Genomic DNA, 121,896 nt, shown 5'->3' on the forward strand with positions numbered 1-121,896 from the left:
TTGGTTCTATTTTATGGTCATTACAAATAACATTGGTATAAGCAATGACAAAGGTAACTCTTGGTGAGAATATGTTTTTTTTTAAAAAAATTTATTTTTGATGATGTTTACATAGTTGATTAGGGTGGAAAAGATTAGGGGAAAGTTGGTAAGACCATTGTTTCTAAATTTCCTTTTTCTTCTTCCTGTATCTGAAGGAAGGGGATATAAGGGGAAAAGCTGCACCCAGCCTCCAAACCACCTCAGTATGCAGGGATGGGGAATGGCCACCCGATGTCACCCCAGGGTCCCTGATGAGAGCATGCTCTGAGAGTTCTGCTCAAGTGGTTTTGATAGTTCTGAAATGCTGTTGATTTCACCGATCCAAGGATGAGGAATTCTTTCCAAGGTCCATTGGTTGACATAGTCCACCTTAGAGTCTCCATTTGCCCAGATGTTTGCTGTCAATACTTGCTGGGGTAGTTGAGCAATTTGTTCTGCTGTCCTTTCTCTGCTATGATACCAGATGTCTTCTGCAGGACCCAATGGGCTGCCATGTCCTCCATGTGCATACCGTTCCATCTGAGCCACTGAGGAGCGCCAGTTCTGACACATGCACTCCATGATCAGACCACAGTTCCTACGACTCTCCCATGGTTGGAGTTCTGAGTCCAGCCATTCAGTTGGAAGGATTTCCAAAGAAACCTTGTTTGAGGTGGTCCCAGATATGACTCTAGTGTTTGATTTGCCAGCATGGTGTCTGATTCAGTCCGTCACCCATGTCAGCCTACACACACGCTGGGAGTTGTAATTGCTGGGTTAGATATAGCTCCAACCCTGTCTCTGCATAAACCAATAGATGCTGCAGTACAGTCCAACCCTACCTACCACACTCAGCCCTCACATTCACCAGTGGGAACTGCAGCCTAGTTGGGGTGACCCCCAATAACCTCCACTAGGCCCAGTCCTAGCCCAGGTTCCTATGCTTGCCAGTATATGCAGCAGACTGGCTGGGTCTGTCCCACATCCCATTTAGCTCTCATGTACATTAATTAGCATTGAAATAGCTCAATCCAAATTACTCCACCATTGTTTCCAAATTTCTCAACTATCCAGCCTACACTCATGACAGTAGGTACCATGGCTTGTCCCCAGCCTGCCCTCAGCTCTGATTCCCATGCTCACCAGTGGGAGTTGCAGCCCATCAGAGAGGTGCCCACCGTTTCCCTAATAGGCCCATTCCCAGCCCCACATCTTGCACTCTCCAGGTGCTTCTGCAGTCTAGCTTGACCTTGACCGGATTTACCCCCAGTCCCAACACTTGCCAGCTGATGTTGTGGCAAAGCCCAACCAGCCTTCCCTTACTCTGGCTCATGCATGCACTGGTGGATATAGTCAGTTAGCCCAGCCTGGCTCTCCTCCCTAACCTTGTTCACATGTGAGCCAAAGGGTGTTGTAGTGTTGCTCAATCTGGTCTGTCTCCTGGGTTCCAGTTTTCACACTGCTGTGGCCCAGCAGGGGAGCTCCCATGTAGTCATGTCCAGTTCAGATCGCCACCCCCATTCTGGCTCTTGCACTTACCAGTAGGAACCACAACCCAGCTGGGGCATCCTCTTAGCTCCCCAACCAGGCCTGTTCTCAACCATAGATTTTGCATGTGTCAGTGGTTGCTCTGACCCGGCTTGGCATAACCTATTACCCATCTTGACCTTTGCCATTAGATGCTGCAATCTGATCTGTCTTAGCCTGCCCCCAGTCTCAACTCTTATTGGCAGGTGTTGCAGCCTAGCCCTGCCCATTCTGCTCCCATCCCTGACTCATGCAACTGGTAGATATGATAGCCTTGCCTGGCATGACCCGCACTCCAGCCTGGCTCCTGCATATGCCAGAGAGCTAAGGTTGGTCTGTCCGTGTCCAGTCTGCCCTCCTCCAGAACCAACTCACATACTTGCAGACGTGTGGAGCTACCTTGTCTGGCCTGACCAACACTCAGGCCTGAGTCAGATGTTCAGCAGCAGGAATTATGGCCCACCAGAGGAGTTTCCCAGTTTTTCTCACCAAGGCTACTCCCAGACCCAGATCTCACATATGGCAGTGGGTTTTAGGCCCTTGTCCAGCGTAGTCTGCCCTCTCTGTCCTGGCTTTTGTTTGAGCTGGTGAATGTTGTGGCCTGGCTCGCCTCAGACTCTATTCTTGGGTGTGCCTGTGGGTGCTACAGTCTGGACCTGTCCAGCTTGTACCCCAGCACCTTTGAGTGTCGCATGGTTCCATAGTCATGCCTAGCTCAGTCTGTCACCACCCTTAGCTCTTTTTTTTTTTTTTTAAGATATTCAGTGATGCTGTTACTATTTTTTAAAGCTTTATTTATTTTTATTGGAAAGTCAGATACAGAGAGGAGGAGAGACAGAGAGAAAGATTTTCCGTCCGATGGTTCACTCCCCAAGTGGCCACAACAGCCAGAAACTGAGCCAATCTGAAGGTAGTAGCTTGGAACTTCTTCTGGGTCTCCCACATGGGTACAGGATCCCAAGGCTTTGGGACGTCCTCGACTGCTTTCTCAGGCCACAAGCAAGGAGTGGGAGTGGGAAGCAGAGCTGCCAGGACATGAATTGGCACCCATATGGTATCCTAGTGCATGCAAGGTGAGGACTTTAGCTACTAGGCTGCTACGCCAGGCCCCTACCCCCAGCTTTGAAGGAAGTCATCAGAAATTGCTGTTCCACAGGGATGGGCCCACACATCCTCCACAGAATCTGCCCCCGAACCTGGTTCTCTTGCGTGCTGATTAGTGTCTTGCCCCAGCCTAGAATTACTCATCCCCTGTTCTGACACTCACTGGTGGGTACTGTGATCTAACCCTGCCAGCAGGTATTCCTGGAACTCTGAAATCTCCTAGGAAACACCTACATCCTGTCATGGGAAAAACTTTGCTTTCTGAAACACCAGAAAGCAAACAGGATATAGGAATGATCTTGGAGTTTTTAGAATTCCCAGGAAGGACAGTTACCTTCGAGGCATGCTGTTTACTGTCCACATTGAGGTGATAGGATTGGAATCCTGAGTTTTGCTTTGTAAATCTTCACCGAAGTAACTGGATCAGAATCATAAACATTGTATATGTTTTATCTGCTCTATGTCCCAAAATAACCCCTCATTAGGTGTTTACCCACTATCATGTAGCTATTGATTTCCTCATAGATAATTGCTGTAAAAACTCCCATTTACTTTGTTCCAGGCACTTCTTGTTCATGGCAAGAGGTTGCCCCTGGACTGGAGATTAGAATCATTTCACTCTCTTTGGAATCTCACTTGATTTCTTTGAACCTCAACATTGTGCCCATAGGGAGATCCCCAGGCTTGCTCTCCCACATGGTGGCTGCCCACTGCAGAGCATGGACTCTGGGGACTGTTGAAATCTTTTAAAAAGATTTATCTATTTTTATTTGAAAGGCAGATTTTTACAGAAAGAGAAGGAGAGTCAGAGAGAGGTCTTCCATGCACTGATTCATTCCCCAAATGGCCGCAATGGTTGGAGCTCAGCTGATCCAAAGCCAAGAGTTTGGAGACTTCTTTGGGTCTCCCATGTGGGTGCAGGGGCCCAAGGCCTTGGACCATCTTCTGCTGCTTTCCTAGGCCACAGACAAGGAACTGGTTTGGAATTGAAGCAGTGGGGACACAAATTAGTGCCTATATAGGGTAGCAGCGCCACAGATGTAAGTTTAATCCATTATGCTATAACACTGGCCCAATAAATCTCTTTATATAGTTGTTATCAATAATTGTGAGGATGCTTTGAAGTCTCATGGAAAATGGAATTAAAATGTAGGCTTTTCTTGGTATGAAAAATTGAAATGCATTTATATGAGATTCTTTAAAAAGTTTGTGGAAAATTTAAATTATGGATTTCAGAAACTGCACTAAAATAAGCTTCCCTTTTAATTCTATTTCCCCCAAGTTTTTTTTGTAACACCCTTGTATCTGTATCTGTGCATGTATGTCTTCATATCTTTGTGTATCTGTGCCAAGGGGTCCTGCTTAAGGAGACTGTGAATCTGCGTCCTGCCTTTGCAATCTTCCTATTGAATGGAACAAAGTCTGTGTTAGTTAGCAGACTTGAGCTGAGCGCCTAGGGCATGTGGAGTACTTCTCTAGTACCAGTCATATCTAAGAACACAATGCCAGTTTCCCCAGGGTTAGAATATTGTTAAAATCCAAATGTTCAGAGAACGAGTCATGCTGATTCTGCAGCATTCCTGACTCCCCAAATGAGGACAGTTATAAATGGCTAAGCCAGCCAAGGCCACAGTCTGTTGATATGTTGAACACGTGCAGGGCAGCCACTGGAAGCCAAGCCTCCAGGCCGAAGAAGGCTCACTGAGTGGGTGATGACCCTCATCTTGGAGTGAGCTGAGAACCAAACCCAACTCATGGTAGTAACAACACTTCGGAAGTGGCTTCTGGGACTTCCTGTCAGCCTGTGGAGCCCCACTTCATCATGGATGGTGCTGAGGTGGAGGACATAGAGGAAAATACAGTTAGGGCCAGTGCCATCACAAGCTGGGGTGTGAGAACTCTTCACTGTCTAAAGGCCCAATCCTTTTTGGGGGATATCATCCAAATTCTTGCCAAGCGTGTGCCTGCTGATCTCATCCTTGTCTCAAGGCCTCAGGTTGTCCTTGATGCAGTATCTTGACCCCTTCCCTGATTTCCACCAGAATTCCATGCATAACAATTATGTTATGAGTTTTGATGGAAGTTTAAGGAAGGCTTGGGGGGAAGTATGGCTCATTGTAACACAATCTAGAGTCATCCTGTCTCGTTCCAAGTTTCCTTACTGCTTTCTTTTTGGAGTCAAATGTTCCAAAAACTATCCTCCTGATCTTGTAGAAAGGAATTTACCAAATACCATTGTTTGCTTGACTTTGCCCAAGGAGGCCTCACTTTGATTCCTCACTAAGTTCATCAAAGTGTTTCTTTCAGAGACATGAAAGGGCTCTCCAAAAGAGATCTAATGAGATTACAAGTCCTCATTTCTTGGAACTTGGCTGAAGGCATGATTTCTGCATGCCCATAATCAGCATAGGCCTTGGGAGGAATCCCTGGGTCTGTAGGACATGAGTCCTATCTCTGAGTTCCTTAAGGATTAGCCTTCACAGTTGATATTCATGGCATGGTTGGGAAATGTACCAGGACAAAAATAGGCTGTGCAGATGCCTGTGCGATGGGGTATGGGTTAGCAGCTGGGCTCAGTTGGGGCATAAGTTCTGCCTGGTGTGTCTTGCAGGATGGGCAGGAGTTGGTGTGGCTGAGTGAGTGGGAGGAGAGAAATGCAGAAGAAGTTTGGAGCAGCACCGCAGGAGCTAGTGTGGCTGGGGTGTGCCTGTGTGTTTGTATCTACTGGGTAAAGATGTTGTACTTGCTGAGATGATGGGGTGAAATTGTGGAGATTCCCCAGAGTCAGCCAGAGACACAAACCTTGAGTGGCCAGTGGGAGTGGGGTGTGTAGGAAGCTGCACCCGCATGTGTGTGTGTGTGCAGGGTGGAGGGTAGGGCGCAGGGAGACTGTGTGTTACAGTCACCCAGGCTGAGATGCTGAGTGTTTGCAGTGGAAAGGGCAGGTCTAAGAGAGAGAAACCTTAGAGTGATGTGGTCACCGGGTTGCGGAACAGATGTACTCTGGTCTAGAGGTTTCCCTCTGTAGCCCTCTCTTCCGCCTTGCACAGTAATCCCCTCATCCGCATTAACACGCCCATGACACCACCGTGCCACCTCCAGGGTGGCCTTACGAGGCTCAGCTTAGACAAGGACTGAAGGGCACGGGCAACACAGTGAATGACCAGGGAGTGGACGGATCCTGGGGCACGCTGGGAGGGTACTCCCTGCTATGTTACTGAGAGCCTTGAGTTTGCTTGTGGGAGGGAATTCCCAAATGAAAGTCTATAGATAAATCTCAGGAGGCTCAGGGATTTGGGAAACGTACGGACCTCTAACTGACATGGAACATTTCCTTCCATTAGAACTGCAGGCAGCAAACCACGAGCAGTGTTCTCAGTCCCTATGACTTTGCCACTAATAGACACCCCAGTACGGCTGGCTGTTTATGGTGTCCTGTGCCATACCTTTTTTTTTTTTAAGATTTATTTATTTATTTTTGTTGAAAAGGCAGATTTATGAGAGAAGGAGAGACAGAGAGGAAGATCTTCCGTCTGATGGTTCACTCCTCAAGTGACTGCAATGGCCAGAGCTGAGCTGATCTGAAGCCAGGAGCCAGGAGCTTCTATTGGGTCTCTCATGTGGTGCAGGGTCCCAAGGCTTTGGGCCATCCTCGACTGCTTCCCCAGGCCACAAGCAGGGAGCTGGATGGGAAGTGGGACAGCTGGGACATGGGATCCTGGCACATGCAAGGTGAAGGTTTAATCACTAGACCATTGTGCCAGGCCCCATGTGTCATCTTTTGCACACTTTTTCATTTCACTTGTTCAGTTTTGCTATGAATGTGTTAACTAACATGAAATAGTATTGACTCACAAGAATGAAAAATATTTGGTATAACATGTTTCCTTGACACTTGCCTATATTTTACTCTCAACAGAAGAGTTCTGAGAAGAGGCCCACGGACTTCCCCTGCAGGCCAGAGGATCTGTGGCACAGAAGGGTTAAGAAGCTCGCTAGGGGCTCAGCCCTTTAGAGTTGGGTTGTGCACATTCACAGGGAGCTGCTTCAGCTCGGGCCTGACTCATGCGTCACAGACCTGCGAAAACACGGACTCCGTGGAACACAGTTGCCTGGAAACTAAAGCTTTGGGAAATCTCTGCTGCTATTTTTTTTTTTTTTTTTTTTTTTAGGAAAGAAAGCACCCAGGGCCTCCGGAAGGCTGAAACGTGGTCTCCTAGCTCCCACGTTCCTCAGGAACCCACCCTGAGACGACCTCCAGCCCCCACAGACCAGAGAAAACTTTCCCCTGCTCACACATCATGGTCGAGGGAAGAAGTAGTTATCACAGCCCTACACACAGGGAATTTCCTGCACAAAGGGCTGTGTTCTGGGTGTGCCCAAGCTTATTCCTGAGGTCATGCTGCTCACTGCACTTAACAAGGAACCTTGGACACTTCCCACAGTAGTCCCACAACTTTGATACTTATGTGATAAAAAAAAAATCTTGATTTTACAGATGAAGAAACTGAGGATATCCAGTGGCAAGTGGCAGATCCCAGGCCTGAGAGCAAGTCCCAGGCTGCTGCTTCTGCAGGTTTCTCCGGCCAAGGCTTATATATTTTTATTTGACCCAGAGAAGGAGAGACAGAGAGAGATCTTCTATCCACTGGTTCACTTCCCAAATCTCCGCAACACCTAGAGCTGAGCCTACCTGAAGCCAGGAGCTTCACTGGGTCTCCCATGCGGATGCAGGAGCCCAAGGACTTGGGCTGTCCGCTATTGCTTTCCCTGGTCATAAGCAGGAAGCTGGACCTAAAGTGCAGCAGCCAGGATGTGAACCTGCACCCAGGTGGCAGGATTAGCCTGTATGCCCTGCGCCAGCCCCCCAGGTTGTGTCTGGAAGCAGTTTCTCTGTGAGTAGCAGTTGGGGAAGTTGGTGTGGGTGGGTGTGGCTTGTGGTCTCCACCAGACCCTAGTTTTCCTAATCTGCCCCATGACTGTGACCGGGATCAGGGTCTGAGGGCAGGCGCGACAGCAGCCATCACCTTCTGCCCACTGGGAGGAACCTGTGTTCCTGGGTGTGGCCATCTTCATAACATCCTCAATACGTAGAGCTGCAATCCTAGGCCAGCAGCTGCTGGTTCCTTCGGGTCTGGGCAAATGGCTTTGGCCTCTAGGGAGGGGCACCATGGGGGAAGACATGTTTCTCAGGCCCTCCCGCTGTCTGGGGCAAATGGCCCTTGTGGCAATCACCCGCCCAGTTCCTTTCTCTTTTTAGAGAACCATTGATGAAAATTTTCACGGACTCCTCAACAGTTAACTTCATTTTTTTGGAGAAAAAAAATATTTTTTAAAAAAAACAGAGTTGCAAAGAGAGGGGGAGAGGGAGATAGAGACAGAGACAGACAGAGAGAGAATCTTTCATCTGTTGGTTTATTTCTCAGATGGCTTCAGTGACCATGGCTAGGCCAGGCTGAAGCCCGTAGCCTGGAACTGCCTGTAGGTCTACTCTGGTCACCTTCTGTTTTAGCAGGGATTAGAAATGGAGCATCCAGGACTTGAACTGGTGCCCATATGGGACGCAGGTGCCAATTCCTCAAATGCTCCCAATGGTCAGGGCTGATCCAGAATGGATCTAGAAGCTGGAATTCCATCTGGAGCTCCTGCCTGGGTAGCAGGCTTCAAGCACTTGGGCCATTGTTATTGCTTTCCCTGGCACTTTAGCTGGGAGCTGCATTGAAAGCAGAGTAGCTTGGTCTTGAATTGGCACTGCAGAGTGGGATGCCTGCATTGCAGGTGGCTGCTGCAGCACATCCATCCCTAGCAGTGGCTTCAATATTTGGGTAGCAAGAAAGAACAAATCTAGTTTTCCAGGACATTTCAGAAAGGTAAAAGGAAGGGGCTGACACAATAGCTCAACTGGCTAATCTACCTGCAAACACCAGTATCCCATATGGGTACTGGTTCATGTCTCAGCTGTTCCACTTCCCTCCAAGCTCCCTGCTTGTGGCCCGGGATAGCAGTCGAGGATGGCCCAAAGCCTTGGGCACCTATGCCTGCATGGGAGACCCAGAAGAAGCTGCTGCTTATAATGTTGGCAACCCATACTGGACCACAGAGTGTCCTGCTCCTCTTCCAGATCCAGCTCTCTACTAACGCACCTGAGAGGCAGCAGAGGATTGTTCAGGTATTGGAGTTCCTGCCTCTGGGTCAGCTTGATCCAGTTCCAACTGTTCTGACCATGGGAAGAAAAAACCCATCCCCTTTTTCTGCCTTTCAAACAAAGAAGTCTTTTTTTTTTTTTTTTTTAAGAAAAGGCTAAGCGTTAGTGATTTCACATGCAGACCTTGAGGAATGTTCCAGTTACCAAGAGTGCGAAGTGTTTTCTACTACAAAGAAGAGAAATCTGAAAAGTGATTTGCATTGCTTTCCAGAATCTGGAAGCGCTGCCTGAGACATGGTGCTATTTCTGCCTCTGAGGTAGCAGAGCAGCTTGCCCTTGCTAGATTCCGTGACACAGATGTTCTCTGTTCTTGCTGATGCTTTTATAGGATTGGAAAGCTAAAAATAGGCCAGAAGATCACATTCATCACCTGAAGTACACGTAATTCAGAAGATTTGCTGGGTACCATGATATCCAGGGCTGGCGACTTCCTGCCAAATGCTAGCTGTTTTGATCATCTTCTGGCTCTCTCAGGTCATGGGAAGTGCTGCCTGGCACATGGCATTGTCAGAGGTTTTCGTTCACATTACCTGGATGACTGAAATTAGGTATCGACATCCCTTGAAATCAGTAGGTGAGTGGACCTTGGATTGCCTGCTTGTGCCAAAACCCATAGATGCTCCAGGCCCTTACCTAGAATGGCATAGTATTTGCATATGACCTTGTATATCTTCTTTAAGTGCCTTCCAATCTCGAATACAATGTAAACGCTAAGTCAGCAGTGGTCCTACAATGTTGTTTAGGGGAAAACCAATAAGGACAAGAAATTTGCACCTTTCAGTACAGATAATTTCCCCTTCTCCCCCAAACACTTCTAGTCTGTGCTAGTCTGTGCTAGACTGAATCCACACACGTGGGACCTGTCAACGCAGTGGGACAATGGCACATGCAGTGTTCTCAGGAAACCGACTCATTTGTGGGGCACACAGGCTCATGCAGGACTGAAGAAAGCCAAATTCCAGCTGGACTGGATGGCCTGATGAGAGTTTGGCTCTGTTCTATCCAGCCGCATGAATAATTTTTGTTGAAAAAGGTTTAAGTACATTAAAGGGATAGCTACCTCTGTGATTTATATGTGCGTGTACCTTTATTCTATTTAATTCCTGTTTTTAACTTGTTTGCTGTTACTTCTATTTTTTTATGATTTATTTGTTTAAAAGGCAGAGCATCAGAGCCAGGAACTCTATGTGGGTCCTCCTCCTGGGTGGTGGGGGCTCAAGGACCTGGCCCATACTCAGCTGCTCTCTCAGATGTGTTAGCAGGGACCTGGAGATGCAGCAGCCAGGACCTGAACTGGCACTGTGATCTAAGATGTTGGCATTCCAGGTGGTAACTTAACCTGCTGTGCTACAATGCTGAATGCACTATTATTATATTCAATTTTTCTCTCTTGCCTTTTGTTTAAAAAAAAAATAAAAGACACATGCCAACTCCTGGGATTGCACCTGGGTCTCCAACATGCATGGCATGGGCTTGAGCACTTGGTCCACTATCTACTGTTTTTCCAGGAGCATTAGCAGGCAGCTGGATGGGAAGTGGAACAGCTGTTGTGATATGGGATGAGCCTCACCCAGCAGGAACAGCCACCTGCACCTGTCAGACTTATTGTATCTCTCTATACCCCTCTTCCTTTTGTCCTGGATAGTAGTGGTCTTTAAAAGTTTATGTCAGAAATTAGTATTTTGAAAAAATTCTTTGTTTTCAATTTTTTTGCACCAACATAACCTTTTAAGTAAAATTTTCACGAACTTTTTGATGAGACACTATGACGTTTCAACTTTAAGTTCTTCAATGTACCAGTCAAAAAAATTTTTTATTGGAAAATGATAGCACTTTTATCACAAATTAACAATTACTTAGCACCATCTAATGTGGAGTCTGTCTTCAGAGTGGCCCTTTACAGCTGATTGATTTAGATGGTGACATTACAAATTGCATTGATTGTGGTGACCTCAGAGTATTGAATGCACAGAGGAGTGTGGTAACATCTGTGTCCCAGTCTCGACCTTTCTGGATGTCACCTGTTCTTTAGAATTTTCTCGTCAGCATCTCTGGATGCAAGTTGTACACAGTTATCATTTGAGACGTTGTCCCAGGGACTGGCATTGTGTTGCAGCAGGTCGAGTTTGTGATGCTGGCATCCCAAATTGAAGCACCTGTTTGAATCTCCCCTGTTCTGCTTGACTCAGCTCCTGCTAACAGCACCAAGAAAAGCAGAAGAAGGCTGAAGTGTTTGGGCCCTGTAACCCAGGCAGGAGACCCAAACAGAGTTCCAGATTCTTGGCTATGACCTGGACCAGCCCTGACTCATGTGGTCATTGGAGGGGTGAGGCAGTTAATGGAAGATCTTTCCCTCTCTGACTCTCTTTCTTTATCATTTGGCCTTTCAAATCAATCAATCAATCTTAAAAAAAAAGAAGATATAGTCTCAAACACTCAAATATTCCTTCTTTCCATTTGATCATGCCAAAGTAACTGGCATTGGGGGCTGGCCTTGTGACATGGTGAATAAAGTTGCCATATCCCCTATGGGTGCTGGTTTATGTCCTGAGTGGTCTACTTCCAAGCCAGTTCCCTGCTGGGAAAAAACAGTGGAACATGGCCCAAATATTTGGGCCCTGTAACCCCCATGTAGAACCTAGATACTATGCTGATCCGAAGCCAGGAGCCTCTTCTGGGTCTCCCACACGGGTGCAGGGTCCCAAAGCTTTGGGCCGTCCTCGACTGCTTTCCCAGGCCACAGGCAGGGAGCTGGAAGGGAAGCGGGGCTGCCCATATGGGATTAGAACCGGCGCCCATATGGGATCCCGGGCGTGCAAGGCGAGGACCTTTAACCACTTGCGCCACCGCGCCGGGCCCAGACAGGTCGTGGATTTAAAAGGCTTTGCAGAGAGGCCCCTGCGGCTGACAAGGTCAACTCCACATCCCGCCCTGCCCCTACTTCCAGGGCCCTGACAGGCTGATGGAAAGATCCGCTCACACACAACGGAGCGGGAACTGCTTCCCCTATATCACTGTGAAAGCACCAAAATGTTTGAGGGTGTACTAGCCAGCGTGCTTGGATATAGGACCTGAAGATGGGAACCAACCACATCTCAAAATATCTGGAGAAAACATTCAGTTCTCACCATAAAATAACTTTAAAACATTCTTCTTGCAAAGTCTGTTTATTGGAAGGAAGGCACTCTTCAAAGGAAGTAGTCAAAATCGGTTCTGTTTTGTTCCAGTTACATACCTGGCTTCTGGCCCAGCTACCTGGGTGACGGCAGGTGTGGCTGTGGGTGGTGTCATTCCCTCACTTCATGTCTCTCCTGACAAATGTCTCCTTGCTCACATCGAGTGATGATGTCACTGACACCACCTTGCTGGCACCGAGTGCTGGCTCCATCATCTAATGCTACAACCTGGCTGGTGCCGCGCCACCTGCACCTGTCTGTGTGGTCAGCAGGTATCTGTGATGGGGCAGAGCGAGGCCAAGGAGTTCTGAGCAGGCCCGGCTGTCTTCCCAGCCAGGTCCTGCTGGCACAGGGCTCCCTCTCTTACAGAGCACGCTGACCTCTCACTGTCCAGACCACAGAAACCCCGGAAGCCATCTGTTTCCTTCCGTCCCACCTCACCGCAGCCCTGGGCTGTCTGGGAGGGCTTCCAGGAATGTGAGCTCATAGAACCTGTCACCTGCTCCTGGCCTTCAGAATTGAAGGCACTGCTGGGACTCGTATAGGCCAAGCTGTCTGTGTCAGCCTCTGCTTGGTCCTTGTGTGCCCCGTGTCACATGCTCCTCACTATGTAAAAGAGGCAGGAATAATAAGCTCAGGATCTGATGCCATCAACTGGCAGCTCAAGAGGGCCTGTCACCTGCTCAAGGCTGGACTGTGAACTTGGAATCAGGTCTGGATGATTATGCTCCTGATTACACTATTCTATCTCTTTTTCTGGATTTAGGGGTGGGCTGTTTACAGTGAGTCCACGTCTGCAGCTGCTTCCTTACAACTCTGGGGAGGAGCCTGGGTTTCCAATATCCTGTTACTTCATAATGTGAGCTCCTCTGTGCTTTGGAGACTCCTAGTCTCATGCTGTCTGGGTACCTGGGTTAGGACAAGGCAGGTTTGGGCAGCCTGCTGCTGCTCTCATGGCTGGGAGTGGAGAGGGGGGGCGGATAATGTGACTCAACCTCCTGTCTGATCACCCTGCCCCCAGCTTCTGGACAGCTCTTGTTCCAGGATATCTTTGGAGGGATCTGGAGGAAAACTCCCCCAAAGTGCCTTGACCTGGAGGGCACTAGAGTCTCCCTGTCCCACTGGGAGAGTAACATGGAAACACAGGCTGCCCTGTTAAATTTGAACTTCAAACTAATGTATATATTATCATTGTGGGGCTAAGCACTCTTCAGGACATATTTACACTTAAACATTATTTCTTTACCTGACATTCAAATTCAACTGGGCATCCTGAATTGGTTTTGGCAGCTGCAGACATCGGGTCCCCTAGGATTAACTAGGCAACTGAGGATATTAACAGCGTGCGAGAACTCAAACCCAAGGCCAGAATTGGGACTCTTCCTGGCACTGCCCAGTCCAGCACCGGGTGGCCCGAGGGCAGCCACAGGTGCACAGGCCTGGCAGAACTGCAAGGGCAGCACCCGAAGTTGTAAGCTGAGCACATGGGAGCCTGAACATAAGGGCCAAGCCTTAAGACTGGTGCTGCATGAGCAACCTGGAAATGACAAGGGATTGAGGCAAATGAAAGGAGGGCAATGCCACTTGCCCAGTGTGGCTAGCTCAGAATGGGGGTCCTACAACTGGTGTCTTCCCACAATGGTGGTGGCTGGAAGTCAAGGCCAAGATGTCCGCAGGGTGCGCTCCTCTCTTTGGCTGCTAGAGAGCTGCCCTCTGCACATGTCCTCGCATGACTGTCCTTCTGTGTTGGGGATTAACAGATGAAGGACATGAGGTCGTGCAGAACTGAATTTTTAATTATGGCAGCAGGGTAGCATCTTGCAGGATGATGCACTGGATAAAGAAAGTGAGGGTTTTTATACTTTTACAAAAGCATAGTGCAAGTGGTGAGAAAGCAGGTATGCAGGGTACAGATTAGCTAAAATTCCAGAAGATCAGAATAGCTCACAACAGTTCCAGGCACAGGGTAGATAAAGTAGCTCTACTGTGGAAAGAAAAGGATCAGGCAGTGTTCCAAGGGACAAGAAAATATCAAACGCCCGGGTCAGGCCTTCCACGACTCCAGGCCTGTGCATGGCTCTTACACATACCCAGGAGGTCCTCTGCTTTATGTTTCTCTTGGAATGTCTGCCAAGCACCTGCATCACTCTGTGTGTGTGTCCCCTACTTCCTTCTTCTTTAAAGGGTAGCAGTCAGTTTGGATGAGGATCATGTTCAAGGTCTCATCTTACTTGGTTATCTTCCTAAAGATCCTGCCTCTGACACAGCCCCATTCTGAGATTCTGAGGGCTGCTGTGTCAACACATAGATGTGAAGAGGGTGCAGCAGGGGACAAGGTTTAGTCCAGAACAGCCAGACAAAGAGGAAACAATGGAAGTGCTTCGAGCATGGGGAGGCACTCCGGGGATCTTGTGCATGTCCACACAGCACAGGCTTGAGCAGAATCCAAGGCTTGGCGGGCAGCCCGAGAGCTCCTGGGAGGCCGTGAGGCATGGCAAGGCTGCTTCCCATCCTGTCTCGGGTTCTGGCAAGTGAACCTTTCTCCCCATACTTGGGGCATAGCTGCTGGCCATAAACATGTTGCAATGTGACATTTGCTCCCTGGTAGCTGGTTGTGCCATTATTTCTGTTGCAATCATGTGGTCTCTCTTGTGTCAGAGATGCCCCAAGCAAGTGCAGTGGGGAAGCTGGCACCTTTGGCAAGGTTTCCTTTCGCTGTCACGTATGTCACCAGTTGACTCAGATTGGATGTTGTCTTACCAGTCAGGTCTGGCCTTGTGCCCTATGCTGCAGGAGACTGCTAGTGTAGACATTGGGAATACAAGGAGGAAGCTCCCAGCCAAGAACTGAGATGAAATGAATGGCACATAAAGCAGTTCTTTAAGCAGAAGGCCTCAGGGGCATCAGCTCCCGTACGGGCGTGCCAAGCTGAGGGGACAGGCTGTGGACAGGGTGAGGAACCCTGAAAATGCTCCTGCCCAGGGGACTGTGCAGCTCAGAACCCACCACCCCAACATATGCTTCTCCTGCCCAAGCAGGAAGCTGAGAAACCTCAGACACCAGAGAAGCCCTGAAAACACTTAGAAGTTACCACTTGGTAGGAAAATCTCCACTTCTGTTCATAAGGCTGTCTCCCTCTGTGGACCAGGAAGGGGACAGCCCAAATCACCAGCGAGAGGACGCAGGCACGATACATCTTCCTGGCTGCGCTCTTCCTGTCACCTCCTTGGTCCTGGGCTCTCCCACGTGCATCTCTCAGTTCTGGTTGCACATGGCTTTTCAACACGAGCTCTCAGCCACCTCTTGGAGATTTCATCACTGTGTCGCTAGTCTCCCACGTCTGGGTTCACACGCTAATGTACAATCCCTATTTTTTCCTTGATAATCCAGCTTTTGCCTAAAGGCATCCAGCCCAATGAAGAACCACTAAGAGGGGAGGGAAGATGATTTTCCCTCCTCTCTAGCAGGCTCAGAAGTTGTGGGAATAAGGAATACACAATACTTCTTACCGCCTTTGGCCGCCTGACCCTGCTGGCCGTGGCTGTCATCTTGGATGGATGCACTAGAGGGAGGGAGCCTCGGCCTGTAGGGTCACCCGCTAGAGGCTCAGTGTAGCAGTCTGATAGTCTGTGGTTCAAATCATAGCTCCTTAATGTGAAGGAAGAGACTCTTCCTCTTTTTGCCTTTCCAGGTGCTCTGGACACTTATGAGGTTAAGACACAGTCATTGGGGATAAACAGCTTGAATGACATGGCTGCATAGAAGCCCCACTAAAATATGAGAATTCAGGGAAGGGCCAGATGGCTGAGGGGCATAAATCACCCTGAGTCCCAGAGAGGAACAGGAGTTGGGGGGGGGGTGGTCCTGGGGTGGTTGGTACTAGAGACAAATTTTGGGGAAGTGAGAGGGGACATTTATAAACAAAGGCATAGATAGATGTCTCAGGCGATTGACTCTGCTACAGAACCTTATTATAAACATTTAAATGTAAGTTTGTAAAAGAGGGAAATCATAGTTTATTTGTGGCAGTGGAAGGCAGGTAGAAAGCTCTTGCTGCCTTGGTCGCACTTCAGTTTCATTTAGACAGATGTCATCCAGCAAGGAGGCCTGTTTGGGGACGACAGGTTCTGAACTGCTTCAGCAGCTTTCCCAACTGCGTTGTTGCAGGGAGTGGATTTCACCTCTCTCTGCTTCAGAGCATTCCGTCAGCAAAACGGGACCAGCTCTTGCAATACTCCCTACTCGCTGTCCACTCCTCTGTGCCAACTACATGCTAAATGTGTCCCTCTATTCTCCTCTGACTCTCACAAACACCCTCCTAGGTGGGTGCCTTGTTACCATGTCAGTTTCACAGATCAAAAAAAGCAGGTTCTGAAAACTCAGTTACTCACCCCAAGTTATAGCTGGCAGAGGAGCCAGAGTTAAAAACCAAGGGCTCGGGCTGGGCACGGTGGCCTATCAGCTAAACTCCTCGCCTTAAATGCGCTGGTGTCACGCCACCTCCAGTGGAACCTGTGTGAGAAATCACCGGGCCGAGGCAGAAGCTTCAAGGAAGGATGCCTCCTGGATTCGGCTGCATCTCTAGTGGTCTTGGCGTTCCTAGCTGTACTCTCTTTGCTCTTATCTTTACAACTGGAATAATACTATTTATGTGCGGCAAAGGCTCAATGTTCCTTTATAGTTCTATGAAGCCTTCTGACAGGAGACTGGACAAGGATAGCAAGCAGTCTGAGATAAAAACTATCAAGTTACTAGCTTTAATGAACCTACTTAGGACTATTTTTGAGAATTCCTAAAAAGAAGATTATAGTAGAAATCTATAGCTTAAAAAGCTATACAGGAAGAAAAACTAGAAATATAGGCAAGTTAATATTAAAACCAGTGTAAGGCACAAAACACAATGACAGCTAACTACTTAATGATTAAAATTGCAACTGGTGCCAAACTGTGTCCACAAGAAATAGCAACTGCGGGCTGTCACCAGGCTATTAGAGAACAATCTTTGCTCAACACACCTGCTTACCTCCCTGGAATAATCGCTTGTAGAAATGTAACCACATGTATAAACAAAGAAAATGTCCCTTTGCAATAATCTATTGTATATAAGCTGATGCCTTGCTTTTGCAAAATGCACTCAAATACAACTTCCTTGAGTTGTCATGTCTGTTTGTCATTCGCCGAATCCTTACCCACCCGTTCCCGGGGTTCTGTTCCCGTCGGACTGATTGCTCCCGGCCGAGCTGGTCCGTCGCACGCCGGGATCCCATATGGGCACCGGTTCTAATCCCGGCAACCCTGCTTCCCATCCAGCTCCCTGCTTGTGGCCTGGGAAAGCAGTCGAGAGAACGGCCCAAAGCTTTGGGACCCTGTACCCATGTGGGAGACCTGGAGGAGGTTCCTGGCTCCTGGCTTTGGATCAGCACAGTACCGGCTGTTGCTGTCACTTGGGGAGTCAATCATCAGACAGAAGATCTTTCTCTCTGTCTCTCATCCTCTCTGTATATTTGACTTTGCAATAAAAATAAATCAATCTTAAAAAAAAAAACACAAGGACTCATGGGAAACGTTAAGGCAAATGGTAGGTAGAGTGTTGTACCACTGGCCTGCTCCACAGCAGATACTATTTTTAACTTTCCTTACTTGAATGTGAGAATATTGTCAAGTGCAAAGTAGATAGAAGCGGAAAGGAAGCTGTTTTCTTTCATCTTTGCATTGACATTTTCCAAACCTGAAAATTGGCGATCAGGAAAAAAAGATGATTATAAAGAAAAATGCACTTCACCCAAGAGTGAGGCCAGACGAAGATGACCGAAGGTGAGATCTTTCCTGGATGTTTAGTTCCTGGTTGGCAGAAAACACAAGGGAAACCGAGTCCACAAAACATCTCAAGGCTGAGGGTGGGTCCGTGGCCTGGAGCTGGAGGATGGGCTCTGCCGGACATTGTGGGGTCAGCATGTGTCCGGTTTGGTTGCCTTGGTAACCTACATCCGTGGGGCAGGTCGTGGGCACAGCCACCTCTCAGGGGAGGCCGCCAGGGGAACGCAAGGAGCACTTCTAGGCTCCTGAGGTCGTCACAGGGGTGTTCAGCCCGTCAGTTCCCGAGATTTGGACCCTGGCTCCACACCTGAGGCGCTTTAGGAGGCCCGGGCACGCCATGGTGGACGCGCAGCTCGGCGGCCTTCGGCGCGGTGGCGTCCAGCACGAGCTGCTGCAGAAGATGGTGCGCTTCCAGCGGACTGGCCCCGAGCATACCGAGCCCGAGGTGACCGTGCACCGGGTGGCTGGAGGCGATGGCGGCTCCTGCTCCGGCTGTTGGTGCTGGCGAGGGCTCTTCCGGCCAGGGGCGGCCTGCGGCCCGCACAGAAAGAAGGCCAACTACGCGCGGCCCAGCAAGGCGGCCCAGGACTGTGGCCTGTGGGGACCTCCGAGCTTGCAGAGACTGTTCCAGAAGCTGGCGACATGGAGGAGGCGCTACCTGCGGGGCCGGGAACGACCCGAGAGGCTGGAGGAGATCCCGCTGCTGGTGCTGGACTGCGTGCAGGGCGGCGACTAGGCTGTGGTGGGCCCCACTGGCCATCGCCTGCTGCCCAAGCACCTCTGAAGGACTAGGTCCTCGTTCGGTCCTGTCCAATAATTCTGAGCATTGGTTTTATTTTGTAAACAAAAGCAAGAAATGAAAATAAACCCAACATCATATAAACGAAACAGCGTGTGTTTTGGGTGCAGTGTGCCTCGGGAACCAGTTGAGGTCTCAGCTTAGTCCTTTACACCGCCCTTTCAGCCTCCGGTGCAGCCAGGGAGGTTGTGGGGGTCGAGTTATCTGTTTCTGGACACCGCAGGAAGAGGATGGGAGTGGACGGCGCTTTTCTCCTTGTAATGCCCTTGGGGACTTTTTTTTTTTAATGAGAAGTGCAGTGCCTCTCCTGGGAGCTACTCCTTTGGTTTATACCCGGTTTATGAATCCATGTGAACCTAGGTTTAGGGTTGGGAGAGGGCTGTTGGAAATCTAGGGCTTCAGATAAAAGAGCAAAGCAAGGGAGAGAACTCAGGCTTCTCCAATAAAGTGTGTTAATAACATTTGGGCTTTTCAGAGAACACAGGACCAAAGTAAAATATTAGAAATGAAAGATGAACACACACCTTAGTGGCATTTTTAGAAACGCTGCTTTTTCTGCAGATCATCCCCAGGACGCCATCCACACCCAACTACTGCCCTCACTGCCCTGCCTGCCCAGCCCTGGCCTGGAACCAGCAAGCTTAAAACCATCACCACCACCTGGGGTCTCTGAAGTCTCCAGGTCCTGCTGCTGCTGCTAAAAGGCCTTCTGGTGTCTTCCAGGACCCTGATTTAGAGTCCTCGGGAGAGGATGGAGGCATTAGGGGTTGCTGCAGTGACCAGCCAGTGACAACTGGTCCCTGGTAGAAAACTGAATAAAACCAGAAAAAAAAAAAAAAGGCTTAGAGCATAAAGGCAGAGCCAGAACTTGCTACAATGCAGTTTGGGGTTGGTTAGGTCTATTTTGCGTTTTGGTAGCTTCGTTTTTCCTGTCATCGTGTAGATAGCATCTATTACCCTTTAGATCCGGAGTAGGGGAAGGCCTTTCCAGCAGAGAAGCCATTAAACCTCACAGCCAGTTCCTGTCTTACAAGAAAACCAATCCAGGTGCCTTGCCTACAGCTGATTGGGCCAGGGCTTCCCATGATGCTTCAATTAAAAGCTGATTCTGGGAGCCAGGAGAAAACCTCCCTGCTTCAGGAGAGGGAGGCTAAGGGGCCCACGAAGAGGAGCGCCCGCGAGCAGACCGCCGAAGCGCCGACTTCTGAACACCAGAGCAAAGGTACTGTGGAATCTACCAAATTCCAATTTGGCATTTTTGGGGGGATTACTTGCTTTGGGAAGGCAAAGGATAGCACAGCTAAGTTTCTGAAGGTGGATTTGCATGTGACTGCATTGTTTTGTTCTGAGGTTTCATGTCCTCTTCCTGCTCGCTGCAGAGGGAAACTGGGCCCGTCTTGGACCCGTCTCCTGTAACGAGCGACCAAGACCAAGGCGTGTCAGCTCTGAGTACGGTCTAAGCACCTAGATACTGAAGGTGCTTAGAGAACTGATTGTGGCCCTTTAACGTCTCCTCCGCCTTCCTTGTTGCATTTCTAAATCTCTATTTGAGGCTTTTACATTTTTGCTACCGGCTCGGCGTTTTCATAGGCCCTTCCATAGCTTTTGCTGGATTTGCTTGGTGGATCTATGAACAGGTGTGTCCACTGAAGCTCTGTGTAGATACTGCCTGCCCAGAGTGGAGTTCAACAGCTGCTGGGGGTTCCATTCACGTTGCTCCAGCTACCCAAGACCCTAGGGTTTTTTAGGCTCAAGGATGCCAAGCTTTTCCTCTGTTCCTCCCAGGGCTAGAGAAGTGCCAATGTGTAGTTTGTTTTTCCTATATCTGTCCTCTTGCAGAAAAAACTGCCAACAACAACAAAACAAACCAACAAAAAAACCACCCACGTAAAAAACACTTTTGCAGTGCTTCATTCCTGAGTTATTTTCAGCTGAACCCTGCCTCTTGGCCCGAGGGGCTAAGGAGGTTGCCATAGAGAAGTTCTTCCAAGATCCTTCAGTAGGCTTTTCCAAGTCACCTTAGAGTCCCTTCAAGAACCGCTTCAGGGCACTTCTAGGACAGTGTTTGTAGAGAGAAAAACCGGGACTAAAAACCTCCTTGGATGACCTGGGGCCCTGAGGCCGTTCTGGGCCAGCCTCCTCCATCAGCCTTCTCCATCAGCCCTCTCCATCAGCCCCCCCTGAGCTCCCTGTTCTACCTCCCATCTAGAGGTCTGCCCACTTTCTGGCTCGCTGTGGCCAGCTCATCATGTTGTAGTCTGCCACAGCCTGATCAGCTGTGCTGAGCAGCATGCCGGTTGTGGAAGCTGGGCTGCTTCACGGGTGAGCGGCCAGCCTGGAGCCTAGCCGCCTTTGGCCCAGGGAATAGATGAAGCTCCTGGTTCAAGTAAGTTGCTACCCTGACAAGCGCAGAAGGGCTGGGGTGGGGGGTTCTCTGGGGGCTGCAGAGTTTTCATGAGAATTACTGTTGGGCCAGGCAGGCACCGGGATTGGCATGCTCATTCTGACTCGGTGCAAGTCGTGGCTTGCCCCTTTGTGGGCGCCCTGAGGTGGGCATGCAGCAAGGAGGCCCATGGACATGGTGCAGACATGGAAGGTGGCGTGTCCCTGAGCAGTGACTGGGCCTTTCTGCTTTGTTTTGTTTCTTACTGTTTCACAACATGTCCTAACAATTATGACACTACACTGGCCACCTGCAGTTCTCAGGTGATCTGCTTTTCTTCTTTTTTTTTTTTTTTTCTCAGATTTATTTGAAGAACAGAGTTAGAGTGAGAGATCCATGTTCTACTTGCTGTTTCACCACCCAAATGGCTGCAATGGCCAGGGCCGGGTGCTGCTTCCGTGTATCTCATGTGGGTGCAGGGACCATCTGCTGCTGGTCTCCCAGGTGTGTTGGCAAAGAGTTAGATCAGAAGTGGAGCATCTGGTACTCGAACTGGTGTCCGTATGGGATGCCGGTGCAGCAGACAGTGTTTTAACTTGCTGTTCAATGGTGGCAGCTTCTTTGTTCAGTCTTATGACTTAGGCAGGGCGGGCAGTCTCACTGCATTTTAAAGTAAGCATTCCTAAATTTGGAGAAATTGCAGGTGTTTGGATGTATGTTTGTTATTTCAAGTTCACTTCAGTTTGCACAGAAAAGAATGTGATGGCACAGGGCCTTTGCAAGTAAAAAACTATTTGCAATTGTACGGTACTGTTGCTGAGTAACACCCCAAACTGGTTGGAGGCATTGTTGGAAAATCCCCCAATCGGTCTGCTTGCCTTTTGCACAGAAAGCCGATTACTGACATCGAGTGGGGGGAGAAGTTAGGTATATACTACTCAGTGTAGAGCAAGGAGCCTGGCAGCTATTGCCTAACTGCTGGGTGCCCCGAGGAGTTAGGGGTAAAAGGTCTTACAGACCAGAGTCAGGGCTGAGGGGGCGTGGCCAGTGGAGCTCGTGGCAGTTCTGTGATTGGTCAGTGATGCCGTGCTCTTGAGGACTTGATGAGGGCCAGTTGGTTGCATGTAGTGGCAGTTACGTTCTGCCCAGTTTTGGAATGCTACTCCCCAAATCCCTCCAGGACAGCACTGGCCTTTGAGCTGCTTCCGTGTTGGAGAAGCAAGCGGCTCCATAAAGCCTGGTGATTAGAACCTTGTAGGGCCAGCTGGAGCACTCCCAAATGAGCTCCTTTTGGTAGAGGGCAGTGGGGACACCTGTGCTATAGCAGACCGGCAGCTGGAACCTACTTTTACGTGATGGGGATTCAGTGCCGGAATACAAGCAGGTGCACTTATTGAAAGGACCTCAGGGAGAATGGTAACCTGGCTCTCCTCTTTTCAGAGAAGGTCGGAGATTTGCCTCGACAGAGCTGCCATCGAAGGGAGTTTGTTTTCCAGTATGGGTTGGATGAGGGAGACACTGCAGGGGACTCCACAAATCTTGGGGCACGCTGACACCACGGGCCAAGAGAGGGAGTTCCTTGATAGATAAGACGTGAATTTTTATCCCCAACATGGTGTACACAGCTTTATTTTTAAAAAGATTTTAGTTTTATTTTTATTGGAAAGGTAGGTATTTACAGGAGCAGAGGAAATAGAAAGGTCTGTTTGCTGGTTCACTCCCCAAGTGGCCACAACGGCTGGAGCTGAGCTGATCTGAAGCCAGGAGCCAGGTGCTGCTTCTTGGTCTCTCACACGGGTGCAGGGTCCCAAGGCTTTGCGTTGTCCTCGACTGCTTTCCTGGGGCACAAGCAGGGAGCTGGATGGGAAGCGGGGCTGCCGGGACACAAACCGGCGTGTGCAAGGTGAAGATTTAACCACTAGGCTTCCACACAGGGCCTGACTATGGTCTAGATGAGAGAAAATAGGTATGGTGTGTTTCATTAAACAGATTAAGTGAGCCTGTGGGTTGGGGAGGGAACTGGAGGTGCCCTGGCTGGGAGGTATCGGCTTCTCACTGACCATGGGACCTGCACAGCCTGGCTCTTGCGGTTGATATGCTGTGTGAATGCATGTGAACTAACAGCTCTTCCAGATCCTGGCTATGGACCCTGATGGGAAGTGCTGCATTCAGCAGATGTACAATTTGCAGATGTATTTTTCCTGTTGCATTGGTCGTCTTTTCAGTCCACTGACTGTGTTTGAACTGAGCTTGGTGTGTGGATGTAGCCCAATTTCCCCATGCCACTAGCTAATCCAGTGCTGTGACGCGGGGCTCCTTGTGCTTACTTCTTTTTAAAAGATTTATTTATTTTTATTACAAAGTCAGATATACAGAGAGGAGGAGAGACAGAGAGGAAGATCTTGCGTCCAATGACTCACTCCTCAAGCAAGCGCAATGGCTGGTGCTGCACCGATCTGAAGCCAGGAACTTCTTCCGGGCCTCCCACACATGTGCAAGGTCCCGAGGCTTTGGGCCATCGTTGACTGCTCTCCCACGCCACAAGCAGGGAGCTGGATGGGAAGCGGGGGCGCCGGGATTAGAACTGGCACCCATATGGGATCCCAGCGTGTTCAAGGCGAGGACTTTGGCCACTAGGCCACGCCACCAGGCCCCCATGCTTTCTTCTAAAAGCTTTATACTTCCGGTTCTTATGTTTGGGTTTTAAATCCTCTGAGTTTGTTTTCATATATAGTGAGAATCACAAAGACGTTTGATGTGAGACTTGACCAGACTTGAACATGGCTCATAGCTGCCTCAGGCCGTACACTGCAGCAACCCCGCGCTCGCTGCGCCCACTGTGCTCCTGCTGGAAGAGGCTGCGAGAGGAGCTGACTCTGTCCTGCCCGACATCTGAAGATGGCCCTCCAGCCTCCTTTCTCAGAGCGATACTAAAACAAGCTTTTTGAATGTGAGCCCTGGTCAGCCCTCAGATACACAGCTCTGGAATGTTTCTCAAGGTCCCCAGTGCTGTTCCTTTGAAAGGCAGTCCTTGTGATGGCTGGGGCCTTGTCTCCCCGTGTCAGTGGGAGCATGGAGCCTCCACATGACTCCTTTCCAACCAACAGACACGGCTGCTCCCGCCACCTTCACACTGCCCCTCGGGGAGAAGTCCCCACATTCTCCCTCTAAAACACCTGTGTGTGAGTTAGAGCTCAGCTCTTTCTGCCAACTGTTCTGCTAGTTCCTGAATGAAGTCTCTCCTTACTGCTTTAGCTAAGGTCGTATTACCCTTGACAGAGGACCCAACTGTGTTCTTTGGCACTGTGTTCTGAGGGTGTATGGACCCAATTTTCTCTAAATCAGTTGAGGATGAAATTATTTTAAAGGTTTTCTTTTTCTTTGAAAGACGGCATTACAAAAAGGAGAGCCACAGAGAGAGGAGCACTGCTTTCACTGGTTCACTCCTCAAACAGCCACAAAGGCCAGAGCTGGGCTGGTTCAAAGGCAGGAGCCAGGAGCTTCTTCTGGGTGTCCCACATGGGTGCAGCATCCTAAAGTTTTGGGCCATCTTCTGCTGCTTTCCCAGGCCACAAACAGGGAGCTGGGTCAGCAGTGAAACAGCCAGTACATGAACTGGAGCCCAAATGGGGTGACAGGCAGAGGCTTAGCCTACTAAGAATGATGCCAGCTGAGAATGAAACTGTTTTAAAGACATAGGGAGCTTACATTCAAGGGACTCTTAGGTGAACACTTGAAAAGGGAGAAATTCTTTGGAGGTAAATCCTACCCTAATGTAAAACATGATGAATGTTTCCTTAGATTTGGGCTTTTGAAAATGTTCTGTTTGTCCTGTTTTTGTAGAGGGACAACTGGGGGTGGGTGTTGCCTTTGACAGTTGAACTCATCTCTCATGCACACGTGCTTATTGGCTGCTCGGCATTTGTTTCTCACACCATCTGCTGGAATCCCGCTACCATTTCTTTGGACTGTCTGGAGCTCCTGACCTCTTAGAAACGGAGGAGGAGGGTGTATCCAAAGTCCTTGTAGCAGGAACCCGCCTAGGTGTCGGCAGCTTTGACTTCCACGTGGAAGCACATAAGAGCAGAAAAAAAAGTGGTGGCGTTTCCATCATTGAGCTGGGTAGGACCTGGAAAAGCTCCTGTTGATGGTGTGAGCCATCTGGTCATTGTGAACCCTGCTGGCGTCAGTGTGATGTCCACTAGGAACACTGACCCAAAGGTTGGGCTACTCCTATTGCTGGCTGCTCCACTCCTGGCACCTTTAGTAACCAGATCCAGGCTGCCTGCTGGGAGCTGAGGCCCCTGGTGGTGGCTGATCATGGGCGAAGCCAGCCTGTCTCTGTTGTGGGTAACAGACTCTCTGCACCATGTGGATGTTGGTATCCTGTGCAGCAAGCAAGGAGCCTACTTAGTGGGTCTGATGTGGTGGATGCTGGCCTAGAAGGTCCTGTGCAGATGTGGCATCATCTCCCATGAATTCTCAAAGGAAGTCATGCCTGTCTATGCTTTAAAAAAAATAAAACTTTTTGTTTAAGATTTATTTGTTTGTATTAGAAAACAAATTTATGGGGAGAAGGAGAGAGAAAGATTTATGGGGAGGAGAGAGAAAGATCTTCCATCCACTGATTCATTCCCTAAGTGGCAGCAATAGCTGGAGCTGAGCCAATCCAAAGCCAGGAACCAGGAGCTTCTTCCGGGCTTTTCACATGAGTGCGGGATCCCGAGGCTTTGGACCATCCTCGACTGCTTTCCCAGGTCACAAGCAGGGAGCTGGATGGGAAGTGGAGCATCCAGGACATGAACCAGCACCTATACAGAATCCTGACACTTGCAAGGCAGAGGATTAGCTGGTTGAACCACCGTGCCTGGCCCTTGATCTCTGCTTCTACTGACATCCCTGAAGAAACTGAAAAGGAAGAGTTGGATGATAAAGGCTGTGACCAAGGAGAAAGCTGAGGGTGTATGGACTGCCCCTGAGTTCGCTGCCACTCAGCCTGAGGTCACAGGCTGGTCTGAAGGTGGGCAGCTGCTCTCTGTGCCCATCCAGCAGTTCCCCACTGAAGACTGGGCTGCAACTCCCACAGCTCAGGCCACTGAATGTGTACGAGCAATGTTTGAGTGGTCTTAAACTGATCTTCATAGTCTCTGACATGGAAATGGAGTTGATGGAAAGTAAACACCAGTTCCTATATAACAACAGTGCCCAAGCTGGCCCCCAGAGGCTCTGATTGAACCATTTCGTGTGGGGTCTGGGCACAGGGTCTGTCCATCCATCCATCCATCCTTCCTTTTTCTCTTCCTTTTTCTTTCTCTCTTGCTGCCTTTCATGTATTTGTGAAGGCAGTTTTTAGTTCTCAGCAAAACTTAGTGGAAAGCCAGCGTTTCCATGAGCCCCCGAGTTCTGCAAGCATGAATTGTTCCCTGTGGACATTACGCTTCAGCATGGGCCGGGTGTCACAGCTGATGAACCTACACTGACACATCATTAGCATCCCAAGTCCGGAGTATACGTGAGGGTTTGCTCTTGTGCCTGATGTATCCAAAATTAGAGTGTCATGCAGTAGTTTCCCTGTCCTCCCCTGAGCCCTGTGTCACCCCCGATCATTCCTCCAACAACCATTACTGTTTATATAAAGAGGACAGACTGAGTGTGTAATATACACAATGGTACATTCCATCCTCCCTCTCCTCTTTCCTTTTCTCTTTTGATTTTTGAGATTGATTTTGAGGTAACTTTCAATTTATTTCATCATCACAGGCTTAATCTTCTAGTAAATAAAGAACAAGCAGAAAGTTGCAAGACCACTGTTCTGCAGGAGTGCCGGCTGGGGCTGTAAACAATCAAACCTCTAAATGTCAATTTCATTCATATACATTATTCTTTTTTTGGTTCTTAACGTACTAGCTACTACAAACATATTGTCCTTTTGGGTCTAGCTGATTTCATTAAGCAAAATGGTTTCTAGTTGCATGCATTTTGTTGCAAAAGATAGGATTTTTTCACAGCCGAGCAGTATTCCATCATGTACATACATCAGTTTTTTTGTCCAGTCATCAGTTGGTAGACATCTGGGTTGATTCCATACTTTAGCTATTGTGAATTATGCTGCTGTAAACATGGGGGAACAGGCAACTCTTTCAAATGCTGATTTCATTCCTTTGAGTAAATTCCATGAGTTGGATGACTGGGTCACATGGTAGACCCATTTTCAGGTATCTGAGCAATCCCCATACTATTTGCTTTTTCCCCCCCAATGATTTATTTATTTTTATTGGAAAGGCAGAGAAGAGATACAGAGGAAGATCTTCCTTCCCATGATTCACTCCCCAAGTGGCTGCAGTGGCTGGAGCTGAGCTGATTTGAAGCCAGAAACCAGAAACTTCCTCTAGGTCTTCCAATTTCCAAGGCTTTGGGCCATCCTTGACTGCTTTTCCAGGCCACAAGCAGGGAGCTGGATGGGAAGCGGGGCTGCAGGGATTAGAACTGATGCCATATGGGATGCTGGTGCTTGCAAGGCAGGAACTTTAGCTGCTAGGGTACTGTGCCGGGCCCCTCCATACTATTTTCAACAAAGTTTGTATTAGTTTATATTGCCACCAAGAGTTTACTAGGGACACCTTTTTCTCTACGTCTTTACCAGCGTTTGCTACTTTCTAATTTTTGGATAACAATTGTTCTAACTGGAGTGAGGAGAACCTCAGTGTAGTTTTCAATTTGCTTTTCCCTGCTGGCTAGTAACCCTGAGCAATTTTTGATGGGTGCTTTGACTGTTTGTATTTTATCCTTTGAAAATGCCTGTCCATGTTTTTTCCCATTTCCTTTTCTCTTTTTTCTTTTTTTAAAAGATTTATTTTTATTATTATTTTTTTTATTGGAAAGGGAGATATACAGAGAGGAGAGACAGAGAGGAAGATCTTCCGTCTGATGATTCACTCCCCAAGTGAGCGCAATGGCCAATGCTATGCCGATCCGAAGCCAGGAGCCTCTTCCGGGTCTCCCACGTGGGTGCAGGGTCCCAAAGCTTTGGGCCGTCCTCGACTGCTTTCCCGGGCCACAGGCAGGGAGCTGGGTGGGAAGCGGGGCTGCCGGGATAGAACTGGCGCCCATATGGGATCCTGGGGCGTGCAAGGAAAGGACCTTAACCACTGCGCCACCGCGCCGGGCCTCTCTCTTTTTTCTTTTTAAAGAAAGATTCATTTCCTTTTATTTGAAAGGCAGAGTTACAGAGAGGAGAGAGAAACAGATCTTCCATCTGCTGACTCACTTCCCAAATTGCTGCAATGGCTGGAGCTAGGCCTGTCCAAAGCCATGCGGGTCTCCCACGTGGGTGCTTGGGCCATCTTCTGCTTTTCCAGACATATTAGCAGGGAACTGGGTTGGAAGTAGAGCAACTGTTTCTTGAAGTGGTGCTGATATGGAATACTAGCACTGTAGTCTGTGGCTTAACCTGCTATGCCACAGCATCAACTCCAATATCTGAGATTTCTAATCTGTTCCATTATGTACATGCCTATTTTTTTTGTGCCAGTGCCAGGCTGTTTTGATTATAATTTCATTGAAATATGTTTTGAAATTTGGTATTGTGATGCCTTCAGCTTTGCTTTTATTATTTAAGGTTGCTTTAGTTATGTGGCGTTTCCTGTGTTTCCATATGAATTTTGGGATGTTTTTTTTCCCTTTGAATCTGAGCCAGATATCCTTAGTAATTTGAATGTGAACAAATTGAATCTGTAAATTACTTTGGAGAGTTATGGGTATTTTGATGATATTCTTCCATAAACTTGGCAGATTGTATCATTTTTTGTGTTTTCTTTTAATGTTTTATAGTTTTCATTAGATATCTTTCATGTGATTGGTCAAATTTATCCCAAGGTATTTAAATGTTTCTGTAGCTGTTAGGAATGGGATTGTTCTTACCATTTACTTGTTACAGCTTTGTTTGTATGTGCAATGTTATTGATGTTTATGTGTTGATCTAATATCCTGCAGCTTTGCCAAACTCTTATTAATTCCAATACTTTTTAAAAAGATTTATTTATTTTTATTACAAAGATATACAGAGAGGAGGAGAGACAGAGAGGTAGATCTTCCGTCTGATGATTCACTCCCCAAGTGAGTGCAATAGCCGGTGCTGAGCAGATCCGAAGCCAGGAGCCAGGAACTTCCTCCAGGTCTCCCACACGGGTGCAGGGTCCCAGGCTTTGGTCCATCCTCGACTGCTTTCCCAGGCCACAAGCAGGGAGCTGGATGGGAAGTGGAGCTGCCAGGATTAGAACCAGCACCCATATGGGATCCCGGTGCGTTCAAGGTGAGGACTTTAGCCACTAGACCACGGCGCCGGGCCCATGTTTGATATTTTTGATGCAGGGTTCTAATTTTCATAAAATTTCCTCTTAATACCACATCTGCTGTGTGCTGGAAATTTTGGTGTGTTATCTTCATTTCCAGGAATCTTTTTTTATTTCCCTTTTGATTTATCTATGATGCACTGTTTATTCGGGAGCATCTGATTCAGTTTCTCTGTTTTTAGACTTTTTTAAGAATGTTTAAAGGGATCTGGCACAGTAGCCTAGTGGCCCTGCTTGTGGCCTGGGAAAGCAGTCAAGGACAAGTCCCAGGCCACAAGCAGGGAGCTGGATGGGAAGTAGAGCAGCCGAGACATGAACTGATGCCAATATGGGATCCTGGTGTGTGCAAGGCAAGGACTTTGGCCACTAGGCTACTGTGCCAGATCCCTTTAAACATTCTTGTATGTTCAAATATGCAGCCCTGTTGAGAGCCTATCTTATGCCATGAGTATATTGCATTTTGTAGCTATTGCGTTGAATTCAAGGTTGGACAAGTCAGGGCCACCTGCGTAGGGGCTTCCGTTTTTCTGAGCTGTGTTGTTTATGCATGCTTGTGGGCGGGTGCAGAATTTTCCTTCCTGTTAGGCCCATGCTGCTTAACTGGAGTTCTCGGGGTGAGGGCATAAGCAGGGGGAAGCAAGCTTCCTGTGTCACTGCACCCACTCTCCATCCGCCTGGTCCTTTCCTCCTGGTTCCATGCAGGCTTTCTGACTTAGCACTAAGCACTTGAGCTTTTTCTGCTGTTTTCTCAGGCACATCAGCAGCGAGCTGGATTGGAAGTGCAACAGCTAGGACCTGAGCTATTGATCACACGGGGTGCTGGCAGTGCAGAGGGCAGCTTGACCTACTGTACCACAACACTGGCCTCCAGAGTCTAAGAACCTTTTGGGGACCGAGTTTGTGGCACAGGAGGCTAAGTTACTGCCTGTGCCAGCAGCATCTCATGTGGTCACTGGTTGGAGTTCCAGCTGCTCCACTTTGAGTAGATCTCCCTACAAATGCGCCTGGGGAAAGCAGCACAGGAAGGCTCAAGTGCTTAGGTCTCTGTCAACCATGTTTGAGATCCAGATAGTTCCCAGATCGTGGCTTTGGCCTGGTTTACCCCTGGCCATTGTGGCCTTTTGAGGAATAAACCAGTGAAAGAAGATCTTCTTTTCCTTTCTCCCTCTTAAAAAAAAAGTTAGCTTCAGCTGACCGTCAGGGCACACGATGTGGAGCACACCCTGGATGGGTGGGCACTTTGACCCACTGGCTGACTCACGTCTCCCGGAAGCCCCATTTGCCAGGCTGTGCCCCTAACTTGCTTGCTGCCTCTGCACCTCTGCACTTAGCCTGCAGGGGGCAGCACTGGAACCAGCAGGGCTGGAAAGGACTCTGGGAGGTGTTCTCCAGGTTGGGTGGGGCAGACTAGGCCAACCACAATAACTGGGAAACTTTGCCATGTCCTCGCTTCTCTAGAAGCAAAGATCTCAGGGATGCTAAAGCTCTCAAACCTGTAAGACTCCAGGAACTTGTTTGCTAATTCTTCCATACAGGTTGACTCTCCCAGAATGTAAATCCCAGGTCCTTCATCCTGCCTGCCGTTGGTCCTGGGTGATTCTAAACTTAAGGCTGTTTGCTGCTGCCCAGCTGCCCTTTTGGGAAGTAGCCAGGGGGAGGGGACAGGTGACCTTGACACGGTCCTGGCATTTGGGATGCTACCCAGCAAGCCACAGGACTGAATTCCCAGACCAAATGACACATGGTGTGTGCTGTCATTTAAAAACCTGCAGCCTGAAGAAGGGAGGGTGGGGTAGGTAATACACAGAGAACAGGGCTTGGGTGGGGATGGCTGTGCATCTGCAGTGTTTGTCAAGGATGCCGCCCGGCCTCCCTTCACCACCTGACATGGCTGGTAGTGAGGAGCCTGAGGCAAAGCTTTGTTAGCTTCCTGCGGAGTCCCATTTGTTTTTCCACTTTGACTTGGCAGCTTTGTTTAAGCATTTAAGCAGGAGGATCTTCCATCTGCTGGTTTACTCTCCGAATAGCTGCAGGGATGGACCGAGCACAGCCAGGAGCCTCTTCTGGGTCTCCCACATGGAGGGCAGGGGCCCACATACTTGGGCTATCTCCCACTAAAGCTCTCAAACCTGTAAGACTCCAGGAACTTGTATTCTAATTCCTCATACAGGTGGATCTTCTTGGGTGGATCTGCAGGGAGTTGGTTTGGAAGTGAAGCAGCCAAGGCTTGAATCTGGCATTCAAAAGGGATGCTGGCATTGCAGGCAGCAGCTTAACCTGTTATACCAGAGCGCCAATCCCAGCTTTTCTCCTTTTCCACAAATCACCCGAGAGGAACACTTTTGGAGGGAAGAAGGCTCATTTCAGTTTACCTTGGAGATCTGAACTATTTTTGTTTGAGTGGCAGAAAGAGACCTGGACCATCCTAGAGAGAACCTTCCATCTTCTGGGTCAATCCCCAATGCCTGTGAGAGCCAGGCCAAAGTCAGTAGCCCAGAATTCAGTCTGAGTCTCCCACACGGAGACCACCTGCTTCCTACCGGGGTGATGATTAACAGCAAGCCAGGCTGGAGGCCAAGGAGTGGGGACTCAAACCAGGCACCTGGATGTGGGCACGGGTATCCAAAGCAACCTCCTCACCACTGCGCCAGCAGTCTAGGGCCTGCCCACCCTGGTGCCTCCCTGGACGGCCCTGCATGGCAGCTGTCCCTCCTCTCTTTAGAGCCCTGTGACTATAAAGAACTTCTTCAGAACAGCTGTTCCCACGTCTAGATGTTCTTTTGTAACTGATGAAAACAAATCCTGCCTGCATTTTGAAGCAAAGCAATTGAAACTCGTGAGGATTGCATGTCCCTGGCACATCATGCATGCTTAGTGTGTCACAGCTGGTGGTGCCCCAGGTGCCTTGGGTAGGTATTTCCTGTGTGGTGGTTTTTGGGGCTTGGGGTGAGCCATATTCAGAGGATGTTCTGTGGGCTCATGAGGAGCCCGAGTCTCCTGGGTCTTGTCCTCTGTTAGGACCCATGTGCGAGCTGGCTTTATCCATGTATGTATAGTTCATGGTTGACTAGCTTATTAACCTTGTGCTTATTTTATGAGTGTGGTCTGTTACCTTACAAATTATTAACTTTTTCACAATCTTTGTGAGACATATAAGTTATTTTTTCTCATTTGCTTCCTTTTTAAAAAACTAATATTTCTTTGAAAGGCAGGATTAGATCTTCCATTCACTGGTGCACTCCCTGGGTGCCTGTAACAGAGCTGGACCAGGCGAACGTCATGAGCCCGCAGCTCCATCTGGATCTCCCATGTGGGTGGCAGCAGCCCAGGGACTTGGGCCATCTTCTGCTTTCCCAGGCATGTTAGAAGGGGGCTGGATTGGAAGGGCAACAGCTGGAACTCCAACCAGAGTCCATATGGGATGCTGGCACTGCAGGTGGCAGCTGAGCCTTTCGCATTCTGTAGTAAAACTACGTTGTCTCAACAACAAAAAACAAACAAGAAATGAAACAGAAGGCAGAATGACAAGATGTCAGTCACATGGCAAGCTTGCTCACAGAGTAAGGTTGCTGTGGAGTGGGAGCACCCTCCCCAGCTGGTGCCAGCTGCGTCCTGGGAGAGGCCCCTGTTTCAGGGACTACATACAGCATTTAGGAGCACAGAGAGGTCCAGCTGTGGCTTCAGGGTAGCTGTACCCGGACTGTCACAGGGCAGCGGGGAGAAGCTGCAGCAGCTGCAGCGCCTGTAGAGCAGGGATACTGGGCCTTAGAGGAGAAACACAGCTGGGGTGGGGGGCATGAGCTCTAGTCACACAAGGTGGTGTCTACCCACCCAGATGGCAGGCAGAGCCAGCTCGAACACTCTGGGCTTCCAGAACGGCAGGGATTGGGGGGATGCAGTAGACCCGCAGGGGCTGCCTTACACAACAGTGTGTGAAATTCTTCCAGATTTTGCCGGAGGTCCCTTTCCATGGGCCTCAAAGGTGTTCTGTGGATGGAAGCTCAGGTCCTGGGTCAAACTGGTTGCCCCAGTTCTTCCTTTCCTTAGGGCAAAGCCTTCTTTTATTTAGCAGCGTTGGCTGATTCTTCCTGCAGACTGGCTAGAACTTGTCAGAATTCCCACTGGGTCAGGCTTGGACCCCATGACCTCCGTTTATAAGGAAGAAATTGTAAATGTAAGGATGGGAAAGTGCCATGTTGTGGCAAGGCAAGCAGCGACAGATCCACTGGAGCCCATGCGCACTGGTTGAAAAAGCCTGGGCTTCGCTGAAGTCTGTCCAGCTTGCTGAATCAAGGGCGTGTATCACAGGAACCTTTAGCAAGCCCTAGTCCTCCCACCCCCCGGGTGATCGCCAAAAACTGATCTAGACCTAAGAACAAGGTGGCGATGCAACACAGCCTCACCCAGAAAAGCGTCACCACCGCTTTGAAGCTCCCCAAGGCCCTGGTTCCTGAAGCCTGCGTCCACAGTAAACGGCACGAGCATCACAGGCTGGCACTTACCCTGTGTTTGTTAAGCGCTGGCTTGGTTGCAGCTTGTTCGCACCTTAGTTCATCGGCTGCTCACCACGGCTCTCCCAAGTGAGGGGTCGTCAGCATTGCCATGTTCCGGATGGGAAACCGGGATGTGTGGGTTCAACGTGACACCCAGCACAGAAGAGCCAGCGTCTTCTCCTCCTCTTCTCTGCGAAAGGAACTGGTTCTTCCCGAGAAGTGGTTCTTAGATTTGCTCTGAGAATGGCATCACTTCTGAGTGAGCTGTGCTTGTAGATAATTTTACACAAAAATTGTGTCACTTGCAGGTTCTCTGGTTCACTTTCTAGGCGGCCACAAGGGCCAGAGCTGCGCCAATCTGAGCCAGGAGCCAGGAGCTTCTTCTGGCTCTCCTACAGGAGTGCAGGGTCCCAAGGCTTTGGGCCATCCTCCACTCTTTCCCAGGCCACAAGCAGGGAGCTGGATGGGAAGGGAAGTAGAGCAGCCTGGATATGAACCGCACCCATATGGGATCCCAGTGGATACAAAGGGAGGATTTATCCATTAGACTATTGTGCCAGGTCCTCCCTTTTCTAATAGGGATAGAAATGTCTTTGAAGAATAGCCCTTCACTCTGCTTCCTGGGCCATTTTGTTTGGAATGCAGCAGGCAGTGTGATCTGAAAGATCAGGTGGACAGTGTCAGTAAAGGGGTCTTGAGTGGGTTGTGGCCATAGGCACCTGGCAGAGCTCCAGCAACACCCTGGGGGAACAAGACAAAGTCATCCTGGGCTTGAAGAAATCTGCATGGTTAAAGGTGAAATTTGACTTGAATGATCAGATTTGGGAAACTTGACAGAAGTGCTGCTGGGGTCACAATGAGGTAGCTTCCAGATCTGCAAGTTAGCACACTTAACAGCATCACATTGGAAGCCATTTCTTACATCCAGGTGTCAGTAACTTTTTTTGGAAAAAAAAAGACTTCACTTTAAAAAATTATACAATACAGAAAAAAGCAAGGCATTATGAACATGAGAACAGAAAAAAGAGAAGCCAACAGCTACAAGTACATAAATATTTTAGTCCTGGGAAGATAGCAAATGGAAACAGATTTGCATATATTTAAAGAAAAAAAATGAAGAGGTTGAAGTACTAGGTGGGTTTTGGGTGCAGGGAGGCAGGCTGCCAGCTGCGAGGTTGGTGTCCCGTGTTGGAGCACTGGTGGGGGGCCTGGCTGCTCTGCACTCCGCACCCCGTGCAGTCTCATGCTCATAGACTTGGGAAGACAGTAGGAGATGGTTCAGGTGCTTGGGTCCTGCCACCAGGTGGGAGCCCGGGATGGAGGTCACCTGGTGGGAGCCCGGGATGGCAGTCCAGGCTTCTAACTCCATTGGCCTGTACCAGCTGTGGTGGTTGAGACCATGTGGGGAATGAAAATAGCAGATGAAAGCTCTCTCTCTCTTTCTCACACTCTCCCCTTCAAATAAACAAAAGATATTTAAAATACAAAATAGAAGTAATCAAAAGACTGTAAAGAGTGATCGAGGAACCCCATAAAAATCCCCAAATGAAAATATAAATGAAATTAAAATCTCAACTAAAAACAGTAAACTGGAAGATAGACCCAAATAAATTAACCAAAATATAGAACAGAAAAATAGAAAGGGGAAAATATAAAATAGAAGCTACTGTGATAAAAAAAAATAAGAAAATTGTTGTATTAATTAACCTGATTTAATGCCACTCTGTGTACCTGAATCTCATAAATGTACACAATTATGATTTTTCCAAGGAGTAATAAAGTTTTAAAGAATGAAAGATGTAGAATGGCCAGCATTGTGGCACAGTGGATTAAGCTACCACTTGTGATGTTGGCGTCCTATATGGGCACCAGTTTGAGTCCCAGCTGCTCTGCTTTTGATCCAGCTCCTTGCTAATCAGCAAGCAGAAGTAGATGATCTAAGTACTTGGACCCTGCCACCATGTGGGAGACCTAGATGGAATTCCAGGCTCCTGGCTTTGGCGTGGCTCAGCCCTGGCCACTGTGCCCATTTGGGGGAGTAGAAGCAGCAGGTGGAAGATTCTCTCTTTCTCTGTTTCTATTTCTCTCCCTCCAACGTGGCCTTTCAAATAAGTCTCCAAAAAATTTTCAGAGAGCAGAAGCCCAATAAGATGGAAATTCTAGTAAGAGCTGTCAGAGATAATATAAGAAATGTTCAGAAGGATTATGACTGAGACGTTTTCAGCATGGTTGGGAGCTGTGGTTCCTCGGAAGCAGAAGGCCGGAGGACTCGGGTGTGGTGAAGTGCCTCTGCTGAGCTGGGAGAGGGCCCAGCCCAGGGGGCAGGCTCAGCAGAGGCAGGCGGCCGCCTGTTTTGGGATCCCTTGCAGCTTCAGAGGAGCACTGGGCATGTAGTATATGCTTGTCAGTAGTTGTTGGAACAAAGAGAGAGAATCAGTTACAAAGGAAAGGCAGTTACATGGATGGAGGATTTCTCATTTTTAAAGTAGAAGGCAAGAATGAGGGAAATGAAAAAAAAAAAAAAACCAGGAGACACTCAAAAAATACAAAATGAGAAGGTGGAAACACAACCAATTATGTAAGTTATCACAACAAATTCATTGAACTTTGTTAAAAGTCTTGAATAAAAATGCAACTATGTGCTGACATACTGTACAATCGAAGGTTGGTGTATCCATCCTTATACTCGCATGGTAAACAAAGATCTAGCATAAATAAAAGGGATTGAGGAAGCCATCATAGAAGTCTTCTAGTACTTGAGCAAGTAAGTGAAAAAACTCACATTAAGTTTGAACAATGTAATTAGCAAGCCTGGTGTGATCAGATGTATAGAAAAATGTCCTCAGGCCTAGTGGCTAAAGTCCTCACCTTGAATGTGCTGGGATCCCATATGGATGCCGGTTCTAATCCCAGTGGCTCCACTTCCCATTCAGCTCCCTGCTTGTGGCCTGGGAGAGCAGTAGAGGACGGCCCAAGGCCTTGGGACCCTGCACCCACGTGGGAGACTTGGAAGAGCTCCTGGCTCCTGGTTTCAGATTGATGCAGCACCAGCCATTGTAGTCACTTGGGGAGTGAATCATTGGACGGAGGATCTTTTTCTTTCTCTTCTCTCCATATATCTGACTTTGTGATAAAAATAAAATAAATCTTTAAAGAAATGTCCTCGACTATAGACACATGTGGCTCCTAGCTTTTGGCCTGGCCCAGCCCCAGCCCAAGGTGTTGTGGCCATCTGAGGAGTGAATCAGCAGATGGAAGCTCTTTCTCCATCTTTCACTCTTTCAAATAAAGTAAACCTTTAGGATTAAAAGCCAAATAAAACAGACCAGCCGAACTCTGACAGAACTGAGGTGAAAGAGAACTCAACAAGACTGCAAACAGGATCACGCCATCTGCAAGCAGCTTCCCTGACAAGCAGACACTCAACAGGGCAGTAATTGCAATGTGCAACATCCATGGAGCTCTAGGCCACTGCCTGTGCTGCCGGTGCCCCACATGGGCACTGGCTCCAGTCCTAGCTGCTCCACTGCCAATGCAGTTCCCTGCCAATGGCCTGGGAAAGCAACAAAGGATGACGTAGGTTCTTGGGTCTCTCCCGTCCATGAAGGAGAGCTGGAAGAAGCTCCTGGCTTCACCTGTGCCCATCACTGGCCAGTGGACGGAAAATCTCTGTCTTGCTCACTCTAACTCTTTCAAACAGATCAGTAAATCTTAAGATACACATAGTATCCAAGATCCAAGTATTGTTTATACCAAAACATAAGACACAAGCTGGGGGATAGGGGAAGAAAATTGGCCAACAAAGATTCAGAAATGAAAGTTAGAGGACTGGCATTGTGATGTAATGGGTAAAGCTGCCACCTGCAACACTGGCATCTTTGTGGGTGCTGGTTCATGTCCCAGCCACTCAGCTTCTTTGGTTTATTTAAAAGGTAAAATTTCATGTTTTGCATGGGACAAATTTAGAAACACAGAGGGTCTTTACTCTTCCTCCTCCTCTCTCCTCCTCCTTTTACTCCCCTCCCCCCACCCCAATTATTGCAGCAGCATATTCAATCACTTCACAATCACAACTTAACATTCTGATATACAAATATCATGACATGTCAAGTAAAGGATAAAGGGGAAGGCTGATGCTGTGCCATAGTAGGCTAAGTTTCCGTCTTTGGCAACAGCATCCCATATGGGTACTGACCCGAGCTCCAGCTGCTCTGCTCCCTATCCAGCCCTCTACTTAAGGCCTGGGAAAGCAGCCGAAGAAGGCTTAAATCTTCATGTCCCTCTATCCACATAGGAGACATGTAAGAACCTCCTGGCTTCTGATAGGCTCAGCTTTGACCATTGTGACCATTTAGGGAATGAACCAGCTGAAAGATTTCTGTCTCTCCTTCTCTTTACCTTTAAAATAAAAAGATCTTAGAAAAGATGATGGAGACACTGCCATTATTCAGGAGTATAATAGACTCAGGCTGTAAACAGCAGTTAAATCCCAGGATATTAATATTGCTTACAGAAATTATTCTCTTTTTTTGTGCTCTGTGTATTAGTTGCCAAAGTTCAGAGAGAACATACGATATTTATCTTTTTGGTACTGGCTTACTTCACTAAGCATAATGGATCCATTTACTTGCAAAAGAATATTTCACTCTTTAATGGCTGGGTAGTATTCAATTCTACCACTGAGTACCATGTTGCTGCTCCCCCACCCCCCACCCAGTCATCAGTAGATGGGTATCTGGGTTGGTGTGATAGCTTAGCTATTGTGAAGCAGCTATTGAGCGGCTCTAATATCGCTTCTCGGCCTTTTGGCTAACATCAAGTGGAGCTGCTCCAAATACAGGGTACGGATAACTCTCATGCTGGTTCGATTTCCCAGGAGTGGGATGGCTGGGTCACATGGTAGATCTGTTATCAGATATCTGAGGAATCTCCACGCTTTTTTCCATGTGGTTGCACTAATTTATATTCCCACCACCAATAGTGGATTAAGGCACCTTTTTTTTTACCCCCTCATCAGCATTTGTTGTTCCCTGATTTCTGCATGATCGCCATTCTCACTGGTGAGGTAAAACCACATTGTGGTTCATATTTGTATTTCCTTGATAGCCAGAGAACCTGAACATTTTTCATATGTTTATTAGCCATTTGAATTTTATTCTATGAAAAATACCCATTCGTGCCCTTTGCCCATTTCTTCACTAGATTGTTTTTGCTGTCGTTGGCCTTCTGGAGTTCTTTATAAATCCTGAATATTTATCTTCTATGAGTTGTATAGTTTGCAAACATTTTCTCCCAGTCTGTTGATGGCCTCTTCACTTTGTTGACCATTTCTTTTGCAGTGCAGACACTTCTTAGTTTGATGTAAGCCCTTTTGCTTATTTTTGCTTTCATTGTCTGTGCTGCTGGGGTTTTTCTGAGGTCTTTCCTAAGCCCGCGTCTCACAGAGTGTCCCTGACATTTTCCTCTAGCAATTCGATGGTATCACATCATGGATTTAGAGCTTTGATCCATTTATTTTTATATAAGGTGTAGGGTATAGGTTTTGTTTGTCCTGCGTGTGTAGATTTAATTTTTTTAGTACTGTTTTTGGAAAGACTGTCCTGTCTCCCTGGATTGATTTTGGTTTGTTTGTTAAAAATTCGTTGGCTATAGATACGCGGGCTCATTTCTGGGGCTTCTGTTCCACTGAAGCTTCATGTCCAGGGTTACCTTTATTGTCATTACATTGCCCTGTAAAACATCTTCAAGTCTGGGATTGCAATGCCTCCAATTTTGTTTTGATTTAGGATTGCTTTAGTTGTTCTGGGTTGTGTTGCATTTTCATATGAATTTTGGCATTTTTCTAGATCTGAGGAGAATATTACAGATATTTTGAATGGGATCACATTGAATTTATAAGTTGATTTTGGTAATGTGGACATTTTGATATTAATTCTACAAATCTGTGACTATACAGATTTTTTCCATGTTTTAGTGTTTGTAATTTCTTTAATGTCTTATAATTTTCACTATAGAACTCCCTTACATTCTTGGTTGAATTTATTCCAAGGCGTTTAAATGTTTCACAGCTACTGTGAATGGGGTTCAACACGCACATTTTTTCTCAACCATGGAATTGTTTGTGCATACAAAGGTCATTGATATTTGCGTGTTGATTTTATGTACTGCACCTTGCCAAAGTCTCTTATGAGATCCAACAGTCTCTTTTGATTCCCGTATATAAAGAATCATGGCATTTGCCGACAGGGTTAACTTGACTTCCTCCTTTCCTGTTCGTATCCCTGAGATTTCTTTTTGCTTGTCTGATGGCTCTGGCTAGAACTTCCAGGACTACATTGAGTGGTAGTAAGAGTGGGCATCAGTGTCTATTTTCAGATCTTAGTGAAAATGCTTTTCCTCATTTGATACAATGCTGGCCTTGGGTTTGTCATGTATTGCTTTGAGGATGAGGAATGATCCTGCTATACCCAGTTTTGTTCACGTTTTTAATCCTAAAGGGATGTATATTTTATCATGCTTTCTCTGTGTTTATTGAGATAATCTTGCAGATTTTATTTTTCAGCTTGTTAATGTGGTATATCACATTTACTGATTTACATATGTTGAACCCAAACCTGCACACTAGGGATAATCCCACCTGGTCCAGGTGAATCATGTTTCTGATATGTTGGACTCAATTAGCTAGTGTGGTGTTGAGGATTTTTGCATCTATATTCATCAGGGAGAGTGGTTTATAGTTCTTTTTCTTTGTGATTTTTTTTTTTTTTTGATCTTGGAATTAGAATGATGTTGGCTTCATAGAAGGAGTTTGGGAAGATTCCCTTTCTTTTAGTTTTGAGTCTTCTGAAGAATCTGAATTAGTTCTTGGAAGGTTTGGTAGAATCAGCAGTCAGGGGAGCTATCTGGTCCTGTATTCTTTTTGATTGGGAGACTCTTAATTACTGAGCCAGTTTGTCCAAGTTATTGATCTATTTAGATTTTCAATGTCCTCATAACTAATTTTTGGTAGATTGCATGTGCCCAGAAATACAGCTATTTCTTCAAAATGTTCCAGTTTATTGGTATATAGCGATTGGTAGTAATTCCTGGTCATTCCTGATAGTTGTTTGAATGTCTGTGGTGTCTGTTGTTACAGGTCCATTTTCAACTCTAATTTTATTGATTTGGGTTTGATTCTTTGTCTTTTTGTTTGGTTTTGAATAATTGGGATGATGGTATATTGATTTCACTAATTTTTTCAAAACACAGCTTTTCAACTCATTGAGTGTATCTTTTTTATTTCAATTTTATTTTTTTCTCTAAATTTAAACATTTTTATTTCAAAGGCAAATACAGAAGGGAAGCAGGAAAGGAGGGAGAAAAAAGATCTTCCATCTATTTCTTTCCTTATGCTAATTTTGTATTTTGTTTACTGTTTTTTTAGATGCATCAATAGATATTTTATTTGATGCCTTTCTGATGTCTTGGTATGAGCATTAATTGCTATGAACTTCCATGTTAGCATTGCTTCTGCTGTATCACATAGGTTTTGATATGTTGTGTCGTCTTTAATATGCTGTCATCTTTGTTTCCAGGAGTTTATTTTCCTCTTAATTTCTTCTATGACACACTGCTCATCCAGTAATATTTTATTCAGTCTCTATCTATGTGCATATATTCTGGGGTTTCTCGAGTTGATGGTTTCCAGCTTCACTCTGTGGCCACAGAAAAGACACATGGTATAGTTTTTTTTTTTAAAGATTTATTTTTATTATTATTGGAAAGGCGGATATACAGAAAGGAGAGACAGAGAAAAAGATCTTCCGTCCGATGATTCACTCCCCAAGTGAGCGCAACGGCCGATGCTATGCCGATCCGAAGCCAGGAGCCTCTTCCGGGTCTCCCACGCGGGTGCAGGGTCCCAAAGCTTTGGGCCATCCTCGACTGCTTTCCTGGGCCACAAGCAGGGAGCTGGATGGGAAGCGGGGCTGCCGGGATTAGAACCGGCGCCCATATGGGATCCCGGGCGTGCAAGGCGAGGACTTAACCACCGCGCCACCGCGCCGGGCCCCACATGGTATAGTTTTAATATGAGCTTGCTGAGGCTTGCATTGTGGACTGTCCTTCTAAAGAAGGCTCCGTGAACTGATGAAAAGTTAGGTATATTCTGCCTTTGTGGGATGAAATATCCTCTACATATAGCTTTTGCTAGGAAGATCAAGCTGTCCTGGTTTTCATCTCAAATTGGCTCATAATTGCAAAAAAAAAAATTATCTGGGGAGAGAAGAGAAGCTACTCCTGACTTTTGGACATTGATTACTTAGCTTGGAAAATTGGTAAAGAATTTTATTCCTTAAAGTCTTTGGTACATTTTGGAGATTTGAGATTTCACATCTTTAAGTAGACAAATGTATTCCTGGTATAAATGTTAAGTTTATCTAAGGAGATATATTTTGTTATTAATTTAAATAAATATGATTTCATAAAAATACTCTGTAGATATCAATTAGTTCCATTTGGTCCATGATTAACTCTATAGTTTCTTTGTTGAATGGTTGTCCAGTTGATCTATTCATTGAGGATAGTGGAGTAATTCCCCAGGATTACTGTATTGGAGTCTGTCTCCCTGTAGGTCCATTAGCAATTGTTTTTAATAGCTGGGTGTCCTGGCATTGGGTGTGTATATACTCTGATGGTCACTTCTTGTTGATTTCTACACTTGATCTTCGCCAAAAGGCTGAGAAGCGATTGAGTTGATTTCTTAATCATTCTGTAATGTTGTTCTTCATCTCTTTCAGTAGTTTCTGTGTTAAAGTCCGTTTGTCTGACATTAGAATGGCTATTCTGGCTGGCATGTTTTCCATCCTTTCACTTTCAGTCTATGTGCATCTTTGTTAGTGAGATGTGTTTCTTGTAGGCAACAAATAGATGGGTCTTATTTGATTTATCCAGCCAGTCTGTATCTTTTTTTTTTTAGCCTGGTCTGCTCCCAACCCATGCCAGATGTATGCTCGTGGGAACTTTCCATGGCCTGTTCTGAGCTGTCTCCTATCATGTTTCTTGTGCTTACTTGCTGGGTCTGTGTCCTGCCAGAGGAATTGCCCAGTCTCCTCCATCAGAACCTCTCCCAATGCCAGATTTTGCACATACCAGGGGGTCCATGAGCCAGCCCTACTCAGTTCACCTCCTGTCCTAACAGGAACAGTGGCCTTTCCTGACTGGGCTTCAACCCAAACTGGTCCTTGCTGTTGGATGGTTCAGCCCAGCCATGGCTCTTCCATACCTACATACGGCTCTCACATGGCTCAGTAGGGGTTCAGACCTTGCCTAGTCCATTCTACATCTACCCTGGTCCTCCAGGACACCAGACAGTGTTGGAGCCTGGCCTGGCTAGGTGCATCCAATCCTAGTCCACACTTGTGCCAAGGGAGACTACAACCGTTTCCTGATCAGAATGCAGCCCCCGTTCCAGCCCACACGCCCCTTGGTGGGAACCTCAACCCAGCTAGGGTTGTCCCCTTAGCTCCCCAACCAGGCCTGTTTCAAGCCGTATATCACACACATGCCAGTGGTTGCTCTGACAGCTTAGCTCAGTCCCTCACCTATCCCGACCTCTGCCTTAGACACTGTGGCTTAGCATTCCTGGCTCATGCAGACCAGTAGGTGCAAGAGCCTAGCTAGGCATGACCTGTGCTCCATCCTGTTCTTTAATTTCACTTGTTGGCTAAGGTTTGCTCAATCCTGCCCAGTACACCCTGTTCCATTACCAATTGACACAGTAGCCAGCCGTTGGAGCTACTATGCCCAGCTTGTCCGACCCCCAGGTCTGGACCACTTGTTTACCAGCAGGAGCTATGACTCACCAGGGGAGTTTCCCAAATTCCTCCACTTAATCCACTTCCAGACCCAATTCTTATACATGCCAATGGGTTTTGCGCCAGGTTCCGGCAAAGTCTGGCTTTCCATTTGGCCTTGTATGGGCTGGTGAATGTTGCAGCTCGGCCCACCACATATCCTACTCAGGATGCACATTCGGGTGCTGCTGCCTTGACCAGTCCAGACTGTTGTCATTTCCTTTACCTGTGATTGATGGCAGGTTCCTTGGTCACACCTAGCTTAGTCCATCACCACCCCAACTCTTGAGCTAACCAGTGGGGCTAGAATTCTACAAGGTTTGGCTCACACATTCCCCACAGAATCTACCCCCGGATATGGTTCTCGAGTGCTAGTTAATGTAATGACCCTGCCTAATGTGACCCTTCTCCTGATCCATCATCATGTCAGGTAACAGAATATGATTCTGCTGAGCCATAGCTTTTGCATGGACTGGTGTTTGGTGGTCAGCATTGTTCAGTGATTACAACTTCAAAGGAAGAGTTACTGTCATTGGGAATCTTTAGGATTGATTCACTTCCCAGAAGCACAGTGGGTTCAACCTGGAGCTACCTAAGCAGCGATTCAAAGAACCAAAACCTCAGAGGTCCTAGTCGGGTGGCCAGCAGGCGGAGTCTGGCACCAAATGGCGCACTGGCCTCCCGGGGACAGTTCACCATGTGCACATAGTGGCTGGCATCTCCAGCCAGTCTATATCTTTTAATTGGAGAGTTTAGGCATTTGCATTCAGAATTATTACTGAAAGTAACAATTTAGTTCTAAAATTTTAACATGAATATTCTCATTGTTTGCTCTAGATTTCTTTTATAGCATTACTAGAAAATTCTCTATCTTCACCTTTGGTTCTGGTAATTACCATTCTATTTCTATGTGCAGTGCATCCTTTATACTTTGTAGGCCTGGCCAGTTAGTGGCAAATTCTTTCAATTTAGATTAGTTTCGGAAGGTCTTTATTTTACCTTCATGTGTAATTGAGATTTTTGCTGAATGTAGTATCTTGGGTTGGCAGTAGGATGTTGGACTCTCTGACATTGTCCATGCCTCCATTGTTGGGAAGCACTTCAGTGATAGCACGATGGACTTAAAATTGTTCGAGAAGGACCACCAATTGTAATACTAAATGGGAAATCAATGGAGTGGGGCAGAGAGAGAACTTGGAAAGGGGGATGGAAAATCCCAGAGCCTATGGAACTGTATCATTAAACAATAATAAAAATAATTTAAAAAAAAAGATTGTCCATCTGCTGGTTCATTCACCAAATGGCAATAATAGCCAGAGCTGAGCCAATCTGATCCAAAGCCAGGAGCAAGGAGATTCTTCTGGTTCTCCCATGTGGGTGCAGGGTTCTAAGGCTTTGGGCCAACCTCAACTGCTTTTCCAGGCTGCAAGTAGGGAGCTGGATGGGAAACAGAGCAGCTGGGACATGAACTGGTGTCCATATGGGATCCTGGCATTGCAAGGTTAAGAGTTAGCCAATTGAGCCATCTCACTGGGCCCTTCTCCTTTCATGGTTACATATTTCAATAAAGACTTGTGGATTTTCTCCTCTGATAACTTTTATCTTTGTGCCTCTGTGGCTTAATGGAATAACTATACCTTTATTGGATATTCAGGGCTATGTGCTTGGAGTGGGCTATGTGCTCTGGTCAGTGTTCAAGTATGGCATGAGAGTCCAGGGTGCCAACCAGGGTTGGCATGGTTAGTCTCCTCTTTTGTCCTCACATTGGGAGGCAGGGATCACAACTGTCCGTGTCAACACAGCCTCCTTTTTCAGGGTGACTGATGCCCAAGGTTATGCCCAAGGTTATGCCGCCATGGCTGCAGCTCCCACCCATGCCATCACCAGTACCATACAAGCCATCTGTGCCATCCTCTGTGTGCCCTACAGCCTATTGTGCAGTCACAGAATTCTGACAGGTTCTGCATGCAAGACATGTGCAGTCAAAGGGTGTGGGGGCTGCCCTGGCCCTGGAGAGGCTGTTTTCTGTGCCAGCCATGCATGAGTTTTCTGCCTGGGCTGCTTCCTCTTCAGGTCTGTGGGTATACTTCTCAGTTCCCCATCAGTGCCCGGCTCTCTGCCCGGCCTTTGATCAAGACTGAGTCAGTGGGGGGAACACAGACTTATTTTGATGGGACCAGTGAGATGCATTCTCAGTACAGGGTTATGCAGACAGTTGTGGAGAGCTAGGCGCATGCTCAGATAAACCCAGGTTTGTTCTGTGACCACTGTTTCAGTGTGTCCCACGATCTTAGGTGGAGGACTTGGCTGGCTGATTTGCATCTCTGCCATGATGATGCCATTTGCTGGCTAGTCTGGGTGCTCTCTAGGGTGAATGGGGAGTGAGGTGTATATTCTACCCTGACAGTGACCCCTGGGGGCCTCACTCGTCCATCTTGGCTCCTTTCTCAGTGTGGGCTCAGTTTGGTCCCATGGGTTTCCATATCAGGCAATGTTGCCTGTTACTCAGGCAGCTCGCTTAGCTCATCTTTCTGTCAGAGAACTCCAGTTGCCCATAGCGAACTAGCCTGGTGCTGCAGAGCCCGAGTGTCCCTGCCGCTTCACTGGGTCTGCATGTCTTCTGCAGTGTCTCTACCACAGAATTCCAACTCATGCTTGGAAAAGCACCTCCACTGTCTTGCCCTGCTGAGCCTTCCCAGCCAATCTTGTCACAATTTTACCCTTTTCAGCCATCTTGGAACTCCTAACCCAACCCTGCTGCTCCACTTCAGATCCAGTTTCCTGCTAATAGCCTGAGAAATCAGTGGAAGACAACCGAAGTGCTTGGGCTCCGGCCCCTCAGGTGGGAGACCTGGAAAAAGCTCCTGGCTTTGGCCATTGCAGTCATCTGGGGGAGTGAACCAGTGAGTGGAAGAGGTTTTTTTTTTGTTTGTTTCATCACTGTAACCCAAATACACTTTAAAAGAAAGAAAGAAAGAAAAAACAATGTACCCAGAATTAGTAAATAAGGACTTGAAGCTGATAACTGTAACTGTGCTGAAAGATTTCTTTTTAAGATATCTTTAAAATTTTTTTTATTGGAAAGTCAGATTTACAGAGCAATGGAGACAAATCTTCCATCTGTTGGTTTACTCCCTGAGTGGGCAAACAGCTGGCATTAAGCTGATCCAAAGCTAGGATCTTCTGAGTTTCCCACACAGGTGCAGGATCCCAAAATTTTGTACTATCCTCCTCATCCTCCTCTTTCCCAGGCCACAAGCAGGGAGCTGGATGGGAAGGGGAGCAGAGGGGATGTGAACCAGTGCCTGTGTTGGATGTGGCATTTTCAGGCAGAGGATTAGTTAGTTGAACCATCACACTAGCCCCAGTTTGGCAATTTCTTCTACAACTACATACTCTTTTTTTTTTTTTTAAAGATTTATTTTTATTATTTTTTTTTATTGGAAAGGCGGATATACAGAGAGGAAGATCTTCCACCCGATGATTCACTCCCCAAGTGAGCGCAACGGGCCGATACTATGCCGATCCGAAGCCAGGAGCCTCTTCCGGGTCTCCCACACGGATGCAGGGTCCCAAGGCTTTGGGCCGTCCTCGACTGCTTTCCCGGGCCACAGGCAGGGAGCTGGATGGGAAGCGGGGCTGCTGGGATAGAACCGGCACCCATATGGGATGCTGGGCGTGCAAGGTGAGGACCTTTAACCACTTGCGTCACCGCGCCGGGCCCAACAACTACATACTCTTAACATTCAGGATAGCAACCTTTGGTATTTACTCAAATGAGTGAAAATTTAAGTTCCTGTGGAAACATCACTATGTATAGCAGCTGTGTTCATCATCACCCAGACTTATTTGGGAGTAACCCAGATGTCACTCAGTGCGTAAATAAACATGGGACTTTTGGAAATGGCATAGTATTCAGCAATGAGAAAGTAAATGTGTTGGAGCTTGACCTTGGTGGCTCGGGTGACAGCAGCCCTCTGCAGTGTTGGCAACCCACTTGTGGAGAGTACCCAGTCTAGGTCGGACCCAATGTCTGGGACTTGGCCCATGCACACTGTCGCCACACGGTGAGAGTCTTAGGCTTTGGGCAGCCAATGTACCTATTTGGCACCAGACTCGGCCTGCTAGCCACCTGGCGGTGAGCTCTAGGGTTTTTAGGGTGTGTAATTGTTGCCTAGAGACATCCAGGGATAATGCTAGTGTGAGTATAGGTAAGGGATGAATTCTGTGTAATCCCTAGCAAATGGGGTCATGGAATTTGCTTGCAAGCATGGGGACTGAGATCTGAGGTTTTGGAGGGGAGAGTCCGTAAGTTCTATTTGGGCCAGACTGATTCACCAGCCCACATGGGAATCCTGAGATGGGCTGTTAGCATAGAGCATCATTGACTGCCACACACAGTCCACATGAAAGCTATGGCTGGGGGCCTGACAGGGCTAGGTATTGGTACCTGACTGAGTGGTAGAACAGGGGATGGGTCTCACTTGGCAGGGTGAGGACGCTAACCAGCACTTGATAGAATCCGATCCGGGGGTAGATTCTGTGGAGGAAGTGTGAGCCGAACCCTGTGGAAATACAAGTCCCGCTGGTTAGCTTTTGAGTTGTGGTGGTGATGGGCTGAGCTAGGTGTGACCATGGAACCTGCCATAACTTATGGGTAAAGGAACTGACAACAATCTGGGCAGGTCAAGGCAGCAGCATCCGAATGTGCATCCTGAAACAGGATGTGGGGTGGGCTGAGTTGCAGCTGGAAGGGGGTGGACCAGGCAGGGCCTAGCAAACCTTAACTCACAAGGAAGAATGGAAATCAGGATGGAGCACAGATCATGCCGAGCTAGGCTCTTACATTGACTGGTCTGCATGAGCCAGGGATACTAGGACACAGCATTGAAGTCAAAGGCCAAGACGGGTGAGAGGCTATGCCAAGCTGGGTCAGAGCAGCTACTGGTAAGCATGTAATCTAGGGCTGGAAATAGACCCAATTGGAGAGCTGTGAAAGTATACCCTTGCTGGGTTGGGGTTCCCCCCTGGTGAGGGCGGGGGCTGCTTTCTGATCTGGATATGGCTGCAATCTCCCTTGGCACAAGTGTGAACTGGGGCTGAGCGCACCTAACCAGGCCAGATGCCAGCACTATCTGGTGCTCTGGAGAACCAGGGTAGATGGAGGACAGACTAGGCTGGGTCTCTGCCCCTCACAGCCATGTGTGAGCTGTGTCTGGGTATGGACGAACCTTTGCTGGGCCGAAACATCCAACAGTAAGAACTGGAATGGGTTGAAGGCCAGTCAGGAAAGGCCACTGTTTCTGCTGGGACATGAGGTAGACAAGTAGGGCTGGCTCACGGACCCACCAGTATGCGTGAGATCTGGCAATGGCAGAGGTTCTGATGGAGGAGCCTGGGCATCTCCTCTGGCAGGACACAGTCCCTGCAGGTGAGCACAAGCAGCAGGATAAGGAACAGCCGAGACCAGGCCAGGAAAAGGCATCCACTGACATAGATTTGGCATAGGTTGGAGGCAGACCAGGCTAAACCAGTTCACATCGCTCACTGGCGAATCCAAGCACCAGAACAGAGTGTGGGTTGGACCAGGTTCAGTCGTAACACATACCAGTGCACATTACAGCTGGGATTGGATGCCTGCTGGGCTAGGCTATAACCTTCTCCAGCGGCAGCTGGAATTGGGGGTGGGCTGGGCCGGGCCAGGCTGCAACACCCACTAGCAAATGCCAAGGTGAGGTGGGCTGTACCAGACTGGGCTGCAGTGCCTAACCAGCACATGTGAGAACCAGGGAGGGAGGTGGCAAAGCCAGCAGGGGAATGTGAACTCCCCTTCTGGATAGCTACTCCCACTGAAGAGCATGAGTTGGGATGGGGGCAGACCAGACTAGGCAGGGCTGCAGCACCTGTGGACCTCATGTGAGTTAGATCAGGGAAGAGCCAGGCTCGCCTGATTAATTTATTCCTGCACCAGTAGCAACAGGGTGGATAAGGGTTGTTTGGGCTTAGCCACAGCATCAGCTGGCAGAGGCTGGCACTGGGGTCTGATTCTGTCAAGTCAAGCCACAGAACCACCTGGAGGGTGCACAATCCGGGAGTGGGAGTGGCCTAGGAGGGAAATAGTGGGCACCTCCCTCTTAAGTTACCACTCCCACTGGAGAACATGAAAACCAGGACAGAAACAGGGGTGGCTAGACAGAAAGGCACCTGCCAGTATATGTGTGGGCTGGATAATAGGGCAGGTTGGGTTGGACTAGGCTTCAATGCTCATTGACATGTACAAGAGCTAAATGGGATGTGGAGCAGACTGAACAAGTTGGTACATTCTGGCAAGCATGGGAATCAGGGTAGGGGGCAGGCCTGGTGGGGATTATGGGGAGTCGCCCCAGCTAGGCTGCAGCTCCCACTGGTTTGCATGAGGACGAGTATGAAGTGGGCAGGACTGGGCAGGACTGCATCACCCATTGGTTTGTGTGGAAGACAGGGCTGGAAACAGAACTGACCTAGCAATTGCAACCACCAGCATGTGCAAAAGCTAATTGGGGTGATGGACTGTGCCAGACCCTGAACTGGCAAGCTCACAGAAGAATCAGGTCTGGGATCATCTCAGAAGACGTTTCCGTGGAGATCCCTCCAACTGAACTGCTGATCTCAGAACCCCAACATTAAGAGACTATGTCAGCCAGTGGATTCTAAAGAGATTTCATTGGGTTTGGAATGGTGAGATTGGCAGCAATTCAGAACTGTTGAACTATCAAAACCACTGGAGCAGGACCCTCAGAGCATGCTCCACATCGGGGTCCTGGGATGGTTGGGAGTCTGGGTGGGGCTTTTCCCTTTGTTTCTCCCCTGACCCTAGGTACAGGGAAAAAATGATGATATTAGTGTGGAAACGATGGTCTTACCCACTTTCCTGTAGCCCTTGACCCTTTGTGCCCCAATCAATGATAAAGATTACCAAAATAAAAGAGTTTTAAAAAAAAAGAAAGTAAATGTGTTACCAAGCCATGGAAAATTACAGAACATAAGTATTTTGATTAGCCTTTTCAGACTGACCTCTTTCTCTATAGTTCTAACAGTGGGGCAGGTTGGAAAGGGCCCTCCAACATTAGCACAAAGCCAGGTGGTTGCCAGTCCCGGCCTGGGAGCGGGAGAGGCATGAAGAGGCTGAGGGCAGAGGCCTTCCAGGCAGTAAGCTGCCCTGGGTGATGCTGCAATGGAAGATTCATCAGTTATGCAATTGGCAAAACCCAGTACCTACACAGCACAGAGTAAACTCTAAATATCACTTTTGTCAATAATGTATTAGCAGTAGTTAATACTGGCTTTTAAATTAATGAATGGGAAGAAAAGAGAAAGAGCGTGCAAGCTGCTGGTGTATAGCTCAGTTGGCTAATCCTCCTGCTGCAAGTGCTGGGATTCCATGGGAGCACTGGTTCATGTCCTGATTGCTCCACTTCCCATCAGGCTCCCTGCCTGCGGCCTGGGAAAGCAGTCAAGGATGGCCCAAGGCTTTGGGACCCTGCACCCGTGTGGGAGACCTGGAAGAGGCTCCTGGCTCCTGGCTTAGGATCAGCTTAGCTCCTGCCATTGTGGCCATTTAGGGCGTGAACCAGGGATAAGAGATCTTTCTTTCTCTGTCCACGTGTCTCTCTGTAAAACTGCCTTTCCAAGAAAAGTAAATAAATATTTAAATAAAAAAATTGTGTATGGGAGAGAGGGGGGATGTATTTATGCTTTTTTTCTGTGAGCCTAGGTCTGAAGATAGCCTTAACTAAAAAAATATACATATATTTGTTTCCGTGATGCAGTTTTGTAGGTATAGGGGTTCTGCCCTCCCTGTTTTCCCCTCACTGGTATTCCTCAAATCATCAGAGTAGTACAGTTCCTTGCAAATTATAAGATTAACTTTGTGCTGTTTAAATGTATCATGACGTGGTAGGTATAGGTAAAGGCAGAAAATCTAGCATCCTACTGAACAGGTATGTTTACATGCTTCAAAATGGAGGTCCTACCTTTATTCTGTAGTAGAGATGTGTTTTGAAATGTAACTTTAGTTTCCTGTATGCTAGCCTCCATAATACTGTTCATCTGTGAGAATATATATGTGTGTTTATATATTATGTATTTATATTTTATACATATATACACTTGATTATCTGTATCCATTTACTTTCTATCAGAGAGCATATGATATTTGTCCTTTTGGGATTGGCTTCTTTCTTTTTTTTTTTTTTTTAAGATTTATTTTATTGGGAAGTCAGATAAACAGAGGAGGAAAGACAAAGAGGAAGAGCTTCTCTCCATTGATTCACTCCGCAAGTGGCTGCGATGGCCGGAGCTGAGCCAGTTGGAAGCCAGGAGCCTGGAGCTTTTTCTGGGTCTTCCTAGGCTTTGGACCATCCTTGACTGCTTTCCCATGCCACAAGCAGGGAGTTGGATGGGGATCAGGGCTGCCGGGATATGAATCGGCACCCATATGGGATCCTGGTGTGTGGAAGGCAAGGACTTTTAGCTGCTAGGCTACTGCACCAGGCCCGGGACTGGCTTATTTCACTAACAATGGTGGTCTCTAGTTGGGACCATTTTGTTGCAGATGGTAGGGTTTCATTCTCTCTTTTTTTTTTATGGCTGATTAGTATTTCATTGAGTAGATGTATCACAATTTCTTTATCTAGTCCTCTGTTTATGAACATCTGGGCTGTTTCCATGTCTTCACTATTGTGAATTGTGCTGCTATCCTTTGGATATATTCCCAGGAATGGGATGGTTGGATCCTATGGTAGATGAGTTCTCAATTGTCTGAGCACTGTCCATACTGACTTCTGTAGTGGCTACGCTAGTCTAACACGCACACTGGCCGTGGAGTGTACCTTTTTCTCCACATCTTTGTAAGTTGGTTTCTGTATGTAGGCCATTCTCACTGGGGGCGGGTGGAACATCAGTGTGGTTTTTATTGGCACTTCCGTAATAACTAAGGAACCTGAACATTTTTTTCATATGTCTATCAGGCAACTGATTATCTTTTTTGAAAAATATCTCCTCATGACCTTTACCCTTTTCTTCACAGAAATGTTAGTTTTGCTGTTGAATTTCTGAAGCTCTTTATAAATTCTGGATATTAGTTGCCTATCTGTTTAAGTGTGCAAAGACTTGCTCCCATTCTGTTCGTTCCCTCTTCGCTTTGCTGTACGGAAGCTAAGGTTGATGCAGGCCATTTTCTTTTTTCTTTTTTTTTTTAATAAAATTTTATTTTCACATTCTTTACATAGTTAATTAGGGTAAGAAGGTTCAAGGCTACAGGAAAGTGGATAATACTAGTAACAATATGGAATACATACCTTCATGTTTAAAGGGGGGTATTAAGGGAGAAGGCCCACCCAATTTCCCACCCTCCCCAAGTCCCGGGTGTAGGGCATGCTCTGAGGTTCTTGCTCAAGTGGTTTTGATATTGCAACAGTTATGAATCGCTGTCAATCTTGCCACTCCAAGCACTATGCGGTCTTTGAAAAATCCACTGATTGACATAGTCCATCATAGCTGAGATGGTTGGTTGACCTGTTCTGTCTTCTCTCTTTTCTTCGTCAGGGTTCTGAGTCCAGCATTTAATTAGGAAGATCTCCAAAGAAACTTCTTGTATGTGCTAACAAGGACAGGGCCTGGCACCTTTAGCTACCTGTGTTTTTGGTGTGTTTTCTAAGAAGTCTTTGTGCTGGCGTCTTGTAGCGGGTTCCCTATGTTTTCCTTTAGTGCTGTATGGTGTCTAGATGCAGATGCAAGTACTTGATCCATTTAGAGCTGATTTTTGTATAAGGTAAAAGGTAGGGATCTTGTTTCTTATTTCTGCAGCCTTAATTTTTTTTTTTTAAAGCAGAAGATGTCAATTGCATTTGTACATATGAGGAGCAATTGATCAGAAAATATAGTTAAGGCATTAAAGATATTCTTTATACTAACAACACAACATATGAGACATAGGGCTAAGTCTAACAAAATATATGAATATGCCTTATAAAACCATAAAACACTATTGAAAAGAATAGCATCATTCTCTATATAGTGTCATGTATAATGATCTTAGGTGGACTCAATATTATAAAGATGTTGATTCTTTACAAGTTGACATATGTTTAATCGTGTGTGTGTATATATTTAACGTAATCCTCTGTGTGTGTGTGTGTGTGTATACACGCGCACGAGAAAGAATGAGACAGAGATTGATTATAAAACTTACATAAAAGAATAAGAGGTCAAGAATAACAAAAGCACTCCCAAAGAAGTTGGGGGAATTGTCTAACACATATTGAAACTTGGAGTCCATCAGTAAATGGAGAGTGTGTCATTAGTCTAGAGATAGCAACAGGTGCATGACCTGCTGAGTCGGACAGGTGTGGAAACCTGACTAATGCAACAGGCCGGACTGGGCACAAAGACAGAACACACCCCCATCAAGAACATGCTGACATTTTTTGGCCTCTTTAACGTGAACTAGTTTATCCAAATTACTTGCATGACAAATCTCAAACTGGGAGGAAGTTCTGTGTATCCGTAGAACTGTCAAAGAGTACTGTGCAGGATATGTGAAGAATTCCTTTAAATGAGTAAGAAAAAAATATATATAATCCAAGAGAAGAAAATGGACATCAGATGGACGTTCCCAGAGAACAACACACAGATGACCCAGGAATGTGTAAAGATTCTTGGCTTAATCAAGAACCAAGAAAATGTAAATTGAAGGCACAAATGTTTAACTGTGCCAGCCAGGTGGATGACCATGAAAAAAGGTGAAGGTCAGGATGCAGAATAGTGGGAGCTAACATCTCGACGGTATGAGATGTTACAGCCACTTTGGGGGACAATTTGGATTACCTCGCATTGATTAGGTGAAGTGTGAACTCACCGATGACTTGTTAGCTGATCTCTCCACCTGGGTGCCCAGGGCTTAGCTTTGCCATCACACACGTGGGAGGAAAGCACACAGCCCTTTGCTGATCCTCTGGAGAGCGCTCTCAAATATGAGTAACTTTGAAGAATATCAAGATGCCATTTACAACGTTATGAGCAAGGCAGTAGACGTTCCCTCTGACTTTTCACAAACACTCTCCTTTCTTCCTTTAAAGACTATGTATTTATTCAAATGCCAAGTTACGGAGAGAGGGGAAAGACGGATTTTTCATTCTGCCGGTTCATTCCTGAAATGGCTGCAAGGGCCAGGGTTGGTTAGGCTGAAGTCAGGAACTTGGAACACCATCCAAGTCTCCCATGTGAATGGGAGGCTCCCAAGCATTTGGGCCACATCCTGGTGCTTTCCCAGGTGCATTAGCAGGGAGCCGGACTGAAAGTGGAGCAGCAGACACTTGAACCAGAACCATATAGGATGGTGGCGTTGCAGGTGGAAGCTGAACTTGCTGTGCCATAACTGTGGCCCCTGCCACCCCCGCCCTGTTTATTTTCTGAAGGTGTAAGAGCCCAACAGGAATTGTGCTCAAACACAATGCGAGGAGTGCGGAGGATTCCTCCGTGTCCAGTCCACTGAAGCGCTTCAGTGACGCCGAGTGCCACCTCTCCCAGGAGCTGCATGAGTGTGGGCACAATCCTCCTCTCCTTGCCTCCTTAGACTATGGAAAATCTCTAAGGCCTGGCTCTAGAATTTCATTATATGGCATTATTAGAGAATGCCTGGCTTGTGGGACTTTGATTGACACATGGAGAGAGGGCTGAACAGGCTTTCATTTAATGAAACTGTAAGAAGGTGATTAAATTGTTTTTCCTACCAGAATAAAGTTAAACATGCCCACTTCCTGTAACTTGGCAGCTCCATTCCTTAGAGAAAGCTATTGATTTGCAGTATAGGACACACAATGCAAATTTCATAGAAGTATGATTGGGCACAGTGACAAAATTGGCAACAGCCCAAATCTGCACTAATAGCTATATAAATATGATGATGGTATATTCACACAACGGAATGCTATGTAGTAAAAAAAAAAAAACACACACACACACAATTAGGCATTAATAATAAAAATTTTTAGAAAATCACAAAATGTAATATTCTAATTACATAACAAAGTTCAAAATCAGGCAACAAGGGCCAGTGCACTGGCTCGATTGGCTAATCCTTCACCTTCAAGTACAGGCATCCCAATAGGTGTTGGTTCATGTCCTGATTGCTCCACTTCCCATCCAGCTCCCTGCTGGTGGCCTGGGAAAGCAGTGGAGGATGGCCCAACGCCTGGGACCCTGCACTCATGTGGGAGACCTGGCTTTGGGTAGGTTCAGTTCTGGCTGTTGGAGCCTCTTGGGGAGTGAACCAGTGGATGGAAGATCTTTCTCTTCTCATTTAATAAATCTGCATTTCCAATAAAAATAAATAAATCTAAACAACAACAATAAAACCAGGCAAAACAAAGGCCCAGTGCTGCTGTATAGTGAAGTAAGCTGTCACCTACATTGTTGACATCTCATATTGAGATCCCAGTTTAAGTTCCAGCTTCTCTGCTTCCAATCCATCTTCCTATAAGGGATCCTAAAGGAATTTTTAGCTCCTGGATTTGGATTGGCCCACACTCGTCTGTTGTGGCTATTTGGAAAATGGGGTGAATGGAGATTCCCTTCTCTCTCTTGCTCTGTTCTACAACTCGTATAAATAAGTATTAAAAAAAAATAGGCAAAACCAAAGGTTGGGCTGTCCAGGAAAGCATAGGTAGGTGACAGAGCCAGAGAAAAGGTGAGGAGTGATTGGCATGGATTTCAGGAGGGTCCTTACCATCCCAGCACGGGCGAGGCGGGAGCTGTGGCCACCCTGCCAGTCTTTGACATTGAGAGGTAAACACAGGGAGGGGTTCATTTATATACATTTTTGACTTATTTTTTTAAGATTTTTTTTTAATTGGAAAGGCAGATATACAGAGAATGAGAGATGGAAGATCTTCCATCTGCTGATTAACTCACCAAGTGACCACAATGGCCGGGGCTGAGCCAATCTGAAACCAGGAGCCAGAGGTGCTTCTAGATCTCCCAAGCAGGTGCAGGGTTCCAAGGTTTTGGATTGTTCTCCACTGCTTTCCCAGGCCATAATCGTGGAGCTGGAAGGAAAGTGGAGCAGCTGGAATACAAACTAGTGCCATATGGAATACTGACACATGTAAGATGAGGACTTTAGCCACTACCACTCCAGGCCCAAAAAGACTTATTTGAAAGAGGCATAGTTTACAGAGATGGGGAGAGAGATAGATGCTGGTTTGCTCCCCAAGTGGTAGCAATGGCCAAGGCTATGCCAGACAGAAGCCAGGAACTCAGATCTTCTTTCAGGTCTCCCACGTGGAGACAGAGACCCAAACACTCGGGCCATCCTTCGCTGCCTTCCCAGGCCATCAGCAGAAGGCTAGATCAGAACAGGAGCAGCCTGGATTCAAACTGGCATCTATATGGTATGCTGGCATTGCAAGCCATAACCCAGCCTGCTACACCACAATGCTGGCCCCTCTGCATTGTTATGCATGTATATTTCACAATCAAGGTGTGTTCAAGAATCATGAGTGAGATACTGAAAGTGGTAGGAGCTTGAGCTGTGCAGACGTACATTTTTTTAAACCTTTGACTTCGTCCAAGAGCACCTTGTCAACAGTTTAATCAGAATTTGCAGCAGGTCGGCCATCTCAAAGCCCACACTTACAGGTCCATAAAAAGTTAATCTTTCTTCCTGATTCCCTGGATTCTCCCCTTTTTTAGCCCTAGAAGCTCCACATAGCAGGAACTCCATATCACACAACCAATCGCATTTATTCTTCTACCACATACACTTCTAGCATGGGGCAGTGCTACGGCTTAGTGGGTAAGGCTGCCACCTGTGGTGTCAGCATCCCAAATGGGATGCAATTGTTGTACTTGATCCACCTCCTTGCTAATGTGCCTGAGAAAGCAGTGGAAGATGGCTCGGGTGCTCGGATCCGTGCCCACGTGGCAGACCTAGAAGAGATTCCTGGGTTCAGACTGTCCCATCTCTGGCTGTGGGGGCCATTTGGAGAGTGAAGCAGTGGAGGGAAAAGTGCTCTGTCTCCCTCCCTCTCTAATTCTGCCTTTCAAATAAATACATCTTTAAAAATATTTCATCACACACTAGAAAGATTCTAGGATGGGTTTTGTTTGGGTTTCTAGATGAGGAATCCCCAGACCATATTATATTTTTCTAGGGATGAGACAGGGGAGAGACTAAGTTTAAACAACAGGAAGTAATTGTAGGAGCCAGGGACAGGGGTGGCAGGATCAAGGGTGACAAGAGGGGAGCCAGGCCGCATGAGCTGCGGCCGCTGCCCCAGTCCCAGGGCCAGTGATTCGGGAACACACTCGGATAGATGGGAATACTGCAGATCATTTGCCAAAATGGTCTGTTTTCATCTTTTAAAATCATTTTCCTTCTCTTTGAGAGGGAGGGTTAGAAGGAGAGGTAGCGATTTCACTTGCTAGTTCACTTCCTAAATGTATCTGGGGCTGAGCCGGCCTGAAGACAGGAGCCAGAACCCCAACAGAGTCTCCCACGTGTCTGACTTGAATAGAGGGTGTGCGATCAGGAAGTTCCAGTTGAAATGGGGCTGAGACTTGAACCACACACTGATATGGGTTGTAGGTGTTCCAAGCAGCATCCTAACTACCAAACCAAACACCCACCCCTCTAACAAAACACTCTTTTGGGAAGGTGATGAGACAGAGAGGGAATGGGAACAGGTTTCCAACTGCTGGTTCGTTCCCCAAATGCTCACAATGACCAAGGCTGGGCTGGGGTCACGATGGGAGCCATTATTGCTGTTGTCAGAATGTGGATTGGCAGGAAGTTGGACTCAGGAGCAGAGCTGAGCACTGAACTCAGGGACATTGCCAGGGGATGTGGCCTTTCCAATCAGTGACCTAGCCATTCATTCAGTGCCTACCCCTGCGTTTTTAACTGAAGCATAGGGTGGGGTTCACTGCAAGCACGGCAGATATAATAAGTGGGAAGGCCTGAAGCGTGAAGAGCAGACTGCAAGGACACAGGCCTTGGTGTGCTGGGCAGGCAAGGGCGTTACCATCATGGCAGTCAGTCTGGTCATCTCATTGCTCCCTGATGGCTCTGGCCCAAGAGGTTTAGGGTTTGCCAGGCCACTCTGTAGAAGGGGGTGCAGTGACTGCAGCATTTAGGCTAAGGAAGCGGGGGAGGAGGAGAATGAAGCTGGAATGGGTGAAAAAGGCAGACCCGGGCGCATTGACAGGGTCACACTGGCTGCAGTGCTGGGTCCAGGGTGAGCTGGGGTCAGCGGTCTGAAATAGTTGGAAGCCCATGTTAGAATGGGACATGCAAGTTACTGGTGATACTGAGATGCAGATTTCGGGGCATGGCTGAAGCAGGCAGGGCATAGAGCTGACATTCCATGTAGATTGTCTAGTACAAGGAATTATCCCTGCCCCAGAAGGCAAGAGCCCCCAAGTTGAGAAGCACCAGGCCTAGGGCCTGAGGAGTCATCTATATGTATGTGAGCTCGCTAAAGATGACAGGGAAGGACTGGGAAGGAAGAAACGGGGGCGCGAGGGGAGCAAGCAGTAGACGGTGGCAATGCAGGGGAGGAGAGGCAAGGCTGGACAGAACTGATGCTTTGGAAGCAGCAATGGGAGGTGGAGAGACTCGGAGTCCATTTGTCCCGCACTGGGAGTTCTGGAGGTACAGTGGTGGCCAGTGGAGGTGGTCATGCACAGAGTAGCAAGGGAGGGGAGCAAGAAGCGGGTGGCCTGGGATGCCTGAACTAGATGGCTGCAGAGCGGGGCTAGCCTCGCCTTTCTTGCCTGGATGCCAGGGGAACCTAGTTTAGCACCCTGAGTGTATGGATCCGGGCCTTCTATGCAACTGCTCCCTGTAGTGACTCCGGGGGGGGGTTTCTGCCATATTTATTGGTGTGGGGTGGGTAAGGACTCTGAATAATTTCTGTGGACTGAGGCAAACCAGTAACAGTTTACAAAATCCCACCACTCTTCTGTACTTTAGAAGGGGGCCGACTTATTAGGTCCTTCAGACTGCATTCAAACAGTCCCTCATGGAATAATTCAGTGTTACCCAAATAGTAACACGTGACCTCATGATCTTACTGAAATGCTTGGCCCTGTCCGCACATCTGGAGTGGGCCAAGGATTTATCATTTTAGGAATACTCCAGGCTGGAATAGGACAGTGGAAACTTGACTGGCTGGGTCCAAAATTCAGGCTTTTCCTTTGCCACCACTTATTTAGTTTTGGATAAATTATGGCTGTTGAGAGAATAGACTGAACATTATGGATGCCAAGTGTACAGCATGGTCCCCAGAACGCAGCTGGAACCAATTTTCCTTTTCTGTCTTCAACGTGTGCAGCCTTTTAAGGTGAGGTGCAACCTTACTCTGTGCTGACTGGGTATTTGTGAGTTATTGACTGCTCGCCAGGGAGCCAATGCCAGGGCGTTTCTGCCACCACTGCCGGCTGACCCCAGGCATGAGTCACCTGTTGCTTTAGGGCCAACTCTGGCAGCCCTGCCTCGCGCAGCCCATCTAGAGGGAGGGTCCTTTGCAGAAACTGTCGTGTGTTGTCCGACATCCATCCCTCTTCCAGGGTGCTCCACTTTCCTGAGGCAGTGGCTGACTGGTGAGTCCACCTGGTCACAAGCCACAGGCCAGCCTGCCATTGTGGCCCAACCTGGGCTTTGGTGCCAGGTGAACTGGCCCAAGTACCAAACCCCACAAATCACCTTAAGTTTGGGGAGTGAGGCACACAAGCTGGCAAGCTAACTGCCTGTGAGGCCTATGAAGTGTTCGCAGCACACCCCAGAACTAGGCAACTCTCCCAGTGTCAAGACTGGTGGTGGGGGGCTCAGGAGGCCCCCCGAGGATGGCAGCTCTGCTGCAGCCCTCCACAGCAAGGGAGGGGCGTGGTCTTCCTGACCATGGCACTCCCACACTTCGGGAGGGCTCCCCCAGGCTCTGGAGAATGAACCCCTCCCCGAGCGGGTGAAGGACTTCTCTCTCCTTAGGGAAAGGGCCCAGCTGTTGTCTGGGTTTTTAATCTGGAAAGTACTAAATGCCTGTGTCATCAACATACCTTTTGGAGAACTGCACAGAGCTGTTTGAGCACAGTCCTCTACAAAGTTAGAATATGATTGTTATCCAGGTCCAAGTTTGGGGACAATGGGAAAATCATTACTCCCAGTGTACTTGGCATTCTTTCCTGTACAAAAGACCCTCGAGTGACTTTGTCAAACTTGAACTGGCAACCTCATTACAGCCTATTATTAGCATCTTGTACTACACTAGGTGGTAAGAGTTCTCTTTGGGCTCCTTAAATACATTTTTAATTTTATTTAAAGATTTATTCATTTATTGGAAAGTCAGATTTACAGAGAGGAGAGATAGAACAATCTTCCATTTGCTGGTTCACTCCCCAGGTGCCCGCAACAGCTGGGGCTGAGCCAATCTGAACTCAGGATCCAGGGGCTTCTTCCGGGTCTCCCACATGGGTGCAGGTTTCCAGGGCTTTGGGCATCCTTGACTGCTTTCCAAGGCCACAGGCAGGAAGCTGGATGGGAAGCAGGGCAGCCAGGATATGAACTGGCACTCATATGAGATCGCAGCACATGCCAGGAAAGGACTTAGGCCACTAGGCTACAGTGTCAGGCCCCAGGGCTCCTGTCTAAATTTATTTGAAAGGGGTGAGGGAGAGTCATTTCATCCAGTGGGTCACCAGATGCCTACAACAGCTGGGAGAGATCAAGAGACTGACAGTCATTCTGCTTCTCCCATGTGGGTGGCAGGGACCCAACTGGCTGGGCCAGGATGTGCATTAGCAGGAAGCTGGAACTGGAAATGCAGTCGGCACTTGAACCTGGGCATTCACAGGGCACGTGGGCCTAACACCTGTTCTTAGGCACATGCTCTTAGGCATGTGAGAACAAAATGACTTGGTACATCATTTTTGCTAGTCAGTGGGTCAGCTGTAACAAACCCTAGAGGACTGTCATTCATTTATGTAATGGCAATTCCAGAGACGAAGGCGGGGGGCGCCAAGCAGAAGTAGCACACTTCCATGCGAGAGGAGCCCACTCACCCAGGCTCCTGCTCCCTTGCTGCTTCGGGAAGGAAGAGGGAGAGGAAGTTGCTGTGTCCTTGCACAGCAGATGGGACTCTTGGATTTTAAAGATTGCACTCCCTGTCCCAGTTCCGACACATTAAGCATACAGCCATCTGAGAGTCAGACAACACCGGGCGACATTTTTTACAAAAGTACCTTTTTAATAAACTGATGTATTTCAATGTTGTAACATGATAGCCAATGCTATATCAAGGTAGCAAAAGTGAAGATTCCTGGTATTTTAATATATAAACACTATGAATGACAGTACACTTGCATTCAACTTCACAAGAAATTACCCTCTGGCCCATGAAGACTCTGACAGCTTAACACTTTTCAGACAGTGGAGATGGTATGGGCCAACCAAGCAGACGCTGAAGTCTGGAGCTGTACTCGAAAACCATACTGAAGGAGAGGGGGTGACAATGGCAGTGCGACCGCCTGCTGAACACAACTCAAGTCTTTTAAACTTAGGAGATTATAAGGAAAACATGGCAAGTTCCAAAATTACACTGCGCCCCACAGAAATGGAGTCATAAGCAAAGACACCGATCAGAGCCCTGAAGCAGGAACCATGTTTCTACCCATTTTGTGGTGGGAGAAATGTCATGGATAGAGTCCTGGAGCTGTCTGTGGCAGTCAACCTCTGCCTACACACCCCGGGGTCACCTGCTGAAAGCCAGAATCCCTGCTCTGTATGAATGCTGGTGATGGGTAACTTGCACTATTGCTTGGCTCAGAGCTCTGGCTGGCTGGAGTTCAGGCATTAAGTGGAGGCTCTGTGTCATGTACCCGCCCCCCCAGCTCCCACCTTCCGCAGTCTCAGAAGTTGCTTTCCAAGGCCGACGCTCCCTTAGGATTACAACAAACTCAAAGGTATTCAAAACCCTCTGTCACTGTCCATGCCACGAGTGTAGACTCCATCTTACACTAGTGTAGTCCTGACTGGATTTTTGAGACAATCTCTCTCTCAACTGAGATCAGGCTAAGCACTAGATTGTTCTCCTCCATGGGCAAAGGAAAGGTTGGTTAAATGGCAATTAAATCCATTCTCACTTTGAACTATGCAGAAAAGGACCTGACTCAAGCCAAGATTTTCTAAATTAAGCTATTTCTTTGTTTCTCAGACCAAGGTACAAGTAGACTGCAATTCCTGTCCAGAATTCTGTCGGCTGATCGTTAGTATGAACATTAGACGTAGCCATCACTTAACTTTACTAGGATTCTACACTATTCTTAAACTCCAGATGCTGCGGATGAGACACACCAACCAGTGGAGTTGGTGACTGTGCTGAGTTGCTGGGTTTCGATCAGCACAGATGGGATGTCCTGGCAGTTCACCATGGAATGTCTAGTGTCAGGTGCTCCCAACTACCAGGAGTGCAGGTGTAAACAGTGTCTACTTGAATGAATTAGAAAAACTGGAATCCAATATGTTCGTGGAAAAAAACCCAAGCATTGGACACTCCCTCCCAGCCTGGGTTGGCGGCAGGACTGTTTTCAGTGAATTGCTCACTGCTAGAGCCTTACCGTTTTGGTCCAAATCTCATTTGAGACCTGAACCAAGTCAACATTTCCTAAAGACCACACACTTCCTCCCTTCCTTCCATCACATCTCTCAAAACAAGTGCTCTGCCCCCAAAAGAACCAAAGGCTTTCCTCTCTGGAAACAGAACAGTCAATTAGCGTAAATAAGTGGCTTCATTTTCCTCAGGCCAATGATTCTAACCCAAGGTTTATTTTCCCTATGAACAGGGTGTGCTTATGTTGATAAAATGAGTCAAAATCAGCTTATGGAAAAGTTATAAGTGTAGTTTACTGAAAGATATGTATCTTCACATAGAGCAATAGCAAACAATCCAATCTAAAAGATTAAATAAATGTAGATAACTCTAACACTAGCCATATATTTATAAAGCTGAAGTCACTGCCTTTTTATACACTGCATCCAATATTTTACGTAGGACATTCATTCTTAAGGCAGAAAAAGTGAATTTCACATGGAATGACTTGGTTCTTACATCCGAGGGTCTAACTGGGAGTAGACTCAGGCAGACAGATTCCTTGCTAACAAGGATTTATCTGTGATGACAACTTCAAGAATCTTAGGGTATGCTGTGTAAGACGTACATTTGAGAAAACATAAAAGATGGAATTTTTAAGACAAAAGATTTTCAAACAGAAGTCAATGAGACTAGGCATTTTATTATGAGGTCAAACTACTCCCATAAAAAACTAATAACCCTTGACGGATTCTTTCTGATACGGGACATAAAAGGTATGAAATATTAAAGAATAATCTTTTTGGGATATGTTACTTTAGGTTTCAAGGTCTAGTATAAAAGGTAGCCTGTATAATTAAAAGCAGTTGAATGTCAACTCATACTGCTACTCAAAAGGCTACGCTTAAGATATTCTTCCCCGTCAACAAAACCCTGTTCAGGGAAGAAATAAGTATGAATACAAATGAAGCTCCTCCCCGCAAACATGTGCAAAAACACTTGTCAGTTACTGTACGAATCTTTAACAAAAAACAACTGAAGTATAGAATCGGAGGTATCAAAGCCAGACAGACACCAGGCTGCCCCACCCTGCCTCTGTGGACAGACACTGGAGTGAAAGCATCATGTGCTACTCTGAGGGGACAAAGTGCCAGGGGCACCGGGCTCATGCTCCCAAGCTGTGCCCCCTCACCTCTGGCTGGTACGGTTCTCGGCTTCCTGGTGCCCACAACGTTAAGAAAATAAACAGACCTAACACACTCCGTAAGCAGGGAACGGGGACTCTAACCATGTGCGTGAAGTGTGCCTATTATGTATGCCATGGCTCTGGCAACTGTCAGAAGTGTACCAAGATTACCTGCCTAATTTTTGAAGACATGAAGATTCTCTTCTTTTCACGGTGGCAGGAGTCCATGCAAGATTTGTAAACAGCGATACAAAATACTGTAAACATAACTTAACAGAGCTTGTATAAAACAGAAGAAGTAAATCCAAATTTACAAGTGGGTAAAAAAGCCAGAGGGCAGCTTCGTACAAAGTTCTCCCTCCTGCGCCAAGTGATTTTTTTTTTTGATTACAAATATAATCCTGAGCTGAAAAACTGGGATTTGGGGGAGAGCTATCTTTGCATACAAAATATCCAAAGGACGCTTACTCTGTTAACTCTTCTCTAGTGATATTCAACTGCCAGAGACAGTTCTGAGGGTGTGACTTTGGAGACAATTATAGTTTAGTGTGGCGCCCAGGCCTGGAGCCTGCTGCACCGCTTGCCACAGAAGCGGCTGCTGCAGCATCCTCTGCCTCCTCCAGTTCATCCTGCAGCTCCTGGCTGACACTGGACTGCAGGGCTGCTGGTGTGAGCCACTCCTTCGGGAGGCAACTCTGTAGAAAGGGTATGCAGGAGCTGAAGTAGGCAAGCCGATTGATCCAGCGAGGAATCTCTTTCCCACAAAGAATCTACAGAGAACAAAGAATTCTGTTAGGTGTGAGGGGTTAAGGTGGGCTGGCCCACTCTGCCCAGGAGGCGGGAGAGAGGCACAACTTGGAGGGTTGCAGCTCTGGGACCCCTGCTGTTGGCGCCTTGTCTTCCTGTCTTTTTACAATGGTAAAAGCAAGCTAATTCTGCTGGGCTGCATTCTTTCCGATCTCTGAGCTTCTTTGAGATACATGTCAAAGTACTGTGAATCTCACAGGAGGTAGCTTGTTTAACACACTTGTTACTGCAGAAGACCCAGGCAGTCACAACAGTTGGTTGTGGATGTTCTATTTGTGAATTTCCCCCGTTTTCAGATTCTTCTCCACTTCTCTCCAGTCTCCTAGCACTTCTGTCTCTGATCCACTTGTTTCAAGAAAGTACACGGTAACTGTTTTCTCAAAGGAAGACCTGGCTGTGACCCCTTGCAGTGGCAGGGCTCTGGGCTGAGCAAGCCCTAGAAGCCTGGCCAAGCTTCAGTCTGAAGACTCCAGCAGCCCTTAAATCCCTCTTGCGATGGGTCGAGCGCTTGCCCACGTCGCATCCTTAGAGTAATGCAGTTCCCATCACCTTTATTACTGGGACCTTCTTTTACAGATTTTCCATCTGCTGATTCACTCCCTAAATGACTGCAATGGGTGGGGCTATGCTAAGCTAAAGCCAGGATTCTGGAGGTTCTTTTGAATTTTTCCAGGACTTGGGCATCTCCCACTGTTTTCCCAGGTGCACAACCAGGGAGCAATTGGAAGTGGAGTAGCAGGCCTTGAACTGGTGCCTATGTGGAATGCCAGTGTTGCAGGAAAAGGCTTTTTCCCACCACACCATATCACTAGCTCCAGAATTTTGTTTTTTCCTAATAATAACTTCACTCTTTACCACCCTCTTTCCCTTCTCCTCCTGGGCTTAAACTAAGCTTGTGTGCCACTACCACTCTGGGGTTTTGCTTCCAGATGATGGATTATGAAAGGGCCATTTTAGACACTGCACATCTTGGCTAATGAACTGGAGAGATTTTATACTCAAAAATTGGCTAAAATTTAAATAAGCTGGCATTTCTGATTTCTCTAAAGGTTTAGGTCTTCAAACATGTGTGTCTTAACTGGGGAAAAAAGCCTAACAATCTTTCTATATCATTCCTATCTACTTTAAAAAATATCAGAAAATATATTTTTGTCTGAGATAAATTTAGGGGTATCTGCATATCTGGAGGTTAATCATATAAGTGCCTAGAATATGCAAGCCACTGTTAACTAAACCATAGTTATTTGCCCATTATTTTCCCCAAGTTTTAGTTTTATTCAGTAATCTACCCTCTTCCATATATCCATTTTACAGGTGGAACTAACTTCATCCCAATCCTGAGTGTACTTTGATAGCCTAGAGCAGAGTTGTACAATCTACAGCCTCCAATTTTTGTAGACAAAGTTGTACTGGAACAAGGCCATGCCCATTTGCTTTTGTGCTGCCTGAGGCTTCTGGGCTACAATAGTAGAGACAGAATCAAGGCCATGGATAGTTCACATGCTTAAAAAAATGTGCCAATCCTTAGGGCAAGTTAAAACTTTATGATTCTGAGTCAAGACCCACTGATACATCACTTGGCACTACCACCTAAATTTTAAAAACTAACTCCACTGTGAGGTAACTGTGACACCTGCTTTAGCTGTGCATGGGGTTATGTGTGTGCATAATGTGTTTCTTACTGTGACGAGTGATAAAATCATATTTGGCTGATAGAGCAAGACTGCTTATGTAGTTAAACTTCAATCTAGCAATCCCTATTCTAGGAATCTATCCCAGAGAAAAAGCGAAGATACACAGTGTTACTCATTACAGCATTTTTTTTTTTTTTTGGTTAATAGCAAAAGATTTTTAAAAACTGCCATTAAAAGGAAATTGGTTGAATAAACTATGGTATCTCCACATGAGGGCTACTGAGCTGAAAAATAAGGAATATCTTTATATTGCTACAAAACAAGCACCTGTTCATGCAGTGCAATAGCCCCATCTTATCGCCTCCTGCGACTGCAGCTATGTGAGGCCAACTGAAGTCTGAAAAATCTAAACACCTGTCTTGACTCTTGCATGACAAAAAGAGCACATAACATACTGCTGTAATCATTCTATTTTCAGTTACTAACCTTTTACTGTTGCTAATGTATAAATCAGACTTCATTACAGATGTGTATGTGTAGGAGGAAAGAGCAACCATGTAGGCATGGTTCAGGACCACCCATAGGTTTCCAGCATCCACAAAAGGAGCCCTGGAACACATCCCTTTACAGTCAGGGGGCACTACTGTACTGCTAAGTAAAAAAGTCAAATGGAGAAAGTACATACACAATATTTCTGGGCTATCATGATGGCAGAGGCACAGAAATAACTGCTGTAAGATTCCCATTTCAGGGCCCAGCACAATAGCATAGCGCTGGTTCTAATCCTGGCTGCCCTGCTTCCCATCCAGCTCCCAGCTTGTGGCCTGGGAGAGCAGTGGAGGATGACCTAAAGCCTTTGGGACCCTGCACCCATGTGGGAGACCTGGAAGTGGTTCCAGGCTCCTGGCTTTGGGCTGGCTCAGCCCCAGCCGTTGCAGCCGCTTGGGGAGTGACCTTTCTGGTCATTCTTACAGCCCTCTGTGTCCCGATTCTGGCCTTTGAAATCAGCCTCCCTTTTTCTCCCAGACCCGTACAACGTTTAGAATCCCAAGTCTCACTTCGTTTTGGCTAGGTTGGCAGCATTACTGCTGATATAATATTCAAACATTGTAGGCTCGAAATTATGAAACGAGCATTCCTCCACAGAGCTGTCCTGGGTAAGCCCTTCTCTATTTCTGATTTCTGCTCAGATACCTGAAGGGACCCATGAGTCATTTGATCTAGAGGAAGCCAGCTTCGAGTTTGAAGAGTTCACTCCCAAGGTATCACAGAGAAAGGCAATGAGTCCTAAGTCCTACTAGGCAAATTCATAACAGACTCTGCTCAAGTTATCCAGCTATCTAGTTATGTCCCCATAAGAAAAGGAGATATTTAGCATAAGCCTAATAATCTGCACAAACAGGTGCAAACAGTGAATCACTCCTGTCAGTTCCAGGAAGCATGAGAAACCTTGCAACTCTCAAATTTCTAGATGCCAACTGAGACAACCTTGAGGAAACCTTTCTACAGACAGCAGTCTCAAGCCTGCAGTGCTATCGCTCTTCTTACACAGGAATCCACTCACTGAGACCACTAAGAAAAGGGGAAGAATCGGTTATTTATTCTGTCTTTTCCATACAGTCTCTCAGGGTCATTAGTTTACTGGACTTTGTTCAGATTGATTCAAAATGACAGTTCCTGAAATCTGGACAGTGTTGAGATTATAAAGGGCTGATTCTACAAGCCCTCACCTTTGCACACCTTTTACAATCCCCACTGAAAACACGAACTTGCAGACTTCCTTCTGCTCAATGGCATTTAGTTGTGCTGTGACAGTCCTCGTGCTAGGGATCAGTTTGGAACTGGCTTTCTGAGCTGATTCTGGCTAGAAACACGGCCTGCTTTCAGAAGGGTAGGTAAAAAGGGAGGTTCTGGAAAACAGCTTCACTGTTTGAGAGAAGCACAGGGAGACAGCTTTCTTCCTTCCTCTGGAGGCTGCACTTCAAACTGCTGCAGGTGTCTGCAGTCCATAACGGCAGCTAATCTGCGGGCAGGGTCAGCATGCTAAAGATGGCAACCTGAGAGGGAGGAGGAGAGGAGCCCTGGCAGCACACACTGCCCATCCCGACAAGCAGCCTGCCTCACTTTGGATCTACTATTTCCTAGGACAATTATGTTTCTTCCTTGTTCAAGACAACTGGAATCAGGTCTAAATGGATTTAACTTAGAGGTGGGCAAACTTTTTCTGTATAAGGTCACCAAGTAAAATCTTTTTGTCTTTGTAGGCAATGGATCTTTGTCACAACTAGTCTGCTGTTGACACCTGTCATCAGTCAACTGGTTAAAAATATGGCTGCATTCCAATAACATGGATTTGAAGCTCACATAATTTATGTATGTCACCATATATTCCTCTTTTTTTTTTTAACAACCTTTTAAAAAATTTAACTATCTGGCTTGTAAGCTTGTGGGAAACCAGATGGTTGGCTAGTGTTTGCTAAGCCCTTTTATGAGGTGTCTAAACTTATAACACTGTGATGTTACATGATGAAAATAGTACGTTTTGGAGCAAGGCTGACATCAGCAACCAATTAAAATCAACTATGCTGTTTGTGTGTAATTAGATGGCACACATCTTCAAACTTTATTGGCAGAGATGTGAGAGCACAATACTATAACTATCTTAGAGGTGCCAAACTTTAAGCTGGTTGGCACTGGTTAAGTCACTTAACTTTGGGGTCAGTTATCATTAACAGTTTTAGCACCCAAGAGAGGAAAAGCATGAAAATTGTGGCCTAAGAACATGGTTTGGGGATATCCAGAATTCTTTCACATCCCAGCTGTAAAATGGTTTTTGATAGTAAATTTAATTTAGGGACATCTAAAAGAAGAAATGCTACACTGGAACGAGGTTAGAGCCACTCCTTGGTTCTCCCTAATAATGTTTGGTGCGACTTTCCCAGTTGGAACCTATTTGCCTTACATAGAATGATGGTTTACACAATGTTAGCTCTGTCAATTTTACTATTCTAGGAATCTTGGGATGAATTCCACAACAGTGTAATGTCCAGTGTCAAGAGGGCTCAGGCCTGCTTGTCTGCCTTGAAGGCTGACTAGGTGATCTCTACAGTATCAAGCTATCCGAGACTAGGGGTCCTTGACAGTCTCACGAGCATGTGAATCATTTGGAGGAGCTGGGTAAGATAAAGAGTTCATCTGTGGTGGGGCAGAGATGAGAGCATCTCAAATTCCTAGATGATGCTAGTCCACGAAGCAGACCTTGAACTGCACAGAAACAGACAATTCACAATCCTGTGTCAGTTATGTTGTAGAAGCCACAGGGAAGTGAATCAAGGCCAGGTGGGCTGGCACTATGGCACAGGTTCAGTGTCTGCCTGTGGTACCGTATCCCACATGGGTGCTAATTAGAGTCCTGGCTGCTTTACTTGCGATCCAGCTCTCTGCTAGTGACCTTGGAAAGTAGCAGGGGATGATGACTCCTGCACCCATGTGGGAGACCTGCAAGAAGCTCCAGGCTCTAGTCATTGCCATTTAGGGAGTGGAACAGAGGATGAAAGATCTTTCTCTCTTTGTAAATCTTCCTTTCAAATAAAAATAATCTTTTTAAAAAAAGGCCCAAAAGTAAAATATTTTGAACATAGAGCCAATGAAATATCAGCTCATCTTCCTCACCCCTTCTGCAGAGCCTTGATGTAAATCACTTGCCAAGAGCAGAGAGCAGGAGGCATTTCAAGTGTTATTTAAAATTCTCAAGGCTTTACAGTACGATCTTCGTGATTTCTTCTCTTCATTTTCTCCTTGTGTTCTATGTTCCACCCACTTGTTCATTCCCCAAATAGCCACAAGGGACCAGGCTGGGCCATGCTGAAGCATCTAGGTCTCCACTGTGGGCCCAGGTACTTGGGCCATCCTCTACTGCTTTCCCAGGCTATTTGCAGGGAGTTGGATTGGAAGTAGGGCAGCCTGAACTCAAACTCGCACCCACCTGGGATTCTGATGCCACAGATAGCAGCTTAATCTACTATTACCACACTGGCCCCTCTTAGTCTATTTTGATCTAGTCTTTTTCTGCTTGGAATTAAGAACTGGGAAAGCCTATGTCACAGGCTAGCAAAATAAAACTTTAAATCTGAAAAGAATTTATTCTCAAAATTCATCTTGCTAATATTTTACTTTTTATTTATTTGAAAGGCACCGACCCAGAAATCTTCCTTTTCCATCCACTGGTTCACTCCCCAGATACCCACAGCAGCGGGCACCAGGCCACAAAGAAGCCTAGAATTCAACTGAGGTCTTTCACAGGGTCAGCTGAGGCCTGCTGCATCCCAGGGTGTGTGAGCAGTCGAACTCACTCTGACAAGGAAGACAGGTGTCCCAAGTGGCACAGTAACTACCGCGCCAAAGGCTCCCCACACCCAAGGGAGATTTCAATCGCCAAGAAGCAGAAGTCTCTCAGGCACTTACTTTAATGTGAAATTTTCGGGTTGCAATAAAATAAATGAGGCAATTATCTGCACTTGCTCTCTGTTCACTACAAAGAAATGAATGGAATTACCATTTAAAAACTGGCAACACTGGTAAGTCATTTATGTAAGAAATACAAAACCATATTTTTATACAATGTAAACAATCAGGAGATAGCTATGCTATTTAGCATAAGAGCCTTGAGGACACAATTTAATTTACCTCTGATAAAGCTGAAGAGAAGTGATTGCAATTTTTATGCATCAAATGATAAGCGTTGCCTTTGTATTCTTTTCCCAGTTCTTCTACAATTTTTTCTATATCATCTTCTAGGAAGTCAGTGCTTCCTAAAACAACTGCTTCTCTTAAAGAACAAAGAAAGAAAGAATACATCTGTGTGACTTTCAGGTACTTATGTAAGTAGCATGCTTAAGCACTTGTTTATTTCTAGCCATCCGATAACATGTTTAAACAGGATAAATATAGTAAGGTAATCAAAACATATGGTTTAGTTTTTTTACTATTCTGCAATAAACTTTTTTTCCCCCTCTCTGTTTGCTTATTTATTATTATTATTATTTTTTATTACATTGCATCATGAGACACAGTTTTACAGGCACTGGGATTTCCCCTTCCCCTCCCCAAAACCCGCCCTCCCCCCCTCCGCAGGGTGAATTCTTCCATCTTGTTGCATTACCACAGATCAAATTCAGTTGAGATTTTTTTTCCTCTGCAATAAACTCTTAAATATACTACTTCTGAGCACCAAAAATACACAAGTTGGTTTTTTTTTAAAATGAGATGTTGTTACATAAAAAGCATCATATTTATTTTAAAAACTATTAGTTACATTATGAAACCCAGATCCTTGCTAAAAATATTTTTGCTTAATCAGACTAGCCATTGAAAGGTTGGCTATATTTTCACTTAGATATGTTAGGCATCCAAGAAAGCCAAAAGTACCCTGTATCAGGTGGCTTTGCCAAAAAAGAAACCACCAGAATGGAGTCATGATGACATGTGGTACACTTCTATGAGTGGCATTTACTTTTAAGTAAATATTTCAATTCAGTGATAAGAAAATCACGTATTTGGTAGTATGGAGTCTTGTGCTGAATTTCAATGTTGTAAACACCATTTCTCCATTTTTCTCTTGGCAAATTCACTATTGCTATTGGCCCAACTTTCTTAAAGCACCTTGAAAGTAAGACTGAATATTTCTTAAACATGAACATTAATTAAGGAGTGGCAACCTGTTTACTGGCTATTTAGATTGTCAGCGCTGTTGACTGTGCCTGAGGCTCACGCTCTGGAGTCATCATTACACATGATGCAGGCAGGTACCTTAACAACAGTTTCCCGGCCAACTGCCTAGCTATTTTAAATTTATGTACAGCGTCTTTCATTTGGAAAGTGGAGCAATTTTTATTACTGGTACGTAAGTCACAATAAAATTTTCCTCCTCTCCAAATAGGAGATAGAGAAGAAGGAATCATTTGATATAAAAATTTTCTGATACAGAATCTGAGTTGAACATTTTAGAAGTAGACAACATAACTTGTCTGGACACTGAATAAAGTAACAGAAGTTTATTTTGTATTTTTTTCATTCCCTAGATTTATACAGCAATGTAAATAGACTTAATTTTAATCTACAGAAAGAATTTTGTACACCCAAAAATACAACTTGGGCACCTCAGAGTGTAATATAATTAACCTTCCTACTTACTTAAATTTAAATGTTTCTCCTAGTTCAGAAGCATTTCCTGGGGAAATCTCAAATATTCCAGAAAAAGGGTAAGGATGACCACCATAAGCAAATTCTGAAACGAGAAAACTCAATTGTTATTAGTTCATAAAACTCCACCAGATGCTGGACTGGCATTAACAGACGATGCACATAACAGTTTATGAATTGATTCCCCCACATCCCGTTTACTTGTGACTAACAGCAGTTACCACAATCTGAAACTTGACCAAAGGTAACGTTGGTTGCTTTGCTTTTTACTGTCGAGAGGAGCATGCCAACACAGGCAGAGGTCAGATCAGTGCTTTGCCACTTCCTAAATTAAAGTCATCTTGTATCACACTCATTCACACTGGAGAAGTCAATACTGCGAAAAGACTCTGGGCTAATGTTACAGTAAAGGTGAAACATTACCAAACTTGAAACATTGGATCTGAATTTCAAGAGTAAGATGCCAAAATTTATATATGTGTACACTCCAGAGCAAATCTTTCAATCAGATTAGGAGGATAAACCATGCATAGCAAAGGGGAAATAAAATATAATACATATTTTCTGAAGATTTTGTATGCAAAGAGTTCAAGTTTTTTGTGTATGTGTGAAACAGAACAGGCCTTTGATTCCATTTTCCCTGATTTTTTTAAAGTAACCTGTGCAGGTGCAGCTCATCAGCTATAAACTTTCATCTGGAAAAACTGGAGAAAAAAATCGAGACCAGGAAAGAACAAGAACTTCTGGCTAAAATTCAGGTATGTCACTTACTGGCTAAGTATCAGTAAACATTTAAAATTTCTATCTTATCAGGACTTATGATAAAGCACAGGGGAGTATAAGGCAGCCAGGGAATTTATTTTCAGAACTCCTGGAAAAAACCATGATATAAGAAATAATGTCCAGCATTCAATTTTGAAATAAACATTTATGCAATTTTATTACTTCAAAATGTATAAGATCACATTGGGCACAAAAGTTGTAAATGCATTTTAAACATTTTTAGTCATAGCAAGAGCATGGCTGGACAAAACAGGGTTGTCCTAGAGACATGCTACCCTGTTCTTCCTTTTACCTTTTAAATTTAAGATTCAAGAATATGCCTGGTCCTAGTTTTCCTATGTTTACAAGGACATGTTTTAAATATTTGTAATTAGTACTAAATCATTTTATGAACAGAAGCAGCGACTATGCAGGTCAGAGCAAGGAAAACTAGCACATGTAAGACATTTGGGCTCAAATTCAAGTTATTATTGGCAATACATCTCGGCAGTTTCTTCCATTTGAGAAGTGCATGCATCTGCCTCATGGTAGTTATGTGGTTCAAAAAACATACTGCACAGATTCCAGTTAAAAAGGAATAAACATGCACACTATTTCAACAAAAGCCAAGTAACACTCAAACTTTCCACCAAAGTCCCTTACTGCATCTTGAGATTGTTTGGCAGGCGTGCCTTCAAAGTAAAATGGAGCTTTCATGGCAGATCTTTACAGCCAAGACTTTCTATGCTAACTGCACTTAAAAACAAACACTACACTGACATGCTTAAGTGAATGGGTCTTTTCCATACATTAGTTAAAGCTACTATGTATTCTTTAGGAATAAGCCTTACTAAACTGCAATAATACATTCTAAGAGATCAAAGAGATTGCCAAGGCTGATGCAAATAAAGGCATTTGGGATACAGCACAAGCTTCAAATTGATCCATCACTACAACACTGATCAAATCAACAAACATCTGTATTAAGCAGACCATTACTAGTTTCTTGCATCAAGAGTGAGTATCAGAACAAAGGGAAAAAGCTGTTGAAAACACACCACACACAGTCTTACTGGGTTAAGAGGCTGCCTGCAACATCAGCATCCTATATAGGCATTTATTTCATATATGTAAGCTCCATTTCTGACTCAGCTCCCTTCTACTGTGCCTGGGAAGGCAGCAGGATGGCTTCACCCACACAGAAGATGCAGAAGAGGCTCCTGGCTCAGCTCTGACTATTGTGGTCAGTTGGGGAGTGAACCAGCAGATAGAATCTCTGTCTCTCCCCTATCTAACTTTGCCTTTTAAATGAATAAAAAACAAGTCTTAAAAACCAAAACTAGGGCCTGGCGCGGTGGCCTAGCAGCCAAAGTCCTTGTCTTGAATGGGCTGGGATCCCATATGGGTGCCAGTTCTAATCCTAGCTGCTCCACTTCCCATCCAGCTCCCTGCCTGTGGCCTGGGAAAGCAGTCGAGAACAGCCCAAAGCCTTGGGACTCCTCACCCTCGTGGGAGACCTGGAGGAGGTTTCTGGCTCCTGGCTCCGGATTGGCGAAGCACTGGCCGTTGCAGTCACTTGGGGAGTGAATCACTGAATGTAAGATCTTCCTCTCTGTCTCTCCTCTTCTCTGTATATCTGACTTTGTAATTATTAGCAAAGCAAAACAAAACTACCTGCGCCTGGTTTGAGTGGGCCCAACCACAGTTGTCATAATCAAGGGTAATAAAAGGGTCAAGAATGAAAATGAAAGAGCTGAAGACAAAGGCTACCATTCATGAACAGAAATGGTAGGTCTACCTAGAGGCAGGGCTGGCTTAGTCCTGTTCTCAGACCTGTGGATATCTAAGTCTACAGAAACAAAATCTATAACCAAAATGCTCTCAGGAAGCTGGTTCTTCAAGTCTGACATTCTTTAGCACCAAACCTTTTCAGGTAAGAAGCTTTTAGCTCATTTTTATCAGGTTGTTTTTCAAAGTGTAAGGTTACTTAGGAACTCTAAAAGGTTCTTTTAAAAATTCTGGGAAATGAAATTAAAAGATAACCTATATTGCTGAAAATTTTTTTTTGAAACCCAGTCTTTTTATAACACACATCTGTTTTCATGAACATTCTGAATACCCTCTAGGATGCCTGGATTGCTCCAAAACAAACTTATCATCTTTCAATTCTGCTTTCTACAAACTTATTGGAGTACTCTCCTATTAGAGCAAAATACTGCAATGGCAATCTGAAAAGGAAAATATGTTTATATACATAATGTTTATAATAGAAGATATTGAATGTACACTCAAATTTTTTTAGTACATTCTTCCAATGCATTCTATCTAGGGCATTTTTCTAAAAACATGGTATAGACATATATGGGGAGATTTTTCTTCTGCTTTCTGCAATTACATATAGAAGTGCTTTTAAGTTAGTTATGATTTGCAATTCCTTTAAAGGACAAAAATCTTTAAGTATATTTAGATTGCGTGTACACATACCTCTACCATAAACTTCAATTCCTGAATGAAAAACTCCAATTCCAATAGATGAGGTGTATTCGTTCATCCAGTACTAAGGGAAAGAAAACAAAAAGACTCAGGAGATCCATTTACTTACAACTTTACATTATAGGAAGTAATGGTTTTCACAGTCCAGCTTTTCGGTATTTTCCTTCAAAACTCCACAAATCCCTCATAAAGACCCATTTGTGTTTGTTTGTGACATGAATATCTCAATTTGAGTACAAGCACATTATTTAATCCATATTTAATATATAACCAATAAGTTCTAAAGATGGTTAGGTTGGGGGAAAATGGTGGCTTTGGTAAAAATGAGAAATGCTATAGGGCCCGGCGCGGTGGCACAAGTGGTTAAGGTCCTCGCCTTGCACGCCCAGGATCCCATATGGGCGCCGGTTCTATCCCGGCAGCCCCGCTTCCCATCCAGCTCCCTGCCTGTGGCCCAGGAAAGCAGTCAAGCACAGCCCAAGGCTTTGGGACCCTGCACCCACATGAGAGACCCAGAAGAGGCTCCTGGCTTCAGACCGGCATAGCATCGGCTGTTGCGCTCACTTGGGGAGTGTATCATCAGACAGTAGATCTTCCTCTCTGTCTCTCCTCTCTGTATATCCGCCTTTCCAATAAAAAAAAATAATAAAAATACATCTTTTTTAAAAAATGAGAAATGCTATCTACTTTTCTTCTAAGTATTTACTTTAATGCCTTTTTAAAATGATTTATTTTTATTGAAAAGACAGATTTAGAGAGAGGAAGAGAGACAGAAAGATCTTCCATCTGCTGGACCATTCCCCAAATGGCTACAATGGCCAAAGCGGAGATCTGGAGCCAGGAGTCAGGAGCTTCTTCCAGGTCTCCCACATGGGCACAGGGTCCCAAGGCTTTGGGCCGTCTTAAACTGCTTTCTCAGACCACAAGCAAGGAGCTGAATGGGAACTGGAGCAGCCGGGACATGAACTGAGGCCCATACAGGATCCTAGAGTGTGCAATGCAAGGATTTAGCCACTGAGCCATCGTGGCAGGCCCTTACTTTTATACTTTAATCAACTCTAAAGGTAAGGATATTTTATCCTTAACATTTATGGCATGAGCCCTAACTTCTGACCTACTTGAGACTTTAATAATTAGCTGCTAGGCCACCACGCTGGGCCTTATTCAGTGTAAAGTCCTCGCCTTGAACGTGCCATGATCCCATATGGGTGCTGGTTCTAATCCTGGTTGCTCTACTTCCCATCTAGATCCCTGCCTGTGGCCTGGGAAGGCAGTGGAGGATGGTCCAGGGCCCTGGGACCCTGCACCCATGTGGAAGACCAGGAGCAGGTTCCTGGTTCTGGATCGGCACAGCACCGGCCATTGCAGTCACTTGGGGAGTGAATCATCAGACGGAGGATCTTCTCTCTATATCTGATTTTGCAATAAAAATAAATCTTTAAAAAATAATTATACTAAATAATACTAAGTAATACTGATGTGAGCAGGCACGGTTGCCAGTCCATGCATACACTGCAGGTCTGTGAGCATGGTGTCCTTTCACAGACCCAAGCTGCTGGGATCTCTGTCCTTGATGCCACCCACTGGCATGAGTGTGGGCTGGATGGTGGGGTTGGTCAGCCTGAGTTAGCCTGTAACAGCCAGTAATGTGTATGAGGGTTAAATGGGATGCAGGATGGGCCAGACCAGTCCGTAGCACACACTGGCATGTACAAGCAGTATTGGGGGGTGAGCCTGCTGGGGCCATTGGGGGTCACCCCAACTAGACTGCAGTTCCCACTAGTGTGTGTGGTGGGCAAGGATGAGCTGGGCCACAGCATCTACTGGTTTGCTATGAGATGGGGTTGGGGACAGAACTGACCAGGTGACTTCAACCACCAGAGTGTGTAAGTTGTTGTAAGTGATGGACTGAGCCAGACTCTGCACAGGCTGGAACACACAGGGGTCAGGTTTCTTTGGGGATATTCCAACTGGACCACCGGACTCAGAACTTCAATCACAGAAAATCAAAGGTTCTGTGATTTGACTGTGGATGGCATGTGTCTGAACTGGGTCTCCTTGGTTGTTGAAGTCTGTGCAGCAGACGGCATGTCCAGAGCACATGGAGGAGATGACAACCAGTTCATCAAGGCCTACAGAAGACATCTAGTACTATGGATGGCAGAACAAGCTGGACAGCTCTCCTAGCCTAGTTTTGACAGCAAGTATCTGAGTGAGTGGAGACTGTAAGGTGGACTACGTCTGCCAATAGGCCTTGGAAGGATTTCCTTAGTCTTGGAGCAATGAATTCAACAGTATCTCAGAACTATCAAAACCACTTAAGCAGTATCCATGGAACATGCTCCACATAGGGAACCCTGGGCATGACATTGGGTAGTCATTCCCCACCCCTGGAGACTGATGTGGTTGGACTGCTGGGAGCAGTCCTCTCTCTTTCCCTCCCCACTTTCTCTAGATACAGGAAGAAAAGGGAGATTGGAGACAGTTATCTCATCCACTTTCTCCCATTCCTCAACCTTCTGTATCCTAATTGGTGTCCACATGGCCACGTTTCCTTCTCAACTACATAAAAATAATTGGTGTCAGCTCAAAATATCCAACATGGCTGTAGGCTAGTTTTCTGCAATTACTTCTAAGTCTTTTTAACAAAGTTATCATGGCTGACACACCCACTTTCAACATGCTCCTGACACCATGATACTTTGGTAATTTCCAACAAAGGGACCCAGCTCCTCCATTCTCCTGCCTCCTGATGGCACAAAGGGACTGCCTGAAGCATTGCTTAGGACAGCACTATCTGTTGTGGTGCCTAACTCAATGGACTGTGTGCTCTCCCTCTGTAAAGTTCTTTTCTTGCTGATCTTTATCTACAACTCTTCTCCTTTCTCAACAGAGACAAAAACTTGGACTAAGTCTAGGTGTGGGTCACCCCTGCAGGTGCCTGGAGCAAAACCCGGAAACCCACTGAGAGCAGTCAGTGGGTCCTGCCTGACTTGTGTGTTGGTTTCTGACCTCCACTCTGTTATGATCCACCACAGACGACCTCCTTTTAACCCAGCCATCTCTGCACTGTTCAGTAACTGCTGAAATGGCAAGTCGAGAAGACAACATGCAGCTCAGATAGAAACCTTCACAAAGGACCCAACTCTAAGAGTAGCTAGGACTTACTTCCAATTAAGATCATAACTGGTGGGTCTTCTGTTTCGACTGCTTACCTCCTTCGATTATGCCACCTTCTTTTAAACAAAACAAAACAAAACATTTATTTTTATTTGAAGGGCAGATTAACAGAGAGAAGACAGAGAAGGAGTCTTTCATCTGCTGGTTCTCTCTCCAAATGGCCATAATGGCTGGAACTGAGCCAATCAGGAGCCAGGAGCCTCCTTTGAATCTCCCACATGGGTGTAGGGTCCCAATGCTTTGGGCCATTTTCCCAGGCCACAAGTGGGGAGCTGGATGGGAAGTGGAGCAACCAGAATTATAAGTGGTTCCCCATATGGGATGTTGGCACCTGTCTCCCTTAAAATGGGTATCACAGGCCACTATCAACTGGACTTGGGGTACTAGGCAGGCTGTTCCTCAGCTGAGGCATTAAAGCTGAGCCCTGAAATCTCTGAAGACTAATCCAGATTGCCTTTCTCCTCATGGAAAGCCCCAGGGGCCAGACTCCAGGACAAATATGGAACCGGTCTACAGAGAAGCCTGAGGATACTTGGGCATCATGGATCATATCCAAGATCTAGAACAAGACTACAGGTCTAAAGTCAGCTACTGGAGGCCTCCGGGAATGTCCAGAGTGTGGAACAACAAGTCTAAGACTGGCATGCCAGGTACAAACTGTGCTCTACAAAAGCCCTGGAGAGCTTTCCATGCCTCATCCCTAGGTTGCCTCCTTAAAAGGAAAAATAAACTTTTAGATCTGATATTTCAAACAAGAAAAGGCTTATTTTGTATTATTTCAAGGCCCTGCCCTTAGGGGAAGTTGTAGGTTTTGTTATGCTCGTATCTGCTCTAAAACTGAATCCAAGGGAACAATAAATGGTAAGTGGATGACCCATTTCTGAGTAATCCTCCATGCCCCTGACTCAAGCACCTGGATTGCTTTCCCCAGCACTTGAATCTCCCGGGTGCTCCTCACCTCCTTCAAGCCTGATTCTCTTCTACTTCCCATTGGCCCAGTCTCCACCTCCACCTTACCACCCTGCTCCCCTTAATGAGAGGGCATCATCTGGCTGAATCACTCAGTGGAGCCTTCTACTACCCAGGTAAGATAAGCAAGCTTTGCAGTCAGGGAGAGGACACTAAGGGAGTTTTCTGAGAGATGAGTGTGTTTCTTTTTCTCTGTGACTAATCTGAACTGATATAAACAAAAGCCAGGCACATTTTCAGAAGTTCCTAATTTTACTGAGTTTTAGGCCTCAGTTCTGGCTTTTGACTTGATCTGGAATGTTCTATACATTGACCTAATTGTTGTACTCAGGAGGAGAAAAAAAAATCAATTTGGGCAGAGGCTCAAGCCTACACTGACTCCACGGTGGTTCAAGAGTCACCCATATGCTGTGGGAACTACGGAAGTCCCAAATAGAATCTAACTATCAAAGAGGTCATGAGGATTCAGGTGCTGAGGACTATATGGTCACTTACCTAGTGGCTGGAAGGAAAAAAGGTCTTACAAAGCTTGTCTTATGACAAAGTCAGGTAGTTAACAACATAAATACTCAGACCTTAGAACAGGTCTTACTTGGCACCAGTTCATTAGTCAACCTCACAGATGTGGAGGAAACTTGAAAAACTGGATGTAGGGCCCGGCGCGGTGGCGCAAGTGGTTAAAGGTCCTCGCCTTGCACGCCCGGGATCCCATATGGGCGCCGGTTCTAATCCCGGCAGCCCCGCTTCCCTTCCAGCTCCCTGCCTGTGGCCTGGGAAAGCAGTCGAGGACAGCCCAAAGCTTTGGGAACCTGCACCCGCGTGGGAGACCCGGAAGAGGCTCCTGGCTTCGGATCGGCATAGTATCGGCCCGTTGCGCTCACTTGGGGAGTGAATCATCGGACGGAAGATCTTCCTCTCTGTCTCTCCTCTCTGTATATCCGCCTTTCCAATGAAAAAATAATAAAAATAAAAAAAAAAAAAAAAAAAAAAAAAACTGGATGTAGCACCCCAAACTCCCATCAACCAGAAGTAGGATATAGCAGTGCTACTGTTCACGATCATAGGTAGGTCATAGCCTGATAACCTAGTGGCTAAATCTTTGCCTAGCAACCTCTAGGATTCCAGTGTAGGTGCTGGTTCATATCCTGCTTGCTCCACTTCCCATCCAGCTTCCCTCTTTCTGGCCTGGGAAAGCAGCCAAGGACGGCCCAAAGCCTTGGGACCCGGCACCCGAGTGGGAGGCCCAGAAGAAGCTCCTGGCTTTGGATCAGCTCAGCTCCAGCCACTGCAGCCACTTGGGGTGTGAACCTTCAAATGAAAGCTTTTTCTTTCTCTCTGTAAAACTGACTTTCCAATAAAAATAAATCAAAAAAACATAAAAAGATGTCACACGTAAGAGAATCAATTTTGTAATCAATATGGGAGCCTCAGGAAGCAGCTGTTGTTCGAAGGCAGGCGGCCGGGGTGGCCTCACAGCTACCTCCTGTGGTGTTATTTGGGAGACTCTTCCTTACCCCCTAACATTCTATTTAATTTAGATATCCAAGATAAACATCAATCTAGGCTGGGTGTAGAAGGTTCTGAAGATGTGGCAACAAGGGGCAAGCTCTGCAGAGTAACAGGTTAGGTTATGATCTTGTGCTGCGGGCATCCCATAGAGGCACCTGTTGCTGGGACATGAACCAGCACTCTTATAGGAAGTTGGTGCTTGGGGGTGGAGGATTAGTCAACTGAGCCATCGTGCCAGCCCCAGATACAGTTCTTTTTTGGAGCATGTGGATTCATCCTAACTGTCCAATCTTCCTCTTCTGGGATTCAGTAGCTTTCTGTGAACATGGAGGTTATGCAGGGATTCAGCCACTACCAGCAGTTGCTGGCACATTGTGGCTCCTCTAATGGAATCTCTACATCACTTTAGATGACACCCTGACACAACAGGAACAAGTTACAGACGAGTGACTTTCCTCAACTTCCTGTCAGGATTAGAGATGAAGCTCTCTTAACGGCGGAATGGTGTGGGCAGGAAGCTAGATGGTGAAGGGGAGCTGAGGCTTCCCAGCCTGCGTGTCACAGCTGCAGAATGTACTGACCAATGCCCACCCTCTTAGTGCATGCAGACCTCAGTTGGCAGAGGTTCTGTGGCCTAAGAACCTGCCCCGCTTAAAATGTCCTTCATGGCTGCACGCTGGGTTCCCTGCGATGATCATCAGGTCAATATAATGAAATTACTGCTGACACCCACACTCTCAACATGCACTGACACAGTAACATTTTTGAAATTTTAGAAAAAGGTCCTAGAATATACAAATATCTCCAGAACAACCAAAACACAAAAACAAACAAATTATTCAAGAAATGGGCACAGGAAATGGGCAGGCGCTTCACGAAAGAACAAACCCAAATGGCAAACAAACAAATGAAAAAATGCTCAAGTTCCCTGGCAATAAGGGAAATCCAAATGAAGACATCAACGAGATACCACCTAATGCCAGCAAGGATGGCACACATACAAAAAACCACCAACAGCACTTGCTGGCAAGGATGTGGGGAAAAGGGAACCCTACTCCACTGCTGGTGGGACTGCAGGCTTGTACAGCCTCTATGGAAATCAGTATGGAGGATACTCAAACAACTGAAATCTGCATGCCATATGGCCCAGCAATAGCACTCCTAGGAATATATCCAAAACACCTGTTTCACAAGAAACCAACATGCACCCCTATGCTTACAGTAGCACAATCAATAATTGCAAAGACTTGGAAGCAACCAAAATGCCCATCAACAGAGGACTGGATAAGAAAGCTATGGTTCATCTGCTCCATGGAATACTACTCAGCTATTAAAAAAAACAAAATGCAGTTTTTTTGTGGCCAAATGGACCCAACTGGAATCCATTATGCTAAGAGAAATGAACCAATCCCAAAAGGTTAAATACCACGTTTGCCTTAATTTGAGATGAAAAGATGTCAATCTGGAAAATAGTACCTGTATATTGTAATATTATTGTAATCTCTGACAGCATGTAGCCAATGCAATAAGATAATGCGTTGTAATCTATAAAACAACTAATGTGAGTCAAACTGCTTATAATCTACATCAAAGAACTGTAAAACCTTAAACACTTTTAATACGCTATGTTAATCTGTAATGGGGAGAGAACGCAGAGAAATCTTCCATCTCCCTAAAAAGTGTGAGGAAGACGTGAAATATAGCCTATCAGGATCAAATCTGGTAACTCATAGACAACTGATTTGAATCGGCACTAGACAACAACAAAGCTACACAGGCCTAAGGGGGGAATCGGGAGTGATCCTGACAGCTTCTTAACAGGAGGTCATGCGTATGGAGCAGTGGGGAGACCCCAGAGTGGAGTGGGTGGACAGGAGGAGGCTGGTATCCCAACCCTGAAGACTCCCAGACCCTCACCAAGGACTATCAGTAAGGACACCAAGGACTACATTCCAACTGCCAAGGAGATCATGGGGAATAGGAGTGCCTTCGGAGGCCGAGAGCTCTGAGGTCACCCACCCCAATCTGGAGCTTCCACAGGGGATGGAAGAAGTCCAAACTCTGCTGTGCAGAAACCAACGTCACTGGAGTGACAACCAGGAGCCCTGAGTGGTCTGCAGAAACAGAAGAATAATAAACTTCCTTCGGGACTAGGGAGGCAAGCTTTCTCTGGTCCTCACCTAGCTCCGGCTCTGGGTCCCCACCCTCTCTTGCGATGACCACTAGGATCACTCCAGAAACCCCTCAAAACAAACAAATAAACATACAAACAAAAAACCTAGAATGGACAGACAACAACAAGGAAAGCTTAGAATCAGACAGGAAATGGTCAGCGGGAATTCACTCATACCTCACTAGTGGGACTCAAAGATTAGTTATGTCTCACTGGGGTACTGGGGATTTCTCTTCATACCCCTCCAAAAAAAAAAAAGTTCTGTACCTAAACTGATGGCACATGTCTTGCTAGAGTTATAAAAACAAACAAGTTCAGCAAACTCATGCTTCAACACTATAAACAGCTAAATACTAAAATGAAAATAGACACGAGACAGCTGAACAGTAATCTGTAGCCATTTTGAGGTGTACAGAACCCGGTTGAATATAAACCAAAATTGAAATGTCTATGAAGAAGTCACATGATGCAGTTGAGGACCTGCATTTTCTTACTAATATACTGGTTAATCAATACCATGTCAATTAATGCCATAAGGTTGTAAATGGTTGTTGATGTTATGTTGGGGCTTTTAATGGATTGGGACGATACTTTGCCGGGTTTACCTTCAGACCAGAGAAGGTTATACCAAGAAATCGTTGAACTCACTAGGACAATAAGATGCTGGACTTTATGCTTGGTAAATACTTCCAATGAAAGAACCTCACTGAATTTGAGCTATGGTAATACAACAAGGTGGAGAAATCCACCACGAGGAGAAGGTTCGGGGAGGGGTGGGGGGAATTCCAGTGCCTATAACACTGTGTCACATAATGCAATACAATTAATAAAAAAAAAAAAAAAAAAAAACAGAAAAGAAAAGAAAAGAAAAGGTCCTGGAAATGGGTGGCACTCACGCTCTGCCCCCTTCGGGTATTCAATTAATCTCTGCACTAAATAATACCCCCTATACCTCCTGACAGGATAAGAGGACAACTCCAAACTTTATTAAGGGCAGCACTCCCTCTTTGAAAAATATTTATATAATTGAAAGACAGAAAAAGAACCAGATGATTATTTTCCATTCAGAGGCTCACTCCTCAATGGCTACAATGGCTGGGACTGGTCCAGGGGAAAGCCAGGAGCCAGGAACTCCATCCTAAGCTCCTGTGTGAGTGGGTATCAGTAGGGCGGGAGGAGTATTAAGAGATTCTTTTCACTTTTAGCTCCACATATTTCACAGTTGCTTTCCTAAAATTTTAGGTTACTTCATTAGAAAAATGTCAAGATAAATTCTCTTCAATTTATGATGGAGTTGAAAATGCATTCAATGCATTTAACCTATTGAACACCACAGTTTAGCAACAGTTCATTCTAAATTAGGTAACAGCTGTTTCCTCCCTTCTATGGCACACAAAGGGCCATAGAACAAAAATGAGAATTTTTGTTGGCTGAATGAGGAAGAATGTAGAAGCAAGCCTTAGAAGCAAACCAGCACTTACAATCCCTGATCGTGCCATTGTTAGGTGGGTTCCTTACTCATGGCTGCTGCTGTCTTAGCACTGCAGGCTGTACTGTCTATCACTAATCCAGAAAAGATCAACCCTCAATGGAGCAGTGTTAATGGCAAAGCCAGTTAAATCACCACTTGTGATGCCATTATCCCATACGCATATGGGTTCAAGTCCTGGGTGCTTCACTTCCAAACATTAATGAGCCTGGGAAAGCAGTGGAGGCTGGTTCAGGTGCTGGGGCTGTTGCACCCTCGTGGAACACTGAAGAGGCCCCTGGCTTCAGGTTAGCTTACTCCTTAGTTGTAGCCATTTGGGGAATGAAGTAGCAAATGGGAAAAACTCTTCCTCCCTCTCTCTCTTTTAAATAAATTTTTTTAAAAAGAAAAACAAAACAAAAGCTTTTTAAAAAGTTAAAACTGAGGCCTGGCGTGGTAGCATAGCAGCTAAAATCCTCACCTTGAATGCGCCGGGATCCATTATGGGCGCTGGTATGTATCCTGGCTGCCCTGCTTCCCTTCCAGCTCCCCGCTTGTGGCCTGGGAAAAACAGTTGAGGATGGCCTAAAGCCTTGGGACCCCGCACCCGTGTGGGAGACCCAGAAGAGGCTCCTGGAATACCTATAACCAGCTTTATGTCCAGATGCCAAGTAGAGGGAAGTACAGAAAACAGATCTTCACTTATTAGATTATTCATTCTTTCTCTTGATGGGAGAAAATCAGTTAGCAAGGTACCCTATTACCCTATTTTTGTGACAGGGACCATAGAATAAATCTGGAACTTGTCTGTGCAGCTAAATGAGGAAAAAACAAAGGCAGACCAGCTTCTGCACATTCTAAGTCTTACCCTTGTCCAATTACCCTGCCATTTGGTGGGTCCCTGGCCTCTTCCAGCGGGCAGCAGAGGAGCATCCTCCCCAAGCTGCACTAGGAGCTGCTAGGTTTAGTAACAGTGCTGATAAAATCACGGTAGAGTTTCATGAATTCTACTCCACTTGGCAATATTCTAAGAGGGAGGAAGGAGGAGAAACAGTGGCCCCATAGACATTTCTACAGACTCTAGTCTTCAAGTGAATGCAGAATGGACTCTCAGCTCTCTCATCAGATTGCCAAACGGCCTGCCAGGGTTATTTTCAACAAATTTTGCAAGCATGCTAGTGGGATAACCATGCAAAGAAAACTATGCAGCTGGGGCCAACATTGTGGTATGGAGGGACAAAACACTGCCTACAACACCAGTTTCCCATGTGGGCATCAGTTTGTGCCCTGGCTGCTGTTTCCAATCCAGGTCCCTGCTAATGGCCTGAAAAAGCAGTGAAAGATGGCCCAAATTTCCAAACCCTGCCACGCACTGGGAGATCCAGATGAAGATCCAGGTTCTAGCCTGCCACAGTGCAGGCCATTTTCCCTACCTGGGGAGTAAGTCAGTGAATGGGAATTTCTTTCTCTGTAACTAATTTGAAAATAAACATTTTTTAAAAAGATTTACTTATTTTTATTGGAAAAGTGGGTATACAGAGAGGAGGACAGACAGAGAGGAAGATCTTCTGTCCAATGATTCACACTCCCCAAGTGACTGTAATGGCTGGAGCTGAGCCAATCCGAAGCCAGGAGCCAGGAGCTCTTCCGGGTCTCCCACATGGGAGCAGGGTCCCAAAGCTTTGGGCCATCCTCAACTGCTTTCCCAGGCCACAAACAGGGAGCTGAATGGGAAGCAGGGCAGCCAGGATTAGAACCAGCGCCCGTATGGGATCCCAGCATGCAAGGCGAGGACTTTAACCACTATGCTATGATGCTGGGCCCCAGATTTTTTTTTAGAGAGAGGGAAATCTATGCAACCATAAAAAAGGGGGTTCCCTCACCTTCTTGAGGAGCTGATGGGAAGTGATTTCCAGTATATACTTCTTTTTTTATATACATTAAATTTTTTTAATTTGTTTTTTTCAAAAATTTTTTATTAAATTTTTTTTGCTATATTTTTGGCAATCTTTACATAGTTAGTTGGGGTCCAGTATATATTTCTTAGGGGAAGAAAAGCTGCAAAATAATATAGACAAAGATTCTTTGCTTGGGCCCGGTGCTGCGGCCTAGTGGCTGAAGTCCTCACCTTGAATGCGCTGGGATCCCATATGGTGCTGGTTCTAATCCCAACAGCCCCACTTCCCATCCAGCTCCCTGCTTGTGACCTGGGAAAACAATCAAGGATGGCCCAAAGCCTTGGGACCCTGCATCCGCATGGGATACCTGGAAGAGGCTCCTGGTTCCCAGCTTCGGATCGGCGCAGCACCGGCCGTTGCGCTTGTTTGGGGAGTGAATCATTGAATGAAGACCTTCCTCTGTCTCTCCTCCTCTCTGTATATCTGACTTTGTAATAAAAATAAATAAATCTTTAAAAAAATAAAAGATTCTTTGCTTGACCACACTGCACTCAAGTCAGGCCCCTGAACCCTTTCCCTAGGCCCATCTATACTCTTCCTGAGTCAGTTCAACAAGAAGCCCGAATGCTTCCTGATTATCCTCCACATCTGACCAGTATTCTCACATTCCATCACCTCCCAAGGTAATGTCCGATTATCCTGGCCAATCATCAATACAAGCCTGGTAGGGTGACGCACTCAGATTCCCCCACAGGCCTAACTGACTTCTCACCTGCTCCTTGACTGTTGATTTCCCTTGCCCATGCCCATCCTGAATTCAGAGTTGGACCCAATCTTTCTTCCCCACTGCAGAATCTCACTGCCCTGGTCCTTACACCTACTCCAACAGTTGTGAGAAGTCTGCCTTACCCTAAGTCTTTGACAACAGTACATTATTTCTTGTGACAATATCTGTAGTACATGTTAGGGGCAACAAACTGTCTATGGGGTGAATCTGGCCTCCATCTTTGTATCTGCAAATGAAATTCAACTGGAATACAGGCATGCCCATTCATTCACAAACTGTTTGCTTTCATGCTACAATGGCAGGGTGAGTAGTGTGTCACAAATCTATAGTCCCAGCTGTTCCACTTTATTTTTAAGACCTCTGATTTACACAAATATCTATTTGCTCATTTTTGAAAAACAAACAAACAAAAAAAAAACAAAAAAAGCATGAACGTAATTACCTACAGGAAATAGGTGGAAAAACAAAACCCTCCTGAGAATCTTTTAATACTGTTTCAACACTTGAACCATGCAAATGTTTTATACACACATTTAAAATCCAGAAACAAAAGCATACTTGTTGCTAAATTCAACAAAAACAAGTGAATCTAACTGTGTATGAAGCTTATGACACATCATATAAAAAAAACAGAAAAAAATTTAAGTTTTGAATATCGTGATCTGCTGCATATAATGATACATATTCTGAAGACAAAGAAATCCTGAACATAAATGTGCTATAGTGATTTTGGTAACATTCTATATTTTTTTTCATTCTAAATGATCTTGCACTTATTCTTGGAACCAGAGTTCTCAGTGTTTGTGGAATGAGCTATCATAAGCAAAAGGTGAAAATAAAGAAAAATCCTCTCTTATTGGATTTTTTAATGGGAGGTATCTGCATGAACTTGGGATTAAACACATTTACATAATCTATACATAAAGTTTGTCCTCTGAAATACAAACGAACAAAATTTCTAGATTTTTTGTTACTGTAAAGACCCAGAACTGCTTGAAAAATAGGCTTCCAAACTGGAGCAAAAAACATTTAAGGTAAGTATTCAAAGAATAATGGAGATACGAAAACAAAACAAAACAAAACACAGGAACCAGCCTGAAAGGGCTTAGTTGAGTCAACTCTGGGAAAATTTGAACAGTGAAGAGTAATTAATGACTGTGCTCTTAGTAAACAATACCAGCATCCCACAGTATGCCTGGGTTAAATTCCTGTCCCCGTTCTTAACTCCAGTTTCCACCACTGCAGACTCTGGGAAGAAGTGATTTGACTCAAGTAACTAGGTACCTGCCACCAACACAGGTACCTGCCACCAACACAGGAAAACTTCAGCTGGATTTCTGGTTCTTGGCCTTGGTCCTTACCCAGCCTCAGGCTAATGCAGGCATCTGGGGCGGGAACTAATAGATGGGACTTGCTCTCAATGTATCTTCTTATCTCTCAAATATAATAATCATAGCTATTATTATAAGAGCTTGCTTTCTTTTTAAATTTTTTTTTTTTAATTCTTATTGGAAAGGCAAATTTATAGAGAGGAGAAACAGAAAAATCTTCCATTCACTGGTTCTCTTCCCAAATGGTCACAATGGCTGGATTGAGCTGATCTGATGCCAAGAGCCAGGAGCTTGTTTCAGGTTTCCCAAATGGGTGCAGGATCCCAAGAACTTTAGTTATCCTCCACTGCTTTCCCAGGCCATAAGCAAGGAGCTGGACACAAACTGGCATCCATATTAAATGCTGGTGCTTGCAGGTAGAGGACTAACCGATTGAGCCACCTCAATGGCCCCTCAAATACAATTTTAAAAACCAAAACAACAAAACAAAAACACACTTCTGGTTAACAGACTGGTGTTATGTACCTCTGGATATGATGATGAAACAGGATAGGCAATTATACCTAGAAAGCGAAGGGATTTAAAAGATCTTCTTGGGCCTGGTGTGATGGCTCAGTGGTTGAATCCTCACCGTGAATGTGCCAGGATTCTATATGGTACTGATCCCAGCCGCTCCACTTCCTTTCTATCTCCCTGCTTATGGCCTGGGAAATCAACAGAGGATGGTTCAAAGCCTTGGGAATCTTCACCCACATGGGAGAACCAGAAGAAGCTCCTGGCTTCTGGTCTTGGATTGGTTGGCTCAGCTTTGGCCACTGTGTTCACTTGGGAATGAACCAGGGGACAGATTTCTCTCTCTCTCTCCTCTCTGTAAATCTGCATTTCCAATAAGAAGAATTCAAAAAAATATTTTAAAAAGAAAGCAAGCTCTTCTTTACAGAAGGAAAGCCAGCTAATAAATGGAAGTGCAAGAACAGAATCTGCTTAGCACATTTTGTAGCCCTCAGTTGACTGAGGCAAGGCTTCTGGGTGATTAAAAAAAAAAAAAAAAAAAAAGGAAGAAAAGTTGTTGGGGAATTACATAGTTTCAAGTTATCACTCCATCCCGATTTTTTTCCTAAGTTACAATGAAAAAAAGATAGCTTTATTTTTTGTTTTTTATTGTTTTGAGAAAAGATATCTAACAGTAAAATTTTGTGTATGTTCCAATACGCAAGTGACCTAAAATAGAATCATCATCTGGACAAGCAAGATGTTATATGTGCCTCTGGATATGATAAAATCAAAAGCTACATTTCCTTTGCTCATTTTCTTGCCAAATATGTTCAACACAATGTAACTATAAGGAAAACCCAAGTAAGTCTAGACACTGGGACATTCAAAAGAAAAATGGCCTGGTCTTAAGGACAGGAAACTCAGAAGGAAGCAAAGGAAGGGTGGTTACTCTCATAGGACAAGGAAATGCAATGAATGAACCTTGATCTGGTCCTATACAAAAGCAAAAACAAAACAAAACAAAACCCTAAAGAGGACATTACTGAGATAACAGAGAAAATGTGAACAAGCTACAAGCCAGCTGACACTGCATTAAAATTTCTTGGATGTATATATAGATGAACTGCTATGTTTGTGATACACTTTCTGTGTTTATGCAGGAGGCATAAGGAAGGAAATGTACCCAAATATTAACTGGTGAGTCTCGGTGGAGGGCGGATAGATCATCTTCTTAATTCTTTTCTTGAAAGTATCAAAAATTTCCAAATAAAAAGCGAAGAGGAATTAGGAGACTATGATCTTTCACTTATTATAGCAGAAAAGATGTTTGCTCAAAGTTCTTGCCATAATTCTTTCTCCCCCTTTTCTGAGTGTAAAGTTACCATGCTTTTTTGCACAAAAATTCATCTAATTCTGTAAATAGTGGTTTCCCAAGTGTCAGGAGCCGTGTTCTGTAGCCACACTGAAGCCATTTTGAATATAGAACTATGGGCCAGTGGAAAACTCCCGGCTGGCTAGATGCTTGGGAAAGAGGTTATGAAACTAATCACATGCTTAGCTTCAATTGTTTGTAGCAACTGTTTCAGAATGTGATTTATGCTGCACCTGCTGACACCTTGTTACTGGTTACCTACACTGTTGTTGATATGCTGGTTACTATTGTTAATATGGTGGCTGCTCAAGAACAATCGGTCTTGAGACCATGGCTTGCATCCCAGTTTCTCCTTTCCTCCCTGAGCCTTAGTTACTGAAGAATATAAAAACCCTCAATTAAAATCAATAAACCAACAGCTTGATCAGACATCCTGTCTTGCTGTCCATTCTTTGTGTCTCTCGTCCCCTTCATTCTCTCCTACGTTGGTTGCGACCCCCGTTGACTGTCCTGCTGGATGGGACACCCAAGCAGACAGATTATAGATTTGTCTTTTCCAGTTGAGAAAAAACTTCTTTGAAATTTTATTTTTAAATTCAGTTTGCGACCAATTATTTGGTGGGTATGCTGATTTGCCTAACAATGGGACCATTAGGCTTTTGTTCTGGGTAGCCAGCTCTCTTTCTAAAAAAAAAAAAAAAGCTTAAGATTTATTTATGTATGTATTTGAAAGGCCGAGTTACAGAGACACAAAAGTGATCTTGGGGGCCCGGCGCGGTGGCGCAAAAGGTTAAAGGTCCTCGCCTTGCACGCCCGGGATCCCATATGGGCGCCGGTTCTAATCCCGGCAGCCCCGCTTCCCTTCCAGCTCCCTGCCCGTGGCCCGGGAAGGCAGTCGAGGACAGCCCAAGGCTTTGGGACCCTGCACCCGCGTGGGAGACCCGGAAGAGGCTCCTGGCTTCGGATCGGCATAGTATTGGCCCGTTGCGCTCACTTGGGGAGTGAATCATCGGACGGAAGATCTTCCTCTCTGTCTCTCCTCTCTGTATATCCGCCTTTCCAATAGAAAAATAATAAAAATAAATCTTTAAAAAAAAAAAAAAAGTGATCTTGGGCTGCCACAGGTAATATGTAATTTCTTGGGGCCAGCACCATGGTGGAGGAGATTAGTGCTGGCATCTCACTTGGGGCTGGTTCATGATGCTCCATTTCCAATCTAGCTCCCTGCTTACAGTCTGGAAGAACATCAGAGAATAGTTCAAATCCTTGGGCCCCTGTATCCACAGGGGAGACCTGGAAAAAGCTCCTGCATCCTGGCTTCACTCAGCTCCAGCCATTGGGTGAGTGAACCAACAGTTAGAAGATCCATCTCCTCTCTATGTAACTAGGCCTTTCAAATTAAATTTTAAAATAATGTGATTTATTAATTAATAGAAGAGCCACTTACTCTGTACTGAATTCTCATGAGGACTCCTCATGTATCATGGGAACTGACATAAACCTCGCTTCTTGCTTTTCTAGATGGAAAACATCCCCAAGTGGCATTGCCAATGCCACAGTACCCAACTCAAACTTTTAAAAAATATTTTAAAATACATAGTGTTAGAAAAAAAAAAAGGTAATCTAGGTGAAAAACTAAAAATCCCTGTCCCCTTTTCATTACAATACATTCTTTATGAACTGCTGAGACAGTACAATGAAATTACTCTTTGTAAGCAGCAGCATTGCTTTCACTGTGATATGTAAAGTGAGACTATCAGGTCTAGTGCTTCTGCTCAAGCTTACAGAAAGCCCACAAGCTGCTAGGGAAGGATTTTTTTCTTTTCCCTTTAAAGACTTGGAAGCAGAAGGGGAAGGGAAGAAGAGAATGGATCAATCTGCAATCTGGTGGTTTTCTCCTTAAATGAATGCAGAAACTAGGGCTAGTCAAGGATGAAACCTGCAGGCAAGAAATCCATCTGGTTCTCCCACGTGGCCGTGCTTTCCTAGGCACATTAGCAGGGAGCTGGACTGACTGTGAGTATATACAATGTGGGTGTATAACCCTTTACACTGCTCCCCCCCGTCCAAAAATTAGTTATCTTAAAATATTTGCTAATAATCCAAAACAGTCCATTGTATCTTTCTATTTCCAAAATCTTTAGTAAGTATATCTTAAATTAGATAATTCTAGGCAGCCACCTTCTAAAAATTACTTTTGGTAATAAGGAAAAGCAAGAAATGACAAAGTAATACATTAACAACAGAAACAGAACAATTCTATCTAGACATGTACTCTGGTCACCCACCTCTTCATATATTAACATCAACTTCTGAAGAAATTTATAAAATTTACATTAAAAGCAAATAATTAGATGGTTTTCTTCCAAGGAGAGTTGGTTAGGGAAAGGGATGCCCTCCAAAAGTTTCTTGTCCTATCGGCTTCCCAGGTCTTTATTAGAAAGCATGTCTGACGGGCTCACTGCTCATAAACTGAGCCGGCTGTCTGAGACATGGCTGTAACTCAAGGTCAGCACAGCTTACCAAGTCTCTGCCTTGGCGGACAATATGGATGATGCCTATTTTGATAACTGTAAACAAACAAAATGAAAAGGTACATGAGGACTGAGCATTTTATTAAATGACTCCAGCTTCAAAACAAAACACAAAACCACACACCTTCCTATTGGGCCAGTTATCCATACTAGAAAACACAGTGACACAGACAGACAGACACAAAGGCAAGGTAATGGAGGAACAGAAAGTGGTCTTCCATCTGTGGTTTACACTACAAACAGTCCCAACATCCAAGTCTGGGTCAGGTACCAGGCACTCTATCCTGGTCTCCCATGCAGGTAGCAGAGACTCAAGTACTTGCATCATTTATCCATTGCTTTCCCAGGCACATAACAGGAAGCTGCATCAGCAGTAGAGCAGCCAGGAAAATAACTGGCTGCCAATACCAAACTATTTCACTTCCTGAAGACACAATGCTGGCTCCACAAACACCAACTTTGTTTCTAACACTTGATCCAAATGTAAGAGGACAACTAGTAGTAGTTAGTAGACTACTTTAAGAACTACTGCTCTGAAACAGCTACAGTAGATGGAATAAAGATATCGGAGACTAGCCGTGCTAAAAAAGTCTGTCACACAAACTGCGTATTATGGAAGGGAGGAATGGCAGAGAACACTAAGCGAGGCTCTTAGGTCAAGTGTGCCCAGAATATATATACATTCAGGGATCATCTGAGAAATGAGATGTTTTCACTTCAAACTGAGTATAGTTTCTTTTCAAACCTTTCCTAGCATACCAAAGGAAAACAGTAAAATAACCAGATATACCACAAAATAGTATCTCTCAAGCCACAGAACACCAGAAGAGCTACCACAATATTCCTACCTATTTAAACCCTTCATACTAAGCATGTCATTTCACAAGTTTAACTTAAGGGTCTGTTTTCTGAGGATAAGAGTGGAAGCCCACAATGTTCCCCTATTTCAATTTTTTTTTAAAGATTTATTTGTTTTTATTGGAAAGACAGATGAAAAGAAATGGGGAGAGACAGAGATGAAGATCTTCTGTCCGATGGTTCATTCTCCAAGTGACCACAACAGCTGCAGCTGAGCCAATCCGAAACCAGGAGCCAGGAGCTAGCAGCTCTTCTAGGTCTCCCACACGGGTGCAGGGGCCCAAGGCCTCTGGGCCATTTTCAACTGCTTACCCAGGCCACAAGCAGGGAGCTGGATGGGAAGTGGGGCCACCGGGATTAGAACTGGTGCCCATACGGGAACCTGGCACAATTAAGGTGAGGACTTTAGCCGCTACACTATCACATTGGACCCCCTATTCTAATTAGGTCACAAGTTTTTCTCCCAACATATTTGAATTAATCACAGTGAATAATGCTTTGACTAAAAAAGATCATCCAAGTCTTACAACCATCACATGTTGAAGCACTTTGCTGCTATTAAAGATTCATTTATGTATTTAAAAAGCAGAACAATATAGAAATCTTCCACCTGCTGGTTCACTCTTTAAACAGCTAACAATAGCCAGTGATGAACCTAGCTGAAACCAGGAACTCCATCTGGGTCTCCCACATGGTTGGTATGGACTGAAGTATGTGGGGCACCTTCTGCTGCCTCCCCAAAAGCATTAGCAGGAATCTATTTCAGAAGTGGAGTAGCCAGATCTGAACCCAGTGCTCTGATACAAGATGCAATGGTTTAAGAGGGGCCCTAACCTACTATGCCAGGCCCAGGTTGAAGGATGTAGCATATAGTAGCTGATACCTTGGACTCAGAAGACATGGACACTTTTACTTGGTTTCCTCAAATATATATATAAAAACACTTTAAAAAAACAATCTGTCTTATTTGAGTCTTATTCAGAATCCTGGAGCCAGAATGCTTTGTTTCGAGTCCATCTTCACTACTCACTAGAACTTGATTTTCATCAACAGATTCTTTTAGAATTGTGAGGGATAAACAAAACAATATATGTAAAATACTTGTAAATTAGCACTTGGCCTCTAGTAAAACTCATACAACTAGCAAACACTTATTTACTGAAATATGATCCTTCCCTAACATGTGTTATACAGGCTAGGAAAAGGCTGTGCGAATAGAAGACTAGTTCTGATATTCTGACTTCTCACTTTGGACTGCACCCTCAAAGTCCATGGAGACAAGAAACACTCAAAATGGGCAGAAGAGGACAGTGTAACAGACCTCTTGTCCCCTTTGACATCCTGTGGTCACTGAAGTCTACAAGGTTTTTCAAAGAACATTCCAAAGTATTAATATAAGGAAGAGGAAATTATGTGAAAAGGTAGAACACAAACAAGAACAATCACTCCTGAGCTTAACCTTACCTCTGTGCAAAAATAGCCCTAAATATCTTTTCTTATTTTATAGTATTATTTACTGAACTGTTTGATATTATTGTCATGCCATTCTTCTGATACAGAACTCTGATTTCATTTCAGCCAATGACTTGATTTTACCAACTTAATAAAATGATACGATTCTAGCTTGAAAGCAACATGACAAAAGCTGCTTTCCTAGTCTGGAACTGAAAAACATTTAATATAACCACTATGAATACAATATATATATATTTTTTTAAATAAAAATAAAAATAATAAAACCACTATGGTCCGAACCTGACTTCCATAAAAGGTACTATTAAGTAGTCTGAATAAGTATAAAGTTTGACATTTCCTCTCAAAATGCTAGTATCAGTATTTAGATACTGAGTGGATTAAAGCAGGTTTTCAACTTCTGCATTTTCAAAGGCTCCAAATAAATGACAAACCATGGAAACTATGGACTAATAACATTGTCATCTCACATAAAATGGTCTTTGATGTTCACATTATTAAACTGCCTTGTATGGTCAATGTTGGTAACACCAGATTGAGACCAAGATAATCTTATTGATACCTTCAAGTATTAAAAGCCAGTGGTGCAGCAAGCAAAGATGCTGCCTGTGACACTGGCATCCCACATGGGTGCTGGTTCAAGTCCAAGGTGATCCACTTGTGTTTCAACTCCCTGCTAATGTGGGTGACAGGGGCCCAAGGACTTGAGCCATCCATCCTCTGCCACTTCCCAGGCACACCAGCAAGCAACTGGATTGGAAGTGAAGCAGCTGGTTCTTATACCAACTCAGATCCAGGGGTGGGTCTGTCTCAGCAAGCAAGTATGGTACCCTAGCTAGTACGTGTGCTTGATAATTGTTGTTGTTTTTGTGATATATATATACATATAAGACTTATTCATTTTTAATAGAAAGGAAGACTTAATGGAGAGGAGAAACAAAAAAATCTTCCATCTGCTGGTTCATTCCCTAAGTGGCCTTAAAGCCAGGAGCTTCACCTGGGTCTCCCACATGGGTACATAGTCCCAGTGATTTGGGCCATTGCCTGTTGCTTAACAGACCAGAAGCAGGGAACTGGATGGGAAGTGGAGCAGCCAGACACGAACTGGCACCCAAGTGACATCCCACATGGGATCCCGGAGCTTAGAATTTTATTAATTTGAAGGCAGGGTGAGGGGAAGTGAGCCAAGTGCTTATAATGGCTAGGGTCAGGCCAGGCTGAAGCCAGGAGCTTCTTCCAGTTCTTCCAAGGTGGGTGCAGGGCCCCCAAGCTCCTGGGCCATTCTCTGCTCTCCAGAGCTAACAGCAGGGAGGGAGCTAGATCAGAAGTAGACCAGCAGGGACTTGAATCAGCAACCATATTAGAATGCCAGCCCTGCAGATGGAGATTAAATGTGCTGTGAAATAACACTGGCCCATTTATATATTCTTAACAGAAAAGGAAAAAACTTAGCAAAACATTTGCAAAACTTAACAGTTACTAGCAGGGCCTTCATTGTGTTATGTGTTTTGGACACAGTTCAAGCTATGGCATGTTTATACTCGTGGCAAAGTAGGTTTCTAAAAATGGTTTGTCAAAGGATTTAACTTTTAGAACCCACAAACAAGGTAAATCCAATATCACTATGCACTGTTATTCATTTCTTAAAGATTTATTTTATTTGCATAATGACAGAGAAAGCGATCTCCAACTTATAATTTTACCCAAACAGCTGGACTAGATCAGGTCAAAGCACAGAGTTCAGAATGCACTGGGCCTCCTGCATCAGGCAAGAACCCAAGTACTTGGGTCATCACCTGCTGCCTCCCAAGTGTCAGGAGAAAGCTGTATTGGAAACCTGCAGCAACCAAGATTGCAATCAGCATTATGATTTCGGATGTCGGCATCCCAGGCTATGGCTTAACCCACAAAAACACAGTACCCCACCTGCATAAAATTATTCAGAGTCAATTTTAAAATCTAATCAGAAGGTGGGTACTTGACTTAGGGTTCAGATGCTGGTAAGCATACCTGGGGTCTGAATTAAGTGCCTGATCCATTCATCAAGTCCCTGCAGCCCACATGGAAGTAGAGTTCCTGACTCTCATTCCAGACTCTCATTCCAGACTAATTCATTTTTTGAAAATGTCTATCGATGGGCCCAAGTGTTTGAACTATCATTTGCTGCAGACTGCAGGCTTGAGCACGACAAGGTCCCTGTTCTCATAAAACATGTCTTCTTGGTATCTTTTAAACTGCAGGCTGAAATTCATTAGAGAATTCTGCAATCGTTTCAGTGGGTTGCAGCAGTATTATTTAAAACAGATTAAATATAACTGAACAGAACTTACTGGACGGCACATGGCAAGGAGTTTCCTGAATGAACCTTGGTTTTAGTTATGTGTGTGCATCACAGATGTGATAAGAATACATTTCCTAAGTGCTTCAGAGTAAAGTCAAGAAACACTGTTTTAGAAAGGCCCTCTAGGGCTTGGCACAATAGCCTGGCAGCAAAGCCCTTACCTTTAACACGCCAGGATCCCATATGGGCGCCGGTTCTAATCCTGGCAGCTCCACTTCTCATCCAGCTCCCTGCCTGTAGCCTGAGAAAGTAGCTGAGTACGGCCCAAAGTCTTGGAACCCTGCACCCATGTGAGAGACTCAGAAGAGGTTCCAGGTTCCTGGCTTCAGATTGGCATAGCTTCGGCCATTGCGGCCACTTGGGGAGTGAATCATTGGATGGAAGATCTTCCTCTGTCTCTCCTCCTCTCTATATATCTGATTTAGCAATAAAAATATATCTTTTTTCTTAAAGGCCCTCTAAACCATATCTTAGTTCAGCTCTCATTTAAAATATTTACTTACAGCAAATCTATAAACAAGGCAACAATAATTCAACAAAATGCATGTACACGTATGTTGTGTCAGCGACTCTGTTAGACAGTGGGATTCAAGGATGTTTAATTTTCAGACCTTGTACATAAGGAACTCATTAGGAATGTAAACAAGCTGTTATAATTTTGTCAAGTGTTAAAAAAGAAACACACACGTTCCAGGAGGTTTTAAAAAAATCATAGGGGAAGACATGTCATGTGGATATTCCATGAACTTTCTGAAGCTTCCGTTAGTCAATTAATAACACTTGCACACTATTCTAGAATCTACTTTGACTTGTCTTTCAAAAGCTAACAGCTCAGGCAGAATGCGTAAATTATATTGGCTATTTTATTAGGCAAGTATCTGACCTCTGGTCACAGAAGTAGCTAAGCTCCAAGCAGAGCCCAGAGTTCTAAGCCGTTACCTACTGTTTTCTCCCCTCATCATACAAGTCTACTTGGTAACAGGCAACACCATATGGCCTTGGTTTTCTTGGTCCTCTTCAATTTTTGCTCTTGCAAAAATAGTGCCTATGGTTTAGGCTCCTTAACCTGTCACCCGACAAGCTAAAGCAATCCATCAGAACAGCAGAGATGCAGACCTTCAGAAGGGAGCAGCCAGAGGATTCAAAACCCCAAGCTGCACCTGCTCCCTAGTAGCAGCAACAAACAAGAAAACAAATTGAAGGGAAGGACTGTTTTATTAGCATGATGCAAACAAACCTTCCTAAAGCCAGTTAGCATGTATTCCTGTTAGAGGGACAGAAAGACTCTACTCTTGCTCTCAAAGTTAGAACAAAGAGGGAAATTTCAAGGTTATGCCTTTAAGTTGTATTATTGTTAGATACAGATAAAAGAAAAAGAGGTCAGAATGGAATGGGATTGAAATACAGTTCTTGGTCCCCTCATCATATTTTTTAAGAACACATTTTAGGCCTGACGGTGTGGCCTAGCGGCTAAAGTCCTCACCTAGAACGCGCAGGGGATCTCATATGGGCGCCAGTTCTAATCCCAGCACCTACACTTCCCATCCAGCTCCCTGCTTGTGGCCTGGGAAAGCAGTTGAGGATGGCCCAAAGCTTTGGGACCCTGCACCCGTGTGGGATACCCGGAAGTTCCTGGATCCTGGCTTCAGATCGACACAGCATTGGCCGTTGCGCTCACTTGGGGAGTGAATCATTGCACAGAAGATCTTCCTCTGTCTCTCCTCCTCTCTGTATATCTGACTTTGTAATAAAAATAAATAAATCTCTCTCTATATATATAAATATTAAAAAAAACACATTTCAGACCTGCGCTATGGTGCAATGAGTTAAGCTTGCTCTAGTCCTGGCTGCCCCACTTCTGACCCAGCTCCCTGTTAATGGGCCTGAAAAAACAGCAAATGGTTGCTGCCCATGTAGAAGACCAGCATGAAATTTCTAGCTTCAGCCCGACCCACATCCAGTCAATCTGGGGTAGGAAACAACATATGGAAGACATCTCTCTGTATCTTTAAAAATGATGAATCTCCAGCCTACACATGACACAGTATAGTAGATGGTAAACAGAGATAGACACAATTATTTAAATATTAAATATACAACTAAACTGTTTTTAGTTAAAATAGAAAAGAACGGGGGGGGGGGGGGAGAGCATTGTGGCACAATATGTTAAGCCTCAGCCTGCAATACTGGAATCCCATAAGGGCAGCAGTTTGAGACCCAGCCATTCCATTTCAGATCCAGTTAATGGCCTGGGAAAAGCATCAGAAGATGTTCTAAGTCCTTATGCCCCTTTACCCCTTGGGAGACCCAAGGGACCTCTGGGCTCCCTCCTGGCTTTGGCCCAGCAGCAACCATTTAAGTGTGGAATAGATCAATGCATCGCATTTCTTTTTTTTTTTAATAATTTTTTTTTAAAGATTTATTTTATTTCTATTGTAAAGTCAGATATACAAAGAGGAGGAGAGACAGAGAGGAATGATGATTCGCTCTCCAAGTGAGCGCAACGGTCGATACCATGCTGACCCGAAGCCAGGATCCAGGAATTTCTTCTGGCACTCCCACACGGGTGCAGGGTCCCATGGCCTTGGGCTGTCCTCGACTGCTTTCCCAGGCCACAAGCAGGGAGCTGGATGGGAAGTGTAGGTGCTGGGATTAGAACCGCACCCATATGGGATCCTGGTGTGTTCAAGGTGAGGACTTTAGCCACTAGGACACGCTGCCGGGCCCAATGCATTGCATTTCTTTCAAGTAAAAAAAAATTTTTTTTAAGCGTAAAAACCGGAAAATATAATAGCATTTTGTTTGCAGACTGAGATGACAGAACAACTGAGAAGACTGAAGAGAATGGTAACATTCTGAGAGAATTTCTTACAGATATACGAGGATGGGAAATAGCAAAAGGATCTACTGACCTCAGAGACACTTTCTGTGCAAAGTATTGTCTATACATTCCACCTACAAGGAGGGAAGGCAGGCTATACCAGAACAGTGCTGGCAAAGGATGAAAAAAATTTCAATTGCTTTATATTCCCCTTTGGTGAAATAAGCTGTGAGGTCATCTCTACGTGTGACGGACAGGGTCAGGGATAGCATAATGAAATACTGTGCTTGCCTTGGAGAGTGGAAAGTCAACTGACCAGAACATTTAGGACACGCTCAGGATTTGTGGTAGCAATTTTAAAGGGAGATCCAAGCATGGTTGCGTGTTTGTCTCTAACTGCATTCACTTAGTTATTTCAGTATAGATCAGAAAGACTTAAATGAACTAGGGTCAATAGACAAGTCTGACAAAAAGTGATTTTAGTAGCCGTCTGTAGTGTCTCTGCCAGATGCAGATGGGAACAGGGAGTGATTGTGGTAAGGAACTGGCTCCTATGACTGTGGGAGTTAAGCCCAAACACTGAAGGACAAGGCTGCAGGCTGAACTAACTTTTTCCTTGGAGGTCCTCGGTGTCTTCTTCTTCTTTTTTTTTTTAAGATTTATTTTTATTGCAAAGTCAGATACACAGAGAGGAAAAAAGAAAGGAAGGTTCTCCGTCTATGGATTCACTCCCCAAGTGACCACAATGGCTGGAGCTGAGCTGATCCGAAGCCAGGAGCCAGGAACCTCCGCCGAGTCTCCCACACAGGTACAGGGTCCCAAGGCCCTGGGCCATCCTCAACTGCTTTCCTAGCCCACAAGCAGGGAGCTGGATGGGAAGTGGGGCCACCAGGATTAGAACCGGCGCCCAATGGGATACTGGCACTTTCAAGGCAAAGACCTCAGCAGTTAGGCCACAACACCAGGCCCTCAGTGTGTTCTAGTAAGGTCTTCATCTGATCAGAAAGGTCCTCATGATACTAGAGGATAATTTGCTTGGTTCAAAGTACACTGTTTTAAAAGTTGATCATATCTTGGGCCCGGCGGTGTGGCCTAGCGGCTAAAGTCCTCACCTTGAACGCCCGGGATCCCATATGGGCGCCAGTTCTAATCCCGGCAGCTCCACTTCCCATCCAGCTCCCTGCTTGTGGCCTGGGAAAGCAGTTGAGGACGGCCCAAGGCTTTGGGACCCTGCACCTGTGTGGGAGACCCAGAAATTCCTGGATCCTGGCTTCGGATTGGCACAGCATTGGCCGGTGCGCTCACTTGGGGAGTGAATCATCGGTTGGAAGACCTTCCTCTCTGTCTCTCCTCCTCTCTATATATCTGACTTTCCAATAAATTAATAAAATATTTTTTTAAAAAAGTTAACCATATCTTTAAAACCCCCTGGAGTGTTAACTTAGTTTAGCAGTTATGACACTGCTGGGACACTGGGACACATGACATTTCACACACAGAGTCCCTGAGCTGCAGTCCTGGCTTCCTGCTCTTGTGCACCCTGGGAGGCAACAAGCAGGGGCTCAAGCATCTAGATCCCCACACACACTTGGGAGACCTGGGCTGAGGTTCAAGTGTCTGACTTTAGCTTGTCAACTTCAAGGCATTTGGGGAATGACCAGGTAATGGAAAGATCTTTCTCTTGCTCTGCCTTTCAGACAAATACATTCCTCAACAATATCTAATATCCAGAATAAAAACTCTAGCCAAGTTGACACACAAAATTCACCAGCAAAGAAAAGGCTTAAGCAAGCAGGACATTTTTTAGTAATTGCCTATACAAGAGTACCAAAGAACCTAATGGAAGTTACTTCAGGGAGGAGTGTGAGGTTAGAACACACACTGTACTTTCCTGGGATGTGGAAGGGATGGAGAAAAGGATGGAGAAAACACCAAGATGTTAAGAGCACAGATTTTAGGGTTGGGAAATCTTGGCTTAACAATGTAATTTTGTGGGCCAGCACGATGGCTCAACTGGCTAATCCTCCAGGATTAGCACAGGAATCCCATGTGGGCACTGGTTCGTGTCCCAGTAACTCCACTTCCCATCCAGCTTCTTGCTTACATCCTGGAAATGCAGCAGAGTCCCAAGGCTCTGAACCCAAATGGAAAATCCAGATGAAGTTCCTGGCTCTTGAATGGCTTCGAATCCACTTAGCTCGGAGGCTCAGCTCCAGCTGTTGTGGCCATTTGGGGAGTGAACCAGTGGGTGGAACATTTTTTTTCTCTTTTCCTCTCTATAAAATATGCCTTTTCAATAAAAATAAATGAGTCTTAAAACAATCAAACAAAAAACCTGCAATTCTGGGTGCCAGCATTGTAGCACAGTAGCTTAAATTACTGCCTACAACACCTGCATCCCATATGAGCACCAGTCTGAGTTCCAGTTGCTCCACTTAGGATCCAGTTGCCTGATAATGTGCCTGGGAAAGCAGGGAAAGATGGCCCAAATGCTTGGGTCCCTGCCGCCTATATGGCAGATCCAGATGGAGATTCAGGCTCCTGTCCTAGGCCTGGTCAGTCCCTGGTGTCGCAGTCACTTGTAAAGTGAATCAACTGATGTAAGATCTCTCTGTAACTCTTTTAAATAAATATTTTAGATATATATATATATATCATATGAGTAACTTTAGCACTTAAGGAATGAATCTGAACAGGTTTCTCATCTAAGCCCCAGTTTCATCATTTTAACTAAATACAATAATTACATCAGGGAATGGTCTGGTACAATGGTTAGCATAAGCATTAGAATTTTTAATTCTTGTATCTAGAACACTCAAGCAGACCCTCAAACGGTCTTCCCCACATTGGGGTCTCTGAAGGTGAGATCCAATAACCAATTCCATCCCAGGGGGACTGATAGTTTGATAGCAAGGAATAGGCTTCCCTTTCCTCCCTTCCCCTCCCCCTACATGCAGAAGAAAAAAAAAAATCAGCAGAAACATCCCACCCACCTTCCTTCACACCTCAGCCCTCACCACCCTAACCAGAAACCCACACAGGCATGCATTCGTCTCAACTATGTAAATATTAAAAATATGTATTTTTTTAATTAGTTCTTATTAACAAAAAAGACTCAATATTGTAAATCCATGAAATCTTCAAAATTATCCATAAGGCATTACCTTTAAAATTTCAGTGTACTTGCGAAATTTCTTCTAAATTTTACTTGAAAAATTAATGTATGAAAATAAAGACAGTTCTAAGAGAATGTAAGTATCAGCAAATACCACCTCACCAGAAGACTATGCAATTAAACTAAAAATGAAGTAGGAGCCAGAATGCACGCAGGCCAGCAGGGTGTGCCACAGGACCCACTGGCAAATGTGAGTCATGTCAGGCCTGGCAGGCGTAAGAGCTAGGGCTGGGAGCATGCCTGGCATGGAAATTAGGGGCACTCCCCTGCTGCGCTGCACCTCCTGCTGGTGAACTTGAGAGCCAGAGCTGAGAACAGGCAGCATGCATGTGGGCCAAGACTGGGGGAGGGTGAATTAAGCTGCAGCACCCATGGGAGTGCACAGAAGCGAGATGGGATGTGGGATGGACCAGGTTAGGCCAGAGCACACACTGGCACATGCAAAAAACAATGCTAAGGGCAGGCCTGGTAAAGTTACTGAGGGTCACCCCAGCTAGGCTGTGGTACCCGCTGGTGTGTATTAAGACTATAGCTGAGGTGGGCTGGGCTAAGCTGACCAGGCAGCTGCTTCTACCAGTATGCAAACTGGCTAGTGCAGGTGAAAGACCAAACCTGACACCATATTGGCTGGTGCATACAAGAGTCAGGTTTGAGGTCACTCCAGGTGAGGTTTGTTTGGGGACTTCCCAACTTGACTACTGCACTCAAACCTAGAAAGAGTCGGGGCAGGAAACCCACAAAATATGGAGTCCAACCTTGGATTCCACGTATTAGGTTTGGGCCTCCTCAACTGCTGATGCCTGTGCAGTGGACAGCATGTCCAGATGCATGCAGGGGACATGACAGCCAGCTCATCTAAACCAGCAGAAGACAATCAGAAGCTTGTCAGAGGATGGAAAGCAGAACAGGTTGGCTCACTCTCCTGGATAAACACTGCACCATGTTACTGGTCATGGGGATGCATGAAGGTAGGCTTGGTCAGCCAACAAACCTTTGATTTTCTCAGTCGTGATGCAACGAAACCAATGACATCTCAAAACTATGAAAACCACTCAAGTAACACACTGGAGCACTCTTCCTCACAACAGAGTCTCTAAGCTGTAATTGAATTATATACATCTTAAACAATCCCTGGGGGGGCTGATATAGTCTGACAGCAAGAAGTGACCCTTCTCCGTTCTTCCCTGCTGACAAGAAAAAAAAAAAAACACACATTTGTCCCACCCACAATGACCTGACCCTTCCTACTCTAATCAGAAACTCCCTCCCAATTGTGTGAATAATTTTAAAAATAAATTTTAAAAAGTCATTGTGGCACTACAGGTTAAGCCACCATCTGCAATAACATTATCCCAAATGGGCACTGGTTCAAATTCCAGCTGCTCCACTTCCAATCCAGCTTCCTGTTAATGTTCTTGGAAAAGCAGCAAAAGGTGGCCCAAATTCTTGTGCTCCTACACCCACATGGGAGACCCAGAAGTAGCTCCTGGCTCCTGACTTCTGCACACACCAGGACCCCATATGGGCGCTAGCTCCAATCCCAGCAGCTCCACTTCCTTTCCAGCTCCCTGCCTGTGGCTGGAAAAAGCAGTCAAGGACCACCCAAAGTTTGGGACCCTGAACCCACGTGGGAGACCTGTAGGAAGTTCCTGGATCCTGGCTTCAGATCAGCACAGCGCCGGCCGTTGCGCTCACTTGGGAAGTGAATCATCAGATGGAAGATCTTCCTCTCTGTATATTTCACTTTGCAATAAAAATAAATAAATCTTAAACAAAAAAGAGTAGGAAGATATACTAAATAAATTAGCAGTACATAAAAGTTTGAAACATATATACATACAAGACAACTTAATTTGGAGGACCAGCATTGTGGCACATTGGGTTATGTGGCTATCTACAATGCTGGCATCCCATTAGGACACAGGTTCACAACTCAGCTGCTCCAATTCTGATCCAGCTCTTTGCTAATGTGCCTTGGAAGACAGTAGAAGCTCTCTGTCACCCAACCTCTCAAAAAAACAAAACAAGGGCCTGGCACGGTGGCACAGTGGTTAAGGTCCTCGCCTTGCACACCCGGGATCCCATATGGGCGTCGGTTCTAATCTCAGCGGCCCCGCTTCCCATCCAGCTCCCTGCCTGTGGCCCGGGAAAGCAGTCAAGGACAGCCCAAGGCCTTGGGACCCTGCACCCCTGTGGGAGACCTGGATGAGGCTCCTGGCTTCGGATCGGCTCAGTTCCAGCCACTGCAGTCACCTGGGCAGTGAACCAGTAGATGGAAGATCTTTGTTATTTCCTTCTCTCTGTAGATCTGCCATTCCAATAAAAATTTTTTTTTTTTTTAATTGCAAGTGGAAGGCTTTGGTTGAACGCTTTTTTAAAAAAAATCTATTTGATTCTTTTTGACATTTTTATGAGTGTGGAGTTGTGAGGTATTTTCTCAATCTTGTTATTTTTCTGTAGTTTTCGAGCTGCTCTTCACAAATAGCCACTGTAATTTTAAATTAGGTAACGGTGCTTTTCATCTCTATGGAATCTACCTGAGTCTCTGTTCCCGACTAGGTACTGCTTGTGCTATTCTCAACGATCCTTAGAAATCTACTTCGGAACTCATCTCAGCTGTTCCTCTACAACTTCTTTTATTTCTTCTGTACATTTACTGAAGAGGTGTCATGCGGCTGACCTCATCCACAGCTTCAGCACAGGGTTAGCCTCTATTTGGAACATTCTTTCCCAAATAACTACATGGCGTACTTCATTTCTCAGAAGTGCATTCTTGGTGAGATCTTTGTTCCTTTTTGCTTGTTTTGTCTTTTAATTCTTAAAATATTTGAAAGACAGAGTGAGAGTGAAAGTGAGAATGGACTTCCATCTGGGACTGGACCAAACTGAAGCCAGAAGTTTGTACCACCACCTGTCTCCTCCACAGGTGTGACTGAACTTAAGTACCTGAGCCTGCTTTCCCAAGCAGGAGAGCCTGGAGCTAAATCAGAAGCAGGACAAGTAGGACCAGAACCTGCATTCTGCTATGGGATGCTGTGTCCTAACTAGGGTGCTAGGATGTCTGCCTGCAGGCATCTCTATTACTATCCTGACTTACACTGTCTTTTTTTCTCTCTTTAGAACTGTTACTTGGGTCCGGCATGATAGTGTAGCAGCCAGGATCCCATATGGCTGCCGGTTCGTATCCCGGCAGTCCTGTCTCCCATCCAACTCCCTGCCTGTGGCCTGATAAAGCAGTTGAGGACAGCCCAAAGCCTTGGGACCCTGCACCCATGTGGGAGACTCAGAAGAAACTTCTGGCTCCTGGCTTCGGATCAACACAGTACCTAAGCTGTTGCGGTCACTTGAGGAGTGAACCATCAGACAGAAGACCTTCCTCTCTGTCTCTCCTCCTCTCTGTATATCTGACTTTGTAATAAAAGTAAATAAATCTTAAAATGTCCTTCCTCTCTGTTTCTCCTTCTCTCTGTATATCTGACTTTGTAATAAAAGTAAATAAATCTTTGTGAGCATTACTCACAATAGCTAAAGTAAAAAAAAACCAGATATACAGAGAGGAGGAGAGACAGAGAGGAAGGTCTTCTGTCCGATGGTTCACTCCTCAAGTGACCGCAACGGCTGGTGCTGCGAACCAAGAACTTCTTCCGGGTATCCCACCCGGGTGCAGGATCTAAAAGCATTTAGGACGTCCTTGATTGCTTTCCCAGGCCACAAGCAGGGAGCTGGATGGGAAATGGAGCTGCTGGGATTGGAACCGGCGCCCATATGGGATCCCGGCGCGTTCAAGGCGAGGACTTTAGCCACCAGGCCATGGCGCCTAGTGGCTAAATTAATCTTTTTAAAAAAAAAAACTATTACTTAATAGACCATGCAACTGATGTAGTTAATCTCAAAGTGTTGATAACTCGGATATTCGTTTAGCATTTATTTAACTGGATGTGTTTTCTGGATAAAAACTTCGAAAAGCCAAAGTAACAATCCTTTCTCATTACTGAGGAAAAATATGACAGAAAAATGTCAGTACTTCTCAAGATAATGTATACCTTTAGCACATGTCCAGTTTTTAAAAAAAAAAAAACCCTATGAACTTCTGGGCTTAAAGAACTGAAAGCTGGAACTTGTGGCTGATGTATGTAAGGCAAATCTTAAGGTGCCAACTATGACACAGCATCCCATGTTACAGTGCAGATTCCTGTCCCGACTGCTCCACTATTTTTTTTAGATTTTTTTTTTTTATTTTTCATGGTAAGTTTCATAGAATTAGGGGCTTCCCCTTCCACCCTCCTCACTCTCCCTCCCCTCCACTGATTTCCCCTATATTAATACAACAATACCACCCTTCACCAACCTGCTGTTCCACTAAGCCGTGGACCATGGTCCAAGTGCTTTAGCCCCTGCACGCAAGTGGGAAATCCCAATGAAGCTCCTGGCTTCAGACGGACATAGCTCTGGATGTTGCAGCCATTTGGGGAGTGAGCTAGCAGATGGAAGACTGAGTCCTCTCTGTTAATCCTTTCTCAATTAAAAATACAAAAATCTAAAACAAAGAAACAAACAAAAAAACCAAAAAACTAAAACCTAGTAGGGACATGAAAGCAGCAGCATTACTCACAATAGCTAACAAGTGGAAGTAACCTTGTCCTTGTAAAGATGAAGAGATAAAATGTGCCGTATAGATGTAATATTATTCAGCTACTACAAAAAAATGAAATGGACACATGCTACCACATGGATGACCCCTGGGGACATTCCAGTAAGTGAAATAAGTCAGAAAAGCACAAACTGTATGCGTCCAGTTGAGGCTTTCTGGTCAAACTCAAAGATAAATCTTAAAAAATAAAAAAAAAAACCTCAAGGAGATAAAGTAGAGTGGTAGGTAGTTAGTCAAGGCTGAGAAGAGACAATGGAGCTATAATCTCACTGGTACAGTCTGTTTTGCAACATAAGCAGTTCTGTGGATTGGATGCATAATCATTTGAACAGGCCCAAACACTCTTCAAACTATAAGTTACAAATGGTTGAGAGTCAAAGTTTTATTTAACAACAACAACAAAACTAGGTATGCATTTTTTCCCCCAAAAACAAGGCGGACAAAGTACTCCTGGGAAAAAATGCAGACAAAAAAAAAAAGCTTTAAAATAATCAAGGGAAACTGAAAATCAGATACTAAATATAAAATTGACAAATCAGTGGTCTGGCATCGTAGCTTAGTGGCCAAAATCCTAGCTTTGCAAGCACTGGGATCCCATCCCATATGGGTGCCAGATTGTGTCCCAGCTGCTCCACTTCCCATCCAGCTCCCTGCTTATGACCTGGGAAAGCAGTCAAGGACCGCCCAAAGTCTTAGGACCCTGTACCTGTGTAGGAGACCCAGAGAAGCTCCTGGCTTCAGATGGGCTCAGCTCCGGCCATTGTGGCCACTTCGGATGGAAGATCTGTCTTTTCTTTTGTAAATCTGACTTCCCAATATAAATAAATATTTTTTTTTAATAAAATAGTATGGCAATGAGGCGAAAATTCCTTAGGGACAAGATATCAGCATTATGGTAGCATTATGATGTCATTCTGGAATGACATCATAATTCAGTGAGGAAAGCCTGTTTTACTTTCAACAATTTGTCTACTGATCTGAGAGGCAGAGAATCAGACTGAGATTCTTTATTAAAAAAATAATAATTTCTACTGGAAAGTCAGATTTATACAGAGGAGAGACAGAAAGATCTTGTATTGGTTTGCTCCCCAGATGGCCTCACCGGCCAGAGCTGAGCTAATGTGAAGCCAGCTAGGAGCTTTCACCAGGTCTGCCATTTGAGCGAAGGGTCCCAAGGACTTGGCTTAAGCTCCACTGCTTTCCCAGGTTACAAGGAGGAAACTGGATTAAAAGTGGAGCAGCTGGGAACAGAACCCGGGAGGGATGTCAGTGCCTGTAGGTGGAGGATTCATTTATTGAACTGCCATGCAGGCCCCAAGAGTTCTTTACTAGTTCTTTCCTCAAAAGTCCACAATTTCTGGGACTGGAATACAGAGCTAGGGGACAGAACACATCCTAGGTCTCCCAAATAATCAGGCTGAAGGAATTCAGTTGCTTGAACCATCACTTGCATGGAGCTTATATCAGCAGGACACTTGACTCAGGAGCCAGAACAGGGCATGGAACTGAGGCACACAACGTAGGGTGCCAGAACCCCAACTGGCTGCCATCCTGATTGCTAGACCAAATGCTTGCTACTTAATTTTCAATGACGTTTACCAAAATATTCCAGATAACATAAAACAAAATTACCTTTATCTATCAAAATTTCTCCATTTTAAGTTCTAGGTCCAATGTTTCTTCCAATGCCAAGTTAAGAAGCCATTAGCACACAACATGGTAGCCTAGTGGCTAAAGTCCTTGCCTTGCATGCACCGAGATTCCATATGGATGTCTGTCTGTGTGCTGGTGGCCCTGCTTCCCATCCAGCTTCCTGCTTGTGGCCTGGGAAAGCAGCAAAGGATGTCCCAAATCTTTGGGACCCTGCACCCGTGTGGGCGACCTAGAGGAAGTTCCTGGCTCCTGGCTTCAGATTGGCTCAGCACCATCTGTTGAGGCCACCTGGGGATTGAATCATCGGACAGAAGACCTTCCTCTCTGTCTCTCCTCCTCTCTGTATATCTGACTTTGCAATAAATAAATAAATAAATGAATTTTTAAAAGATGAAAACAAAAACAAAAAAGTTTTCTTAATTTTTCTCCTGCCCATTCCTTCCCTCCTTTATCTGGTCACACCATTGCAATAATCAAAGGTGAAAACCAGTCATGCACACAGGAAAAAACACAAAAACAAAAACATCTGTTATTCGCCATAAACAGGAGGCCACATGATCTTTTCACAACATTAAAATACTGACACCTCTTCTCATAAAAACCAGCTAGTTCAAATACCATTTACCTGGAAAATATTGACACTACACCTTTAGGTGACAGGTCCTATTTAGATCCTGGTGATGATATAATGCTACTAAGAAACATACAACATTGTGCGTGCATAAGATTAAAATACTCATCCATGCAGCTATTAGTTGTAAAAAGTTCACCCACTTCTGATGAACACAGGGTCATGTGACAGGAGCAGGAGGCTGCAGCTCATCAATGCTGGACTAAGACGCTTCAGATGGGAGGGCAAACCTGAGTAAAGATACTAAAGTGTGGACTAGTATACTACAACCCATCTAAATAACCAGAAAGTTTCACCATGTGAACATAAAGTATGCAAAGTGGGAGATGGGCCTTTAACTGCGGGCCATTACACTTTACCCTGCAGGGGACTTTTAGGCAGTGGAAAAGCAGTCATTTATGCTTCAGAAAGTTCACTTTGGTAACTGGAAGGGGGATTAAAGTAAAATAACACCAGAAATTAAAATTAGTAAGCACTATAATATACAAATAGATGAGACCCAACAGTGAAAGAAAAACTTAATATTAGGAAATAACATGAGATATCATGGGTTTCCAGTTAGCTTCCATTTCTAATTGCTTGCCTTTTTATCCACAAACTTGCCATACAGATTAGAAAAGCCAGATGTATGCTTACTCTACACGTAAGTGGCATGTGATTTAATTCTGGACATTTTCTTGGGAGAGTGGCAGGGCCATCACAAAGTATTTCCTTTCTGTTAAGAAGAGAGGGAGCCAGCTCAAACATAGGCTGGGGAATGCTTCCCCAAAAGACAAGGGCGACATTAACATATCAATTCCCCACCTGAAGCCTCAGCCCCATTCTGTCTCCAGCCAGTGCCAAGGGGGAGGGCTTCAGACTGGCCCCTTTATCATTAGAAAGGTACCAAGGAAGTTGGCCAGTGACACCTTTCTGGCCTTTTGTCTTAGGGCCAGGTACCATGGAAACCAGGAATTTTCTTTGTTTATGGAGAAACATCTTTGAGGGAAACCTTTAAAAGATGCTTTCCCCACCATTAATACGGGTTCTTCTTGTCCTCCTGCCACTATGGCAGAGGACTAGGGTCTTTTTTACTTTTCCTCCTGCCACTATGACAGGGGGTAAGGGTCCTTTCTATCTCAAAGCCCTCTCCCGTCACTAGGACGGGAGTCTCCTTTCTCAACTTTTCTAATAAATCTTGCTTTAAAACTAAACAACAACAACAACAAAAAAAAAACATAGGCTGGGATCAAGGGGGCAGACTATGCCAGGTAAGGGTCTAGCACCTGCTGGGACATGCAAAATCTGGGTCTAGGAGTGGCCTGGTGGGGGAATTTGGGAAACTGCCCTGGTGGGCTGAAGCTCCCACTAGTGAGCTTGATTCAGGCCTGAGTGTTAGGCTGGGTAAGGTAGTTCCACCTGTCGGCAAGTGAGTGGGTTCTGGAGGGGTGCAGATCTGGCAGGGCTGGGCCAAACCTTACCACACTGGCATGTGCAGGAGCCAGGATGGAGTGTTCAGCATGCCAGGCTAGGCTGTCACACTTACTGCTTTGCATGAGTCAAGGATGGGAGCCGACTGGACAGGGCTAGGCTGCAGCAGCCACCAGTGAGAGTTGGGACTTGGGGTGGGCCGGGTCAGACCTGGCTCCAGCATCTGAAGGCAAATACTGAGATGGGATGGGCTATGGCGAGCTGGGTCAGAGAAATCGCCGGCATGTGCAAGGTCTGTGGCTGGGAAGAGATCTGACTGAGGAACTAAGGAGACATGCAGGCTCAACTGTGGTTCCCACTGGGAAGCACAAGAGCTGAAATGGGGGCAGCTGTCTGGGCTGGACATGGCTGCAGTAACTCTCAGCATGAGTGTGGACTGGGTCTGGGGTGTGCCAGACTAGGCTAGACTCCAGCATGAACTAGTGCTTGTGAGAGCCAGGGTGGGTATAGAACATGCTGGGCTAGGTCTCGACCCCCCACTGAACCATGTGAGAGCTGTGTCTGGGCAAGGGCCAGATGTGGCTGGGCTGTAGCATACAACAGCATGAACCAGACTGATGTGGGCCAGCTGGGTAAGGCCAAATTCCTGCCACAACAGGAGGTGGACTAAGTCAGCCTGGGCCAAGGACCCACCAGTATGTGTGAGATTTGCCACTGGGAGGAGATCTGATAGAAGAACCTGGGGAACTCCTTTGTCAGGACACAGTCCCTGCAGATGACTGCAATAATCAAGGCAAGGGACAGCCCGGACTGGGCCAGTTCATAACACCTGCTAACAGACTGAGAACCAGGATGGGGTGCAGACCAGGTTGGGCCACACCACCCACCAGATTACATTAGGGCTGGGACTGGGGGCTGGCTGGCTGGCCCGGATTGGGTGGTAGCACTCACCAACATGAGTTGGAACTGAGGACAGATCAGGCCGAGCCAGGCTACAGCACCCACCAGTAAATACTGTGGTGAGATGGGATATGCCTGACTGGGCTCCAACACTGACCAGCACACGTGAGACCCAGGGGTACACGGGTGCAAGTCAGGTAGGGGAGATGCGGAGACTCGAATGCCCAGGCCATTGAGACCACCTCAGGAGAGAACTATTTGAGGATCCCCCAACTAAACTGCTGGACTCAGAACTGCAACCATGGGGAAAGTAGCAGGAATTCCTGTGGTCTGAGGAATGCATGTGCTGGAATGGGCCTCCTCAAAGGTGGGACAGCATACCCAGATGCACACACAGCAGTCCATTGAGGCCTGCAGAAGGTATGTGGTACCACAGCAGTGGAGGGAGGACAGAACAAATTGATGAACTACTCCAGAGAAGCTTGAATGCAAGTATCTGGGTGAATGGAGAGCCTAAGGTAGACTATGTCAGCCAACTGACCTTGGAAGGATTTCCTCATCCTTGGATCGGTGAGACTGCCAGCCTCTCAAATCTGTCAAAACCACTTGAACCCTTGGAGCAGGCTCCATATAAGGACCCTGGGATGACATCGGGTGGCCGTTCTGCATCCCCAGAACTGAGGCGGTTGGCAGGCTGGGTGCAGCTTCTCCCCCTACTTCCCCCTTTCCTCAGACTCAGAAAGAAAAAGAAAACGTGGAAACAATGTTCTCACCTGCTTCCCCCTCACTCTCAACCCTTCCCACCCTAATGAACTATTTAAACATCATCAAACAAAAATTCTTTTTAAATGAGAGGCAGGCACAGGGCCCAGAGCAATGGCTCAATTGACTAATCTGCCCCTTGCAAGCATCAAGATCCCATATGGATACTAGTTCATGTCCCAGCTGTTCCTCTTTCCATCCAGCTCCCTGCTTGTGGTCTGGGAAAGCAGCAAAGGATGGCCCAAAGCTTAAAAATCATCTTCTTAAAAAAAAAAAGTGAGCAGGCACTAGGGTCCATACAGTGGCTAAGATGTCACTTGGGGTCCCCTTATATTATGATGTGCATACAATTTTTAATGCTTACATCACATCAGTGTGTGGTTTTGAGTCCTGCTAATGAGCATGCTGAAGCGCAGCAGGTGATGGCTCAAATACCTGGGTCCCTGTCACCCATGTAGGAGACCAGGATGGAGTTCTGGGATTCAGCCTTCAGCCTGGCTCAGTCCTGAGAGTGAACCAATGGGTAAAAACCTGTCTGTTCCTTTCAAGTTAGAAAAGGAAGAAAACGAATTAATTAAAAAGAAACAAAAGGGAGAAAGGTATACCGAGCAAAGACCCATCCTCCTGCTTCTGGTTGTGCATGTCTGGTGCTCTGACAGCAGAAACCAAGCCCCAAGCCAACAGGCGAGGGAGAAGGGCGGGGGGCGGGAGGGTTGGGGAAGTCTGCTTTCTGAGAACATGGCTGAGCTGCTCAACAACCCAGGGACCTTTGGACTTAGGACAAGCACCCTCAACCTAAGCCACAGTCTACAGAGATTATACTCTGAGACAGAATCAAATAAAACAGGAACTAGTGACAGTTAAAGGTTCTCGTAAGTTTACTTAAAGTTCCTGCTTTGGGAAAACAAGAATACTAGTTATCAAGATACCATTGCAACACGTTTTGTATTTTGCTTTGTTTCTGTCTGGGATTAGCATAGGGTGAGGGAGAGATACGAGGTGTGGAGAGAAGGAAGGAAAAAGCTTGTTTCTGGGTATGCAGATTCGGACACATGATGGAAACATTAGGTGATGAATGTACTGATGCGTGATCTACAATCCGTTCACAAAGTCTGAATTACATCACAGCACATATAAGAAGTAAAGCCTGGGCCCCGCACCGTAGCCTAATGGCTGGAATCCTTGCATACGCCAGGATCGGCGCAGCTCCGGCCATTATGGCCACTTGCGGAGTGAGTCAAAATACGGAAGATCTTTCTTTCTGTCTCTCCTCTCTGTATATCTGACTTTGCAATGAAAATAAATCTTGAAAAGAAAAAAAAAGTAAGGCCTAACACACTTGCATAACTTCACACACACCTGGAGTCTAATGGGAAGACAGGCTGGCCAAAGGAATGAAGTCAAACGACCTCATCTGGGCCCGCCCCAGTAGCCTAGCAGCTAAAGTCTTCACCTTGCACACACCGGGATCCCATGTGGATGCTAGTTCTAATCCTGGCAGCCCCATTTCCCATCCAGTTCCCTGCTTGTGGTTTGGCAAAGCAGTTGAGGACGACCCAAAGCCTTGGGACTCTGCATCCATGTGGGAGACCCAGAACAGGCTCCTGGCTCCTGGCTTCGGATCAGCTCAGCTCCGGCAGTTGTGGCCGCTTGGTGAGTGAATCAACAGACCGGAGATGTTCTTCTCTGTCTTTCCTCCTCTCTACCTATCTGATTTTACAATAAAATTAAACAAACCTTTAAAAGAAAAAAATTACCTCATCTGAAGAGTCCTTGAAAGTGATTTTTGCTTCTTTAAGTTTCAGGACTCTAACAATTCACTCCCCAAGTGGCTGCAAAGGCCAGAACTGAGCCGATCCGAAGCCAGGAGCTCAGAGCTTCTGCTTAAAACTAAAGAAATTCATTTATACCCTGATTTATAGTATAAACACTTGTGCATCTTCATTTTATGAAAACTCATCAGTAGCCAAGATAATTGGAAGAGCACAAAGTTTAGATCTTGAAAAATAATGACATTGGTGCTATAGCCACCACAGCAGCGCTCTGTGCCAGCACTGAAATCAATCTGAATCTCCTCGCTTTGCATGCCAATAAATTAGGAGTATGTGAATAACCTCATTCCCAACACTCAGAAAATAACTCCAGGACATATTTTATTGGTGACATACTGCCCCAAAGTAAACAGAGGAACATGATCATGGTGAAGGCAGCAAGCAATAATTTAGCAGCAATCCACATGATTCAGTAAACTTTTGAGGATTACACTAGTCAATCCTCCACAAGAAGGAAGTTAAGTCAGATGATCCAAATACAACTATTTTCATCTATGTGGCAGTGTTACAGCAGAAGAGGGTGATCCAGTCCCCAATCCATTGAGTACCAAAAATACAGCCAGGGCTGAAGCAGGTGACATGACAGAGAGCTGCAAGATTATAGGACAAGAGACCCCCATCAACAGCGATTCTGGGCCTGGCGCGGTAGCCTAGCAGCTAAAGTCCTCACCTTGCAGGCACTGGGATCCATATGAGTGCTGGTTCGTAACCCAGCTACTCCACTTCCCATCCAGCTCCCTGCTTATGGCCTGGGAAAGCAGTAGATGATGGCCCAAATCCTTGGGACCCTGCACCTTTGTAGGAGATTCAGAAGAAGCTCCAGGTACCTGGTTTCGGATTGGCTCAATTTCGGCAGTTGTGGCCACTTGGGGAGAGAATCAGTGGGCGGAATCTTCCTCTCCTCAATGTATATCTGATTTTCCAATAAAAATTTAAAAAAAAAAAGTTTTTTTTTTAAATAATAGTGATTCGCGGCCAGTACAATAGTGTAGTGGTTAAAATCCTCACCTTAAACGTGCCAGGATCTCATATGGGCGCCGGGTCGTATCATGGCTGCCCCGCTTCCCTTCCAGCTCCCTGCCTGTGGCCCGGGAAAGCAGTCGAGGATGGACCAAAGCTTTGGGACCCTGCACCCGCGTGGGATACCAGGAAGAAGGTCCTGGATCCTGGCTTCGGATCGGCATAGCATCCGCCGTTGCACTCACTTGGGGAGTGAATCATCGGACGGAAGATCTTCCTCTCTGTCTCTCCTCTCTATCCGCCTTTCCAATAAAGAAAATAAAAAATAAATCTTTAAAAAAAAAATCTTTAAAACCCAAGTGACCCTCAGGTCCTCTCCATAACTAACAGGGTCACCGTAACGATGGAACCTCAGGTTTGTCTCCTTTCTGCATCCCACATTTCAGTTACACCAGATCAGCTGACATTTCCCAAACCCAACTGACACTTCCCCACCTCTGCCACTCTGTCCGAGCTGCTTGTCCTCGGCCCTCTATCACCACACCTGACAGTTTCGCCCCTTTTACCCTTCAGCACTCCATTCACACAGTCCCTGTGCATCCTTTACTCACACTGTTCTTACCTGAATTTGTTAGTTGCACCCTACTTTTGAAATCCTAAATTCCTTAATGACAGGATAATGGACACATGCTTGTGACTTCTATAGGATCAAAATTAAGTAAGTGAACATTAGGGTACTTAACGGCACAAAACACTTGTAGGACAAAAGACCTCAAAGAATATAAAAGGGCAAGTTTATTAGCGGTCATTTATTTGTTATGCTGATAAAACATTACATATGGCTCAGCTCATCCTATTAACAGGAAAAGGCAGTATGTAAAAAACCCAAGGTGGAGGTGGCGATGTTGTGGTTTAGTGGGTAAAGGTGTGCCTGTGACACTGGCATCCCATTCCTGCAATTCCACTTAGGATCCAGCTCCCTGTTCAGTTTGGGAATAGCAGCACAAGATGGCCCAAGTCCTTCAGTCCCTGCATTCATGTGGGAGACCCCGATTTAGGTCCTTTCTCCTGTTCTGACTGTTGCAGCCACCTGCAGAGTGAACCAGCAGATGGAAGCTCTTCTGCTTCTCTGACTCATTCAAATAAACTAAAAATCAAGGACAGGTACATTGGCTCAACTGGCTAATCCTCCATCTCAAACACCAGTGCTGGTTTGTGTCCTGGTTGCTCCACTTCCCATCCAGCTCCCTGCCTGGGGCCTGGGAAAGCAGCAGAGGAAGGTCCAAGTACTTGGGGCCCTGCACCTGTGTGGGAGACCACAAGAAGCTCCTGGCTCCTGGCTCAGCTCTGGCTGCTGTGGCCACTTGGGGAGTGAATCAGCACCCAGAAGAGTTTTGTCTCTGTAAATCTGCCTTTCTAATAAAGACAACAAAATCTTAAAAAAAAAAAAAAAATCACAAGAATTATCCAGTACAAAAATAATCAATCTGCAGTCAAGAACTTCTTGCTCAAACCTCTGGTCCTCCAGACAGGTCACTGGCCCTTCTTTCTGCCTGCTTCCCCTGTTACTACCTCATCACAACAAGGAGGAGTAAGACGTGTGCTAACACTGAGTATCACCCCTAGCCTCCTTTCCCAATCCACCACAATTAGCAGTAATTTGCCTGACTCATACAGTGAAGCAAAGTGCACTGTATGTCGAAGAATGAATTTTGTTTAATTTTAAAAGCAAAATTCATTACCTTTGCTTTCACAGATTTCTTGTGGGCTCTGAAACCATGGCTTGTGGCCATTGCATAATTCTAATGTGTTAAAAATAGGATATGTCTCAAGGTATATTCTCAAGAGCAGACTATACATCCTGAGGGATGGCTTGCAATCATCTTCACGGATAAAAAGAAACCAAACTCAGACCACTGGGAGAGGAGAACAGAGGCGTCCAGAAACAGTCAAAGGGCAATTAAAGGTCTTGAAGAACAAGGCACTCAGCTGAGACGAATGCAACCATTTCGCTGTAGCCAGACCTTTCTTAACCAGTGGAACTTAAGGCCAACAACCTCACAAGGTGCCATGCTTATCTAGGCCTTCTTTTTCTACTTATTATTCTTTTAACTTCCTCTATTACACTTCAGTTTCCTCAGTCTGTTAATCCACTTGCTCTCACTTCCAGGCTCAGTCAGAATTCCGAAGAGCCCTCAGGCCAACCCCACGCTCTACTGACATAAATTTGTGAATATGGCACGGCGGGGAATCTCTTTCTAGCCAAAACAATAAGTGTAAAAACTTGTAACCAGTATGAAGGAATAAAGTTTCCACCCATAAATGAGGACCAAGACTGCCGACCTGCAGGTCTCTTCTACATCTTACAAGCCAACCCAACAACAGCGATGAGGAACGTTGCACCTGCCAATCCACTGAAGAAAACTGGAAACACTGCTGGCAAGGGCAAGCCTTTACAACCTAAATCCGTCTGCCAAAAGCACAGAGCTACACCCAGGAAAGCGTCCAGCTGCAAGACGACTCTCTGCTGGGCGCGTGTGCCTGTGGCTATGGCAATGACAGTCATCAGGAGAACCAGCCTGTGTGTTCGCAGCACGCCGAAGTTAGATGACCTAACAAACAAGTTCTTGCCTCTCCGTGGTCACATCACCGACCTGTTGCACCACCTGGCAAGTGGTCTCCAGGATTTGAGGAAGGAGCACACCCCCCACCCCCCGCCATGATCTCTAAATTATTCAGCGGGGCTGTTTCCTTAATAAAATTCACCCTCATCCATTTTAATGAGGCTGCCTTGGAGGCCAAGAGGGTATTGGCTCCCGTTCACCTTCGAGGAGGCGCGAGCACGGAAATCGACGGCTCTGACTCTGGACTTGGGGAGTTTGTGAAGATCTGGGCATGAACACAGATGCACGGTTCGGCAGAGGCGCAGGAGACCGGAGCGCAGGAGTCCGGGCGCCGCGGCAACCCCGGGGCCCAGGAGGCTGCGGGGACGCGGGAACCGCGACCAAAGGACGCCGCCCGTCGGCCGGGGGGTCGGGCCCAGAGCCGGGGTCCGGGCCAAGCAGAGGGCGCGGGGGAAGAGGTGCAAGCCCTCGGACCCAAAGCCCCCGGAATGCCGGGCAGCGCCAACAGGGCACCGACCGTGCGAGGATTATAATGTAACACTCGTCCCCCGCCCCCACCGCGGGAGAACTAAGCTGGAAGGCGGAGACACCAGGCTACGAGACGCGCCCGGGGTTGGGGTCCCAGCCCACCCAGGCGACGGGAGGTCCGCGGGGAGGCCGCCGGCCTGGCCAGGGGCGCGGGGTCACACTCACCATGTCGTACACGTTGAGCACCACTAACTGGTTAGCCCCCATCCTCCTCCTCCTCCTCGCCGCCGCCGCCTCGTCCTCGAGCCGCTCCGTCTCCGCGGGGCCGGAGGCCGCCGTTGAGCCCCGCCGGGCGCTTAGGGGGGCCTGGGCCGAGCGCTAAGCTCGCAGCCGGGGCGGGAGCATCGGGCAGCCGGGCCGCTCCGGGGGCGCCGCCGACGGGAGCCTGTGCGGGGCCGGGCCGGACCGCTGGCGGGCCCCGCTCGGGCTCAGGCGCCTCCCCTCGGCAGCAGACACGTGGGGAAGGGAGGGGCCTGAGCGAGGGGCGGGCGCCGGGCGCCCCGGGGGCGGGGCCGGCCCGGCGCCGGGCTGAGGCCGCTTGCGCTGTGGTGCCGGGGCGCCGCTCTTCAGGACCTAAAATGGCGGCAGCCTCGGCATCTCGTCACCCTGGGAGCGGAGGGCCCCAGAAAGACTGCAGTTCCCAGCATGCTACTGGAAGCGCAAGGCGGTCTCAACAGTCTGGACTACAACTCCCAGCATGCTGCGCGGCTTCTGGCCCTACTAGGTTAGCTCTCCCGGGGAGCCTACATATCCCAGGCTGCAGTGCTTTGCACCTGCGGGGAGAATCCTTTCCTGCCTGTCCTTGGCAAGAGGTGAAGTCTACCTTGAACCGTGGCTGGTGGTGATGCTTCAGTGGCTGTTGATTGTATCGAGTTGAGCTCAAAGAAAACGGCACCATGTAGCCAGAACTGATGACCTTAAATTTCCTAAACTATTTTTCTTGTTTGTTTTTTAAATTTTTATTTTTCTTACTGTTCTTCACAAATTATCTCAAGGAATTCTTTCTTAATTTTTAATTTTACTTATTATTATGATCATTTAATGATACAGTTCCATAGGCCCTGGACTTTCCCTATCCCCACCCCAGTTCTCTTACCCCCCTCATTGAGTTCCTCTAAATCATTACTGTAGTATAGTTCTTCATACG

The 121,896-nt window shown here is 45.9% G+C and overlaps 1 protein-coding gene across 1 annotated transcript; it reads right to left on the minus strand.

The window, feature by feature from the left end:
* Positions 1–61,970: 61,970 nt before the first annotated feature.
* On the minus strand, positions 61,971–121,187 carry DESI2 (desumoylating isopeptidase 2). Its single transcript, XM_040967823.1, has 5 exons — positions 120,915–121,187; positions 76,406–76,478; positions 73,151–73,244; positions 71,645–71,786; positions 61,971–65,287 (listed from the first exon to the last, which is right to left on the minus strand). The coding sequence occupies exons 1-5, from the start codon at positions 120,954–120,956 to the stop codon at positions 65,054–65,056; spliced, it is 585 nt and encodes a 194-aa protein (XP_040823757.1). The 5' UTR covers positions 120,957–121,187; the 3' UTR covers positions 61,971–65,053.
* Positions 121,188–121,896: the final 709 nt, after the last annotated feature.

This window comes from Ochotona curzoniae, unplaced genomic scaffold (genome assembly GCF_017591425.1).
Source record: "Ochotona curzoniae isolate NIBS_2020 unplaced genomic scaffold, NIBS_Ocur_1.0 scaffold_4683, whole genome shotgun sequence".
Taxonomy (NCBI): domain Eukaryota; kingdom Metazoa; phylum Chordata; class Mammalia; order Lagomorpha; family Ochotonidae; genus Ochotona; species Ochotona curzoniae.

Bases quoted from the DNA above. Each gene is read 5' to 3' on its own strand.
- DESI2 (XM_040967823.1), bottom strand. From the start codon at position 120,956: ATGGGGGCTAACCAGTTAGTGGTGCTCAACGTGTACGACATG. The intron at 71,787-73,150 runs GTAAGTAGGAAG...TTGTTCTTTAAG, and splicing joins GGAGAAACATTTAAATTTAA to AGAAGCAGTTGTTTTAGGAA. The intron at 65,288-71,644 runs GTAAATTAAATT...TGTTCTCTGTAG, and splicing joins TCTCTTCAGCTTTATCAGAG to ATTCTTTGTGGGAAAGAGAT.